Source organism: Plecotus auritus, assembly GCF_963455305.1.
Source record: "Plecotus auritus genome assembly, chromosome: 9".
NCBI classification, from domain to species: domain Eukaryota; kingdom Metazoa; phylum Chordata; class Mammalia; order Chiroptera; family Vespertilionidae; genus Plecotus; species Plecotus auritus.
In genome coordinates, this window is record NC_137783.1 from 697,254 (window position 1) to 839,181 (window position 141,928).

The following is a 141,928-nucleotide window of genomic DNA, read 5'->3' on the forward strand; positions in this document are numbered from 1 at the left end:
GTGCTCGCGGCTGCGGGACACGGCGTCTGGGACACGGCGTCTGGGACACGGAGTCTGGGACACGGAGTCTGGGACACGGCGTCTGGGACACGGAGTCTGGGACACGGCGTCTGGGACACGGAGTCTGGGACACGGCGTCTGGGACACGGAGTCTGGGACACGGCGTCTGGGACACGGAGTCTGGGACACGGCGTCTGGGACACGGAGTCTGGGACACGGCGTCTGGGACACGGCGTCTGGGACACGGCGTCTGGGACACGGAGTCTGGGACACGGCGTCTGGGACACGGCGTCTGGGACACGGAGTCTGGGACACGGCGTCTGGGACACGGAGTCTGGGACACGGAGTCTGGGACACGGCGTCTGGGACACGGCGTCTGGGACACGGAGTCTGGGACACGGCGTCTGGGACACGGAGTCTGGGAAACGGCGTCTGGGACACGGCGTCTGGGACACGGCGTCTGGGACACGGAGTCTGGGACACGGCGTCTGGGACACGGAGTCTGGGACACGGCGTCTGGGACACGGCGTCTGGGACACGGCGTCTGGGACACGGAGTCTGGGACACGGCGTCTGGGACACGGAGTCTGGGACACGGAGTCTGGGACACAATGTCTGGGACACGGGGTCTGGGACACGGAGTCTGGGACATGGAGTCTGGGACACGCCAGCAGCCCGGCGGGCGTTTTGGAAAGAAGCAGCGAGAAGGCAGGGCCGTTGTTCGGAGGGACCACAGACCCGTGAGGAGGGGGCATATGATCAAACCTCGGGAAGTGCCGGGGGGGGGGGGTGTGGCGGCAGCCGAGGTGCACAGGTGAGATGGGACACACCTGGAGGGGGCAGTGAGGCTGGGGGCGCACTCAGGTCTCCTGTCCTCTGGCTCCTGGGGGGGCCCGGCCTGCCTGGAGGCCCCCCTCCCCGCCCGTGCAAGCAGCCCCCCGGCCCGGGGACGGCCCACATGGCCGAGTGACGCCCGCGTCGCCATGGAACGGGTGGCGTTGGAGATGCTGGGGACCTGGCCAAAGGCAGAGGCAGGCGGGTCTCCCTCCCCCTGCAGACCTGCTGCTTCCCTCCCCCCGCGGGGACTGGGGGAGCGGGGGCTGCGGGAGCAGGGACTGGGGGAGCGGGGGCTGCGGGAGCGGGGACTGGGGGAGCGGGGACTGGGGGAGCGGGGGCTGGGGGAGCGGGGACTGGGGGAGCGGGGGCTGCGGGAGCGGGGACTGGGGGAGCGGGGGCTGGGGCGCTGCTTGGAAGGCACCAGGCCCCGAGGGCCGAGGAGAGAACGCCCCTGTGCGGGTGAACAGCCGCTCCTGCGAAGACGGGTCCCAGGCAGCGAGGACTCAGCGCGTCCGGCGAGCAGGCCTCTCGCCATCGTGAACTCAGTAGCTTTGCAGTCACCGGGCAAGATGGCGCTGTCCTCGACTGACATCACTGGCCGGGCGAGCATGTCCATGGAGGGCTCAGGATGTTCTCCCCTTCCTCCTCCTTCTCTGCCTCCCCCTCCTCCTACCCCTCCTCCTACCCCTCCTCCCCTTCCTCCTCCTCTGCCTCCCCCTCATCTTTCTCCTCCTTCTCCTCCCCCTCCTCCTCCTCCTCTGCCTCCCCCTCCTCCCCCCTCCTCCCCCTCCTCCTCCTGTTCACCCCTCATCCTCCCCCCTCATCCTCCTCCCCCCTCCTCCTCCCCCCTCACCCTCCTCCTCCTCCTCTTCCTCCCCCCCCCCTCCTCCATCATCTTCTTATTGCGCCTCTGGGTTTAACCCTTTGCATTTCTGAGACACTGTGCCATGGCCCAGTTTTGTTTGCTGGCATCATTAGAAATGTCCTCCTCTTCTGCTTTTTGCTTTTCACTTTTATTTTTAAAAACTGTTTAATTAAAAGTATTTTTTCCAGCATGGCATCAACCCCAACCTTCAACCCTGAGGGAGAAGCCATCCCACAGGTGGGACCGATCCTGCCAGGTCCCCCACCCCTGCCATCCTGTCAGGAGCAGCAGTGTTTGGGCCGGCCTGTACCCCCAGGTATGGGCCTGCACCCCCAGCTACAGGCCTGCATCCTTAGTACGGGCCTGCACCCCCAGGTACGGGCCTGCACCCTTAGTACGGGCCTGCACCCCCAGCTACGGGCCTGCATCCCCAGCTACGGGCCTGCACCCCCAGCTACGGGCCTGCACCCCCAGCTACGGGCCTGCACCCCCAGCTACGGGCCTGCACCCCCAGCTACAGGCCTGCACCCTTAGTATGGGCCTGCACCCCCAGGTACGAGCCTGCACCCTTAGTACGGGCCTGCACCCCCAGCTACGGGCCTGTACCCCCAGCTACGGGCCTGCACCCCCAGCTATGGGCCTGCACCCCCAGGCACAAGCTTGCATATGCGTGGGAAGGCAGCTAATCAGGCCGTGAGGAGTGGGTTTTACAGCCGTGGGCAAACTACGGCCCGCAGGCCGGATCCGGCCCGTTCGGCTGTTCTATCCGGCCCGCGGAGCCGAAAGAGCGGAGGGTTCTCTTGCTCTCCCCTCCGCTCCTTTACTTTGAATTTATATTAGTTCACACAAACACTCCATCCATGCTTTTGTTCCGGCCCTCCGGTCCCGTTTAAGAACCCATTGTGGCCCTCGAGTCAAAAAGTTTGCCCACCCCTGGTCTAGCCGAACCTGCGAGGTAATGCACCCAGAACGGCGTGGAACTCGGTTCCGCCGACAGTACTGGCTGTCGGATGTGCACGCCCGGGGCCCCGCGGGGCAGACGAAGCCCTGGCTCACCCCGGGCCCTGACCCCCTCTTCCCTGACGTCCCCCCGCCCCCCGCCAGGACGGGCAGGGAGCGCGGCGGGTGGAGCCAAGGACTGGGAGCATCACCGCCCCCCCCCCCCCCGCCATCCCAATTGGTGTCTTTCTTGTGAGCGCGGACCAGGGAGCTGGCCTCCTGGAGTCCTGAGGCAGCTTCCTGTAAAATGGAGGCGTCAGACGTCCCAGCCCCGGAGAGAGAGGGTCATGCGCAAGGGGGACGCCTCCTTGTAACCCGGGGCCTCCCCCTGCCCCCCCGTCTTAGCAGAAGCCCCAACCCTGCCGCTGAGGCTCACACGGGCCCCCTTCCTTCTCCCCGTCTCCCTCCCGAGGAGCCGGGGGCATCTCCACCTGCTCTCACCAACTGGCATCTGGTGTCTGCCCACACGGGCGCCACCCTTGGCAGGGCCCCGGCGTGCCTACGGGAAGCGGCTATCTAAGCTGGACAGCTGATCACAAAGACCGCTGCCTCCGTTCCCCCCCCGCCGCAGCCCCCATGTTTGGTGCCCACGGGTGCAGCCATTTCCACGTCGGTTCTGGGTTCCTGAGAAGACGCCAGCCTCTGACTTAGGTTCTTTACGTTCTTAGTACGTGTGCCACTTCAGAGGCGGAACAGGAGTGACGGGAACAAGGAAAGGTGGGGGGTGCCGAAACCGGTGTGGCTCGGTGGATAGAGCGTCGGCCTGCAGACTGAAGGGTCCCGGGTTTGATTCCGGTCAAGGGCATGTACCTCGGTTGCGGGCACATCCCCAGTGGGAGGTGTGCAGGAGGCAGCTGATCAATGTTTCTCTCTCATCGATGTTTCTAGCTCTCTATCCCTCTCCCTTCCTCTCTGTAAAATATCAATAAAAAATATATTTAAAAAATAAAAATAAAATACATTTAAAAAAAAAAAGAAAGAAAAGGTGGGGGTGCGATTAGAAGGAAAGTGATGCCAATCGCTGCGTGTCCCGCCCGCAGCTCGGAACGAGTAGAGGGCGGGAATTAGGACAACTCTCTGACACCCAAGGTCTTTCAAAAGCGCCCTCATGACCTCGCCATCACGGCCTCAAACCGTCCTAAAGACACCCACAGAGAGAGCGCGGCGGAGGCGCGATGAGAAGATTCATAGAGAGTGGACCCGTGGTCACACGCAGCCATCCCGTCGCTACCACGGATGGCTACACTGTAGCAGGCTTCCCCACCATTAGATACCTGGTAGCAAGAAGAAGCGAAACCCTGTCTGTCTCATTTATCGGAAGGATCAGCGGCGACTGAAATAACTCCATCCCGGGAGGGGATGAGAGTCTAACCTTTCCAGAAAGCTGTCACTGGAATGAAAGGCCACGGGCGCGCCGAGCCCCAGCCTCCGGGAGATGCGCTGCAGAGAGGGCCCCGCCCGCCGTCCTGCAGGTCCTGACGGGACCCCGTCTCTCCCGCTCGCCCACCTGCTCGCCCGCCCCCCCATCCGGCTGGTGACAGCTCAGAGCCAGCAGCTCCGCCGGAGCCGCCGGGCTGGTCTGAACTGGTTTGAAAGGACACGTGTAGCGTCCCTCTCAGGTTCGGACAGGCTCACGGCTCCCCTGGCAGATAACCGGGGGGGACGCCGTTGGTCTAACCTTAAATGCTCAGCTCTTGCCGTCAGGGGCGAACCAACCGCCTGGGCCTAATTAACTTCCCAAGGGAACTTCGTCCGAGGGGGTCCCCGGGCCCCGAGCGTCAGCAACACCGGCTCCCTGCGGCTGGGCTCACGGGCTGGTGAAAAGCTGACGGCAATGCGCCTTCCTCATGCGCACGGAGTGGCCGGATGGTTGGGATCTCCGAACGCATGATCACCTGGCCACTCGGTGTATGACTATGTCTTTGTGGATGTCAGAGAGGAAGGGAGAGGGAGAGAGAGAAACGTCACTGATGAGAGAGAACCACGGATCGGCTGCCTCCTGCACGCCCCCCACTGGGGATGGAGCCCGCAACCCGGGCCTGTGCCCCGACCGGGAACCCAACCCTGACCTCCTGGTTCATAGGTGGACGCTCAGCACTGAGCCACGCCGGCCGGGCAGACACACACACACACACACACATATATATATATGTATATATATTTTAAAGTGTATCTAAAAAGCTGTGAGGCCCCCTATCCAGAAAGCAGAGAAATTCCTCTCTTTGTCTTGTGGCCCTGAGTTCAGACAGAAACCCAGCTCAGGGGCCCCGGCTAGGAGGACCCTTCACAGCTCGCTCCATCGGAGGCGGGAGGAGCAGGGGCGGGCGGGCACAGCAGACCCAGCCTCTGCCTCCCAGGCTGGCTGGTGCCAAGCTGGGAGCCGGTTACCCCCCACCCCCATCCCAGCCCCAGCCCCAGCCAGCGCCCCGGGGCCCACATTCTCCGGCAGCTCCTGGGATGGGCAGGAAGGACGTGCCTGGACAGAGCGGCCGAGGGAGAAACGCTGCCCTCCGGGGCTTCAGGTCGCAGCAAGACCGGCATCAAAGGGGCGACGCCTGCGATGCCGAGACCGGCCCGTGCCTGGTGCCCCGGCTCTCACGGATGAGCTGGTCCGCGCCGGCCGGCGGGTCTCCGAGGGTGAGACGAGCCCACGTCCCCGTCAGGGTGAGTGACCGGGTGGGCCGAACCCAACGCCGCAGACACGGGCCCGGGTCAGGGCTGGGAGCCTCCGTCTGCGTCCAAAGCACAAGGCAGGGGAGCGGCCGCCGCCCTGGTCTGCCCCCATCACCGCCCTGGTCTGCCCCATCACCGCCCTGGTCTGCCCCCATCACCGCCCTGGTCTGCCCCCATCACCGCCCTGGTCTGCCCCCATCACCGCCCTGGTCTGCCCCATCACCGCCCTGGTCTGCCCCATCACCGCCCTGGTCTGCCCCCATCACCGCCCTGGTCTGCCCCCATCACAGGTGCAGGCTCCCCCTCCCGGACACGCCCGACGTGGGCCCCGCAGAAGGCACCCACCCCCGGGCCCCCGGGGCTCCGACTCCTGAGGAAGTTCCCGTTTCTATTGGCAACAACGTGACCCGCCCACCCGCCCTCACCCACGGACGCCAGGTTCCCCCTGGAACGTGCTGCCACGAATGACCCGGAGACGCTCACCACGGTGAACGACACACGCCAAGCACACGCAGCCCACACCCGTCCACACGCGTGGCCGAGCGCGGGAGCCGACTCCTCGGAGAAGCAAGCCCACGTGGCTCCCCCCACCTTTACATGCCTAAGCACGTGTGCGCACGCTTGTGTGTGTGTCTTGTGCGCCTTCTGTGTGTATGCGTGTGGGCGTGGGCCTGTCTTGTGTGCACGTGTGCATGGGTATATGCACACGTGTGGGTGTGTGCATGTGTGTGCATGTGTGTGTCATGTGTGCATGTGTGGTGCTGTCTTTGCTTTGCTGGTTGCTTGGGTGAGGCTTTAAAACACAGCTTTCCAGCCGAAACTGGTTTGGCTCAGTGGATAGAGCGTCGGCCTGCGGACTGGGGGGTCCCGGGTTCGGTTCCGGTCAAGGGCATGTACCTTGGTTGCGGGCACATCTCCAGTGGGAGGTGTGCAGGAGGCAACTGATCGATGTTTCTCTCTCATCGATGTTTCTAACTCTCTATCCCTCTCCCTTCCTCTCTGTAAAAATCAATAAAATATATTTAAAAAAAAACCACAAAAAACAGCTTTCCGGGGTCCCGCCTTGGGCTGGAGGTCCCGCCCCCACATGGCCACCCGGAGACGGCCGGGCTGCGGAGGGGCCGGTCAGCCTCTCGGGGGGAAGGCCGGCTGGCCAAGGGCGGGAAGCAGGCGGAAGGTGGGCCCAGCGAGACGAGGAGGCAGAGCGGGAGGCTCAGCGCAGCCCGCGTGGCGGGTCCTCACAGGCCCGGCTCGCCCTCCCTCACCCGGGACAGGCCTGGAGCGGGCCTGACGGACAGGTGACAGCGGGCAGTGGGCGCGGGCCTCGCGGGCCCTCCTCACGACCTGTAGAGGGTGGGGGCCCGGCCGGTGGGCCTCAGGGGGTGAGCATCGCCCTAGGAACCAGGAGGTCGCCGTTCGATTCCCGGTCAGGCCACAGGAGGCGGCCGATCCGTGATTCCCTCTCCTCATTGATGTTCCTCTCTCTCCCTCCCCCTTCCTCTCGGACACCAACAAAAATGTGCCTTAAAGAGCCGAGGCCTCTCCCTGGACCTGAAGCTGAGGGTGTGCGGGGAAGTCTCTCTCCGGGAATGAGAGCGGGAACCAGTTCACCTCCCAGCCCCGGGTCTCCGTCCTGCACCTCTGGAGAGGGGGGTGGCTGCTTCCCGGGGGTGCGGGGGGGCCGTCTGCAAGCAGGGGGTGGGGGCCGGTGCCCAGTGGGCAGGGAGCATCGTCTCTGACCTGTAAAGCCCCAGCGTTCCCACCCCGGCGCTGGGGTGCCGTCCACAGTGTGACAGCGAGCTGGCCCGGTCTGAAAACACTGCTTTTAATGGGAAACAAACACTGTTTTGTAAACTCCAGCAAAATGCTGTGTGAGCCCTGGCCAGTGTGGCTCAGTGGCTAGAACGTCGGCCTGCCAACCGAAGGGTCCCGGGTTCGATTCCGGTCAAGGGCATGCACCTTGGTTGCGGGCACATCCCCAGTGGGAGGTGTGCAGGAGGCAGCTGATCGATGTTTCTCTCTCATCGATGTTTCTGACTCTCTATCCCTCTCCCTTCCTCTCTGTAAAATATCAATAAAATATATTTTTTTAAAAAGTGCTCTGTTAGGGGGAAGCGCCCCATTTGCCCCGTGTCCTTCGGAAACAAGGCTGCTTGGGAAATGTCCATAAAGCCCTAGCCGGTGTGGCTCAGTGGATAGAGCGTCAGCCTGCGGACTGAAGGGTCCCGGGTTCGATTCCGGCCAAGGGCACATGCCTGAGTTGCGGGCTCGGTCCCCAGTGGGGGGCGTGCAGGAGGCAGCCAATCATTGATTCTCTCTCATCATTGATGTTTCTATCTCTCTCTCCTTCTTCCTTCTTCTCTAAAATCAATAAAAATATATTTTTTTTAAAAAAAAGAAGAAAAAGAAAATGTCCATAAAGACCCGTGGCCGAGAGGCCAGGGCGGCCAGCTCTCAGGCCTGTCCCCGCGGTCGGGGCAGACACAGCCGGGTCCGGGCAGACACAGCCGGGGTCCGGGCAGACACAGCCGGGGTCCGGGCAGACACAGCCGGGTCCGGGCAGACACAGCCGGGGTCCGGGCAGACACAGCCGGGTCCGGGCAGACACAGCCGGGTCCGGGCAGACACAGCCGGGTCCGGGGTCCGGGCAGACACAGCCGGGTCCGGGCAGACACAGCCGTGGTCCGGGGTCCGGGCAGACACAGCCGGGTCCAAGCAGACACAGCCGGGGTCCGGGCAGACACAGCCGGGGTCCGGGGTCCGGGCAGACACAGCCGGGTCCGGGGTCTGGGCAGACACAGCCGGGGTCCGAGAAGACACAGCCGGGTCCGGGCAGACACAGCCGGGGTCCGGGAAGACACAGCCGGGTCCGGGCAGACACAGCCGGGTCCGGGGTCTGGGCAGACACAGCCGGGTCCGGGCAGACACAGCCGGGTCCGGGCAGACACAGCCTGGTCCGGGCAGACACAGCCGGGGTCCGGGCAGACACAGCCGGGTCCGGGCAGACACAGCCGGGTCCGGGCAGACACAGCCGGGGTCCGGGGTCCGGGCAGACACAGCCGGGGTCCGGGCAGACACAGCCGGGTCCGGGCAGACACAGCCGGGTCCGGGCAGACACAGCCGGGTCCGGGGTCCGGGCAGACACAGCCGGGTCCGGGCAGACACAGCCGTGGTCCGGGGTCCGGGCAGACACAGCCGGGGTCCGGGGTCCGGGCAGACACAGCCGGGGTCCGGGGTCCGGGCAAACACAGCCGGGGTCCGGGGTCCGGGCAGACACAGCCGGGGTCCGGGGTCCGGGCAAACACAGCCGGGGTCCGGGCAAACACAGCCGGGTCCGGGCAGACACAGCCTGGTCCGAGCAGACACAGCCGGGGTCCGGGCAGACACAGCCGGGTCCGGGCAGACACAGCCGGGTCCGGGCAGACACAGCCGGGGTCCGGGGTCCGGGCAGACACAGCCGGGGTCCGGGGTCCGGGCAGACACAGCCGGGTCCGGGGTCCGGGCAGACACAGCCGGGGTCCGGGGTCCGGGCAGACACAGCCGGGGTCCGGGGTCCGGGCAGACACAGCCGGGTCCGGGGTCCGGGCAGACACAGCCGGGGTCCGGGCAGACACAGCCGGGGTCCGGGGTCCGGGCAGACACAGCCGGGGTCCGGGGTCCGGGCAAACACAGCTGGGTCCGGGGTCCGGGCAGACACAGCCGGGGTCCGGGGTCCGGGCAGACACAGCCGGGTCCGGGCAGACACAGCCGGGGTCCGGGGTCCGGGCAGACACAGCCGGGGTCCAGTGCGCAGACCCCGCGAACGCTGCACGTGCCTGGCCGCGAGGAGCCGGTGAGGTCCCAGCGCGGGGCAGCCATGGCACATGTGTGTGCAGCCAGCAGGGCCTGGCGCCGCTCGCCCTCACGGCCCCGTTACAGACGTGCGACGTGAAGAGGCGACAGCGGGCCGGGGAGTCATAATGGGGGTCCTGACGGCCGTGGTTAGAACGGCGTGCGGCCCGGTACTGCCCCCCTCTGTGTGTTTCCTGCTCTGGCCGGGGCTGCATCTTGGAGTCCCACAACCACGGGGTGCGTTCTTTATTCCAACAAGAGCCTGGATGCAAACTTCTGTTCCCCAAACAGCCCCTCGGCGCCGGTGCTGGCGGAGGGGTGCCGGGGCACACGGCGACCGGCACCGTCCCGTTCTCCACCTCAGCAGGCGGTGCGGCGGGCGCACAGTGGGGCCACGGCAGCCGCACGGAGGTGGGAGGTGAGCACTTGCTGGAGGGGGAGAAAGGGAAGGCAGCCGGCCAGTGTGGCGCGGGCGGTGAGCATGAACCTATGAACCAGGAGGTCATGGTTCAATTCCCGGGTTACAGGCTTGACCCCAGTGTGGGGCGTTCAGGAGGCAGCCAATCAATGATTCTCTCTCATCCTTAATGTTTCTCTCTCTCTCTGCTTCTCTGTTCCTCTCTGAGATAAAAAAAGACATTTTTTAAAAATAAGAGCCCTGGCTGGTGTGGCTGAGTGGATAGAGCATCGGCCTGCGGACTGAAGGGTCCTGACTTGGATTCCAGCCAAGGGCACAGGCCCGGGTTGCAGGCTCGATCCCCAGTAGGGGGCGTGCAGGAGGCAGCCATCATGATTCTCTCTCCTCATGGATGGTTCTCTCTCTCTCTCTCCCTCTCCCTTCCTCTCTGACATCAATAAAAACATATTAAAAAAAGAAAGGGAAGGCGATTAAAATGTATTAACGCTCCACTCCAGTTTACGGAAATTGTATGTTACCCCCACATTTGATCAGGAAGACATGACCCCATTTTACAGATGTGTATACTGAGGCTCCCGCAGCTAATACTGGCTCCTGGGTCACAGAGCAGAACCTGCACTCAACGTTTGAACAGCTCAGAGGTCACCCTCCCCGCCACCACCCCAGGCAGAGTTTTCTGGCATCCCCGGCTAGGTCGTGGAGACCAGGCAGGTTCTGTTTTGTTTTTTTGTTTTTATTTTGTTTTTAATTTTTTTTAATATTTTATTGATTTTTTACAGAGAGGAGGGGAGAGGGATAGAGAGTTAGAAACATCGATGAAAGAGAAACATCAGTCAGCTGCCTCCTGCACACCTCCCACTAGGGATGTGCCCGCAACCAAGGTCCATGCCCTTGACCGGGATCGAACCCGGGACCTTTCAGTCCGCAGGCCAACGCTCTATCCACTGAGCCAAACCGGTTTGGGCAGGTTCTGTTTTTGAAATCCTTTCCTTTTTCTCTCCCACCAACGCAAATAGATTGGATCCTGAACATTCAGAAGACGGGAAGCAGGAAGGAGAAAAGGCACGCGTGACCCCGTCTCCCGGAAACCGCCGCTGTGAACCGTCCAGTGCTTTCCGGGCGCGAGTTTTTGCTCGTTTATTGTTCATCGCACAGTGACGTCCTCCTGCACGACTCTTTCCCGTTGGTTGCTAACGGTCCAGGGCGGGGAGCGCGACAGGGGAGTGAAGGTGAGAGGAAGGTGTGGGGCAGGCGTCCTCAAACGACGGCCCGCGGGCCACAGGCGGCCCGCCGAGGACATGGATCCGGCCCGCCAGGTGCCGCTGCCTGTCCTGCTGAGCAGCCGACGCGTCCCGGGCCCGCAGTGCGCCTAGGAATTTGTTCATAGTTTTTTTTTTAAACTATAGTCCGGCCCTCCAACGGACTGAGGGACAGGGAACTGGCCCCCTGTTTAAAAAGTTTGAGGACCGCCGAAACCGGTGTGGCTCAGTGGATAGAGCGTCGGCCTGCGGACGGAAGGGTCCCGGGTTCGATTCCGGTCAAGGGCATGTACCTTGGTTGCGGGCACATCCCCAGTAGGAGGTGTGCAGGAGGCAGCTGATGGATGTTTCTCTCTCATCGATGTTTCTAACTCTCTATCCCTCTCTCTTCCTCTCTGTAAAAAAAATCAATAAAATATATTAAAAAAAAAAAAAGTTTGAGGACCCCTGGTGTGGGGTGCGGGGTGCAGCACCCCCAGGCCCCGGGCCGCCCTAGTGGCCTCCTTGTAACGTGGTGGCCTCCGCAGAGACCCTCTTAGCAAGCGCAGTCAGCCCGGGGGTGGGCCCAGGGCTTCGCACACCGGTGCAGGGAGGGGCCCGTTTCAGCGCATCGAGCCCCCCCAAAGCAGCCGGCCCACGTTAGAGACCGAGCACTGGAGCCAGAAACCCCCGCGTCGCGGTCCCCCCTCCCCCCCCCGCCCCGACACCAGCCAACTGGTGGGAAAGGCAGACCTGCGCCGGCGTGGACCCTCCCCAGCAGCGGCGAGCCGAGGCCTGTCGCTAAGATACGCCTCCCCCCGTCATCCATTCTCCACGCTGGAGGGCAGGTGTCTGTCCCTAACGCCCCCTCTGCCCGTCGCCGGCCCTCAGCGCGCCCCGGGGGAGGCAGGGCGAGGCTGACAGGCAATCACAGACCCATGAGCTCATGACTCACAATCAACCCGTCCCAACACCGCTCACGTGTAACCCCGTGGAGCCCGCGTGGCGATGGAAGGCCGCGGAGGGCACGTCGGTCAGACAAAGGCTTTCCCACAGCCTCTGGCCCCGTCCCCGTCCTGATCCCACAGATGCCGCCCCTGCCCGCCAGGCCCTGCCCCGGGGGCTGGGCTCCTGCCGGCCCCTCGCCGGGACCGGGGCTTCGTGGAGGCCAGCTGCCTGTTGCTATGGCGACGCAGGGCACCCAACCCGAGCTCTTTTAAACCAAACCACATGCTTATGAAAAGAAAGGAGAAAGTTTCCATTAAAATATCCGGGCTGGTTACATGTGGAAACTTAATAACACGTCGTGACTCAAATAACTCCCGTGGAGCTGGGCCCCGGCAGGGCGTCCGGGGTCCGCAGGGGAACAAACATCGCCGATGAAACTTGGCATCGTCACCCCGTGTAACGTTTTAATTAAGGGGGGAATGTCGGTGTCATGCGCTTTTCTTCGGTCTCCAGGAGCGGCCGGGGACACGCGGGAGAATCCCGCCCCAGCAGCGGCGGCGGAAGAAACCCCGGGTAACGGGGGGAGGAGCGCAGCCCCCCTTCCCGGCCGGCTTCCCCGCTGCCCCTCGCTTGCCAACCAACCATTTCTCAGAAGAGGGTGCGTGGGCCTGACTTCTTCTTCAAAAAAATGTGCCGAAACCTGTTTGGCTCAGTGGATAGAGCGTCGGCCTGCGGACTGAAGGGTCCCGGGTTCGATTCCGGTCAAGGACATGTACCTTGGTTGCGGGCACATCCCCAGTGGGAGGTGTGCAGGAGGCAGCTGACTGATGTTTCTCTCTCATCGATGTTTCTAGCTCTCTATCCCTCTCCCTTCCTCTCTGTAAAAAATCAATAAAATATATTTTTTAAAAAAATGTACATTGTGGCCCTGGCTGGTGTGTCCAGTGGTTAGAGCGTCGGCCTGCCGACCAAAGGGTCCCGGGTTCGATTCCCCGTCAGTAGGACACGCCTGGGTTGGGGGCTGGATCCCCAGTAGGGGTCGTGCAGGAGGCCGCCAATCAATGATTCTCTCTCATCATGGATGTTTCTCTCTCTCTCTCCCCTGTCCCTTCCTCTCTGCAATCAATAAAAAGTATTTTCAAAAAATTTTAAATATTGCCGAAACCGGTTTGGCTCAGTGGATAGAGCGTCGGCCTGCAGACTGAAGGGTCCCGGGTTCGATTCCGGTCAAGGGCATGTACCTTGGTTGCGGGCACATCCCCAGTGGGGGGTGTTGCAGGAGGCAGCTGATGGATGTTTCTCTCTCATCGATGTTTCTAACTCTCTATCCCTCTCCCTTCCTCTCTGCAATCAATAAAAAATATTTTTAAAAATTTTTAAATATTGTTACTTGAGAGTTAAATTGTTGTTTGACTAAACGCTACACCGTTAAGAAAGGCAAAGACACGGGCGCCAGCCACAGCCCCGCTTTGGGGAACTGTCCGGAACTCAGTACCGTTGGAAGGTTTCTCCTTCCAGGGCCATCCAAAGCTCCTCCTCTGTATCAGCATTTCCTTCTTCTCCGCGGCCCCTGGGGAAGTTTCCCAGGACCAGGACCAGGACCAGGACCAGGACCAGGACCAGGTCCAGGGAGGGAGAACACACACCCTCCTGCTCGGCAGACGAGCCTGGGGGGGGGTCTAGAGCGGCAGCCGCGGGGAGGGCCGGCTCTGCTTATCCAAACACGGAAATCGGAGGGGTCTCCAGTTCTCCAGTTTATCTCCAAACGCAGGAAGTAGCCGGCAGAGACTTGTTTTCTTCGTTTTATTTTTTTAAAAAATACATTTTTATTGATTTCAGAGAGGGGGAGGGAGAGAGAGATAGAAGCATCAAAGATGAGAATCATGGACCGGCTGCCTCCCGCACGCCCTCTACTGGGGATCGAGCCCACCACCCAGGCCTGTGCCCTGACCGGGAATCGAACCCTGACCTCCTGGTTCCTAGGTCGACGCTCAGCCCCGGAGCCATGCCGGCCTGGCTGTTTTGTGTTGTCTTACGTTGAAACAATCAACCCTCCCCGAGTTTTTCAGTGAATCTGAAGCCTGGTCCTCCTTTTGATGACCCTGAATCTGCAGACCAGCCCCACACAGCCTGGGGACCCCCCCCCCGGGACCCTCCCCTGCCCTGCACAGCCTGAGGGAGACCCCCCAGCCCCACACAGCCCTGGGAACCCCCCCCAGGACCCTCCCCAGCCCCACACAGCCTGGGGACCCCCCCCGGGACCCTCCCCTGAGAACCGTCCCTAGGTACCCCCTGCCCTGCGTGGCTGGCTGTGTCCCTCGGCCCGGGGAAGCCATGCCCACAGCCCCCTCTGTCTGAGGCCCAGCAGGATTGGGGAGCCCCTGGGCTGTGTTCATTGTGTAAGGCACTTTCCCTAATGAAATCGTGGCTTTCTCCACAGCAACGGGATGAAAAGTGCCAAAGGCGGTCGCCTCGGCCTGGGCCTGTCCGTCGGGGACGCCACGTTCCAGGCAACTGAGCGCCGAGCTGACGGTGCGCGTTCTGCCTCAGCCGCCAGGTCACGCGCCCCACAAAGGCCCTTCTGTCCCCCGTCTTCAGCCTTGTTGGGGGCGGGCGCCCCAGGAGCACGGCCGGGCTGGGGTGCGGGGTGGGGGTGAGAACTATGTGGGGTGGGGGTGGGGAAAGAGCCGAGACCTGCTCCGGCTCCACTGGGGGAAGCGGGGAGAGACAACGCAGAGTCCGCAGTTGGAACCTAAGTCAGCGCTAAGGAGCCCTGCGTCCAAGGAGCCCGAGGCCGTGAGGCAAGGCCCGTCTTCCTAAAGCTCACAGCGTCCCTGTTCCATTCACTGTCGGTAAAGGACCTTCCAAGTCGGACGCAGGGCCCGGCTGGTGTGGCTCGGCGGTTGAGCGTCGACCTGTGAACCAGGAGGTCAGGGTTCGGTGCCCGGTCAGGGCACAGGCCCGGGTTGTGGGCTCCATCCCCCGTGGGGGGCGTGCGGGAGGCAGCCGGTCCATGACTCCCTCTCATCTTGGGTGTTTCTCTCTCTCTCTCCCTCGCCCTTCCTCTCCGCAATCACTAAAAACATATATTGTTTTTTAAAAGTGGGAGGAAGGGGAAATACACAGGATCTGAACGAAAACACGGCGGACGAGGCGTGATGGGAGTCCCCCCCGGAGGCCGGTCTCACTGGCCGGGGGCGCGCCCACTGGTCCGGCTTCCCTGTCTCCCTTCTCTCGGGCCCACGTCCCCCTCCTCTCCTCGCCTCTGTGGGTAGCTGGACCAGAAGCACGCACGCTCAGATGCCCCCCCAACGTGGCGCGGAGACAACACGGGCCTGTACGCAGCCCGCCCCATGCCACCCCCGATGCCGCCCCCGATGCCACGAGGAGGGCGGTCGTGACGACCCGGCAGAGGCCACGAAAGCAAAGGTGCCAGACCCGCCGCCCGCCCGCCCGCCCCCAGGTGAAGGCACATCTGGGTTATGAAAAGGAACTAAAAATAACTGCGGCTTAGAGACCCAAAGCAGGTCTGAACGTACCCCAACGCAGGTCTGAACGTACCCCAACGCAGGTCTCCCTTCAGAGCAGAACCCGATTGAAAGGCTCCGTTTCTGGGCGGAGGCGCGCAGCTCACTGTGCGGCCTCTGAGGTTCACAGAGCACGTGCCCCCGGGGCTGCCACTCCTCCCCCTGCGACCTTCCTCAGGACCCGGCCTGCCCATCGGGGCGGGGATGGGGGGGTGGGGATGGGGGGGCGGGGATGGGGGGGTGGGGAAGGGGGGGTGCCTCTGGAGGGAGATTAGGCCCCTGCATCCAGAGCTGCAGGTCAAAGGCCAGTTGCTGGGGACAGGACTAAGGGAGACACCCAAACCTCCAAATCCCGCGTGGGGGCTGGAAAAGCTCCGGGTGCGGGAGGCAGGGGGGCAGGAGACCCAGACAGTCCGGCCGCCTCAGGGCCGACGCTCAGGGCCTCTCTGGAGAGGTGGGGGCAGGTGGGAGGCGGAGGGGGCCGCTCGCCCAGGCCCAGGAGGCAAGGAAGGCGGCGGGATGCACACTTCTGTTTTGATTAACGACACTTAGAAGATAAGGCACTTAAAGGGCCTTGAAGTGCTAAGATTTCTCTAGGAAATAAAAACCCTATTTAGGCTGGCGCGCGGTGAAATTATTCACACTTTCCGAAGTGTTTGGAGATAATTGGATGGAGTCCACGGGTCTAAATGTTTATAATGCCAAGAAAACTGTGTGCTACTGTGATTTGTTTTCTACTTAGAAAATAACTCATTTTTATATTATTTTGCTGGAAATACTATTACTCAGACTTTCTGGTCCACAGGGGAAAACTCCAGGTTCTAAACAAAAGCGAACGCACATAAAGCTCTTGGGGCAAAGAGGCTAGTTCTAATTCCCCTTTGCACACTGGCACAGTGCTGGGTACTTACTTTTTAAAATATATTTTTATTGATCTCAGAGAGGAAGGAAGGTGGGGAGAGAGAGAGAAACATCCATGATGAGAGAGAACCTGGATCGGCCGCCTCCTGCATGCCCCACACTGGGGATGGAGCCCGCAACCCGGGCCTGTGCCCTGAGCGGGCATCGAACCCTGACCTCCTGGTTCAGAAGTCAATGCTCAACCCCTGAGCCACGCCGGCCGGACACATTGCTGGGTATTTACTACAAATAAGCAACATCCTCCACATACATTTACCCAAACAGCAGCCGCAGCCACAGTGACAGAAAGGTAAAGGCGACACCGGCTACAAGGCCAGGCTGCCCTGAACGCAGACAGTCCCTCCTATGGGGTCGTCTGCACCCTCGAGCTGTGGCACTTAAATGTGGTCCAAGGACCAACAGTGCCCGCTTCACCTGGGAAATGCAAAACGCCAACATCCCCAGCCGTCCCCGTGCCTCCTGAGTTAGAATCATTCTTACAAGATCCCCAGGTGATCCATGTGCACATCAAACTCGGAGAACTGATGGTCTACACGGGGTTTGACAGAGCGGAGTGAAGAGGCGTGCGGCCACCCACTTCAGGACTACCTTTCCCAGACTCCCTTGCAGCTAGGTGTGGTCATGTGACTAGGTTCTGACCAGTGGTAAGTGACCAGACGTGATAGGCACAACTTCCAGGCCCTGACCTTCATCTCTACAGCGTTCCTGACACCACCTTCTCGTTGCAAATCTGTATGTGCTTCTCCTTACAGACCGGGAGCTTCCGTAGACAAGACAGCGACCAGACCTCGGTGTGGTGCTCACTGCATCCCCTCGGTGTGCGCCTGGCCCACAGCAGCCTCGCCGAGCGCCCGGTTAAAGGAACGAGCAAACGAATGGATGGGTGACGAGGGTACCTCCCAAAGACGGTACCTCAGGAGGAGCTCAGGAGGGTGTGGCTGCAATGGCCTAACCCGGTGGTGGGCACACTCATCAGTCACAGAGCCAAACATCAACAGGACAACGATGGACATTTCTCTGGAGAGCCACATTTTTTAAACTTAAACTTCTTCTAACACCACGTCTTCAAAATAGACTCGCCCAGGCCGTGGTATTTTGTGGAAGAGCCACACTCAAGGGGCCAAAGAGCCGCATGTGGCTCGCGAGCTGCGGTTTGCCGACCATAGGACTAAACTCACTATGTCCAAATACGTTTACACCACTCACACACTCACACACACACACACACACTCATACACGCTCACACACATGCACACACACATACACACTCACACACACACATACACTCACACACACACACTCATACACGCTCACACACATGCACACACACTCACACACACACTCTCACACACACTCACACTCATACACGCTCACACACATGCACACACATACAGACTCTCACATACACTCACACACACACTCATACACACACACTCACACACACACACTCTCACACACACACACACTCATACACGCTCACACACATGCACACACAGACACGACTCACACACATACACTCACACACACACACACACTCACACACATGCACACACACATACACAGACTCACACACACACACACACACACACTCATACACACACTCACACACACTCACACACACACCCCTAATCGGTCACCTTCAGAGCATAAGGAGAAAACTTATTATCATGAAAACGGGTAAATGAAAAGCTCAAACACGTTTCCTTCGTTGCCTGTGTGACCCGGGGAACAGGTTGTGATGCGTTAAAACCACTTTCTCTGTTTCAATCCGCAAGTCCCTATGAAACTTAGGAAGAAGCTCACTGGCTACCTTTGAAATATGCCAGGAGACCAGCTCCGTATTTCGGAAATTGCTAAATAAAGAGCAAGAAGAGGAACTTATCTGGCTTCTCTATATGCACTGTGCTTTGGGGGCAAATAGTTGATGAGGGCAAGTTCCCTTTATGAGTAACAAATCAAGATAGAATAAAATCAGCCCTGACCGGTGTGGCTCAGTGGATAGAGCATCGGCCTGCGGACTGAAGGGTCCCAGGTTCGATTCCGGTCAAGGGCATGTACATTGGTTGCGGGCACATCCCCAGTGGGGGGGTGTGCAGGAGGCCGCTGATCGATGTTTCTCTCTCATCGATGTTTCTAACTCTCTACCCCTCTCCCTTCCTCTCTGTAAAAAAATCAATAAAATATATATTTTTAAAAAAGATAGGATAACATTAGCACATCACCATTTCCAACCCCTGACTAAAGCATGGGTCCAGGCAGTGACCACACTGGCTGTGAATATGGAACAAGGGTCATTTGGACTCTTTCTACATCACACCACCAGCATGAAAAATCTGAACGTGGCCCGGCCAGTGTGCTCAGTGGATAGAGCATCCGCGCACAAACTGAAGGGTCCCGGGCTGGACTCCCAGTCAGGGCACAGGCCCGGGTTGCAGGCTCGATCCCCAGGGTGGGGAGTGCAGGAGGCAGCCAGTCCGTGATTCTCTCTCATCATGGATGTTTCTATCTCTCTCTCCCTTTCCCTTCCTCTCCAAAATCAATAAAAATGTATTTAAAAAATAAAAATACCGCCCTAACCGGTTTGACTCAGTGGATAGAGCGTCGGCCTGCGGACTGAAGGGTCCCGGGTTCGATTCCAGTCAAGGGCATGTGCCTTGGTTGTGGGCACATCCCCAGTGGGAGATGTGTCGAGAGGCAGCTGATCGATGTTTCTCTCTCATCAGTGTTTCTAACTCTCTATCCCTCTCCCTTCCTCTCTGTAGGATATCAATGGAATATATTTAAAAAAAATAATAATAAAAATAAAAAATAGCCCTGGCCGGTGTGGCTCAGTGGATAGAGCGTCGACCTGCGGACTGAGGGGTCCCGGGTTCGATTCCGGTCTAGGGCACGTGCCTGGGTTGCGGGCTTGACCCCCAGTGGGGGGGCGTGCAGGAGGCAGCCGATCAATGATTCTCTCTCATCATTGATGTTTCTCTCTCTCTCCCCCTCTCCCTTCCTCTCTGAAATCAATAAAAATGTATTTTAAAAAATAAATAAATAAAATAAATAAGTAAATAAATAAAAACGCCAAGTTTTAAGACGAGGAGGAATGGGAAACGCAGGCCCCACTGGCCCAGAACCCCCTTCCCGTGGGGCTCGCAGCGAGCGTGGGGTTCCCACGAGCAGCCCCGCAGCCAAGGAAGGAGGGACCCGCTGAGGGGCGGCCGCGGGCAGTCCCATCAAAGGCGAGGCCGCCCTCTCTGGGGCCAGATGCCTGAGGGTCTTACCGGCGCACGAAATACCAGCCATCAGAACAAAACAAACACCCGGCTCCATCTATTTTTACAGGGTGTGGCAGGAGCCGGGAGGTCTGGATCGCGGGCCCTTCTGGGGGACTTGGTCTTGATTGAAATGGTCTGGACACCGGCTCTTATTATTCTTTCTCTCGCTTTGAAATGGGGATGGAAAGTCTGATAAGGGCAGGCGCGCGGCCCCGACCCGTGTCACTCCCGACCCTCCTCATGCCCTTTGTGCCCCAGAAGCCAAAGCGTGTCCCCGTGACGTACCGCCGCGGGCTGGCAACGCCGGGCCACGCGGAACACACGCCCCGGTCGGGCCAGCAGCCACGTCGCGTTGGGAAACTGTCACAGGGGTCCTCAAACTTTTTAAACGGGGGGCCAGTTCCCTGTCCCTCAGACCGTGGGAGGGCCGGACTATAGTTTAAAAAAAAACTATGAACAAATTCCTATGCGCACTGCGGGCCGGGACGCGTCGGCTGCTAAGCAGGACAGGCAGCAGCCCCCGGCGGGCCGGATCCGTGTCCTCGGCGGGCCGCCTGTGGCCCGCGGGCCGTCGTTTGAGGACGCCTGGTAACAGCACCTATGAGACTACCTTGGGAGAGGTGGCGTCTGGCCCTGACACTTGGTTCCCCTGCCGCTTCCCCGGAGCGGGGCGCTCGCTTCTTCCAAAGATGCAACGGCAGCGGCCAGCCAGGGGAGAGTCACCAGAACTGAGGACCCGGCGGAGGGCCAGCAGCGAAGTCTCCGCAGTTAGCGCGGCCTCACTGGAGCACCCATCCCAGCACCTGGTCTGACCTCGCGGACGCGAACCTGCGGAGTGGGAGGGGGCCGGCAGGACGGGGAGGGAGACCCCACGGAGGTCAGGAGCCAGGAGGAAAAGGCTGAGGTGGCGTTTCAGGAGGGGAGAGGTAGGGGGAAGGTGGGAGAAGGAGTGGGGCCGGCCAGGCGGGGTTCCTTCATTCGGCTGGGATGGGTCGCTGTGATGTGGGACCAGGGGAGGGACAGATGAGAAGGGTGACCTCGGGGAGGTTAAACCGCCGGGGGCGGGGGTGGAGGTGGGGAGGGGCAGGACGCTGCCGAAGGCTTTCCCAACAACCAGATCCGAGGTGCTACAGGCCCGCACCAGCCCAGCCAGGCTGGACACGGGGAACAATGTAGGAGCGGCGGGACGCTGTGTGGGGCCCGGGATCCAAGCCCAAAGTCATTCATCGATACAGGACACTGCTTACCTGTCCTCTCCTCTCACCGCTGTCTTAGACGCAGAGGGGAGAATTAGTTCAAAGACAACCCAAACCTGAAAAGCAATCAGACATGCCGAACGGGAAACGGACTCCGGATCGAACACCCTGGCCGAGAGGGGCCAGGAGAAGGCTCCCCGCTCCCCGTGGTGGAGCCGTCAGAGGTTTGAGAACTGGGTGAGGAGGTCTCCTTCTGCCCCCTGGTGGCTCCAGGGAAAACCAACTGGAAGGGCAGAACAGGGACCGCGGACGCGTCTCCCCTCGGCACTTGGGCCACCTGCGCATCTCGCTCTCCACCACGAAGACGATTCAGACGCTCCCGCCACAGCTCGCATCGGCCCAGGTGGCGGTGGCCAGGGGTGCGGGGCGAGCAGGTGGCTCTGCCCACCTCTGGCCCACGGGAGAGCGGAGCAGAGACGGAGCCCATGTGCTCTGGGCCCTGGGACCGTCGCTGGTGGCTGCCATGAGCACAGGGCTTCCGACGACCCCAGGACACGGCTCAGCCGGCCTCCGTGTCCATGGCGCTGCCTGGGACCTGGGGCTGGGGACTCAGCTCACACAACAGAGCTCACTTATTACCACCAACACGCGGACACTTTTTTCTTTTCTGGTTAAAAGCTGCCAATCTATTTCCCAGTCTCATCGCCCCCACAGCCCTAGGCCGCGCCCCTCCCACCCAGTCTGAAAGGCGCTCTGGTCTCCCACCCACTGGACAGTGGACAGTGGACAGTGCCCTGCGCCCCCAGCTGTGGGAGGCGTGGGACAGGAGCTGGCTGAAGGCGGCTGCCCCGCCTTGACTTTTCCTAACAAGCCGGAACCCCCGGGTCCTTACGGAAATCTTGATGCGTCGTCGGCAGACATCCTTGCTTACAGGACACGTGTGTCTTCTCGAGGGTGCCTGCCCGGCTCGCAGTACGAATAGTTCGTTTTAGCTCAAGCTGCTGTGAGAATAGAAGCCTGAGGAGGCAGGCGAACTGGGGCCGTTTGGTTTCTCACGCCAAGCAGTCCCTTAGCCCTCGTCTTTGAACAGAACCGCGTCCGAGTCATCCTTCACCCGTCGTTCAGAGCCTGCCGGTCGGCCCCGCTGCCTGTGACTCCGGAGCAAGCCGAGGGGAAGGTGGAAGGCCTCCACGTGGGAGGAGGAGGCAGGAGAAAGAAATGCGGGAGCCACTGGCGGACAAGATGGAGCAGCCCCCTGGGCCCCTGGTGCAGCTATCACCGACATGACGGTCGGCTGCGCGAAGCAACCCCGGTGTCCCGGCTATCCTGCTCTCTCGTTCTGTCTCAAAATAAACAGAAACGCACGTTAACGGTCGCGGGCCTCGAAACACCCCTCCCGTTACACGGAGGAGAGTCTGCCGTGGCGCCTCCGAGTGCCGCTTCCCTGGATGCCCGAGAATGTGTCCACATTCTCGTCGAGAGGCAGCCGTTGGGGAGTTGTCGCCCTGTGGGATGGATCAGACACCCTCCGTGGGCGGGGACTTCAAATGGACCCCAGGTCCAGGCTCTGCAAGACCGGTCAGTGCAGACGATGGTCACTGATCCGCAGTAGGACCGTCTGAACGACTGTGAACAGGGACGTGTCAATGCCTCCACGGTCTCCTATGCGGGGGGCACTGCATGCCGTTAGCGGTGACCCTTCGGCCCGTCCTTACCAGCATCTACACCTGGCGCCTTGGATTACTAGGGTTTGCTGCATGTATGCAGGTACGTATGTATTTATTGTTCATTCTCACTCAAGGGTATTTTTCCCCCCATTAATTTTTAGAGAGAACGGAAGGGAGGGCGAGAGACAGGGAGAAGGAAACATGGATGTGAGAGACACACGGATTGGTTGCCTCCTGCCCACACCCCGGCCTGGGCCAGGGATCGAGCCTGCAACCAAGGTACGTGCCCTTGACCGATGGACCAGAATCACATCCGCCACGCTTGAGGCCTCGGGCCGACGCGCTAACCGCTGAGCAAAACCAGCCAGGGTACCTCAAGCTTCGCAGACATGTTCTAACGGGAACCTTAGGGGGAGCAACCTGTCAGAACAGCAGCACAGGGCTGCCTCCCAGACGTCCAGCTGAGGGGAGGGGAGGGGAGGGGAGGGGAGGGGGGAGGGGAGGGGAGGGGAGGGGAGGGGAGGGGAGGGGAGGGGAGGGGAGGGGAGGGGCAGCGCTGTACAAGCCACACCCCTGCGGACCTTCAAGGGCAAAGACAAGTCCTCCTGCTCGCGGACCGCTGGCGGCAAGGGAGCCAGAATGAGGGGTGAGAGCATCGCTGTCTTTTTTTAACCCTCACCTGAGGACGTGATTTTTTTCCACTGATTTTCAGAGAGTGGAAGGGAGAGGGAGAGACAGAAACACCGATGTGAGAGAGACACATGGATTGGTTGCCTCCCGCATGCCCCCGACCAGGGCTGGGGCGGAGCCTGCAACCGAGGTACGTGCTCTTGTCTGAAATCGAACCCCAGGCCCTTCAGTCCGCAGGCCGACGCTCTCTCCACGGAGCCACACCGGCTAGGGCATCACCAACGATGACAGAGAACTGACAAAAACTGTCAACGCCAGTCAGTTACTGCCCACAAGGGGGACTAACGTCTTTCGCCCCCTTTCTTAAGAGAGAAGAGACACAGCAGAACAGTATGCAGCCACTGGAATGACATTCGTTCCGCACTCATTTGCATATTCACCATATAGTAAAGACGTCCAAATACATCAAATAAGGAATAACAAAGCAGCACCCGTGGCGTGATTCCATCTTTATTTAAAGCCACAGGCTACCCACGTGCAGGCAGAACGCTTGAGAGGGTGGCGCCCCCGTGAAGGGCCAGTGCTTCAGGTGGGGCTGTCAGCAACACCACGGTCTCGGGTGCGCTTTTCTGTCCCTGCAAAGAAGGAAAGCACTAAAGCGCTCTATTCCGGGAAAATGTCCGTGGGAATTGTTTCTGATACTCGGGTCGCTTGGAAAACGGTTCCTTTTACCCTCAGCTCACCAGGAAAGACAACACTCGTCAACGTGTCCCAGAGCCACACCGTGGACCGTGACAGCCGAGGCAGACTGCTCTATCGCTGCTTAGGAACCCTTCTCCGCAAAGCACGTTTTTAAAGAGAAACCGTATTCCAGTTTGTAACGGATCTTTTACTTCCAGGCCTTTGGGTAACAGGATGTCTGTCCCCAGCATGCCCGGTGGAACCCCAGGTCCTTGCTGGAGGAGACACGTCCTCTTGCTTTTCCTGAGGAAGGACCCCCGGTTCCTTCGGCTGAAGTGCCTAGTGACCGGGAGCCAACGACTGAAAATCGAGCGTCGCGACTCACCAGCCGATGCTTCGCTCTGCTCTCCCCACGTTCACGCAGGTGACATGCACTCCAGGAGTTAGCAGATGGGAACACGTGTCTTTTGTGTACTGACCAGCAAGAGCCTCTGCGGACAGAAGCAGCTTTATTTCCTGCACTCGAGCGTTAACCAATGGGCTGCTCAGAAGGAATAGACGAGAGCAAAAATACAACATGCAAGCAAGCCTGTGTGCCTTCCATGTCCTGGGTCTCTTCTGGAACAAAAGTACACGTTTGAACAACTTTTAATTTTATCATTTCCCAATTATATCCATTGTACTTTCCTTTTCTTTCAGGTTAGCAAAAGACAGACACATTTTAGGTAACTGGTCATCATATTCTTTTTCACCTTTATTCACACTGAAATAATAGAAAGCCTATAAAATCAAACCATACATCCTTCAAAACCTGAAAAGGTTCATGTACATAATAGATTCCACCATGTCAACCAACCATACACAATCGATATTTTGCAAAATAGATTAAAAAATAGGATAAGCTTGTTGGAAAGGAAAAATGAACAGTAATTTCTTATCTAATTCTAATCAAATAATATTTATCTAATAGCCTCTATATTTTAAAATGTAAAAAGTGCTCAGATTACACTTTGTAAAGATAAGAGAACAAAAGTGTCAACGGAACAGAACTAATTTAAAGAACGATGGTCGTATGGGGAACCTCTAGTACCTTCTGCCCCAACACAGGACGGTGGGTGTGACCAGAGCCACCAGCTTTGAAAGGTTCTGTCTTTAGAGGAAGCCAGGGCGTGAACCAGTTCCCAGCTGGACTGTGCGTCAGCGGACAAGGCGGCCACTGGCCTCGACTGCCCTGGCCCTCGCAGCCACCACCAGCACGCAGCCAGACGCAAACGGACACATTGCTGCTTCTCAAGAAACTGGTCGTGAGGATCAAGGAACTGCTATCTATTCTCAAAAACAAACCAACGAAAAACCCACCACATGACTTAAGCCACCGAGCAAATAAATCTTCACGCCCGACCCTCCAGGGCCTCCCTGGAGCCACCAGCGCCCCCGCAGGGTCAGCGCGGGTCCTGCAGGCGGACCAGCGGCCCCCGTGAAGGAGCCTCTGGGGAACCCTGCGGGAAACACAGCTTGTGCTCAGATTCAGGCTTTCTCCTCACGGACACGCGTGCCATTTTGCGAACACCGTTCTACACGCCAACGGCTCGGACGGAGGCAGCCGACGGCCAGACCTGGCGCGGGCACCAGGCCGCCCCTGCCCATCGCACCGGAGCCCTCACACCACTTCCCAATCCCACCTTAAGATCCTAGCTTCAGGGGCCCAGCACGGAGCCAGGACCCTATTTATGTTCAAGTTGTGTATGTGTGTGTACAGGACAAACCTCTCTCTGTATGGCAGGGTTTCAGATTATTTTTACTCTCTTAATTATATTTTCCTTAACGTTTTAATTGCTCACAGTATCATTTTCATAATCCTAAGAAAAATTAAGCTACTTTCACTTCAGAGGGCAAGAGAAAAACCATTTTCTATAGGTTCTGAAGGCGGCTATGAGTAAGAGTCCATCGGATGCCCTTGGAGACTGCTTTGAAGAATTCCAGAAGAACGTGAAATCCCTGCGCTCAGGACATGGCTCGCTCACCACTACCCCAGGTGGCCCAGTAGCCGCCCACGGCAGGTGGTGCCGCATTCCGAGTGAAAATGCAGTTTACCGGGATGTTCAATTTCTAGACATGTGACTTTTAAAACATTGTTTTACGAGCCTCCCTTTTGCTCTAGCTGGCGGAAATTATGGTATAATGTTTTATCTAAATTCAGTGTGTGTACAAGAAACAGAAAGGCAGCCGTGAGTCAGCCAACTGCGCTTCAGAGCACAGTTTTCAAAAGGCTCACGCAACACAACACAGACCAAAGGCAGAAGGGGCGGCCGGGACCGAGGGGTCAGCGGAGAGCGCGCGAGAAAACCACCCGTCCTGGCGCCCCCACGGCTCGCTGCCCTCCGTCCTCGGCAGCCACCCTGACCGTGGCCACAGGGACATCTGCTCACACAAAGGAAGTGGGAGGAGCAGGGGAGCCTTCACTTCAATGACCCGCGTAGCATCCCCGGTGACACCCAATCCAAGGGCGAGCCATGGAGCTTCACCCACCCCGGAGCGAGGCCACAATGGCTCCTCGTAATGAGATGGGGCTGGTGCCACAGCGATGAAAGCAGTCGGACAGGAACCAATTCTGTATCAGGAGCCAAAGACGAGTGTGCTCGGTCCTAAGGAATGAACAGCTAGTGAAGGCAGGAGCCCACGTTTTTCTTTAGAAACTCCCTTTCTTAAATTTGTGCAAATCGAGCAAACGATGTACCCAGGGCGAACACATCCTGACTGTCCCAGCTGAAACAGCTGGAGTAAGGGGAGCACTCGCAGCAACCCTTCCAGAAGAAATCACGCCAGGCCGGTGAGGAGTAGGAACACAGGGGTAAGCACCCCCCCTTCTTCCCCACTCGGAAGGGTTTTGTCTGTCTTTTGGCATAAACCAACGTTTTAAATGGATCTGAGGACACAGTCTGCTTTGAATTCTAACAGAACAAAAAAGCACAGCTGTAATTAAAATTACTTACGATTCACGGATTGATTTTACTTCCTAAAATATTGACAGTAAGAGAAGTTTACCATGTCTTGTTCATAAAACAAACTTTCGAAATTATAAATCCCAATTACGGAGCTGGGTCATAACATATTTTTTAAGCCTTTACATTAACCATGAGATTTGCACAAATACATTGCCACAAAATAGTTTACAAAAGCCATATGATAGTCAAAATAAGGAGCATTTGCGGGCAGGCGGGCCGGGATTCCTGCAGCGGCGCGTCGGGGCGGCACAGGCCCCGGCACACGTGCGGCCGGCGGAGCGGCTCAGCTCCGGAAGAGCAGCATCCGCTCGGAGCAGGCCTGGCCCACGAGGCTGGCGTACTGCAGCACGGCGGCCTCCTCGCCCGGCTCCCGCTGCTGCTGCTGCTGCTTAAACACGCCGTAAGGCAGGATGGCTTTCTTGTACAGCACCTGCAGCCGGTCGGGGTCCCTGCTGCGACCTTCATCCGCTGCAACAACAAAACACGGATTAAAAAGGCACGGAGCACACTCCTCTTCCTAACTCACAACCACGCACGGACGGACAGACAGAAGCGCCGAGACCACCCCTCCGAGCAGAAGGCTCAGGTGAGGGCGCACAGCCCGAGGACCCACCTGAGCAGGTCAGACACGCCCCGACGCCCTGCTGAGAGGGTGCGCTCCTGGCACGTCAGGGGAGACAGAACTGTGTGCGGCTGAAACACGGTCCCCGACCCCGTCACCGTCCCACCACAATCAGGCTCCCGGGGGGGTCTTTCCTGCGCACACTGACACGGACGTGCCGCTCCTCGAGCTGGCGCACCCCGCAGGGCCCCCTCTGCGCCGAGCCTCCTGCCCACTCGCAGTCTTGGCGGACCCGGGCGGCCAGGTCAAGGCAGTGGGCACCCCGTCCGTGGCAGGGGTCACGGAGGACACGCGGAGCCTGCTGTGGCTGCCACTGTCCGTGTGCTTTCCCAGTAAAGGACCTCCTGGTGTCGGCAGCACCCCGGAGGCCAGAGGACAGCCCGTCCCGCCTCCGCGCAGCCGGAACACGGTGTCGGCAGGAGACCCGGCCTCTCCTGGAGCCTGAGTGAAGAGCTTTCCCTCAGCTCAACCAAGCAAAACCACGAAGGATTCCGGGTACGTGAGACCTCGTGGAACCAAATGGCCACGCCAGCCCCGGACGGCCATGTCAGAACTTGACATCAAACGGAAAACTGGCTGCTTGCACCAACCTACTTTAGGTGTCCCATTTCTGGCAGTCGCTCCTAATTCTAAATAATCAACGTTGGCTCTTCAACTGACACTGTGTCCTCCACAGCCAGCCACTGGCCGACGAGGACACATCAAGTTCCGTGTCCGAGACAGAGCACAGGGCCCCGCAGACCCGAGGCCAGGTCATGCGTGTGCCTCGGGCTACCTGCCCCCACACCTCTGACTTCCAGGCTGACTGCGCCTGGGTCTGCCCAGGTACCTGGCCCCACACCTCTGACTTCCAGGCTGACTGTGCCCTGGGTCTGCCCAGGTACCTGCCCCCACACCTCTGACTTCCAGGCTGACTGCGCCCTGGGTCTGCCCAGGTACCTGCCCCCACACCTCTGACTTCCAGGCTGACTGCGCCCTGGGTCTGCCCAGGTACCTGCCCCCACACCTCTGACTTCCAGGCTGACTGCGCCCTGGGTCTGCCCAGGTACCTGCGACGGGAGTGCCAGCCACCCGTGGCCTTTCCCAAAGAGGTCACTCAGGCCAGAGACCAATGCCTCCACAGAGCACCGGCCTGGTCAGCGTGGATGGGCGAGGACCAGGGGACCCCAGGACGCAGCCAGAGGGTCCTCACTCCACAGAGCGAAGTCCACCGCAGTTTCAGGTTCCCCTGGTCCAGGATGTCTTCAGAGGAGATGAGGTGGAAGCACAGCGTGGCAGGAGGTGGTCTCCTCAAGGCTGCTCCATCCCCATCCCCGTCCCCATCCCCATCCCCATCCCCAGGGCCACGGTGTCCCGCCTTCGCTCTGCCCAACCTCTCCCCTCTCCTCGGACTCTGCTTCGCCAGCGGCTCCTGCTGCTCTTGTTGTTGTCAGGCTCCACCTTCCGGGGCAGCCGGCCCCTGGCCCCCTCCGCTGCTGCCCAGCTCCGGCCGCCTCCCGAGCCGCTGGGTGCGCATCACACACACGCACTCGTTCCCTGCGCCAGCGTTCTCCTGGTGAACCTGCCCTGGCTCTGCCGCCGAGGCGGGACATGCCGACGTCACCGTGCGCTGTCTCTCATACCTTCATATCCCACCACAGCAGAAACCCATGTGCTTTAAAACAGGAAACACTCACGTTTGCTAGGTCACCACCTCCCTCCCGGGGGAAGCGACAGCAAAGGAAAAGGCAGCACCTGTTCTGCTCTCAGTTTGGAGCACATTAATGCTCACGCCTCACACCGCCTCCCGGCTCTGCACACGCATCACACCGCCTCCCGGCTCTCCACATGCATCACACCGCCTCCCGGCTCTCCACACGCATCACACCGCCTCCCGGCTCTGCACACGCATCACACCGCCTCCCGGCTCTCCACACGCATCACGCCGCCTCCCGGCTCTGCACACGCATCACACCGCCTCCCGGCTCTCCACACGCATCACGCCGCCTCCCGGCTCTGCACACGCATCACACCGCCTCCCGGCTCTCCACACGCATCACACCGCCTCCCGGCTCTGCACACGCATCACACCACCTCCCAGCTCTCCACACGCCTCCCGGCTCTCCACACGCATCACAACCCACACATCTACCCCCACCACCCAGCTATCCACCAAGTTATGTTTGTTTACATTTTTCTACACAGCAAATGGTGCCACGTAGTCTGTGGTTATGTGTGTAGCTTTGTTAATTCCATGTCGTATTTTACAGTAGACGTGTGCATATTTACGGTACTAAGTACACTCTACCTACACAGTATTCTATGCATTCATGACAGCTTTTCTTAAGTGTTTTTTTGCTATTTTCAGGCTACATGTTTTATGTTTTTTCCAACTGTCACAAATCTCCAAAAAATTCCCCAATATAATATTTATTGAAAAAAATTCACACGGCCTGGCCAGTGTGGCTCAGTGGGCTGGGTGTCATCCTAGGCCCTGAAAGGTCGCTAGTTCGGTTATCGGTCGGGGCACATGCACACGTTGCAGGTTAAACCCCTGGTTGGGGTGCATACAGGAGGCAGCCGATGGATGTTTCTTTCTCACCTCAATGTCTCTCTCTCTCTTCTCTGCCTTTAAAATCAATTTAAAAAACCACACTAATATTTAAAACTGCCAGTACTTTAGGAAAAGGGAACAGAGATCAACGAGACATGTAATAAGAGAATAAAAAGAATGATACAATATAAATTTTAAAGTATTTCACTAACCTGAAGTAACAACAAATTTCCTGGGAATTAGTCATCTATGAAATTACTGAATACTCAATAATAACCACATTATGTTTAAATATCCTTTTAAATCATAAAAGAGTACTTGTTGCAAAACTCAAATAACACAGAAATAAATAGAAAGTGATGCCAAACCCCAGCCATAACCCTCTCCTACCCCTCTCCTTCTTGCTCCACCAGACGTCTGCCCAACTTACCAGGTTTAACAATTTCCTAAGATGCATTTAAATATGTAAATTCAGAGTTTCCTATCATATTTTTACCATACCTTAAATTAAGGCCAGAAAATCAAATCAATCGCCTTTTCAATAGGTACACTGTATTAATGTCAAAAACCACTTATTGTTATAGACAAAATAATGCGTTTCTGTTTTCTGCAGGTTTATAACCGCCAATTATATTTACAATAAAGGCAGGTTCTGATTCTTGGCACACTATACATAATTAGTTTTAAACCCAATTTAAAAGCTAAACCAATTTACTAGAGACTTAAAATATTAAAAATAAATTAGTTGTTAGGATTTATTTATTAAAGGAGGAAAAACGTACCCTAAATCCTCACAAAACCCTCTGCAGCCGCCCTTTTGCACTTCAGCCTGACCGATGTCCTCGGTGCGGGGAGACCAAACCTGCACCGCTCCCCCACACGGCCCAGCAGCCCGTCCCAGGGGACCCGCAGATGCTAGAGGCCAAGCCCCGCTGAGATCCCAGACCAGGCTCTGCACCCCGTGGCAGGCCCGCCAGCGCACTGAGACGGCTGGAGGGGTGTCCCTGCAAGAAGGCCTCCCTCCCTTCTCTAACGCAGCCCATTAACTTCATGAAATAACCACCGGAGGCCGTGCTGCCGGCCGTTTGCTGGGACACGCACTCTATCACGAGTGATACAAACATGCCGTCGGCTCTATGACGTTTGGATCTTCAAGGAAAACGTGAGAAACAACTGCTTGATTTCCTAGCGTTTTATTCACCGGAGACACGGGTGCTTCAAAGGAAGCGAATCGCGAGAGCCCAGGTTTACTTATCCTCACAGGGACTTCCCGTGCTCATTCTTCTTAGGAAGATGTGGTAACTTGTACGCGTTCCAGAAAAATGATGGAACAGTTCATTCTCTTACCTCGTCTATGGCTACAGCGTTATTACGTAACCATGGAAACAGCTTCTCAGGAAGAGAGCGGCACAGATGGCAGGCACCGCGATGGCCACAAGGCACTTGGGCACAAGCGATGTACCGGCAGAGCACGGAATGTCAGACCAGTGCATGGAGAACTGAACTCGGGAACCACCTCAACACGGGAGTCCCAAGTCCAACAGGCTTTGGAGTGGTTCGCGGAGGCATTAGCGGAGCGGGCGCACGGGAGAGAGCGGGAGAGCGCCCAAACCAGCAACGTCCCTGCTGCAGGAGACGGTGGTTCAGCCGCCTGGACAAACCTCTGTCAGTGTTCCCAGCGAACATTTAAAATAATTTTTAAAAAGAGGTGAGATGTAACTTTGCTGCAGACGTTTTTAAATCTGCCTGCCCTGGCCAGGCAGCTCAGGTGGTTAGTGTCAGCCCCATTCACCGAGGTTTCGGGGTGACCCCCAGTCAGGGCACACACAAGAAACCACCACCGAGTGTGCAAATGAGTGGAGCAACGGCGTGATGTTTCTACTCCTCTCCTTCTCCCCTCCTCTCTCTCAAGTCAAGCAATAAAAAGATGTAAACAAAAATATTCAATCTATCCATATCCAACTATCTATTTAAAATAACCTAAGACTGAAAAATCATTTGAGCTCTAGCCGGTGTGGCTCAGTGGACAGAGTGTCAGCCTGCGGACCAAAGGGTCCCGGGTTCGATTCCGGTCAAGGGCACTCACTACCTTGTTTGCAGGCTCCTTCCTGGCATGCAGGAGGCATCCGTGTTTCTATTTTTCCCTCTCTCTTCCACTCTCTCTAAAAACCAATGGAAAAATATCCTTGGGTGAGGATTAACAGGAAATAAAATAAAAATCATTTGAGAAACTTTCGAGATCCTTTCTTTACAGTGGGACCTGAGGTCCTGAAGGGAAAACAAAAGGCCTATTTGTGAGCTCAGTAACTTCTTTAGAATTTTCCAAGTTACTTCAGCTGTCAGCACCCCCCCCACCCCGCCCCCAGTACTTTAACAGCAGGAAATACAATAGGTTTTTATTGTTACTCAGTCTTCCTAGCTGAGAAATAACCATAGAACCTAAATCTCCAGTGTGTGGTGTGTGTGTGTATGGGGGGAGAGGGGGGTGGGGGGAGGGGGCATTTGCAGAGGAGGGAGGAACAGGTTCCCAGAGGCCTGCAGCACCTCGGGATGGGAAACGGAACCTTTCGTACAGGTGGCCCTGGTGCCCCTGTAGCCACTGCGCGGCAGAGACTATGGCGGCGGCGGCGGCTTCCGTGGGGATTTGACTGCGGGAGGCTGGAGGGAGCCGGGGCCTGGGAGACAGCCCTGCGGGCTGACAGCACTACCGTCTCCGCGTCCGCCTCCGGGTCAAGCAGAAGCAAGCCTGGCCCCAGAGGGGAGGCCGCTCTCACTTCACCATTTCCGTCTCCAACGGCCGTGCTTCACGGCGCGCACACCTTCCAGCAGAACCTGCACGTTAACTTCCCCAAACCACATGCCCTAAGGCTGATCCCCAAACCACAGGCCCTAAGGCTGATCCCCAAACCACAGGCCCTAAGGCTGATCCCCAAACCACAGGCCCTAAGGCGGATGCCGGGCGGTGTCAGGCTGTGACAGTCAATGCTGGTAACACCGCATGGTGCTCTCGGAGAAGCTCCCAAGACTCCACATTGGAAAAGGCTCTTCCTTTTCTTCTGTCAGAAATGAGACAACAATGACCTGTGCCCAGCCGGCCAGCAACCGAGCCCCACGGCCTCGCTGACTTAGGGTCAGCCCCCCAGGAGCAGGGCCTGGAACCAGCCCAGCGGGGATGACGTGGTCAGCACTCCTGAGGTGAACTGCCTGACAGACTCCTGACAGACCCTGCCACAACCAATCAGCTCGTGGCTAGTGTGCCGTCCTGGTCCCGCCCTCTCCTGCCTCTAAGCCGTCCACTTCGCACAGCTCCTCAGAGCTCCTTGTGCGTGCCAGGGGGGACGCTGCCGGACTTACGGCCACTGAACACAGCCAGTAAGACCGTTAGACTGACGGCTGAACTTTCTCAGCACTTCGTGGAACCACACCAGAGCCACCAGCTGCTCAGGGCCAGTTAGAGTAGGAAAGGCTCTATCTACAGCACCCGGATGGCCGAGGCCACTCTGAGCATGGGAATCTTCATCAGTGTCCAAGGACCACGCAGGTGCAAGGACACAGCAAGCGCTCGGTACACTGTGCCCCTCTGTAACCCAAACATGATGTCGCTGTTTGGCAAGAAGCCTCTTTGGTCTAAGTAGTCTGCTACATGCGACTGACCAGCCAGTGTACGAGAGAGACGGGAGGTGAGGGAGAGGTTACTGAGGCTGCAGAGAGCGGAGAGCGGAGAGCGAGCTCAGTGCGGCTACTATGAGGCTGTGGTCCAGAGGCAGCTGCGGCTGCTCAGACCACGGCTGAGGGACAGAGGCTGCTGCTGCTGCTCAGACCACAGCTGAGGGACAGAGGCTGCTGCTGCTGCTCAGACCACAGCTGAGGGACAGAGGCTGCTGCTGCTGCTCAGACCACGGCTGAGGGACAGAGGCTGCTGCTGCTGCGCGGGGACGAGGACTTGCTAACGAGCCGGTGCGGCTACCTGCTGGACGGGACTCTGCTGTGGAGATCCTTCTGTCTAGGGGCTCCTTGTTAGCCATGGCTGCATAGCCACGTGCTCCTACAATCAAGACTCTCTCAGACACCACGACTTCTCATGGCTTCTCCGTCTACCACCCAGCAACCAAGAAGGTCAGGCCGCCGGCAGAGGGGCTTGGACCCAACAGTCAGCATGGTAGGGCAGGATCAGGACCTGTGCTCCCACACTTGGACCAGTCGGCAGGATGGAGCAGTGAGTGCTTCTGACAATGACAGTGAGCACAGGACGGAGGAGGAACCGGGACCGAGTTCCCAACAATTAATGCATCGAGCAGGGTTCAGGGAGGAACTTGCTCCCAGCACACTTCGATGCATTAAAAGGGGGGGGGGGGAGCACCGGTGGTGAACACGAGGGAGACGTGCTGGGCTTTCCGGGCAGGAGGAGCACGGAGGCATGGAAAGGGAGCAGCAGAGATGCAGGAAGAAAGCCGACCCGTCACCGCCCGCTTGCTCCCAGCTCCACCCTAACCATCCCCCCTTCACTCCGTCCACTTGGCCATCGTTTCTGTGTTGGTGGCCGAGTGATCGGGGAAGAACTCCGATGCCTCTGAGAGTGAACGTGACGGGAGCTGGAGTCAGCCCTCAAGCAAGATGTGAAAGCTAACCGCATGAGGAGCTCGGCCAGCCAGGAGCACAAGCACACGAGGTTCCGGCATTCATCCGCAAAGCCCTTTGTTGTGTGCGTGCACGCGGTCCCTTACACACACACACACACACACACACGCACGCACACTCATGCACACTCTACATTCATCCGCAAAGCCCTTTGTTGTGTGCGTGCACGCGGTCCCTTACACACACACACACACACACACGCACGCACACTCATGCACACTCTACAATGTAGACCAGTAGAAAGCTCTCTGCACCCTGTTAGGAGCCAGGCTTCCCGTCGAGCTCTGCGCCACACATACCTGCTTCGGGGTCCTGGTTGAGACGGCAGTACTTGGAGTTGTCCAGGGAAGGCAGGCACTGCTCGATGGGCACCCACACGTAGGTCTCAGGACACAGCAGGTCGGAGGGCCTGTAATGACCCTGGGGAGACACGAGGGAGAAGGCATGACCACCACAGGGACGCCCTCGTGGCGCGGCTCAGGGGAGGGCTAACCACAACGGAAGGCAGGCGGCCGGAGCAGCTGTCCTGTCGAGGCTCAGCAACTCCACCAGCGCCCGCGCCCCATCCCACAGTGCACCGGCCCCCCAGGCCTCCGAGTGACCCAGGACCCCGGGAGGCCTGCGCGATCTGGAAGACGTAGGCTTCTACTTCTTTTGGGAGAAATAACTGACATATGATTTTTGCTGAGCTGATTGCTAAAAATACCCAGTTTCAAAATCAAGTTGTCTTTTAAATGCTAGTTAATAACACAGGGAAATTTCTTTTCATGTATGCGAGTATTCTTATTTATATATAAAATGAACTTATTTTCCAAAATAAATTTCATCATCCTTAGTCACAAAATTCTCACTTTGTAGACTCAGTTGACAATTTCATTTCATTCTAATAAATTAAAAAGTACTGTCTTGTCAACATACTTCCACGAGCAATATAAACTAATAAATATAAGTAAAGGGAAGTCTAAAAAACATTATAGAAATTTCAGAGTAACACCTGGGATGTTTCTTTTATCTGATTACATCTTCCAGATTCCTACAGAAGTACTTCTTACAACTGAACGTACAACTGATCAAGAATGAAAGAAAAGCTTGCTATTTATATTATAATGGAAAATTCCCTGTAACAGTCCTGAAGAAAGCACTGGAATGGCTAACTACCCCTTTTCAAACAAAGGCAAGTGTTAAAAGGTCTACTCTTTGATTATAGTAAATCCAGAAATGCATGACTTTAATTTCAAAAAGGCTTTATCATCTTTTACAAACTTTTTTTTTTTGGCCTTCATAAGATATATGTAAACGCCTATGTATTCAAGTCTATAAATGTTTACAAATCTGACATGTAAGAATTCTCTCTGAATATTACTTTTTTCTTTGCATAAGTTTAAACATGCAAAAAAGAAGTTATTTCTTTAATTAAAGTTAAAGAACTTGAGACTGTTATTTTTCTCAGAAAAAAAAAAAAATCAGAGAAAAGTAAAGAAATGCTTTCATATGATATCCACCCAAAGTGAGCGTTCCTGGCTTCTAATTGGAAACATCTGGGGATGGGCTTGGCCGATTGCAATAAAACTGAGGTTAGCAATTCGCACCCTGCCATTTTGAGGGAATTTTGTTTTTACAGTTTTCAAATTAAAACCAAACGGACTTTCCTTTGAACTCTGGTCCTGAAGCAAAGATCTTTATGAGATTTCCCTCACAAGAATACTTCATAAACATTTGGAAAAATTCGAAGGATTTTGTGAGTATTTAAGAAAAGGATAAACCAGCAGTTTGTTTTGAAAGTTCAATAAAAATGTAAGAATACAAAAAAGGCAATATTGTTTAAATACAGAGAGAGAGAGAGAGAGAGAGAGAGAGAGAGGGAGGGAGGGAGGGAGAAGCACGAGCAGAAAGAAAGATTAAAGTCCTCCATCAGGTAAAGCTGACAAGCATCCCATTTTCTACAACAAACCCATTGGCTTCACCTAAACCACTCGCCTACAGAGCAGCTCTAACACGACATAAACAAAACCAGTTGAAAACAACCCATTAGAGCGGGCAGCGCCTCAGAGAAAGGGGGGACGGGGTTATTAAACGCGGTGTTCCCCCTGAAAGACAACACCAGCAGAGCGTCGAGGAGCCCTGCGCAGACCCTGCTCCCTGGCTCCGTTACATAAACAGAGGCTGACTTGTGGGTCCCCAGGAGAGCGCTTGGGAAGTAACTCAAGCCGCTCTGTTTTCAGAAACGGTGTTCAGGCTGCGCCTGTCAGGGTGAGGTGAGCTGAGAGGGAAGACAAAGGGCCAAGCATCTGAATCCATTTGTGCTCCCCGATTTCGGAAAGCCAGCAGATGCGCTCCATGTGCTGCAGGCCAAGCTTTGAATCCCTGAAATCACATATTTCTTCCTCCGACGAACAGAAGTGATGGAGTTCTGTGTTTCTTTAATTAAAATCCAGGGCTGGCAAAGGCTCCAGGACTTGCTTTAAAGCTTCCCTAAGACGGGGCTATTTATTTTACTAGTAGCAAGTAATACAGAATAAAGATTCTAATTCAGCTTTAATCACAATCTTTGCTTTTATTTTGGAAACCCTGGGTTAATCTTTTTTTTCTAGAAAATACAAAGAAAGCTTGTGAAGAAAAGACTCAAGGAGTCAACTTACAGCCCAAATTTAATTTCAAACTGAAGGGTCATAAGTTGAAAAGGATAGAGAAGATAAAAAGAAAGAAATAGGATGAAAGATGAAGACAAAGAAAATAATGAAGAGAAAATGAAAAGTAAAATTCGAAGTCTCTTTAATTTCTGTTACAGGCTAAGCTGTTAAAGGAGTGTCTGTGTGTAGTTATGTGTACATTAACTCTGGCCTTCGCCATTTGGATGAAAAGCATCAGCTCATGTTGGCTCTGCTAAGCTGTGGCCTAGAACACGGCGGCTCGAGTCACTGGTTCTGACACTCCGCTCAGGTGACGCCTCCAACCAGCAGACAGACCCGGGAGCTGACTCCACGTTCTCCCGGTGAGCCCAGCTCCCTGCCGCCGTCGGAGAGCACCGACGGGGTAAACTCTCTACGACACCCCTTCTGGTTCCCCAATACCTACGTACAGTAGAACGACCCTTTTTAAAGCAAAGACATTGCAGAGCCAGGGATCTTCTACAGCTGATGAGAAATCACACAAGGTAAAAAGGCAGGACCAATTCCTTCCTGCTGGGAAACCAGCTTGGGTTTCACTAATCCCAGAACCTCGGGTGTAAAGTGACCATACCGCCACGTGTTACAGTCCACACCCACAGCTGCGTGGACCCAGCGCTCCCACTCCCTGGCTGAGGCCGGACGCTGAGTGTCAGGCCCACGTGCGCCCGCCGCCTTCCTTACCCCGCACTCCCCAGGGCACTGGCTCTAAGCACTAGGCACAGGCTGTGGGCCAGGGTGACCGCTCACTGGGCCTGAATGCCCACTGCACCTTGGGCTGGGCATCCCCTCACCACCACCTACTCCTTCCGCCCCGGGCAGGATCCTCCCGGGCAGGATCCCCGGCTCTCAGTCCTGCAGGACAGCAGGTAATCAGTAAATACCCACCACCTGCCGGGCTCCGTGCCGGCGGCGTCCTGGGCGTGCCGTGGGGAGCAATGCTGCCCACCTCAGTTCTCAGGGACCTCTACCAGGAGGGAGGCAACTTTGTAATCACAGAAACACACCACAGTCTGGCGAACAGGCGGGAGAAGCACACCACACAGCGGGTGCCCCAGGGAAGCCTACCCCAGAACGCAGTGCACCCAGCCCTGCGCCCCCCCCCCCCCACCCGACACACACCCCAACCTGGAGTTTCCCCGAGACCCGGAAGTGCAGTGTCTTTGCCTGCCTTGTGCCTGGGCAGAAGACCTCGTATGGACTGCGCTCTCAATAAATACTTAGTATTTGCTGACTTACACTGAACTGTGTCATACTGTACTCCTTAAAAAGAGAAAACCAGACCATTTTAAAGGCAGAAGAGCCTCAGGCCTCCCGAGGCAGTCTCCAGTCTCATTTTAATATTTAAAAGAGGGCGGAGAGAGAGAGGAGTCAGTGACTTAAGGCCGATCACTGGCAAAGCCAAGATCAGAAGCTTCATCTCAATATTCTTTTTCTGTTAAAATTTCAGTTAAAACCAGACATTAAGACTAAACCAGTGGTTGGCAAACCGCGGCTCACGAGCCACATGCGGCTCTTTGGCCCCTTGAGTGTGGCTCTTCCACAAAATACCACGGCCTGGGCGAGTCTATTCTGAAGAAGTGGCGTCAGAAGAAGTTTAAGTTTAAAAAATTTGGCTCTCCAAAGACATTTCAATCGTTGTCCTGTTGGTATTTGGCTCTGTGGACTAATGAGTTTGCCGACCACTGGACTAAACCCCTCACGTGCACCAGCAAGGCCATGTCCTGTTCATGGAGACTCGCCTACTAGCGCCATCGGGGCTGGACCCAGAGAAACACGTTGCTGGCTTTAGTTTTCAGGCTGGGAGGACCCACGGTCACACAGCACAGCTTCACACACGGCGAGCTGCCTCGCCACCACGCTCTATCTGAGGCTGCTATTTCCCCGCCACCATTTCCAGTGGCTCTGCAAGCCTTACTCCCGAGTCTGTGTGTTCCCGAGGGGAGTAAGCAGGTAGCTGAGCCTCCTGTGTGTCCAGGGGTGTGATCTTTGGTAATCATTCCCTTTTTCTGCCTGACGGGAAATTCATCAGTGATTTAAATGCTTCAAGCTTACGGATAACCTTCCCCCTCACCCGCGCAGCCGAGTCCAGTACAATCACATCCTGTGGCCTTACATGTCACCAGTATTCTGTGTCAGCTGGGAAGGGCTTGGAGAGGGCCACTGTGACAGCTGGGGGAGGACCCACGTGTCAGCAAGCTCAAGGGGTAACCGTTTCCTCCCTTTCTCAACGCTCAGTTACGTGATTATGAAGAACACTAGAGGCCCAGTGCATGAATTTGTGCATGGAGGGGGTGTCCCTCAACCCGGCCTGCACCCTTCTCCAATCTGGGACCCCTCAGGGGATGTCTGACTGCGGTTTAGGCCCGATCCCGCAGGGCAGTCGGACATCCCTCTCATTATCTGGGACCACTGGCTCCTAACCGCTCGCCTGCCTGCCTGCCTGATTGCCCCTAAATGCTTCTGCCTGCCAGCCTGATCACCCCCTACCACTCCCCTGCCAGCCTGATTGCCCCCAACTGCCCTCCCCTGCCAGCCTGATCGCCCCCAACTGCCCTCCCCTGCCACGACCTGCCTTCTCCACCAAGACCTGCCTCCTCCACGCCGTGCAGAGCCACAGGACCCCCAGGCCTCACCATGAGAGCAGACACTAGGCCCTGCCTCTGCTGTGCACGTGGCCATCTTGTGATGATGTTGTGCGAGGGTGTGACACCACCTAGGCTTTTATTATACAGGATAGCCACTTTTACCTTAAACAGTTATTCGGAGTAGGCAAATCAAGTCCATTCACAGAGTTCTAGATAACTTAATTGTGAAGAATTTATGATGTTATAAACACCAATCAATCTTGGATGACAACTTGAGAAAGCTTACTTATTCATTCCAACTAAGACATCCAGCCTAAAATATCAAATTGGCCCAAACTCAACCATGCCACCAGAACAGAATTTACAGAACCTCAAGATGATAGTAATTATTAACATCTTTGTAATGTTAGTTCTATCCATTTCAGCCCATTATAAAACCACATACGCAACAAACAAAAGACCTTTGTGATGTAAGAATATTGTATGGATGGTTTGAACGAACTTTATTTTTTCTTATTTTTATTTTTCAATCCTCACCCGAGGATATTTTTCCATTGATTTTCAGAGAGAGTGGAAGAGAGAGGAAAAACAGAGAGAAACACTGGTGTGAGAGAGACACATCCATTGGTTGCCTCCTGCATGCGCCCTGGCCAGGCCTGGGCCTGGGAGAAGCCTGCAACCAAAGCACTTGCCCTTGACCGGAATCGAACCCAGGACCCTTCGGTCCACAGGCTGACGCTCTATCCACTGTGCCACACTGGCTAGAGCTGAAAGGACTTAACTTTACAATGCATGTGTAAAGGGAAAGTTACCAACGGCCAAACCATTCAACCGTTCTCCCACAGTGTCACCTATCTTTGACTTTACACAAAAAATACATCCTCCTGCCCTAACTGGTGTGGCTCAGTGGATAGAGCATCGGCCTGTGGACTGAAGGGTCCCAGGTTCGATTTCGGTCAAGGGCACATGCCTGAGTTGCAGGTTCGATTCCCAGTAGGGGGTGTGCAGGAGGCAGCCAATCAATGATTCTCATCACTGATGTTTCTCTCTCTCTCTCCCTCTCTGAAATCAATAAAAATATATTTAAAACAAAAAAGATAGCTACTCCTGCTTTTAAAACACACACGCGTGCACGCACACACACCCACACACACCAAAACAAACAAAAAAACACACACATCCTCCCAAAATTTAAGGAGCCAATCATCACCTTTACATCTAGAAACAGTTTGGAGAAATCAAAATAGCATGATTATCACATCAGAACTCTCTGGAAATAGTAGAAATAAAATCGAAGCTGAAGTCTACAACTTCCAGATGTGGGAAGGGTAATTCTGACAAGTCACTATTACGCAGAGCCTGAAATCATGGCCATTTTATGCTTTGAGCCTGAGAGTGTGGAGCACGGAGCAGGTTTGGAAGCTGTCGATCCGCAGCCGCCTGGAAGCTCCGCAGACGCAGCCTCTGAGCAGCCAGCACGGTGCCCAGCAGACCCTGGCAACATCCGGTATCAGCACGAGCCCCGGGCTGAAGGCATTCACTGTGTTTCAGTGCACGGCAGTTAGTCTACCGGACGCTGTAGAGTAGGGGGTCCCGGGGGTCAGCACGCTATGGCAGGAGCCCCATTTGGTCTGCTGCTCGCTTTCGCGTGGCCTGCACCCTAAAATGGTTCTTACACTTTCGATGGCTGAAATAAAAGAACACCCCCGCTCTGTGGCATGTAGGAACTCCATACATTCACATTCCAAGTCCGTGAACAGAGGCTTCCGGAGCACAGCCATGCCCCTGGCTTGCATCCTTCCCACGGTGCTGTGCCCAAGAGCAGACCCAGGGCCTTCAACCTGATGCTCCCTCTCTGGACTTTGCAGAGTGACTGCCGGGGAGAGAACGTCCCTCTCCCGGAAGCGGTCAGAGGACGCCAGGGCGTGTGCATCCTGTGATCTCCACGGGCTCTCCTAGATTTACAGTGTGCCTCGACTGAAGGGTTTCTTAAAAAACCCACACACCTTCCAATTATGAGAATTTAAGGATATATGCAAGGGATAGCATACCATAATGTATCCATAAGGTAAAATAGTCAATTTCTTTAAAGCCACTGTCAGAACCAGGGCTGGATTTGTGACAAGGAGCCCAGGCCATGCATGGCCAGACATGGAAACTACAGAGAACCCCCGAGGAAGGGCTCAGCAACGATCCAGAAAACTGCAGCCAGGCACGCAGACGGAGCAGGGTCTGACTCAAGTCGCAGACACACCAACACAGGCCGGAGTTTAACAGCCAGACCCCAGGCTCCAGGAGGATAGAGAGTGAGGTGAGGCACACGATTGGAGTCTGAAAAGGAATCGTATTTTACAAGAGCGAAGAGGAACGAGCTGGCAGAGGAAAGGAAGCCACCCGGGCAGGAGGTCCTCACAGCGGCCCAGGCTCACTCTGCTCCCCGACATTGCCGGCTGAGCCGACATGGACCCTCCGAGATGATGTTGCTGCTCACGACGGCTTCCCTTTAGCTAATGCCACCAACGGAGACAGCAGGCTCTGAAAGGTCCGGCATAAAAACCCTACAGCTGCCTCGCTCCCACAGAATGAAGACGTAAGAAGAGAACGCGTCCAGATGCAAGAAGGAAAGGAGGTCGGAGCCGGGAGGGCGAGCCCTGGGGGAGCGAAGGGAGAACTGGCTTCACTCGAACACCCACATGGAGCAGAACAACATCTGGGAAACCACAGACACACACGCACACGTGCTTCCCCGACAGCTCAGTGCCCACCAAGAGCGAGGACGGGCCACACCTCCAAAGCTGTTCCCGCAGTGACCTCCATCCCCAAAGCAGCAGCCAGCACGGTGGGGCCTCTGTACCAGGAAAGATAAACTGAACGTAGCGGCGAGGGTCAGAGTCATTCAGTCCGTTTGGTTACAGGAAGCTGCGGTTCCTTTCACTCCCACAAAACGGGGCAACAGGACGAGTACACACCCTAAAGGCAGACCCTACCTCGCACGTGGGAGCCGGGAAAGGGAGCATCGCCCTCGGGAACGCCAGCCTATGTGCCGTGCTGCTCGCCCCGGCTCAGAGGTGCTGCGGGTCTCCTGGCACGAACACTACAGCACCTCTCAGCGGCGTGAAGGCCACACGTGAGCCTCCTCCCGCACCTTTCAGGCCGTCCGGGCTCCTCAGTGAGTTATGGCCGCCCAGGGCGTGGATGAGGCCCAGGAAGCCTCTCTGGTGTCATACGGATACTTCGTCAACCTGGTCACGTGAACCCAGTCACTCTTCTGACAGCTCCTCTGACGGCAGCAGTCACGTTACCTACCCACAGTGACCGAGCAGCTCCGACCGACGGCAGTGGGCAACCCTTTACCCAAGGCCTCCCAGACCTCAGCCCGACTGACATTCTGAGCCAGAGAGTTCCTGGCTGTCAAGGAGCTTTCTGGGTCTGGGACAGTGACAGAGGAGGCCTGGTTTGCTCAAGGACCTGGCAAGCAGGGCCCCCACCTGTTCCTGGTCCTCGTGCCTGGCGTCTGCATGCTCTCACAGCGCAGGCCCTCCAGGGACACTCAGGGATCACACTCGTCAAACAGCTGAGCGCAGGGAGCTACAACGTGCACTGGGAAAGGACAGGAGGCCCCCAGCTGCACCTGCAGGTGAGCGAGTGCCTATCAGATGAGAGAAGCATTTCAAGGGCACGCAAAACAGCGCCCCCAGGCTGCGGACGCTGTGCAAAGAGCAGCGAGCTTCCTTCTTGCGGGCAGAGCGCCTCAGTGCTTTTCAGAAGCCCCAGAGGTGACACAGCCATAAACTCACTGACGGCCCAGGACTGTCTTTCAAGGTTAGGAAGCATGTTCCCTCCACACCACGCTCTGCCTCATTGTGGGAAGGAGATGAGCGGGACGGGAAAATAAGGAACAGTGATGACATACGCTCTCAATGCCCCGTTAACATCTACCTTTCGTTAATGTGCAAGGACTTTAGGATGATCTCCGAGGTCGGCAGCACAGACACCTCATCGTAAACCTGAGGAGCAGAGCCAGGACATGCATTGCAGTTCTCACGCTCGTCGCGCTGCTGAAAAGACGACGTGCGCCCCCGCGGCCTCTGGGCCCGTGAAGAGCACGGAGCGCCCACTCGCTCACATCAGTGACGCCAGCTCAGCACACGAGACCCCGAGGGAACTGCCTTTGACTCTGACGCAGCAGAACCGGAAACCTAACATTTCAAACACGAGCGCATGTGATGTTTCCCCCCACTGCCAGCAGCAGGCACCGGAAGCCCTTACTGCCATGCCTCTGTGGTCACTGGGCATGAGCTCCAGGAAGCCGTATGCTGGGCTCGGTCCATGCAGCAACTGTGAGGTCATCTGTTCCCTCCGACCAGCAGCAGCGCTGGCACTGCCCATGCTGTCAGGCCACAGTCAAGCTGAGGCACCGAGTTTAAGGATGATTAATCACAGCTAATTAGCCTTTTGTTTCTTTTCTGACATTTCCGAGCCCTATCTGCTGTTTCAACCATCTGAGGTCTGGCCACGCCATGACACCCACGCCGACTGCCTGCAATCACTGCTAACTCTGGCCACAAACAGATCTGGATAATGAGCTCAGCCAAAACACCGCCTTCAGATCCCAAAGGCCTGGCAGCATTGAAACGAACGAGCCTATAGAGATTAAAACACTGGAAAATGCCAGCAAAATCACTGTTTCCAAAAACCTAACGTTTGGATCTCTTAGCATGTTAGTAGCACTACAGGAAACCCCACGTGGAAACGAACAATTTATAAACTTACTGTGCTTCCAACGCTTATTTCTTGGAACACCACGCATGTACTCAGGAGATAAACTGATTAATGTTACACTTACAGTGTTAGTAGCAGACAGGGCCACAAATCCCCAACAACACGGCCGCAGCTACAAACAAAACCAGCTGCTAGCTAGACCGACTCCACACCTGTCCTCTTCCTGAAAATGTCAACGTCCCCTTGTTTAAACCTGATGCTGGTGAATTCCTACAAACCAGTTCTACGGAGGTTACTCAGCTTTAATTCTTGTGGCAAAATAATTATACTTTTCCCCAATTTCCTGGCTTCTCAACTGACTTTCCCCAGGCTTCATTCAGAAAAAGCATGTAAATTTACCCAGAATAGCTAGGATTTCTACATGGTCAGCAAATTACTGCAGATCAACTATATTAAACAACTATTAAGTGCCTATGGGTAAGGCACTATGCAAGGCAATGAACAGGCTAGACCAGCCGTGGGCAAACTACGGCCCGCGGGCTGGATCCGGCTGTTCTATCCGGTTCTCTTGTTCTCCCCTCCGCTCCTTTACTTTGAGTTTATATTAGTTCACACAAACACTCCATCCATGCTTTTGTTCCGGCCCTCCGGTCCCGTTTAAGAACCCATTGTGGCCCTCGAGTCAAAAAGTTTGCCCACCCCTGGGCTAGACAAAAGGTTGAAGATGCTTCACAGTAATTTGTTGGTGTTCATAGAAATGCACAAGAAGTGAAACTACTGTGATGACCAACTATGGAAGCATGCGTTTTCAGAAAGTGGGTCCAGAGCAGACACGTGTGGAATCGACTTTACCTTGTACTTCATCTTGGGACACGAGTGGATGTAGAAGCCCATGTAGTAATAGCTGAGCTGAGGTGCTTGTTCATGAAGCTGCCTAGTGAAAGCGATTTCTCTGTCAAAAGAAGAATAAAGCACATACAGTTACACCTGTTTCCAATAGTGAAAGTACTATGCGAACTGATAGTTACACCTGTTTCCAACAGTGAAAGTACTATGTGAACTGATGACAAATACTTGATAAAATTTGATACTAATCTATCAAAAAAAAAATCCAACTGTTGAAAGAACTATTTTAAAAACACTGTGAGATGATTTTTAATACAAAGACACCAAAAAACCCCCTAAATTCTTTTGAGCAAATGCATCTAGATTCAGGTTTTACACTTTTTTGGGCATAGACAGTGGTTAATCTACAATTCAAACACCATAAAGTTAAAGAGGTCTATTTAGTATGGTTTCTTGTGTTATTCATTAAGCAGATCAGGTGACCTCGCACGGGCACGGGGCTGGTATCACATTGAAAGTCCATCCTCCTCACCATGACCTGCAAGCCCCGCTCCGCTGCCCTCCTCACCGCTCCAGCTGCCCCCTTGCACATCGCCGTCCACAGTTAGCGGACGCCCTCGCTGGAACACCTTCCTTCTCTTCCCCCCACCTCCTCAGGGTACTTGGACTTGCTGCCCCTCCACCTGGACTTCCACCCCAGGTTTTACACAGCCGCCTCCTTTCCTTCCTTCTGATCCTCAACTGCACCGGCTCAGAGGCCTCACCACCATGGTTTTATTTGTCACAGCACAGCAGAGGGCCTAGAATTATGTTCTTGGCTTTTGGACCCATAAATAGAACTCAAGTAAGCATCTACTCAACAAATTAATTATATTTCTAAAATACATCTTTAAAAAAAAAAAAAGCCATGCTCAAGATGGCCAATTCAAACATTTTTTAAATCTGCAGACTAGATTACATTAAAATCTGTATTGATTATAGATTGAAATACAAAAACGTATATTTATTAAATGATTGGAGGGAAAAGCTACCTGAACAGGTTTCAATGAACTACATTCAAGTCGGTAATAACAGAATTGGAACTTGTGATCTACTGGCGCCGATTCTGCTCTGAAATACTGATCTCCTAGTTCTCTCTCCTCCACAAGCTCAGCAGCTCCACCTCTAGGGCTCTAAGGGAAGGGCGGGCAGGGCTGCACAGGGGCACCTCCCCACGCTCTCCTGTGCAGGCTCCCTGCTCCCTCATCAAAGCTCTCTAGAATTTTCCAAAGACACACCAAACAATAAACACATCTCTCTCATTTTGCAGGGAATTATTTACTTACTATCTCAAATGCAGGATTTGTGTGTCTCTTGGTTATTGAGACATGGATGGGACTTACTATATAGGAATAAATATCATTCTTAATATTCACCTGAGATGTCTAGACAAATCCACAGCTACGCACTGTGAAGTGATTGATACAAAAATAAAACAAAAAAATCGCAATAATCTCAAAGTGTTAACTGATTTCGGTACAAAGACAGAGTATCTGTTCTGAAATAAACAGAATACGTGTCTCAAGTTAGAAAATGCGATTGCTTCAAATGATCAGTTCCAATTTTAGTGAGATCACCAAGGGTCATAAATATTTTTAGTTTATATAAAAATGCAATTAAGTGCCTAAGGAAAGTAAAAGATGATTAGAGATCAGTTGTAAACATGTATAACTGTGAACTTGATAAGATGGGTTGGAAATCCCAAGATGGAGATTTTATCATGGGCCACTGAAACACACACAAAACCCAACTATGGACCAAATTAAAAAAATAAATCAAATGGTGATGAAAGAAAATATTAACTCTCTTACTTTCATAAATACAAAAAACACACCCATACACAATAATAAAAATAATCGCAAAGTACATTTTACCACGATGTAAGAAGGGGACCATCAGACAGAGGAACTGGGAAAGTAGAGGGAAAAGATGGCACAGCGATACCGAGGGACAAAGAGAGACCTGAGCTCCCAAACAGAACAGCTATTCTCAATCCCCTCCACCCCGTCACACACAGGTACAAGCAAGAATAAACACAGAAACGAGTATTTCCATGGAATAAGGCCCCGATCTCTTTACCTTAGGATAATGCCTAAGGGATGTGAGCTGTGCCGCACGTGTTTGCAGCTGACATATAAGGGAAGTCATCGTCCGAGGAGGGGCCTACGTCAAGCCGAGTCTAGGACTCTTGGGCCTAATCTATCTATTTTACATAACTGCATATTTCAATTCATTTGTGCCAGATTCACTTAACCTTTATGAAAACAATATATACAACACTGATGACAAGAAAAATACATAAGTGATATCACATTTAAGGAACATTAAGTGGTTCTGACAGGGGAGCTTAAATAAATGCATAAACTAAACAAGAAAAGCATCCCACAAATACAATGACTTCTCATGCACTAGAGCAGATGGATGGAGACCTTCAAAAGCTTGGGAATTACCATCAGACACCGGCCTTAGTTCTAAAAGTGGTGTTTCTAAATACCAACATAAGAGATGACTGTAGCAACAAATTACATGTACTATCACAACAGGATTTCTACTGTTCTGTGATGAAACATAACCCAATGAGGAATTACTGGAAGTTCTATATGACCCTAACAACTGTCTAAGGCGATCTTACCGTAGTGCCGAGTAGACACCCAAGGACAGAAACGAATAGTCAGGATCATAGTACAAATACACAGACGACACACAGTAGGGAAGGATGTCAATCACCCCCACCGCGATGATCTTCCCGTCCAGCCAGTACTGCTGGTGAAAGGAGCCATAGCCACAGTCGGGTCCATTCGGGGGATTCTCTGGCTGTGAAAACAGACACACACACGTGAGCAGTTTGTCACCGATATGCACACGGAGGGTGAGCATGCACACAGGCATGTACTTGTTCTGTGAGATGAGGCCGAAGGGAAGTGACCCCCGTGGTGACAAGCACACCCAGCGCCCGATCTCGATTTCTCCGTTCTGCAACAAAAGGGACCAGAAAGAGAAAAAGGAACCGTTTCTCTTCGGAGGAATGACTGCTTCCAGGGTCGAGGAAGGAAATGTACAAGATGAGCCTAGGGTACCTTGCAGTGCCAAAAGCCAGGAAGGACTCAAACAAAGAACACCAACCCCGACTAACGGGGGTTTGTATATCCCAGGGGCGGGGAACAAGGGAAAGAGCTCCAGAGGCCCGAGCTGAAACACTAGATAAAGTAGTATCGCCCAGCCAGTGTGGCTCAGTGGTTGACCCGACCCAGGAACCAAGGTCACCTGTTTGAGTGCCGCCAGGGGCACATGCCCCGGTGTGAAGGAGGTAGCTGATGGATGTTTCTCTCTCTATCCCTCTCCTTTCCCCTCTCTCTAAAAATCAATGAAAACCTAAAGGCAGGGGAGCATAACCCCCTACCACTTCAGTGTGGGCCGCACAGAGCCACTTCCTTCCAAAGCACCGTCTGATGGAAAGGGGACAGTACCTGCACAGGTGATCCAGGTCAACCACAACAAACACGAGGATGCACTGAGGTGCTAGCAGCATCCGTGATTTCTGTAACTTCCACGGCTGTAGCTAACGTGCTGCTTGGGCAATAAACACATCTTAAACTTTTAAGAGCTTCCACCAACTGTGATGAATTATGTCAACCCCGGTTTCAGCACCCACTGCCACATAGAGCTTTGCCCTTAACAGTGACTCTTATCTCCCTAGCAGTTTCAAGAGGACAGGTGAACGAACCTGTTTTAGCTACACCGCCTGAACTAACACCAACAGCTGAAAGGCTGAAGTCTAACAACCTGTTTCAGAAACTAGAATACTCCAACTATGCCATAAGAAAGAAACAAATCCCTGTATGTTCCGGCATTTTACAAGAACAGTCTTTCAGAGGCGAGCCCTGAGGTCCACAGGAATGCAGCTCCCTGTCGTTAGAAATAATCGCACAGGCCCTAACCGGTTTGGCTCAGTGGATAGAGCGTCAGCCTGCGGACTCAAGGGTCCCAGGTTCGATTCCGGTCAAGGGCATGTATCGTGGTTGCGGGCACATACCCAGTAGGGAGTGTGCGGGAGGCAGCTGATCGATGTTTCTAACTCTGTATCCCTCTCCCTTCCTCTCTGTAAAAAATCAATAAAATATATTTTAAAAAAAGAAAAGAAAAAAAAAGAAATAATCGCACAGCAGAGCAACCCTGCAGTGACCCGGAGATGGAAAGCGGGGAGCTGTAACTGTCAGAAACCTCCAAGTCAAAAGCTAATGAGGCCTGAGGCCGTAACCAGTGTGACTCAGCGGACAGAGCGCTGGCCCGCAGACTGAAATGTCCCAGTTTGATTCCGGTCAAGGGCACGCACCTGTACCTCAGCTGCAGGCTCACCCTCGTTTGGCACTTGCGGGAGGCAATCAATCAATGTGTCTCTCTCACATCGGTGCTTCTCTCTCTGTCTCTCCCCCTCCCTTCCACTCTTTCAAAAAAAAAAAAAAATCTAAATATCCTCGGGTGAGGATTAACAAAACAAACAAAAAGAGCTAATTAGACAAATGTGTACCAGCTTGAAATAGTTTTTAAAATTGCAATTACTTTCTCAGTTTCCAATAACCATTATTTCTCTCATTCCCTGCACTTCGCTTTTAATAACCTGCTTCCATTTCATTTCACTGCTTTGAATGAGCAGTTTGCCCTACCACAGGCATCATTCCCATCTCTCAATTCATGTGAAAGCCAGGGACCTTCCCCATGGGCTGCCTTCCAATTACTTAGGAAAAGGAAGCCACAGAACGACCTACTCTGACCCCTGTCACATCACAGATGAGGAAACCTGAAATCCAGGAGGAGTCAATCAAGCAATACAATCATGAACCATGGAGTTATAAACTGATCCCAGACAATAACTTAACTTATTTTAAAAGTATGTTTCTACATTTTAAAAATAGGAACATCACGCTCAAAGGTAGTTGTAAGAAACAAATGACAATATACAAACAAAAGCATCCTGCAAATTTGGATCAGTTTTAGCTTTTGGTTTAAAGGGTCTGAATGGCACATCCTAAAAGGTTATGTCTATGAAGTTACACCAGTGGCTCATTCATTTAATAGCAAAGTTATTTAAACTAAAAACAGCAGTTAGCTTTAATCTCCTCATACATAAGTCAGTGATGTGATAGCAATTATTTAATAGTTTATCTTTCTCATGCCTGCAGTTTATACAGATTTGGATGTGTGAGAGAATAAGCAAAGTTATTTCTCAAAAGTTCCTCATTTCAAGGATTTAGCTGACAACAGGAAAAGTACAATAAAGCTCACCACCAGCTACACAAAGGAACCCGCCTCCAACCCGGAAAGATGGCAGGCGGCTGTGATTAATGAGCGGGCAGCACGCTCCCGGGGCGCTGTGCGGAGCGCCACAACGTGAACAGGCCACGTCAGGCTTCTGGCCCGCTGCTCCCAAAAGGAGTGTCTGTTCCCTCGGATGAAGTGCACCTGTCTCCCGACCCATCTGCCTCCACGTCCCTCAGTTATGCTTAAAACACACACACTTCAGAGACTCAAAGGGGGAGTCATCCGCCAAGCACCAGAGGTGACACTGTGCCGGGGGGGGGGGGGGGTGTCAAAGACGGGAACAGGGAACGTCTTCAGGGGCTTTAGGAGCAGAGCCTGTGTCCTCCTCCCTCCTCCTCCCTCCTCCTGCGGCACCCGAAAGTGCCTCCCCAAACACAGCTGATCACCTCAAGCCGTGATTAGACACCTGGTGCCCTGACGTTTTTAAACAGTTTGTGGAGGCCCCCAAAGGTACTCTTTTTAAGCACGATTAAAAGCAAGCATTGTTTCACAAGAACTTAGTCCTTGTTTTGCCTTTTGTTAAGTTTCATGAAATACTGTATATACTAAACTTTGGACTCATTTTAAAAATAGAAACCCAAAGGTGTGCTAAACCACTATGGCATCAAAATCTACATTATTTAAAAAAAGGAAAAATTTGAAAATTTGAAATAGTCTATAGTAAGAAATTTAAAAAATAAGTTTAATTTGGAAACTGCAAACACCAACACTCAGGGTTAACAAGTTTTGTAAAAGTGATTTAAAAATCAAATGCAACAAATTCCTAATTTTCTGGCAATCAGTACACTAAAGGACCAAATTAAACAAAGCCGTAAAATAAAGAAGCTAATTACAGTACATTCATATGAGCAACTGTTATGTAATAATTAAAAACTATTTTTACCAAGACTTTTTAGTAACATGAACATTTCTCCAAGTTAAGTAAGAATACAACACTATAAAATGGAAAATATGATCCCCACCATATGAAAAATTACTGGGTGTCTTTCAATGCAGATCTGGCCACACACAGCTACATAAGTTAACTAACATTTAAGAAAACTTAAAATTCGGTTCCTAACAAGCTCAGTAGCTATGTATGACCACTAGTGATATACATGTTTGAGACAGTACAGATGGAGAACGTTTCCACACAGCCGAGCTTTGGTTTAGACCATTTATATCCTATATAATAAAGAGGTTAATATGCAAATTGACCCACATGCCCTCACAAGATGGCTGCCTACGACCAGGCCAGCAGGGGGGTTAGTGAGGGACAACCAAATGACTGAACAAGCAGGCTGCATGGGGCGAGCAGGCAGGCAGGGGATTGGGGGGGCAGTTGGGGGCGACTAGGCCGGCAAGGGGAGCAGTTAGAGGTGACCAGGCTGGCAGAGGGGGACAGTTGGGGGTGACCAGTCCGGCGGGGGCGGGGGGGCAGTTAGGGGCAACCAGGCAGGCAGGCAGGTGAGCGATTAGGAGCCAGTGGTCCAGAATTGTGCGAGGGATGTCCAACTGCCAGTTTAGGCCCCATCCCGGCAGTCGGACATCCCCCAAGGGGTCCCGGACGGGAGAGGGTGCAGGCTGGGCTGAGGGGACCACCCCCCCCACATGAATTTCATGCACCGGGCCTCTAGGTTAATATAAAATCAACAGCAGTGGATTCAAGCGGGCCATCTGGCTATTTGCTCTCTGTCTGTCTCGTCTGCTCTCTGTTCAGCTTTCCTCTTTTCCCAGACCCCCCCGAGAGACGGAAAATGTGTTCTCGCTGCTGTCATCTTCACTACTGGATTGTGAGCTGTATCTCCTTTTCTTTTTCTAAGGCTGCTCTAGGGCAGTGGTTCCCCCCCGCCTCCCCTCCTCCCCTACCCCCGAGGACATTTGGTTCCAGCTCAGACGAAGGGTGCTCCTGGCATCGGTGTGGGTAGGAGACAGGAGTGTTGCTCAGGAGAGCACCCACAACAAAGATGGAACCGACCTGCCCACAGTGCCGAGGCTGGGAAAGCTTGCTCTAGCGTTTACAGAATCCGTCTCCAACTCATCACTGTCTTCCTTCCAGTAAGTGACATCACTTCCTGTGCCACGCGTCTCAGAGCGGTGTCATCACGCACTCCTGTCTGCCGCTGCTGCCCGCTCACACAAGCAGCTGTGATACTGACGTGACCTCACCTACCTCTCCACACGCAATGTGCTTCAAAGCAAACGGGGAATGTCTACCTCACAGACACTGTGAGAACTGAAACGAGGGAAGCAGAGAGCTTAGCACAGTACCCACTCACTGTCGGTGCCAACTTCCTTTAAGCTACAGTAACTGCAGCTGAAGACTTTAACTGATCTGAAATGAAGGACTGGAAGGACACTCGGAAGAGAAACCCCAGTAGCTGGCAGTCACACACAGTGCAGTTCCTTCCAGAGGCCCCTCTGTGGCTGTCACCTCCAGAATGGTGCTAAGACTGCCCCCTACCGCACCGGCTGGCAGGGCTTGACTCAGAGGAGAATTTCAAGAATCTCTCGGCCTCTGATTTATAATCCCTTTTACTTACCTACCCTTAATTGAAGACATCTGTAGGTGGTGCCACACAAAATGTAATTCAGATTTAGAAATGTCAATAAAAACGTCTGTAAGGAAGAGGCCCGGTGTAAACCTAGCAGGGAGCACACATCAGCAGCCACAGAGCCACACAAAACTGGGACTAGAATGGAAATATGCTGCCCGACTTGACGAGGTGATAAAAGCTCTTTTCCCATAAAGCGTAATGAGCTCTATTAGTCCTCAGCTCACAGGAACGTGAAGGGTCAGCCCCACAGAGGGAAGTGACGGCGCTCCACACATGGCTCCCCTCAAGCGGCAGCGGATCCCATTACTGATGGAGTTACTGCCCAGACAAGCTCGTCAGTGCCCGTGGCGGGTAACTGTTCAGGACTTGCAACCAAGGGACACGGTTCATTCAGAGCAGCTTTTGTGGACAAAGTGGGATTCAGTCTCCTTCATTTCCACCAACTGCAAGTCTCATGTATTTCAGTCTCTACCATAATTATTTTTCTTTTATTCAAAGCTAGAGGCCCAGTGCACGTTTGTGCACCGGTGGGGTCCCTTGGCCTGGCCTGCAGGGATCGGGCCTAAACCGGCTCTCCGACATCCCCCAAGATTGCAGGAGGGCATAGGCCAGGCCAAGGGACCCCATCGGGGCATGATCGGGGCTGGGGAGGGACCATGGGATGGCTCCAGGACGTGTCTGGCCCATCTTGCCCAGTCCCCATCAGCCGGACTCCAGCAGCAAGCTAACCTACTGTTGGAGCATCTGCCCCCTGGTGGTCAGTGCGCATCATAGCGACTGGTCGAACAGTCGGATACTTAGTATACTAGGCTTTTATATATAGAGATTAGGCAAGGTATCTCTTCTACAGCTAAAACGTAAGCTTAATGGCAAAATCAAACATTTAGAGACTCCCAACATTCTCCTGCCTTAGCTTTGCTTGGGCTCTCAGGCTCCGCAGGGCCAAGGAGCCGAGTCCTGAGCTCAATGACTAGAGACCAGGAGGAGCTGGAGACTGGGGGGAGAGCTGGAGACTGGGGGGGGGGGGGAGCTGGAGACTGGGGAGGAGCTGGAGACTGGGGGGGGGGAGCTGGAGACTGGGGAGGAGCTGGAGACTGGGGGGAGAGCTGGAGACTGGGGGGGGGAGCTGGAGACTGGGGAGGAGCTGGAGACTGGGGGGGAGCTGGAGACTGGGGAGGAGCTGGAGACTGGGGGGAGAGCTGGAGACTGGGGGGGAGCTGGAGACTGGGGAGGAGCTGGAGACTGGGGGGGGGAGAGCTGGAGACTGGGGAGGAGCTGGAGACTGGGGGGGAGCTGGAGACTGGGGGGGAGCTGGAGACTGGGGGGGGAGCTGGAGACTGGGGGGGGAGCTGGAGACTGGGGGGGAGCTGGAGACTGGGGAGGAGCTGGAGACTGGGGAGGAGCTGGAGACTGGGGAGGAGCTGGAGACTGGGGGGAGAGCTGGAGACTGGGAGGGGGGGAGCTGGAGACTGGGGAGGAGCTGGAGACTGGGGGGAGAGCTGGAGACTGGGGGGGGGGGAGCTGGAGACTGGGGAGGAGCTGGAGACTGGGGGGGAGCTGGAGACTGGGGGGGAGCTGGAGACTGGGGGGGAGCTGGAGACGGGGGGGGGAGCTGGAGACTGGGAGGAGCTGGAGACTGGGGGGGAGCTGGAGACGGGGGGGAGCTGGAGACTGGGGGGAGCTGGAGACTGGGGGGAGCTGGAGACTGGGGGAGGGGGGAGGTAGCAGCCAATAGCTGTCATCAGGTAGCCCCCTGGGAAATTCCAGGCTAAAACAATATCAACAGGAAGCCCTCAACCACTTCCCAAATACTTTAAGGAAAAACAGAGCACGTTGGCCATGTTAAATTTTTATTTTTCCCTCCCCCATGTCCATAGGTCCACTCAGAAATAGATCACTTTAGCTAAGGCAAAGTACATCTCCAATCGTTAAGTGGAAAAAGCCAATCACACAGAAAACGACAGAAATCATACTAAGCTTCAATCTTGATCCTTCCCCTTGTTTTCACCAAAGAGGACCGCCTCCAGCCCTGAAGTCCGTGTCACCAGGGAGCGAGAGGCACTGACAGCACGCGTGCTTGTGCAGCTCCAGGGGTGTGGGTGGTGCGCTCCTCGTCCCACCTACACCTGGGAACCGGAGACGGAGACGACAGATCCCGAGGCTGAGGGGCTACAAGCCAGCTGGGGAGTCAGAGTATCGCCCACATTGAGATATAAACGTGAAACCTGCTGGGCTTCTAGCTGCCAAAATATGGGTAACACGTGCTCCTCTCAGCCTCAGCCCCACCGACTCTTTCCTCGGTGCTCCTGTGCATGACACCAAGACTAAGCCAGGAAAGCAGGCTCTTCTCGCTGGCCTTGAGGGGCCGAGAAGCTGGGGCTGGCCAGGTGGCCAGGAAGTGAAGGCATGATCTCGAACCCACAATGGCTCTAAATCCAAGCATCTCTACACTCTTGGCCGCCTCCCTTTCTATGTTCTCCCAAAGTCTCACGCATCTCCTGCAAGTTATTCCGTATCAGCTGCAGCTCACAATGACTCCCGGTTCCCTGAATAGCTACGTTTTTTCTTTATCTCCCAATTTTATCCCCAGCTTCTCAGTTCTCATCTGCAGAAGCACCGTGAGGACCAAACGAGAAAGTGAACGAGGCACCTGGAGTCGGGCCTATGTTACAAGAACAGCTCAGTCACAGGTGAGTCCTCAGCCACAGGAAGTCCTCTGCTCTTCCCTCATCAATCCACAGATTTCCAAAAGCTCTTTCGAACCAAATGACGCGTCCCTGATGCCAGCCTCCGCCGAGGCTTCTCCAGCTCGTTAACACCTCGGCAGTTCAGAGAAAACAAGGCCGATGTTAAAGCAGCTACGGGAGCGGGAGATACAACACTGTTCTCTACAACGAAGGGTTGATTTCACTCTACTTACTAAAGTAGACGATGTACTTAAAAAGAAGCAATGGCCTGTTATGAAGGTGAACAGCTCTGTAAGTTATCGAAATTCTTATCAAGAAAGTCTGCGTTCATCTCGTTTCTGTTACTGAAGAGTGAATGTGTCACAACAAAAGGATCAAGTAAGTGATCCATGCCCCACACAAGGTGTCCATCGGCGATGCTAGTGCTCAGGCCGGTGTAAACTTACCTCCAACGGTGAGGTGCAAAGGAATCCTGTGAACTGCAGTCACATTTGAATAGAATCAGGTTCATCCAGGAAATGAGCAGCAAAAGGGAACAGAAAAGGAAAACGTATTACACACATTTTCAGCAAGAGCACTTACAGTAACCCCAAAGTCTATGTATAACATCATGCTCTCATACATAGCATAGCCATCCAGAGCACAGAGAAGGTCAATGTGGCCCACAGCGGGCATCTGACTACTTGAATTAGATTAAGTAAACTTTTTTTAAAGAATCTGTATAAAAACAAGTCAGTCCTAAAATATTTCTTTAAAGTTTCATTTCACAACCCTTGTATAAGAAAGCGCCCGCTCTAAGGGAAGAGTCAGCGTCTGCCTGACCAAAGTCAAGTAAACGCCAAGCAAAGGACAAGGTATAAATCAAGAGGAACCGAGAAGAGAGAGAAGTCAAGTCAAGAGCAAAAGAGGAGGTTGGATTTGACTGAATCCCAGAAGCTCTTGGGTTTAGGAGAGGCAAAAAGCAGCAATCCAACATATTATCACAGTCCCATTTACACGAATATTCATAATAGGAGATCTCTAGAGACAGAAAGTGGATGAGGGTTGCCTAGGGCTGGGCTGGGGCGGGGGATGGCAAGTGTCTGCTAATGGGTAATGAAAATGTTTTAAAACTAGATGACGGTGGTAAAATCACTGATTGTACACCTTAGGGGTGAAATTTGTAGTAGGTGAATGATATCCAAGCTATTAAATAAAAGCTCCCCTCCACCCCCGCCGGTGTGCTCAGTGGATAGAGCGTTGGCTTGCGGACTGAAGGGTTCCCGGTTCAATTCCGGTCACGGGCACATGCCTGGGTTGTGGGCTCGATCTCCAGTAGGGGGCGTGCAGGAGACAGCCGATGATTCTCATCATTGATGTTTCTATCTCTTTCCCTCTCCCTTCCTCTCTGAAATCAATACAACTATATCCCGTCCCCAAAACAGGCTGGGGGAGCCCCAGTGAGAGGGCAGGTACTGCTCCACGTGGTGACAGTTACCCTGTTCAGCTCTCCTTCCCCAGCCACACGCACATCTCTCCTCTCTGCTCTTCTCTGACGTGCACAGAAGCTTACAGAATCTCACCTGAAACTAAGAATGCTGCCTCCCAGCATTCAAACAAAGACGCCTAAGTTTTGGGGGAGGCAGTCATGCACAAATGACAAAGCAAGTGCAGGTTTGCTCTGAGCCCAGGACTCCACCTCACTCATACATATTCATAATGGTAATTCATGTTTCCTTAGATGTCCTTACAGAATCACCATTTCAAACCCCTTGACTTACAGTAATGATGAAATACCCAAGGAGCATAAACTCTTGGTCTTTCTAAACGCAAATTAACTACGTGCACAGGAGTGAGGCCTGCCCCCAAGCCCTGCTGGACCCCCCAGCCGGCACTCACAGGCAACAAGGTGATTTATTTTCTCTTAGACACACCCAGCAACGTGGCACAGTGAAGTTACATGAGGTCTGGGATTTCCTCAAAAATCACGGAGGGGTCAGGAGGGAAGTAATGGGGTGAGTGTGTAGACAAAACAAGACTGGTCATTACATTATATTAGTGAGGACAGGAGATGAGTATTTGAGAATTCATTACACGAATCTCTCTACTGTGCGAATGTTTCAAGTTTTCATAATAAAATTTAAAAAACTGCATCATGTGGTGAAGGCAGGGGTGGGCTAGAAAGGGTCAATGGTGAAAAAAAGGGGGCATCTGTAATACTTTCAACAATAAAGATAAAAATAAATTTACAATAAAATTTTAAAAAACCCGTATCAGACACTTCCTCCCCCAATACTCAAGTAAATATTACTGAAATATTACAGTACACGCCAAAGCCACGTAATTAACTAATGTCCTATAGGCTCTCGATGCCAGGGAATACCAAAATACAGAGACTGTAAGAATATTTTCTTAAATTGTATCAATATGCAATTCGATTAATTAACTGTTAAGAGAACTTTCTGAAAGTGCAAGATATAACAAAATTTTAAATTCTCACAATGCTGCTATGAAACAAGTCATTCTACTGAAATTTAAAGTGCAAGCTTTGTTGTTTTGGGTGCTTTTTACAGTAGCCCAACACGACAGATGACTGCACACTTATAGGTACCGCTTACACACTTGGTCAGACCGGCTCCAAGCAAGACCACACAATCTCCACAGCACGACAGGTATTGCCAATAGCTGTTAATATTATTAGTACTATTGGATCATTTTTAATGTGAATGCAAACCTATGAAAAGAACTTTTAAAAAGTATTTTAAGATTTATTAGCTAAAATGTGCAAAGGACGATGTCTTATTTATCTATGTGTCCCCAAAACCTACCATACTGACGAAACATGCTAGGAATGAAATGTTTACACAATTGGTTGAGTAGAAGAATCACATTCATCCATGGCCAAAGGGAAAGAAATATGGGAGCCATTTTAAAAATAAAATTTTGAACTATTTCTGAAGTGTCACAGAAAAGCTCTTACATGTGTGTGTAAATATGTTTACGTACACATACATACCTACAGCTTATATTTCTAGATCTACACAAATATATTCCTGTTTTTACACGTTCTTAAAGACAGAACTATGCTCTGGGTAAACAATCACGTATGTTAATACACATTCTTGTATAACTGCTAACTGAAGAAAACCGACTGCTTCTTCATCATGCAAGCAGCTCCCTGAAACTCTCTGGCGTATTAAATGAATGACCACAGCAAAACCACACATCTCCTTGTTGGGACCAGCCATCAACAGGCAGCACTGCCCACTTGTCAAGTCCTTAGGAGGAGGCCGTAAAGCACGCGGCCCCTCAGGTCTATGGGAAAAGCAGACTAACGTACAGCAGCTCACGACCAAAGGCGCTCGCGACAAGGTGATTCCTATCACGAGAGCTCTGCACGCACTAAATGGTGCTTCCTCGTTGGAGGTGTTTTCTCAACGCTCAGGAAATTAAAGCAGCTTTCACTTAGAGAAAAACAACGCCAGGAGCTCCCGACTCCTTTGAATTTTCCTTTTGCTTCATGTCCCGAGTTTCAAGAACCCAGTTTTCTTTCTGAGTAGTTTTCCGTGGCTGCGACTTCTCTCCAGCTGCTGCTGAGGACAGTCACCTCGGCTGCAGGTCCTCCCCACGACTTCCTGGGCAGCTCCGGGCACCGTCCCAGGCCCTCTGCCGGGCACCGGGCCTGTCTTCTGACTCTAGCGGAGTATTTCCACAAGTTGGTGTGACAGCACAAGGAACGCTACAGGTCATGGGAATCTGACCTAGTGAGTTCTTCAAAAGCAAGAACCGCCATCACCAGAGCACAAATCCAGAAACATCCTCATTGCCTTTGTCTCCAGCTCCAAATAAAGCCGTTGAAAATACACACATAAATCTTCCCCGAATGATACCTTTTATAGTTTTATGTGGTATAAAAGTAACGTAAAGACTAAAATTACAGCCCTGACCGGTGTGGCTCAGTGGATAGAGCCTCGGCCTGCGGACTGAAGGGTCCTGGGTTTGATTCCAGTCAAGGGCATGCACCTTGGTTGCGGGCCTATCCCCAGTGGGGGGTGTGCAGGAGGCAGCTGACTGGTGTTTCTCTCTCATCGATGTTTCTGGCTCTCTATCCCTCTCCCTTCCTCTCTGTAAAAAATCAATAAAATTTTTTAAAAAAAGACTAAAATTACATGCTGATGAACCACACAGAATGGCATGAAATATTACTTTTTTCCTTTGAAAGGACTAATCCTAATTTAATATTAAAAATTTAAACGTATGTAATCTTTTAATTCAAACAAATATTTGAAATAAGACAAAAACAAAACACCGAAGAAAAATATAATTCTGATTGCAAATGTGGGCTGGTGGCCCTGACCTGCCGCCTCCCAATGGTGGGCTTCTGCATCCTAGCAGCCAAGGTGTAGCCAATCATTGTTAGCCAAGCTCCTTCCCTTTCCAGTGGTCGGCAAACTGCGGCTCGCGAGCCGCGGTTTGCTGCTCTGTTGACTAATGAGTTTGCTGACCACTGCTTTATTCAGTCCTTACAACCAACTCACGTTTCCCACAGGAACCTGACGGGAGGCAGCCGTGGGAGCGGAGAGCGAAGGCAGGGTGCCTGCAGAGTGCACACTGCCACCCTGGAGGCCTCAGCCTTCCGGTCATGCTCTCACCCAAAACGTACAAGGCTGTAAACATACGAGCAGTTTGGTGTCGTCTTCATACCCCTCCGTCTAAACCATTTAGCACTGGGCACACCTATCTTCATGCAGGTGGTCAATCAAGAACCAACATTCATTTCATGCCAAACTTTCCACTTAATTCTCTCATTAGTCAGATTTGGAGAAACAACACAGGTATGTGCATATTAACATATTAGTTGTGTTACTAGAGGCCCGGTGCATGAGACTTGTGCACTGAGGGTAGGGGAGGTCCCCTCAGCCTGGCCTGCACCCTCTCACAGTCCGGGACTCCTCGCTCCTTACCACCCGCCTGCTCGCTGCTCCTTACTGCTCAGCTCGCTGCTCCTTAGCGCTGCCTCAGAGGCGGGAGAGGCTGCCACCACCACCCCTGTGCTCACCGCCATGAGCCTGGCTTCTGGCTGAGCAGTGCTCCCCCTGTAGGAGCGCACTGACCCCCAGGGGGCAGCTCCTGCATTGAGCATCTGCCCCCGGTGGTCAGTGTGCATCATAGCAACCGGTTGTTCACTGTCCAATTTGCATGTTAGGCTTTTACTATATAGGATACGTTCATGAGAGATCCGTTACCAAGCTACCTTAGAACTTCAGACATTCAAACTAAAAGCTGATAAAGGTGCTTATACCCCGTCACACAAGGACCCCTCCACTTCTGTTACCTGGCGCTCGTTTCCAGGACAATTACTAGCACCAGCGTGCTCCCTGTACCTGCCCTCCTCCTCCTCAACCCATCCCTGCCAACCACCATGTCTGCTCACTCACTATGCCAACTGCTAATGACCATCTCTGACCACCCCGCCACCCCGAAGGGCCCCACTAGAGCAGGGATCCCGCCTGCTGGCTCACATGCTACCTACCAAAGCTTCTCCAACAGGACCTGGCACACACTATGTGCTCAATAAATACTTTGGCAAACACGTTCAGAGACCACAAGGTAGAGAGGGAAAGCGCTAAAACTAGACAACTAACAACTGACATCAAACGGGGAAAGGAAAGAGGCTGAAAGAGTCAATCAGAGAAAAAGGCAGCCATCTGCGGCACGTGCACAGGAAATGCCAGGGCAGGGCCCCATCAGCAGACAGTCCCGCTCAGCACGTGGAGGAGGCAGAGGACTGCCATGCATTCGTGAAGGGCTGTCACTGCACACGATCGGAGAACATAAAATCTTGGCAATGAAGATGTTTCATTCAGTTATTCTACAGACGTTATTGAGGCCACTGTAACTTCGTCACACGGTAAAACGTGGCCCAGTATAAGGCACTTAAATTTGGAGGCACTACTCTGCCATTGATCCCCCATGTTATCTCGGACAAATCGCCTAATTCTCCAAATAGGGGGAGTCAATCTACACAACCACTAAGTTCCCTCTGTCTCTAACGTATGATGCTATGCTTTATGATCTGAGATGAGTTTCTGGAAATTACTGACCAAAATAAACTTTAAGGAAAAATGTTCCCAGTGCTATTTAACACAAACCCTTTTGCATCTCCCCCCAAATTAACATTATGCTAAGAATACAACAGAGCCTCTACTCTAACTTATTTAAGTGACTCAAAAGCTTTAGTAATTTAACTATTAGTAAATGTCTCACACGCCTTAAGACAGATTACAATATGAAAGTACCCTGACTTAGAAGTTGCTCATAAAAAGTGGGTTTTTTAATTGAGTTAAACCAATAACTGCCTAAGCCCTCTACTTTATTCAGCTAAGTTAGCCCTGGCCTTAAAAAATATATGAAAAATATTTCAAAATGCTCAGCGCTTGCCTTCATCGTATGAGTTAGATATGGATACAACAGTGCTCGCCTATGCACATGACTGGTTTGTCTGCACACCTGAAGGAACCGTCAGTCTGATACAGTGGTAACTTTCTAAAGGTAAGCTATCCTTTTCATACACAGAGTGAGACCACCAAGAGGGGGAATGAAGCTGAAAGCATCTCTAAGTTAAATTCCAAAAAAAGTTAAATCTTTCCCAAGCAGCCAATCACCTGTAATTATCACAGTCAACGCCTCAATGCACACGGCTTCTACCACCCGGCTTCCACCACCCGCAGAAGGAAAGCATGTCTCCTCCTCCCAGGATGCAAACACAGGGCGGCACCCCATACCGGCAGGGCTGACCCGATGGAAGCGCAGACCTGTCCTGGAGCCAGGGCGCCACCTGCTGGCTGGAGCCACGCACACCCCAGTATTCCATTAGTTCCTGTGTTTCTTCTCCAGGTTAGGGCGGACCCAGGCTGACCTTCCCCTTGTCATGACCACATTCACTGTCTGACCACATGTGCCTAATGTAAGACAGCCTTCCCCTGAACACGCACCCCTGAGGCATGCAGGTCTGCTTACGTGCATCGCTCCCAACAAGTGCTCCGAACTCCTGTAGCAAACAGCTGCCACGAAGACACAGGACCTGGAATAACCTCAATCACGGTGGGACATCTGCAGCAGTGACACCTCCCTACACAGACGGTTGCTAGGCAGCTCACAGGCTTGATGTTGCCTATCAGTGAGCCCCCATTTACCATCTTGTCTAGAGAAGATCTGCTCATGAATCAGGGGTGTCCCTCAGAGAGAGGAGCCAGCGCGCAGCGGCCTGAGGGGCTGCAGGCCATAGGAGCAGAGAGCTCCTCAGCACCCCCAGGAATTGTTACCCACTGCCAACAGCAGTCCAAAAACACCAAACGGGAAGTCCCAGAAATAGACAATTCGTAGGCGTTAACAGCACACCGCTCTGGGCGGACGAGGCAATCTCCTGCCATGCCGTTCCGCCCGCCCAGGACGCCCATCATCCGTGTCCAGCGTGTCCAGGCGTACGTGCTCCTCCCTCGGCTCTGAGAAAGACCAAGCTCACATAACTCATTACACTCCCTGTTACACTGCGCCACGTCACTGTTACACCGCGCCACGTCACTGTTACACCGCGCCACGTCACTGTTACACCGCGCCACGGTACTGTTACACCGCGCCACGGTACTGTTACACCGCGCCACGCCACTGTTACACCGCGCCACGCCACTGTTACACCGCGCCACGCCACTGTTACCCAGCGCCACGTCACTGTTACACCGCGCCACGCCACTGTTACACCGCGCCACGCCACTGTTACACCGCGCCACGCCACTGTTACACCGCGCCACGTCACTGTTACACCGCGCCACGCTACTGTTAGTCACTGCTGCCCACCTCCTCTGTGCCTGACCTACAGATCGAACTGTGCACAGGCATGTGCCGGAAGAACACGGCACAGACAGGATCTGGGGCACGAAGACTGGCGGTAATGAGCACGCAGTGACGTCTGCTGACTCGGCCTGATGACAACAGATACACACACTGCATTCGGTTCCTGGGCAGAACTCCGAGTAAGAACACATCCTTTTCCCGGAGGATTTAAAATGTCGACATGTATAACGCGTTTTCATAATATTCAGCATCACACACTGAAAGCAGAGAGTATTACACACCCCACTTAACAGATAAAGTGGCGTAAGGAAGTTGTATTCCTTCTTCACACACAAGCCCACCACCCAGGAAAACGTTGAACAAGGTACCTCGGTCTTCCCACACTCCTCGGGCGGGTCCCGGTGAACGGCCATTTGATACTTGACATACAAAGAGAACGACTGGCTGAGGGACGACTTGAACTCTGGGTCCTCAGAGGAGACAGGGACTAACCTCACCTTCAGAGCAAGGAAGACACAAGCAAACGCATTGAAACACGGCCGCCCGTGACGCGCTTCTGAAGGTGAGGCCCAGGAAGATCTCCGCAATTCCCCTTCCAAAGCTCAGCACTGGGTTCTCCAGGAGGTGAGTGGTCCTGGGCGGGTGATGGGCACAGGACCTGAAGCACTAACTTCGCACTAACGAAGGCCAAGACATTGATCTTCCTCTGTTTTGGGTTTCCCTCGACCCACCTACGTAGTTCTCTGCACGCCCTGGAGTCAGTGTGGCTGCTGACGGCCATGGCCGCTCCTTCTGTCATCACAAGTAAGTGCTATAAGCTGTTTCATCTTCCAGATTTTTCCTGGGTCATTTGATTTAGAAATTATAAGCAATGAGGACTTTTGTTCAAATACTCTATCTTACTTTTCTAACTCTCCTCAGGTGAGTCTGGGCAGTATATTAACAGAGTAAGGCAGCTGCTACGAATGAACCCTTCTACACGTGACTTGAAAATGGGGAGAGAGCGTATTAACCTTTGTGCAAAGTATGCCTACCATAAAGGGTAAAGCCTTTTGCAGTTTCCTCAGATATTTTTACTTAGACCTCTATTATTGTTAGATAAATGCATCTAAACAGAGTGATTTTAATTAAAGGTAATTCATTGTGTGTTCCTTTTCCACCGTGAAATCACACGACTGGTACTAGGCACAATTTGCACTTTCAGAATGTCCGTCAATCCAGTTCTGTCTCTTTGCAGATACGCTGCCAACAGAATATCAATAAAATGCCCCACAAGTACACCGATCGTTCGTACACGGATGTCGAGTGGAAGGGAATGTTCCGTATGCACAGAACATGACGCTTGGCCTGCTGACCTGGCTGACAGTTGGTTCATCAGGTGAGTGGTTGTGAATCACCATCTGGTATCGTTTATAGACCTGGTACGACTCCAGCATTGTGGCTTTGAACTGAGAACTTGGTGGAGATGACCTCACCACCCTCACCTTCAGAAGGAGTTAAGAACAGTGTCCATTAATTCATGTGCTTATTCCATGGAAAATGCATTAACAGTTACTCCCGCCCAAAAAGAACCAAATGCTCCAATACAAACATTAATGCGTAAGTATGCAATAGTTTAACATTAAAAACCTACCAGTTAGTAAGTAAATGCAAAAAGTTATTTCTCCAACGTACGGGCTCATTAAGAAGGCAGAGGACCCTGTCTCACGTCTAAGACTAGCTGAAGTCTATGACCCCATTATGGAAGCTGCTCTCTTGTAAATGACAGGGTACTTCTGACACTCAGGGTACAAATACAAATACATACTCTTCCATCCTAGCTGCGTGCAACTCACCTGTGGTTAGGCAGTCAGAAGTTCGGGAAATGTGAATATACTTTTTGGACACATTGATGAGCTGTTGCTAATGCTAAACTTACCACCTTTCTTTATGAGTGTGAAAGACAACAGTGCTCCTATTTACAACATGGCTAAGAATGCGGACTCAACTCAGATTCCCTTCACTCACATCCTAACGTCACCGTCGTGCTCAACATACAAGTTAACCTGTGTAACTTAGATTGCTCGTATGTAAAATGAGGAAGAGTTAAACACAGTGATTGCAAGCAGTAATAGCTCACATTTATTTTAATATTAATTAGTTACTAACCACTCAAAATAGGTTAGCAAAATAGGACAGTAAGACAGAAAATCAAAAGCAATCTAATAAAAAGGCATATGTCACGTAGGCCCCGAGAAGTAATTCTTCTACGAAGAAAGCGTGACAGTGGACGGCAGGTCTCTATCCGTCCGGGGGCCATTACATTAAAAAACAAAAGCTGCCTACTGTGAACAGCTGGGTTGGATGAGCCTGGTGCCCTGAATACCTTACTATTTATGATCAAAAGATAAGTGACTCCTCATAAAATGTTTGAAGTAGTGTGTTAATTCCTTTGTTACAACTTGGGAAGGAGAAAGTCAAGAACAAAATCAGAGTGGCCCAGGAAGTGTGAGTCAAAGCTGTTACAAGTTACACCTGACAACATGTTGTCCTAAGGTTTACATTACACCGTGTTAAAGTTAGCTTTTAATATCAAATCTTCAGTGATAAGAAATGTTCTTAGGTGACATTAAACTATAAACTCAAAGGCTGAGCAGTTACTATTCATGTATGAGAATATGATAGTATCATCATGGCTAATGTTTTAGAAAACAGGTATAAATACCAAACGAATACGGAAAAATCTAGACCTAATCTGGAATGTAAATCAATTTGGGAAAAGTAACAGGAACACTCTAACACTATTTCTATCATGCTAATGTGGCTGGGGGGAGTAACGAGAAGTGTATTACAGTAGAACGACTTAGCACTGCTCCGTTACTCCCTAACCGCTGGCCTGCTTGACCAAGATCCGGACGACACAATAGCAACGGTGATGCGCCTTGTGTGACCTCCTCTTCTTCACTATCTAAACCAAAACTGCCAAAAGTGAAATTTAAATAGGTGTTTTTTGCTTTTTTCACTTTAACTACTAAATTTCAATCAAAGGATACAGAGAGCCAGAGACTTTACGCAGCAAAACATGCAAAAACCTGGATTTGCTTTGTTACCTTTAGTCAAACTGCCTGTTTTTTTAATCTTAAGTTTCTCTCAAGCAGCAGCTGACTTAGTAAACACAAATGCTGCTCCATCCAGTCCACTTTAACTTCCCAGTTTAAACAACGTATCAATGGATTAATATGACCTCAAGAGAAAATATACAAGGGACTCCACAAAAAACAAACAGAGCGAAACCACACACGGCACGTTCCCCGAAGTACCTCTAACTTATGTGACGCGTCCTCCGGTAAAGAGCCGAACATCAGCTCTTCCAGCGACCGGGGCCGGCTGGGTTTGGCCTGTGGTTCCTGCGGGGCCTGGAAGGCCTCGGGCCCTGCGGCCGGGTTCTGCCGCATGAGCTTTAACCGCTTCCTCTCCTTCCGGATCTCCTTCGCTTTCCGACAGGGAGGCTTGCTCAAATCTGCCCCTTTGCCTAAAAAGAATTTCAAAATATGAGACCAATCACATTTGGCTCTGGAAAGGTTTCTTCAAGTCTCCAAGACTCCAGAGAGATCCAGCTGCCAGGTGAGCTGTCAGGGCAGGTGTCGGAGAGGGTCCGGGTGTGGAGCTGGAAGTCAATCTTAAAATTCTACCTTGGAAGCAAGAACTGCTGGAGAAGGTAGAGAGGCACAGAACTTTCCGGACAGCTCTTACAGTTGAAAATCTCTCTTTTTAAAAAATATTTACTTCCTCTCTGCCTTTGTGAGTAGAGAACATAATCAAGTGTCTTCTGCTCAGGACATGGCTGCCTCCGGCCCACACTTCTGAGCGCTGGGGACAGAGACGTGCTCAGCCCAGGTAGAAAGATGTGCTGACCCAAGAGCACACTGGGCAGGCCCTCCGTGAACAACACCTTTATGCAGGTGACAGTATGTCTCTCCCCATCTAACCGAGTAGTCGCATTAGTCAGCTCCAGTTAATCAGAATTTTAATCAAACCTCTTTAAAAGGTAAAAATTTTAACTATGTGGGACCCCACAATTCCAGGATATCACATATTGAAAATGACCCTCAACCTTATACCAAGCTAGACTCCTCCTGGCATCCACTTCCCATATCCTTGATATGGGTCAGTGTAATAGTAACAGCAGTTCACGAGTAATCGTCGTCATAGAAACAGTAGTACCAAAAATGGGAGATATCTGTAATACTATCAGTACAACAAAAATCCTAAGGACCGCCCTGACTGGTTTGGCTCAGCGGATAGAGCATCGGCCTGCGGACTGAAGGGTCCCAGGTTCAATTCCGGTCAAGGGCATGTACCTTGGTTGCAGGCACATCCCCAGTAGGAGGTGTGCAGGAGGCAGCGGATGGATGTTTCTCTCTCATCGATGTTTCTGACTCTCTATTCCTCTCCCTTCCTCTCTGTAAAAAAATCAATAAAATACATTTAAAAAAAAAAATCCTAAGGACCATCAACTGTAAGTCAGTGACTCTTTCAAATGAGGGGAGGGTACATGGAAGTTCATTATAATATTCAGTCTTCATGTGTCTGTTTGAAATTCTCCAAAATGGCTTTTTAATCTGATACACAAGTAATTTTTATAATAAAAAAAATAAAAATAAAAGAACTAACCCTATCACTCTAGTAAAAGTTGAAGGAAATTATCTAAATCATTCAAAATATTTTAATGGTTTATTCTCATTTTTAGGATAAAATCTCAGACCAACATCAATTTAAATGCCATGAAAGTCTTACATAAAAAACACACTATTCAACAAAAACACAGTTTTCTGTGCTTTTATATATGTAGCATAGAAAAACTAAAATAGTACTAAATAGTACTAAAAATCCTTTGTTCTTAAATATAAGAACAAATTCAAGAAACGAAGCATAAAAACCATCCAAATTATTTTTATAAAACGCTAAAAGAATTATATACACATACATGCACACAAGCATTTATATACCCATTTAATGCTTAATAAAATTTTTAAACTTAATTCTTTTTATAAGTGAAAATATAGAAAAAAATTTATCTTTTTAAAAGTGAAATTAAATATCAAAATCTCAAATTTTTTAAATTAAAGTTTATTATGATTACCTAAAGAAAACTAATGATAAACAAGAACTTTACGATGTCTATACTGTGGACATAATACCAAAAACTACTTTGTCTCACTTAACACCAAAAATAAAAATGCTTAGCCTATCTTTTCACTAAAAAGGTTCGGTTCTCAAGCCTCGAGGGCCTAAGGTAGTAAGAAGAAATGGAGCGCTTTTCCAATGTGTTGGGGATGATAAGGCTATTGTCAGGGTTATTAAACATCTGTTTTAAAAAGATGTGACTTGTCCATCTAAACCCAGGATCTGAGTTGTATAAAACAGATCCGTCTTGTGGATTCAGGAGTAACTCTCATTTCCAGCTGATGAGAGGACCCGGTAACATTTCCCGGGTCCTCTGACAAGGGGGCACCTGACAAGACGTCAGCGACAGCGGGCAGACCTGGCTTCGGAACGGTGTGCACGTCCACGGCGTGGGACGGTTCCCCAGAGCCCAGCTCCTCGTTTCTGTCCTGTGACTGAATGAACTCCTTGGATTCCTCTTTCTTCGTGCCTTTTCCTTTCTTCTTCACTTCCCGCTCTAAGCTCTCTGTGAGGCTGTCGCCGAGCTTTTCAAGGTCACACTGCAGATCCAGTTTATTGATCAGCGCCATGTCCCCGGCGACAGCATCCTCCATGCTGGGCTCCATGGGCTCATCTACAAGTAAGGAGACAGCGACGTCCATCAGCCGGACACAGTGAAGGCACATGAAGGGGAGCAATGTCCCTTTGCCCTCCGTAGCAGAAGCTCCTGTGTGTCCACAAACCCACCGCCCCGCCCTCCGAGCACAGAGCTGCAGCCAGGATGGGCCAGCCCAGCAAGGGACCGCGCTGCATCCCCGCACGTTGGGACCAAGTTCCCACCGGCAAAATACAACCGAACGGACGCGTCCAACGGTGCCTCCCGTTTTAAAGGAAACACGTGCCTGAACTCCATCCCTTCCCCTCCCCACTGGCAGGATCCGAGAAAACCAGAGCGACCTTGGGAACACACGGCGGGCGGCCCCAGACGGCCAGCCTGGCACACCACCCCCGACTGCTGTGTGAGCAAGGGACAGGCTGCTGTCACTGTGTAGTCCCTGCATTCTGGCGTCTCCGTGTCACAGCTTTACCCTAATGAGTACATCACTCCTGTTAACTCAGTTGTAGACGTAAGTAACTCAGAAAATTATACAAGTCAAATAAAGAACCAAGCACAAAAGCTACATAAAAAGACAGACAACCGGGGTGGGGGGCGGGGGGTAAATGGGAGATATCTCAATACTACCACCAATAAATATATATTAAAAATAAAAAGGGCAGGCAACCATCAATTTACAAGTGAACAGCATCCTCAAAGCTTACCTAAACAGTAGTTTTTGAAACTCGGAACCTGATTCCCAGCCAGTGAACAGTGTGCATTGACTAGCCAACAAAACCTACTTAACCTGTAAGACTGTGAACGGACAATACCAAGCAGAGCTCGGCCAACACCCTCATGCTCCCAAAGCCCCCACTGCCCCGGACCCTCCACGACCTGAGCCTCTGGCCTCTTTGCTGTCCGGCTCTGCCCAGCCAGCTCCAACCTGTCCTGAATCCTGGTCCACAGGGACAGTGCACGAGGGCAAAGAACGTACCTGTCCTGCTGGCCACTGCCTCTCCAGTGCTTAGAAAAGGGACTGGGACATTGTAGGCACCAAAGCATACTTGGGGAATAAGTTAACAGGCTAAGACGGGGGTGGGAGGCTCCAAGATAAGGCATTTCCTAGGGCAGAAGGAAGCAAGAGCTTGAAGAATGGGTGCCTTCTCAGTTCTTACCTATGTATTTAGGCACTGCCTATAAGAAAAGGGTTTTTTGTTTGTTTTTTAAGTAACAAAACTGAAAATGCCAAGTATCTGTAACCACAGTTAATTAAATGTTACTAATTATCTTTAAGAAATTCACGCATTAAAAAAAAATTCCCACATAATTCAAAATGGATCAGACAAGTGAGAAACAGAACTTCAGGCCTGAAGTCAGTCTCACTTAACCGTCAAAGGGACTGCAATCATATGCAGGCTGCACATGAGCACCGGTCTCCAGAGCAATAACCTTCCCGTTTCCTTCACAGGATATCACGGGGATCAAGTAAGAGAAGAGTCGTCAAAGCGCCATGAAAACTACAATTCCCATAAACTCCAGAACATCGTGTCTCAAAAAAGACCCTCAATCTTACATCCAGCAAGACTCGCCCTCGCATCCATTTCCCATACCCTTGATTGTGGGGCCAGGGAATAGTCACAGCTGCTCACGAGTAACTGTCGTCATAGAAACAGTGGTACCTGACTGTGGTGAGGACCCTGTTCCCTGACCGAAAGTGAGAACCCTGGAAAGAGACATCATTTTAAAGTCAACAGTTTTTAGACCCCATCTCATCTTACCCTCACAACTTCCTTTGGAAATTTCCCCTTTAGCCAGAAATTTCAACATTTTTTTCAAAACCTTCTTGTGAGATTTTGATGGCTGAAACTGTAAAGATCGGCACCTAGGAAAGCAAAACAAATATTTAAAAAATGAACTCAAACTCTGAAGAAATAAACCAGTATGGACAGTATCCAGTATATTGAGGCAAAGCTTATGCCTGGGACTTCTGGATAAAGACAAGGCGTAATGTAGCCTCTAACCTCACCTCAAATCTCCCTAACACTAAGGATCAGAGGAAAAAGACATAAAACACTAGGAAAAAGAGGGTGGGAGAAACGCTGGCAGCTGGAAAGCAGAAGTTCCAGTGGTAGGTGATGGAGCAGACCAAAGGAAGTTAGCCTGAGCCAACGTCAGAGAAGCCCAAAGGGTGCCTTTGTCTCTGCGTCGCCCATCCACGCCTCGGGCTGATGCCTGTCAGACACCACAGGGACATGCTAGAAGGGGCACCTACAACGAGGAGGAGCCCTGACAGCAGGTTCTGGAAGCAGCTGGATGTCAGGTGCCCGCCCCCGCCCTGCACAGAGGACGCCCGCACAGCCCAGCAGAAAACTGCCGTTTCAGGAGAGTCAGACAGAGCCTCCTACGCGAGGGCCACAGCACGCGGGGAGCAACCGACTGCGCCGAGACCTCCTGGAGGTGAGGGCCTCTCCCCCAGTGTGATCAGACCTGAAAGCACTGACACTGGGGAACCCCACAGAACAGCCCAGCCAGATCCCTTACTCAAAGCCCACAGGGAGCAAGACCCGCACAGGGACACGGGATTCCCAACGGGACCCTGGAAAGCTGGAACTGCCAGACCCTTGAGGAGGGCCTGCCACAAAGATAGGCACCAACAAAACTGAGCTACCTGGCCAGAGAGAGAAAATCTTTTCATATTAGGGTGTGGTGAAGGGGGCAGAGGGCAAACCCAAAAGATGATGAGAAATTGAATACTTTGCAGGAAATAAGACGTTTTAGTTTAAGCTTTCTGGTGAAGAACAGTGGACTCTGAATGCATGTGGCAGCTCAGGTTTGAGCCCTCCTGCTGCTCCTCTTCCCCCAAATCCACCTAGCACTGCCAGAATGCACGCAGTGTGAAGTTCTATGCTAGGACAGGGGGAGCCCTGAGCTAAACCTATAAAAATTTGATCTCTAAAAGTAATTTGAGTATTTACCAATGTTTTCCCAATATTTCATGGTATCACTGACTACACTGCCAAATGAAGAGGGTATTTTTTCATACATTTATACTAGAGGCCCGGTGCATGGATCCGTGCACCAGTGGGGTCCCTGGCCTGGCCTGTGCCCTCTCGCAATCCGGGACCCCTCGGGGGGTGTCAGACTGCCAGATTCGGCCTGATCCCCGGGGTCCCTCAGCCTGGCCTACTTAGAATGAAAATTAACATTTAAAACAAGCAAGACTACTAAAAAAACCCACACATAATCTTCATATTATGAAGCCTCTTTCTATTAATCAAAACTCTTACCTTATAGTGTATTGAGGACAACACGTTTGATTCATCACAGGCTTGTACACATATCTCCCACTTCTAAAACGGTAAAATAGTTTTGTTAATTTTTACATATTTCTCATATATACCAAAGTAGATTACTATAGAAGCACAAACTTAATTGGGGAAAAATCTAATCAATAGCGCAGAAACGCATTTAGGTTTAGTGACTCTTCCTAAGTGACATCTTGCAACGTGGGTGTGCTGAGGCCAGCTTCTCCTGCTAGACCTTACCCATGCACTCCCAGGCCGATCCCGTCACCTCCTCAGCAGCACCTGCCACCCCTTCATGCCTGAGCTACCACCCAGATCCTCACTACCAGGGCAGAGACAACTGCCCTGGAGGCGGTGGGACCGAGGCACGCTGCTGCCTGTTGAGGGCCACACCTGGGGGTTCCATGTGCAACAGCACAAAGTACCCCCACATCAACCTGTTCCTTTCATGCTTTCTAGAGCTCAGTTAATGGCAGAGCCATGACTTTGTGGGCTGAAATCCTTACGTGGAAGCCCTAACCCCCAGCACCCCAGAAGGTGACTGTGTTTAGAAGGCAACCATGTGCAAGCCAAGGAGAGGCCTCAGTAGAAACCAGAGCTCTGGACACCTTGGTTTTGAACTTCTAGCCTCCAGATCCGAGAGAAAACCAATTTTTACTAAGCTGCCCCATCTGTGGCCTATTGTACGGCAGCCGCAGCCAAACAAACATCCAGTCCAGTTCCCGAGCCAGAACCCGAGGGGCCATCTTAGGTTCCTCCCTCTAATGAGCTCTATTTCCTGTCAGCAATCTTTCTGCTTCTAAAATGAACCTTCAGCCCTGGCCAGTTTGGCTCAGCGGATAGAGCATTGGCCTGCGGACTGAAGGGTCCCGGGTTCGATTCCGGTCAAGGGCACATGCCCAGGTTGCAGGCTCGATCCCCAGTAGGGGACGTGCAGGAGGAAGCCGATCAATGCTTCTCATCATTGATGTTTCTCTCTCTCCCTCTCCCTTCCTCTCTGAAATCAATAAAAACATATTTTGAAAAATAAATAAAATAAAACTTCAATCTGTCCCTCCTCTTGCCACTGCTGAGCCTCACACCCCAGCGCTGCATCATCCGGGAACCAGTCTTCTGCCTCTCGGGTCACCCCTCAGACACTTCTCTGCTACGTAAATGATGATTTCCAAAACTCAAGTGCCATCACATTCCTGTGCAACACAAAGGCCGTCAGCCGTGCCCTTCTGCCTTTAAAAAGGTTCCTTACCAGGGACACTAAGTCCTTCAGCACCTGACCTGTGTCTACCGTTGAACTCCGTTGTTATTAAGTTTAAGGGAAGTTGTGAAGTTTCACCTGCTGTGCTTAACCCCAGGCCTCTTGATCGGCACAGGGCACTTAACACTGCTCATACTACTTGTGTAAGGAACTTCACCTAACCGTTACTTTAAAATCGACCACACAGAAATAACCACCGAAGAAATCTTAGCCATCGAAGGCAATGCAATGAAATCCTGATTGACATAAACCAACTATTAAAAAAACACACACACATCTGAGATGAGCAGAAAATCCAATCAAAACTAGGTAACAGGCAAAGAATCATTAATTTTGTAAGGTACAGCAAATGGTATTGTGGATGTCTCGCAAAGGAAAAAGAACCCTTCTCTCTTAGAAACCCACTTATTTACAGGTTCACTGGCAGGACACCTGGAATTTGGTTTAATTTATTTTGTGGGGGCAGAAGTCCGCTTGGGCTGCTATCTGAAGTGCGACAGGCTGGTGGCTCCAAACAACAGGACTGTATTCCTCACAGTCCAGGGGCCGGGACGTCCAAGACCAAGGCCCCCAGATCAGTGTCTCCTGAAGACAAGCTTCCTGGCCCCTGTTCTCAGTGCTCCTGTTCTCAGTGCGTGCTTACCTGGGAGAAGGGGCAGGGAGCTCTCTCTTAAAGGGCACTAATCTCATTCACGAGGGCTCCACCCTTATGCGAATCACCTCCCAAAGGGTACCCTCCAAATACCATTATATCGGGAATTAGGATTGAAGCTATAAAGTTTGGTCGGACACAAGCATTCAGTCCATTGCCGGGACCAAAAAGAATTCATGAGCCCTGGCCAGTGTGGCGCTCAGTTGGCTGAGCATCGTCCCCTGCACCAAAAGGTTGCTGGTTCCACCCCCTGTTGGGGTGTGTGTGAGAGGGAGGCAACTGATCAATGTTCTCTATCCCATTGATGTTTCTCTCTCTCTCCCCCCGCTCTCTCAAATCAATAAAATAAAAAAGATTTAAAAAACACACCGTACTTAAAACAACAACAACAAAGAATCAATGAAACAAGACTGGCAAAATGTTAACAACTGCTGAAGCTTAGTGATAAATACATGAGCTTCATCATAATGTACCTTCTATGTATATATTTGAAGTTTTCCTAGTAAACATCATTAAAAAGAGAGAACAAAATCCTATTTAATAAAAGAGTAATATGCAAATTGACCATCTCTCCAACACACAGATGGCTGCCCCCATGTGGTCAAAGATGGCTGCCCTCATGTGGACACAAGATGGCCACCACAAGATGGCCAGCAGGCGAGGGCAGTTGGGAGGGATCAGGCCTGCAAAGGAGGGCAGTTAGGGATGACCAGGCCTGCAGGGGAGGGCACTTAGGGGCAATCAGGCTGGCAGGGGAGCAGTTAGGCATCAATCAGGCTGGCAGGGGAGTGGTTAGGGGGTGATCAGACTGGCAGGCAGAAGCGGTTAGGGGCAATCAGGAAGGCAGGCGAGCAGATGGGAGCCAGCAGTCCTGGATTGTGAGAGTAATGTCCAACTACCCGCTTAGGCCCGATCCTACTGGGATCGGGCCACTAAATGGGCAGTCGGACATCCCTCGAGGGGTCCCAGGTTGGAGTGGGTGCAGGCTGGGCTGAGGGACACATACCCCCATGCACAAATTTCATGCACCAGGCCTCTAGTCATTACATAAAGGGCTAAAAAAAAAACACATCTTAAACCTCTTCCCAACAGCAGAAAAACATTTTAAAAGAAAACAGTATTTTTTTCTCTCGCTTACAAGAACGTGTATAACAGAGAAGCCTCCCTGTGCCCCGGCACCCACCTGCGCCATCCTCGGTCTATCAGGTCCTGGTAATCCTGCACTGTCATGGAATGCGCCCACATGCCTGAAAGACAAGGAACATGCCACCTCACGGGCTGGACTCTGTGCTTTTTAAATTCAAAGCAGTTTTGTGTGTTTTTTTAATGTGAATACAGAAGCAAAAAAAGAAAATCTAGGTCACACAGGAATAAAAGTTTGCATATTTTATACTTGTTGGTTTGACATAATACAAATGAAAATTATGATATATTCTCCTTAATTAAAAAACACACACACCAGAGTGATCACATTTAATTCCGGCTTAGTCGATAGTCTCCATGACATCACAAATTCAGCTTCTCAGGGCAATCAGATTACATCACACCTTTAAACAATATCCCCAATCACTTAAGCTAGTCTCTTCAGAAAAATTAGAAAGCAAATGTTTTCTCGTGCATATGAACTCTCTGATTTTTATATATGTTTACACTGAAAACGGGACAAAAACATGAAATAACATTCCTTTTAGGTACAAAAACTAAAAGTAACCCTACTGCCTCGGAACAGGAAAGTGATTACAGGATGGCCGATACAGTGAAAGAATCACCACCGTCAAACAGGAGGCCTCTGAGGACACGCTGCAAGGTCCATTAAAACGAGCGTTCAAAGCAGCTGGGGTTTTCCTGTTGTAACAGTAAACTGCGTCCGCCCTACAGACAGTGGGGGGGCAGAGGGTGTCTGCGGGGCGCGGGGCTGCACCCAGCAGCGCCCAGAGCCTGCTCGCGCTCACAACCCCAACAGCCGTGCGCGGCCTGATGTCACCCTCCGCGGAACGGGGAGGAAGCCCACCTCCCCGACAGACGGGTGTCCGGTTTGCAAAGAGTATTGGGATTACAATCAGGATCACACAAGTGCAGTCATCTCTCTAGGGGCAAGGTCGAAAGCAGGGTTCTCCCACAAGACTTCACACGCGGGACAGCTTCATCCATTATTTTCTCGCAGTAAAATGACTAGAATAACGTAAAAACCTATTAAAACGCTAGTTGTAGACGTTGACCACAACTTCCTTATCGCGCAGGTCATAGTAACAATTCTAAGACCCCGAACAAGGGAGGGGTCCCTAACACCCTCAGGCTGACACGGGTCGCCCTTGGTGGACTTCTGGGGTTTTTCTTCCAGAAAATCGCGTTCCGTGTCACTTGCACCCCGTTTACTTTCTCCGTGTATGGATCGCTCCACGCCCCATGCTCCCCCTTAGCTCGTCCTCCCCGCTCCCAGGGACCGCATCCCCCCGCGGCGCCTCCGAAACACTTTTCCTGGGTAAAAGGGCGGCTGTGGGGTCGCCCTCATCCTGCCCGCTGCAGGGCACCCCAACGCCCCTTTTCGAGAGGGAACCCCCGACGTGGGCGTCTTGGGGGAAAGCCCAGTTCCACAAGCTGGGTTTCCGGGGACCCGAGCTTCTCCACTCGCCGCGGCAGGGCTCTCAGGGGACAGCCACCCCGCTTTGTGCACGGACAACCCCCCGCCCCGAGGAGGCCCGTCAGGACGCGCCAGGGAAACCCGCTGCCTCTGCGGCCCAGGAGGCGGGCGGAGAAACGGCGGGGCGTAGGGGCACCTGGTCAGCGTTTCACACAGGCGGTGACGCCGGGCCTCGCCAGCAGCGACGGCCGCCGGTTGGCCGTGTTTTCTCCCGGAGGCATTGGTTCCCGGGGCCGGCACCTGTGCGCGCACCGCTCTCGGCACCGGACGGGGATGTTCCCCCGCCCCTCGGCGGCGGCAGCGGCGGCGGCACCCGCGGGTCAGCCCGCGTCACCGACACGCCACGGCGCTGTCCACCCGTCCTGGCTGCTCGCACGTCAGAGCGGCGGAGCGGACGGGCACGGGAGCTTCGCTGCGGAAGCCGGTGCGGCCGGTTTCCACCTGACAGCCGCGGGGGGCGGCGGCCGGGGCCCCGCCGAGCCGCGAGCCGCGACCCCGAGACCGCCCCGAGGCCGAGGCCGCCGGCCCGGCCCGGCCCGGCCCGCCCCGCCCGCCCGCTCACCCGCTCACCATTAGAGCGGCTTCCCGACTCGTTCTTGCAGTAACCGCAGCGGTAGAAGTCCTCGCCCTCGAAGTACTCCACCAGGCTGGACGACAGAGCGGCGCAGGAAGCCATGGCCGCGACGCCCCCCGCCTGCTTCGCCGCCGCCCCACAATGCACCACGCCGCCCGGATGCCTCCGGCCAAGCGCCCCTCAGCCCGCCGCCGCCCCACAATGCACCACGCCGCCCGGATGCCTCTGGCCAAGCGCCCCTCAGCCCGCCGCCGCCCCACAATGCACCACGCCGCCCGGATGCCTCAGGCCGGCCCCCTCCCCCCCACTGCTGCCCCACAAGGTACCGCGGCGCCCGCGGCCGCCCCACAAAGCACCGCGCCTCGCGCAGGCGGAGGCGCTGACGTCGCCCGCGCCATCTTGGCCCCGGGCAGGCAGTCTTCGGCTACAGCTGCCCCTTCCCGCACAGGGGCCGCCATCTTCGGTGAGGGTGAGACGGGGACGGAGCGTTAGGAGACGGTCTGGGAAGAAGCGAGTGGAAAGGGGAAGCGGGAGTGGGGAGCCGGCAGTGCGTTCCCCGCGCGGGGCTGGCCCGGGCGGGACGCGAGGCGGGACACTCACCGCAGGACGCCTTGCCCGCCGCGGAGTCGCAGTAGCCGCAGTGGTAGCCGGCCTTGAGCCCCTTGTACTCCACCACCGAGGCCATGGCCGCCGCCGGGGTGGGCGCGCTGGCCACGCCTCCCGGCGCCGGGCGACCTCAGTGAAGCGCGGGGCCCGCGGCGGGGCAGAGCGCAGCGCAGCCGGCGGCGCGTCCCTGGCCGCAGCCCCCGCGCCCAGCCCGCGCCCGGCGCCTCTTCCGGTGCCGTCCCCGGTGGGCCGGGACGCTCGGGGCGTCGGCGGGATGGGAGCCGCGCACCCAGCTGCCTTCGCAGACTCCATCACCGCCCCTCCCGACGGCTGCCCATCTGACGGAGGAGGAGACGGAGGCCCTGTAGGTCTCGCTTTGAAAGTTACCGTCTCAGATCGTCCCTGACCGCCATGTAACCAACTCGAGCTTTTGCAAACCAGCGGGCACTCGCGTCAGTGCCCGCGGACTCGTCCGCTTGCGGGCACCTGCCAGTGGCCGGGTAGGTGACCTGAATACTTGACGCTTTTAAAGGAACCGGCCAGAGCCCGCCGCCGCCTCGGGCCACTAGAAGCCCAGCGTCACCATAACTTGTAAAGAAAAGCTCGAAATCTAGAGTTTTTAATACGATTTTTTAAAATGTTACTTTAAAAGAATTTTCTTGAACAGTGCAGCCAAACAAAACATATTCAGCCCGTGGGCCTCCAGTTGCAAGCCCTGTCCTAAGAGGACCTTCTAGAGAGGAACAGGCCGGGACAAAGTATAAAAATGAGTGTCCACCAAGGTAATATTCCTTCATCTCTACCTTGTGCGCACAGATCATTTCAGCCTGCCCGTCCTATCCTTCCAAGTCCGTAATAAAGCTCGTTTTCTTATTGCAGCACTTAAAAAAAGTGAATTCCTGAAACGTGGAGAAACGGGTAAACCAGGGGTCCTCAAACTTTTTAAACAGGGGGCCAGTTCACTGTTCCTCAGACCGTTGGAGGGCCGGACTATAGTTTAAAAAAAAAAACTATAAACAAATTCCTATGCGCACTTTAGGCCCGGGACGAGTGGGCTGCTAAGCAGGACAGGCAGCGGCACCGGGGGCCGGATCAATGTCCTCGCAGGCCGCATGTGGCCCGCGGGCCGTAGTTTGAGGACCCCTGCAGGTAAACCTTGGAGCTCAGTTTCAACGTTCTTGACCCCAAGGCCCACCCTGCTGGATATGTGCCGGGTTAAGGTGAAGAGTTGGGCCTGTTAGGTTGCTCAGCTCACTTGTGGGAACAACAGAAGGGGCAGGAATGTAGGGTACAGCCAATTTTCAGGGCCCCTCTAGGCTTCTCCGCTCCAGCTCCTTACTGATACCATATTCTTAAGACAGACTTCATCCATCTTGTTCAATTATAACAGATCTGCTTTTTCCCAGTTCTTTCCTGGCTCGGCTCTCATTTTGAATGAAAGGGCCTGTGAAATGTAACAGCAGAATGCCGTGCTCAATACCAAGAGTACGGGGTCCGGGGCTTTTCAGCCTTACATTCTTGTCCCACTTCACTTCTGTCCTTTTCAAGTCCCAACCTTATCCCACACCCTACACCACCCCCAGCCCGGGCACCCCAGGGCATACCACCAGTCTTGAATAACGATAATGTCCAAAGTCCTAGGCATACCTTTTACTCATTTGACCCTTACAGTTCACAGCATAGAAAACAGACCAGGGAGGCTAAATAACTTGCCCAGGGTCATACAACTAGTTAAAAACAGGAGGAAGAAAAGGTGATTAAAGAGAATTGAAGAGGAAAAGAGATCAACAGATACTCGGTCTGGACTTATGTAGGACAGCAGTTCCTGAATAGCTTTATTTTGCTGAAGATCAGAGACCGTTTCATCTTTGAGGCCCAAATGAGAAAATACAAACCTTCATTAGTTTGCCCCGTCTGGGGGTGGAGTGGCAGCACTATTAGAATGTCCTTTTATTTTAAAATTGCCAGCAACAGTTAACTTTGTTTTTAATTATTCCAACTACATTGATTTTCAATCACTTTAAACATCATATTAATAAAATGACTATCAGACTAGATTTAAAAAAGGCCCAACTATATATTATCTACCCAAAACACCCATTTAAATTTTAAACTGATAAAAGTAAAGAGGCAGAGAAAGATATATTAAGACTAATCAAGGCTGGAGTAGCTACATTAATTTCAGACAATGTAAACCATCAGAGCAAGGAAAATTAGGGAGAAAAAGGTGCATTACATAATACAGAGATCAATTCTCCAAGAATACGAAACAATCCTTAATGTATATGCACCTAGCACAGAGAGGCAAAATATGTGAGGCAAAAACTGATAGAATTGCTAGGAGAAATTGATGAGTTCACTGTAATAGAAACTTCACCACTCTCAGTAATTCAGATCCGTCAGGCATTAACTCAATAAGGACATAATTGAACGCAATACCATCAATCAACTGGATCTAACTTGACATCCACAGAATAGTTTATTGAACATAGCAGAATACACATTATTCTCAAGCTCACATGGAACATTGGCCAAAACAGACCATATTCTGGGTCATAAACACCTTAACAAATTAAAAGAATAGAAATAATACAAAGTATGCTCTTAGATCACAATGGAATAAAACTAGTAACAGCTGAATAGCAAAATGCTTGAGATTAAACAACACACTTCTAGATAACACTTGAGTCTAAGTTTCAAGAGAACTGGAGAAATATTTTGAACTAAATGAACACGAAAATACAACTTACCAAAATGTGGAATGCAGCAAGAGCAGTGCTTAGAGGGAGATTTATAGCACTGAATGCATGTAATTGAAATAAGATCTCAAATCTAAGCCCCTAGGAAACTAGAAAAAGAAGAGCAAATTAAATCCAAAATAAGCAAAGAACAAAAAGCAAAAATAAATGAAGTTGAATATAGGAAATCAATAAAGAAAACCAAAAGAAAAGACCAATAAAATTGATAAAACTCTAGTAAGGCTAATCTTATATGATAAAAGGCTAATACACAAATTGACAGAACGGCGGAAAGACCGGTCACTATGATGCGCACTGACCAAGGGGCAGGTACTCAACGTAGGAGCTGCCCCCTGGTGGTCCATGCGCTCCCGCGGAGAGCACCACTCAGCCAGAAGCCAGGCTCATGGCTGGCGAGTGCACCAGCGGTGGCAGGAGCCCCTCCTGCCTCCATAGCAGTTAGACAACCCTCAAGGGCTCCTGGACTGCGAGAGGATACAGGCCGGACTGAGGATGCTCCCACCCCAAGTGCACGAATTTCGTACACCAGGCCTCTAGTTTGAAAATAACTAGGAAAGAAATTATCAATGTCAGAAATGAATGAAGGACCATCACTACTGATCCTATAGACATTAAAAGGCTAATAAAGGAATAGTACAAACAACTCTGTGCCCATATGTATGATAACCTAGAAGAAATGGATCAATTATTTGAAAGACATAATCTACCAAACCCCACAGAAGTAGATAATTTGAATAGGCCTATATCTAAAGAAATGGAATCAATAATTAATGATCTATGAAAACAGCACCAGGCCAGATGGGTTCACTGATGAATTCTATCAAACATTTAAGGAAGACATTCTACCAACTCTACAGTCTTTTCCAGAAAAATAGAAAAAAAGGGAATTTTCTAACTAATTCTATGAGGCCAGCATTACCCTAATACAAAAACCAAAGACATTACAAGAAAGGAAAACTAGACCAATATCTCTAGTGAACACAGATGCAAAAATCCTCAATAAAATATTAGTAAATGGAGTCAAACACTGTATAAAAGAATTATACACCACCACCAAGTAGAACTTATTTCAGTTAAGCAAAGCTGGTTTAACCTTACTACAAAAGCAATTTAATCCACATCAATCAGCTAAAGAAGAAAAATCATATCAGTAGATGCAGGAAAAGCATTTGACAAAATCCAACAGCCATTCATTACAAAAACTCTAGGAACAGAGATGAACTTCCTCACCTTGGTAAGACCTACCAAAAAATGACCGCTAACATCATACTTAATGGTGAGAAACCAGATGCTTTTTTGGTAAGGTCAGGCACAGTGAAAGGATGTCCCCTCATAACTCCTATTCAACATCAAACTGGAACTCCTGGCTAGTGCAATAAATAATAAAAGGAATGATATTGGGAAGGAAGAAATAAAATTGTCATTCACAAATGACATGATTGGCCAAATGAAAAATCCCAAAGAATCAATAAAAATATCTTGGAACTAATCATCAATTATAGCAAGGTTGCAAGATACAATGTTGATTGGAATTTGAAACTAGAAACAATACCATTTACATTAGCACCAGAAAAAACACACAAAATAATTAGGTATAAATCTAACAAAATATGTACAAAATCCACTAGGTGTACAGGTTAACGCGGATTTTTCAACAGATGGAGTTACGCATATGTTGATATATATGCGATTTGATATGTATGCTATTTTGTTGTATTGACAAGCGTCAAAACTTCATATGTCAAATTTTCTGAAGGTGTTAACATTATAGATATTTTTACTTAAAAATGTCGAATTTCGTGCCAAAAAGCATTTGCGGGAAGTTTTAATTCATTATTTTGAAGAAAAGTGCTGCTGAATACTTCAGGAAGCTTATGGTGAACATAAGAAAGATTAAACGTTGCTCAGCAAACAATTTCCGATCATTTACAAGCAATGGGAAAGGTTTTAAAGAAAGGAAAATGGGTGCCACATCAACTGAACTAAAGACAAATGGGAAACGGAAAAGTCATCTGTAAAATGTTGCTTCAACGGCGTGAATTGAATTGTGACTGGCGATGAAAAGTGGATTTATTTTGAGAATCCCAAATGCACAAAATCATGGGTTGGTCCAGGTCAACCATCAACATCAGCTTCTACAACCAGGTGAAACCATTAATACTGATCGCTACCGACAACAAATAATCAATTTGAATTACGCTTTGATCATGAAATGACCAGAATGTACCAGAAGACATGGCAAAGTAATTTTGCTTCATGATGACGCACCGTCACACACTTCAAAACCAGTTAAAGACACGTTAAAAGATCTTGCCTGGGAAGTATGAACCCACCCGCTGTATTCACCAGACCTTGCTCCTTCAGATGACCACTTGTTCCAATCGATGGCACACGCACTTTCTGAGCAGCACTTCAAAATATATGAAGAAATGGAAAAAGTCAGGGGACTGACACTACCAGACCTTAAAACTTACCATGAAACTAGAGTAATCGAACAATGGAGAAGGAACACAGACCAAGGGAACAGAGTACGAAGCCCGGGAGTAGATCCATAATAGTCAGCTGATCTTAGACAAAGGAGCAAAGGGGATTCACTGGAGAAAGGATGGTCTTTTCAAAAAATGGTGCTGCAACTGGGGATCCACATGCAGAACAAGCCTGGGCACAGACCTTAACCCTTTCACAGAAACTGAAACCTCAACTACAATTCTCAGCAATGACAAAAACCCAACTAAAATGGGCAGATCTGTGTAATTACAATGGACTCCTGTCATCAATTTGTCAGAATTCATGGGATGTACCACACGAGTGAATCTTAAACTACAGACTTTGGTTAATAATAATGTTTTAATACAGGAATCATCATCTTCCCCAGGCAGGACTTCTCATAACTGTTTAAACATATTTCACGATTTTTGACAAAGAATTAAAATTAGGTATATGAAAAAATACTGTTGGCAGAGACTCGTCCTTTATAGATCACAGAAAAACAACTCGGGCCATCTTTCGCTCATGTCTTGCTCAATTTGTTTCAACCTGATTTGCTTATCAAAAATATTCTTTATCTCCCTGGCTTATAAACATTCTTTATCCTCCCAGTTTCTCACGAAAGAGAAACAATGTATAACATAGTATTTAAATGACAAGTACTTTTAAGTCCAAGTGATTCTCTTTATGTAAGTTTTTTTTTCATTCAGCTGATTCCTTAAAGAGAGGCTCGCATTCAGAAATGCGTATTTTGCCTTAGCTGGTTTGGCTTAGTGGACAGAGCGTTGGCCTGTGGACTGAAGGGTCCTGGGTTCGATGGAAGTCAGGCACATGCCCAGGTTGTGGGCTCGATGCCCAGGTTGGAGGTGTGCAGGAGGCAACCAATCAATGATTCTCTTCATTGGTGTTTCTCTCTCTCCCTCTCCCTTCCTCTCTGAAATCAATAAAAATATACGTATATAAAAAAGAAATGCATATTTTTCTTTGTCAAACAAAAGACTTTTATTGTTTTCACAGGAGCCTTTTAGCACTTCACACAGTGCCTGGTTCATAGTCAGTGAGCACAGGCCAGTGAACCTCAGACATACTGTGGGCCAGGTTCCGGACCACCGTCATAAAGCAAGTCATCATCTTTTGCCAGTGGAGGGTCTTCCTCTCAGTTTGTACAAAAACCCAACATTTGTGAAGTGCAGTAAAATGAGGTGCCTGTCCTGTGTTAGGAACTTGTTATGGTAGTATGATGCAGTCACGTCTACGTATTGTACAGTTTTTGTGTTGTTGTTTTTTTGTGTGTTTTTTTTTTAAATATATATTTTACTGATTTTTTACAGAGAGGAAGGGGAGAGGGATAGAGAGTTAGAAACATTGATAAGAGAGAAACATCGATCAGCTGCCTCCTGCACACCTCCCACCGGGGATGTGCCCGCAACCAAGGTACATGCCCTTGACCGGAATCGAACCTGGGACCTTTCAGTCCGCAGGCCAACACTCTATCCACTGAGCCAAACCGGTTAGGGCAGTAACAGTTTTGACTGAATTAATATCACATGAATTTGACATCTGAGTGGCATGACTTAAAGTAGTATCTTTTTGGGTTTAGGAAACCAGTGATTAAAATGCAGATTGAAATTTTCATTCAGTTCTTTCTATGAAATAGAAAGGAACCACTGTCGTGACTTGATGTTTGAAATTCTTTCATTTAAGCATAAAATATCCGTATTTACTTACTTTTATAGCTTTTCTTTCTTAAAAAATTTTTTAGAAATAGATGGGGGAGAGGGAAAGAGAAACATGGAAAGTCAGTCCCAAATCAATTCCCGAATACAACGCATGCTAGAGCATGTTTCCTGAGACCCTTCTCCAAATCCTGGCATAACTTCTCTTTTTGATCCTCTAGACTGGCCTGGGCCGAAAGAACTCAAGACCCTCGAATTGCAGTAGGTTCCAGTCCCCACTAGAAAAGATCAAGGTGAGGAAACACATGGACCGTGAATCTGGGAGCCAGTAACACAGCGATCGTTTGTCACCAAGGTGAAAAGGGCCTGGTGCTCTGCCTGTCGTGGTGGTTCACTGAGCACCACTGCTGGCCTGTGTCCTCCCTGAGCTGGCGAGCGCGGGACCACGACATAAAGCAGGTCAGGTCGTTACCACGAACTATGCTAAGTGTCAGGAAAGGACGGGGTTCCATTTGAACGCGTATGCGGAAGGTCTGAGGAAGTGACAGCTAAGCTGAAACCTAGAAGTGACACGCTAAGTGCCGCAGTCAGAGCTGCTACCTCGTGTGCGGCTCTGAAGGGAGAACGGGAAAGGACTCAGGTGGGGAAGAGCATGGCTCTTGAGGAACAGGAGGTCCGTGTGGCTGCGATCGACTGAGAGGCGATCAGGAACCACATTAGGACGCCACTCGGACTGTCGAGGCAGGAAAGGGACGGGCTCAGATCTGTAGAGTGCAAAGGTCACTGCCACTGTGTGACACGGCTGGGGGCAGAGGGAGAGAAGTGTGGATTCGGGGAAGCCGGGGAGGCTACCACCCCCGGGGGGGGGGGGGCATGTGTTGAGGTTAGAAGTGACAGGACTGAAAGGGCAGACTGAAGACAACACTCTGTAGGGAGAGTCAAGTAAAGGGTATGTGGGCCTGAGCCTGAGCCTGAGGCTGGCACAGGCAGCCTTGTCCATTCCTCTCCCCGAGCCGGACCCCTGTGAGGTCACCGGGTTCATGCTCGAGACTGTCCCTGTCCCGCAGCCCTCACTGTGACTGCTCTATCTCAGGTGACAATTTCTCCGCTCTCCTTCCGCATCACATCTGAAAGACGGACCAGCAATGCAGGTGGGGGAATGGCCATGAAGTCGGAGGAGAAGGAGGGTTAGTCAGTCACTTGGGGACACTCAGCTAGTAGCTGGGATAGTGAGGGATCCAAGCTAGCCTCAGTCACATGCCCTTGTCCTCAGCCTGGAAGCCAGAGGGAAGTATTTCAAGGAGGAGCATGGTCACCTCCAGAGAAAGCTGCTGAGGTCAGTGTGACAAGACAGAGGTGGGAGCTCCGGATCTGCCCGGGGGGCAGCCGCCCGTGGCCTAGATGAGAGCAGTCTCAGAGAAGGGGTGGGGACAGAAACCCAGCCAAAGAGGACAGAGGAACATAAGAGGCGGGAAAGCGGAGGGCATCGGAGGTAAGTGCTTCAAGTCACGCTGTGGAGGGGAGAAGAGGCCGTGGCGGCTGGAGCGGGGTGCAGTCAAGGTTCCTCTTCTGTTCAAAGGCGATGCGGGCTGACGCACGTCACCATGCTGATGGGGTGACGCAGTAGCAGGACGTTTTGCGGAAGCAGGAAGGGGAATTTGAGCATTTGCAAACGGAAGTTCTTGAGGCTCCGTGAGCACAGGTGGAAGACTGGCTTTTGATCTAGGGAGGGGCAGTGTTGGAAAGGCAGGAAGACGGAGTCTGGGAGACACGTGGTGGTGGCTGTGACCGGGAGAGGGGTCCTCTTGAGTGACTGCTTCTGTTTCCTCGAGGAAGTCGAAGGCCAAGGCTTCAACTGGGAGGGACCCTGCGGAGGGGAGTGGCGGTGAAGAGGAGGCCCGGACGCACGGTGAAGAGACTCTCAGTGAGCATGGCGCGGGAGTGCCAGGCAGGGCTGGCTGCCACTTGAGATCCGTGCCATGGACTCCGACCGAGAGCAGCCGACGTGAACAGCTCGGGTACGTCCCTCTGACAGGCGGGTGGGTGGCGTCCAGTCCATAGACGCGAGGAAGCAGTCCAGTTTCAGCAGGAGAGGAAACGCTTCGTAAACATAAACTGTCTTTGGACTTGCGGTCTGCCACAGCAGAGGAGCACTGCTGTCAACAATACCGAGAAATGCTGGAAGGGGCTTGGGACTACATTACGGTCCCAAAGTGTGGCTTTGACAGGAAGGAAGAGGAGAACAGGACACAGAGTGAAAAAACAGGTGACGCTAAAAGATGGGACTACCTAGTGTCTGAGAAGGAGCTGGACCAGATAAAGAAACACATCCACCGGGCAGAGCGAGCCAGAGGCCTCCGAGACCACAAGTATCGGCTGCTTCCTCAGAAGAGTCCACGTGAGACACTTTCCCCCAAGACATTCACCCTGGAGGACGAAAAGACGGAAAACCAGAGAAGACCCAGAGCTAAAACCAGACAGCACCAGGCGGCATGGGTGCAGGAGCAGCTGCAGAGACACCGAGATCGCATGATTCGAGGGCGAGAATTTGCAGAGCAAAGAAGTCACAAACGAGAGGCTCAGAAACTCGCCGCCCAGGCTCCTCCTCTCCTGAGAGCGCAGGTGAGGAGAGAGGACGTGAAGGAGTTCGAGCAGATCACGGCCTACCCCCTCGTACAGCCCCGCTGGGAGGCACCCATCGAAGTGACGATTCTGAGGGAGAAGCCCAGAGAGAGCGGCATTAAAAAGCCCCTCCGCAGACAGCTCTTGAGGATACCACCGTTTCTGAGGAGTCAACTGGAAAATAAAATCAAAACTTTCTAGATGATTGTGTTTCTTTTAGGCAGCGTACTTCCATAGTTGTTAGTGCGGGAACATCCCATAGCCTACTTTTGTTTCCAAGTGCGGGGAGGAGTTAAACCATAAACACAAAACTCGGCTTAAAACCACCGTCTTCTTATAGCTCACGATTCTGCATCAGGAGTTCAGGCAGAGCTCAGCGGGGCAAGTTTCTGCCCCCGGAGCCCCCCCGGAGCCACTCGGGGACACTCGGGTGATGGCCGGGCTAGTCTGGAGGACCCTGCTCCCCACAGGCCCCTGGCAGGAGCAGCTAAGGCGGGGTAGCTGGCCGTCCCTTTCCCGCCGTCCCCTCCCCGTGCAGTTTCAGGGCCTCGTGGGGGCCGAGCTTATCACAGTGACTCGGGGCTCAGCGAGGCCTGTCCGACCCCACAGGCTTCTCCGGGCCTGGCCTCCGGAGCATCACTTCTGCCGACCGGGTTGCTCAACAAGTCGGCAAGGCCAGCCCAGATTCACGGGAGAGGAAACAGACTCGCCCCCTCTAAAGGGCGCAGCCACATTTTAATCTCCCGCTCCCAGCCTCTGAACAGCCGTCACCCACAGAAGGCACAGCGCAGAACACCTCCAATTCTGCAGCACAAGCGCTAGTGAGAGAACAGGGACCAGGGAGGAGGGCACGGTGGGGCCTGGGGCCTGAGGACGCACCTGGACGGGAATTCCTCGGGCGGCAGGGCAGTGGGGGAGCGGGCCTGCACCCCAGCAGCCACCGTCCGCGCGGAGGAAGGCACAGCCCCGGCCCGGGAGAGCCCCCAGGAAAGGGCGCCGATGACCACGGGAGCGCACACAGGACTGAGGTGAGAGCGGGTGCTGTTCGGACTCGGCGCTCTGAGGGAAAGGCTGGGACGTTACCTCAGTTGCTGTTAAAATGGCACCATCCGTTGGTCTTTTGTTTTTCAATTAGAAGTTGAAAGACGGAAAAGTGGCCCCTAATCAACCTGTCCAGGTAACCTCTGCTGACAGTTTTAAAAGCAGTGAAAAGGTGCGTGGTTAGGAAGCTCGGTCATCTCCAAAAGGTGCGAAATGCGAAGCAGCAGCTTTCCACCGTGGCCTGAAGACAGTACCCCTCAGTCTCTGAGCGGGGAGTGTCTGAAACAGGCCGAGTGGAAAGAAGGGGACAGGAAAAGCAACAGCAAATAATTGTAATGTTAGGACCACACAGTGATTCTATTTATGTGAAATGTCCAGAACCGGCCCATTTCTGAAGATAGAAACAGACACAGAGACGGAGTGGGTCAGCGGGGGGTCAGGGCTGAGGGGTGAGCAGGGCCAGGGTAACTGATCTCCAGCTGGCTGTGGTGACGGGGCGACTCACAGCCCCGGAGGACACTGTCACTGGGGGAATGGCATGCAATTCTCTCACCCAGGCCATTTAACAACAACGAAGGACGGGTTTAGAGGAGGAAGTGAGCCAGAAACAGGCAGAGGCCCGAATCGCAAGGGGCTGGGCCGTCACTGAGGAGCCAGGGCCTTTCAGCCCTGAAGGCAGCGGGGAGTCCCGTGTGGGAGGAAGGGAGAAATCTGAAGGCAGACAGGAAGCGGGCACCAGAGGGGTGACTGTGGCAGAAACTGGGCAAGATGGAATCGCGAGACCAGGGGCGAGTTAGTGACCCATTAAGGGAGGGTCGTGGGGATAGAGAGGAATTCACAGCTCCCGAGGCGGCCAAGTAGGAAGAACACCAGCACCGGCTGCGGGAGGGAAGGTGGGGCTGTTCTCCGCGTGGCAGAGCCCGCGTGCCGACCAGGAGCCTCTGCTACAGCTCCGGGAGCTGCTTGGAGAGGTGCAGTCAGTTTGGGAAGGTTCAGGATGCGATGCGTCTAGCACGCGAGCACGATGGTGGAAGGAAAACCAGGGGAAGCGTCAGACACACGGATGCGGTTTCGAGTGTCAGACGCGCAGCACGTGTTCACTGGGTCTCAGGTGGAAAGGAGTCGCCAGTAAACCTGCCACAGAACAGCCTCAGCAGAGTGGTGGGAGGAGGTGCTGAACGGCCAAGGTTAGGACTGGACGCTTCCGCAAGTGGCCCTGCTTACAGAGGAGGCAGGACGGGAGCTTACGGGTCCCGGTCGTTTTGTTGAGATGAGATGAGATGGTGGAGGGGAAAGCAGTAGGTGTGGAGAGGGGGAGGGATGACTGGCAAGGCGGAAACCGAGGAGCAGGGGGCTCGCCCCGAGCCTTCCCCAGACAGACCCTCCAGCTCTGACACGAGGGAAGGAGAGAGCAAGGGCTGATGCAGAAAGCGGGAACGGGAAAAGGAACCCACTAGGGACTCAGAGCACTGGGCACAGACCCAGGCCCAGCAAAGACCAGGCCCTGGGAGCAGCCTGCGTCCGCCCGTGTGTGGTCCCTCTAGCGGTCAGCAGCTTCATGGACAGAGGACTGTGGCGAGACAGACCCACGGTTGGCTCGCTGGGGAGGTGGTCCAGCCTGGCTTGGCGAGGACCGAGGAGCTGCTCGTGTATAAATCATAGGCTGAGTCACGTGACATTGCTGATACTTGACCACGTTTTAGTGACAAAAACTATTTCCTGTGGTACAGCCTAATAGTGTGGCCCTGACTAGCTGACTTCACAGCCCGGGATGTAACAAGGACCATATGATGTGTGGGCCACTGCCCGCCGATCTAAAACTTCCCGTGGGACAGGACTGGGGAAGGAAGACACACTCCTGATAACAGAATAAAGAGGAACTACAACTATGTGTGAACATGGCAGTGAATTTCCTTTAATCAAAGACAACCACGACAAATCCATAAACTATCAAAAGCTACAGTTTACTAAAAACCATCTGCCTTTAAAAATGTTCAATCATACAATATATACAATACATGCCGCTTTCCTCTCTGGATCTCACGATCCATTTGAGTCCTAAAAGGGGGGAGGGGGAAATAGCTGGTTAACAGTTTATAAATCAAAAGGTGACTTCATATACATAATGCAACCTACAGCTAGCCCTCCTCAGTGCACGGGCCGGGTTCACCCCTCGCACACCTACCTTACGTCCACACTCCCCTCCCTCAGGCTCCCAGAACAAAAGCAGCTCCGTTAACTGAGGCACACGGAAGAGTTTACATTTTAACTCTCAAAATCACAGAATACTTGAGCTAGAAAAAGAGACCTCCCACTTTACGGGCAGGTTTATAGATCTGTCGGTAGGGCAACTGTGGCTGAGTGTGAGCATGTGACTTGCCCGCCATCGTAAAGGGGCAGAGCCAGCGGAGTCCAGGTCTCCGAGGCCCCCACAGCTGCTTGCAGAAGCCAGATCACCACTGAGCCTTGCTTGCCGCAATGCTCTCCTTCACAGAAAGGCAGAATTCCCTCAGCATCGCTCATGGAGAAATGGCCATTTCCTAACTTCATTTTGAGGTGATCCCCCTTTTCTGCTTTGTACCCACAAAGGAAGCAAATCTAACGGGACACTGAACCAAACCGATGGGAGGCTTCCATATTCACGGATGTACCGATGTGTCACGCTAGGGTTAAAAAAGCCCAGCCAGGAACTGACTGCTCTGCCTCTACCGACGGCCCAGCTGAAGATCAGCAAGGCCCCTGGTCCAAAGAGGGGACCAACCACAGGGCCTGCCCGGCCTTTGTCACCAACACAGGGAGCCAATGGGCAGCAAGACCCTCACTTCCCCAGAATGTGCCCAACGGGATGGTCGGACGCCCAGGAGCGTTGGCTAAAGGCCCGGGTTGCCCCCAGGAGCCTTACCTTCAGCTGCCGTCAGCACTCAGGCTCTGCCGGCTCGGGCCGGAGACAATCACGGGCTCCGAGATCTCAAAGGTCCTCACAATCTCCTGCAGAGCAAAGAACAGGTGGGCACCGGGCTTACGAACAAGGTCGAGGTCGAGGTCAAGGTCAAGGCGAGGCAGGACCACCTGTGGGCAATGGGCGGAGCTTTACCTCCCAGTCGCGGTAACTCAAAGCTATAATCCCTTGATTCCTGATTTGGGTGTTTTGGTCAATGCCCTCACTTTCCTCAATATTAACAGGCTCTGTTTGAAAGACAAAAGTTTTCAAAGGTTATTCAATCAGAAGAGGTGAGCTACACAGGAACGGATGAGTAACAGGAAGGAAACCTGTATCGAGATGATTCTAACACTGCCTACTGGTTGGGGCTTATATATCACTGAGTTGTAATGTTGTTATAGCAGCAAGTCACCCGTTTGTTTCCATTAAAAAATGCAGTCGAGTAACACATTCTGCCACTGGGAAACCTTGCATCTCTGCATAGCAACCACAGGGCTGCACCCTGGCGTCTCTACCAGAGTCCTTAACAGGAGCAGCCACTCAACCAACAATGAAGGATCCTCTCAGGGAGAAAATAGAAAGAAAACGACAAAAATAACTGCAATCACCAACTTTCTAACTTAAAATTTGAGGGAAATTATATGATTTCTTGTTCATCTTGACGGCAGCAGATGTTGAACGAAATCAATGATATAGATGAACCCACTGTCTTAAACTACGGCCACGTTCTCAGTATTTTCAGTCGGTTGAGCAAGATACAGCCTTACAAGGGTTTGTTTCCTAAAGTGCAAACTCCCTTACATTTAGTAAAACACATAAACTCTAGTACCAAATAAAGTTTCTCTAAAACCAACTTTTCTGAACATAGGATCACTTACCTATTATTGGCAGTCGGTCTTGGTCAAGTTTTATTCTTGCAAAACCATCCTACAACACAAAAGAATGACTTTAGAAGACTACAATTTAGAGCCCATAACCACTGGATAAAAAAATTACTCAGAAAGTTCTGTATCTCAGACAAGGAAACTGTAACAACAGTGAGGCAAGACCTGAACGTTCCTCTTTCAGTGCCTCCGGGCCGCTCAGCTTTCCTACCGACACGCCTCCGCCCCAGGGGCTCGTGAACTGAACTGTCTGCCTCTAACCGACATATGTATTTTTTGCATACTCACATTTTATTGTGCATAACTCTATCATTTACCATTGACAAAATAGGCCTGATAGCATTTCTGGGAAAACGTTAGTTAATGCAAGATTTTTTGTCTCCGGTTAAGATCACATTCATCTTACGTGTGCTGGAAAGCGATCCCATAAGACAAAGACAGTCTAAGCAACCTCCATAGCAGTTACCTACTTTACAACAATTTCTCGCTTAGAGCTACAAGACTGCTGAAGACCCCTCTATGCCCCTCACTCAACTGCACCCACTGAGACCTCCTCCGTGCCCCTCACAACTGCACCCACTGAGACCTCCTCCGTGCCCCTCACAACTGCACCCACTGAGACCTCCTCCGTGCCCCTCACAACTGCACCCACTGAGACCTCCTCCGTGCCCCTCACAACTGCACCCACTGAGACCTCCTCCATGCCCCTCACTCAACTGCACCCACTGAGACCTCCTCCGTGCCCCTCACTCAACTGCACCCACCGAGACCTCCTCCATGCCCCTCACAACTGCACCCACTGAGACCTCCTCCATGCCCCACTCAACAGCACCCACTGAGACCTCCTCCGTGCCCCTCACTCAACAGCACCCACTGAGACCTCCTCCGTGCCCCACTCAACAGCACCCACTGAGACCTCCTCCGTGCCCCTCACAACTGCACCCACTGAGACCTCCTCCGTGCCCCTCACAACTGCACCCACCGAGACCTCCTCCATGCCCCTCACGCAACTGCACCCACTGAGTGTGGCCACACCCACTTCATCACTCTCTGTAGACACAGGGTGGGCAAAAGCAGACTGCCAGTGTTTATGTGGAAAATACAACAAATAATCATCCAGGGCTCTCACACCGTAAGCCTCCTTCGGCCCACCTCGCACACCTCCTTCGGCCCACCTCGCACACCTCCTTCGGCCCACCTCGCACACCTCCTTCGGCCCACCTCGCACACCTCCTTCGGCCCACCTCGCACAGTACAGTATCAGCTTTTATGGGAGAACGTGATAGACCACCTGGCCCTCCCCTGAGGCCCCTAGACAAGGAGGTTCTTACATAACACGACAGCTATCGAATGTGGGGCGTGTAACATGGACACCACAGGGCTCTCTAAGCCATAGTTCCATGTTCACAGTTTGCCAGTCCTTCCACTAAAATTCTAAACGGAAAGCAAGCACCTAAACTTTGAACTTGTTTTAGCCGTTGTCTCTGCCTCCTGTTTTCGCAGTGGGTCTACATTCACACTGCTCCGTACAAACTCTCTGCCAGCTCCCTCCACCGTTTTTATTATTTATTTTTTAAAAGCTCATAAAAGCAATCAGAGAAATATGTCTTACCCTCACGATGAAGGAGACATGAAAGATGTTTTCCACCGTTCGAGGGAAAGAGTGTGGGTCGACCACAAAGTCAAAGAAGGACATAGGGGTGTCGGCTGCAGAGAGAGGAGGAGAAATTCTTTAGGACGGGGCGTGGCTGCTCACCGCTAAGCCCAACATCCGTGCTGCTGTGGCAGTGTGAACGCATACGACCCTTCGGGGGGCAGTGTGGCAAATCTGTTAAAACCAGGCATGGCCCCTGGGCCCGCCCCCGAAAGCTGTCCTACAAAAATACTGGCATCTGTGGACAGAGGCAGGCCCCGCCTCTTCACTCTCGCCATTTACAGGGAGTGAAAGGCTGTGGAGAACTCACTCGCCTACTGCGGAGGGGCTGGCGGACGTGTCCACGACACAGCCGTGCAGTGGGGATCACGGACAAGAACAAGGGGCCCCGGGCACTGAGAGGAACGTGTCCACACGGACAAGTCATGCTGCAGAAGGATGTGTGCACTGGGATCAGCTTTGAAAACCCCACAAAACATCCTACTATGTGCCTATTCGTAGGACGGGCATAACTCTGAGACCATCTGAGAATCGGCCCAGCACGGTGACAGGCGGCTGCCTCCGGGGGGAGAGCAGAGGCTGGATGGGAACTGTTGACTCATCTCACGTCTATGGCATGTTTTACTGTTTACAGAAAAACACCCTATTGCTTAAAAAGAAAAAAATTGCTTCACCAACATTCTCAGTGGAACCTCTAAAGGGGAGAAGCCTTATTAAATATGCATGCCAAAAGGATCCAAATGACTCAAACATGACGTATCACCGAACATGCCTTTCACGGGGCGGGCGAGAAGGGGTCGATGGGAGGGAAGGGAAACGTATGTAATCCTTTCAACAGTAAAGGTAAAAAAAAGAAAAGAAAATGCCTTTTAAATAAAAACGGCTTCTCGTTGAAACGGACACCTCTAACAGACAGACCGCTCCACCTGGAACTCGGCATCATACTTACGATCTTCTCGGAAGTATGTCTGCAGCAACCCTAAGATCCTTTCTACTTCCTTTTCTGTGGCTTCCTGCTGAGATTCTTCCATTCTTTTCAGCTGAAAATATAAAGTCGTCATCAAGCCGGCTGAGCGTGGCGAACCTCCGGCCCTTCCCCATGCGACTCCTCCAAGCGTCTCTCCCGGGCTAGCGGTGTTTCTCGCCGTCTTAAAACTTACAGAGCTTTTCAGGAACATTCCACATTAATTCTTTACGAGGAGTACCATGACCAAACCAACCACCTTCAGGGTGAACATAAACGGCACGTCGCAAGAGGGCACTTTAGAACAGCGGTCACAACTGGGGTGGCTTGGCCCCTGGGGACACGTGCCAATACGTGGCTGCCATCACTGGGTGGGGAGGAAAGATGCTACTGGCATCCAGTGGGAAGAGGCCAAGGACGCGGCTAAACATCCCAAATGCATCAGACAGACCCTCGGACAAGAACTCTCCGCCCCCACGCGTTGTGGGAGGTTGAGAAACCCTGGCTTAGAACTGACCTGAAGTACTGGCTGCGTTAAGACCAAGACAAATGGTCAATCCAATAAGAGGTTTAGAGCAGCCTTGGGCAAACCACGGCCCGCGGGCCGGATCCGGCTGTTCTATCCGGTTCTCTTGCTCTCCCCTCCGCTCCTTTACTTTGAATTTATATTAGTTCACACAAACACTCCATCCATGCTTTTGTTCCGGCCCTCCGGTCCAGTTTAAGAACCCACTGTGGCCCTCGAGTCAAAAAGTTTGCCCACCCCTGGTTTAGAGACTCAAATAACACGATTATTTAAGTGATTCCGGACCCTAGCGGCCAGAGAAGATGGCCAAACTGCATGTCCACTGTACTCATGGCTATTTCCACGTCCGGGGCTTTTAAAATGCAAGACTGAGGACAGACCTGGACGGGCATCTCCCGCTCCTTCTCCAACGCACAGATCCTCCGGGGACGCTCGGCGCGCGGCTTTGGCACAGGGCACTCTCCTTGGATGGAGCCCAACCTAATGGAAAAGGTGCTCTCAGGTCTTTTTGGTTCATTTCTAAATAAACTCACTCACTGCCAAGAGCGGTCCCCCGGGGCGCTCAGACCGGACCGGCATCAGAGAGGCGGGAGCGCCACCAGACCAGGCCTTGTCGGGCCTGGGACACGTTCCCGCTCTGCTTCGCCCGGGCTCCCTCCTCGCCCTGCACCGTTGGCCCTGAGCAGCAGTCGCTGACCCCGCCTCTGGTCCTGCACGGCTGCCGTCTGGCAGGGACGGGGAAGGATGCGCACGTGGGGAAGGGGATGGCTCCCGTGGGGACGAGCCTTCGGACAGGTGTGCGGGGAGGCCCACCGCGGGACCACAGCACACCGGTCTAGGCTAACTGCTCGAGCAGAGACCCGGGCTTCCTGTCCCCGCCTCCCAAAAGGCCCCCCGCAGGCGGACGCTACAGCCACAGAGGCATCAGGCAGAGGCCAAGCCCCCAAGAAGTCAGACCCCTGGGGCCCCGACACTTGAGCGGCCGAAGGACAGTGCAGGCAGGTGTGTCTCGTGCCCTGTGGGCCCCACGTGGGGACTGGAACACCGCGAGCGGGGAAACCTGGCCCACACGCACGGCTCCGCTGCAGGGGTTCCTGGAGACCCCCAGGTTGGGGCCTGAGGACAAGCCTCGCCCGCTGGGAGGTGGGCGGACACGAGGCCCAGGAAGAGCCACCGCGGCCTGGGGCTGTAGGGGGCTCACCCGGGGGAGCTGGCCGGCTGGTGAATGAAGGGCGACACTGCCCAAGGCCAGCCAGACACCCAGGACCTGACGGAGCCCAGCCTTCAGCAGCAAAACAAAGACCCGGACTCCCTCCCAGAGAAGAGCCCCGGCCTCCGCGCCCGAACAGAGAAAGGGGTCGGCAGGTGCCGGTCCCCACGCAGACCCCCACGGGCCCCTCAGCCTCCCACCTGAGACACCACAGCCTCGAGGTTCTGAGGGGACTCAGGACAGACGCCCAGGCCCCGCCCCTAGAGGAAGAAACCAGGGGGCCCTGGGGAAGGGGCCTCCCGGAACGAGACCCCCCTCTTTGCATCGGTCTCACAAAGAGCCTCGGAGTATGCACACTGTTTCCCCATCGGGCTGAGCAGGGAGTTAAGACAGAAATGGGTGCACACGGTTTCCCCATCGGGCTGGGCAGGGAGTTAAGACAGAAATGGGTGCATTTGGGGAGAGAGAAAAACTTCAGAATCAGAGCCGTATCCCAAACCGAGCTGGGCAGGTCACATGGCAGTGACTCAAACAGCCTTTAAACACGGGACAGGAACCACCCGAGAGGGAACGTGGGACACACGCACTTCACACGTGTTCGTCTCACGGTGCCGAGAGGCATCGTCTCCCTCAGAGGACCTCACAGATGAGACAAAGCGGGCCGGACGCACGGGCTCGAGGTCCCTCACCGCCAGGAGGTCCTGCCCTCAGCCTTTCCTGCCGCAGCTAAACCCCCACCAAGACTTTGGGCTTTCCCACCGGTTTCCAGTCTACGCGACGGCTCCCGATCGGCACCTCGGCAGCATCGAGCAACTTCTGCCCCTAATTCAAACGCAACGTAAGGTCTGTGAGTGGCTGGCCCTCGGGTTTTTAAAAGGGCCTTACAGGAAGTGGAATGTATGGGTTTTATTAAAGGTGTTTTCTGCCGTTTTGCCTGATATTCTCCAGGAGTCGTAGACTATGAACTCCAAGTCCGAGCTGTCGTCGTCACGGACCAGCTCTTCGGCCTCCAGGGGGTTCACGCCCATGTGCGTCAGCTGCAAAACGAAGGGAAAGCCGCTAAGCCACGGCCCCTCCGCCACCGCCCCTCCCAGCGCTGACAGGCGCAGGCACACGTGTGTCCGCATGCACACGCGCCGGCTGCATTTCTGTGACCAAGATCACTTTACGATAAATTCCCCTTTTCAAAGCACCTGCTGGGCGGGAGACAGTCCTCCGTGCGCGAGGGCTGTGGGGAGAAGGCGAGCTGTGTCGACCCAGGGTTCTCGACCCTCCCTGGGGACATCTCTGGGTGTCACAACTGGGTGTGGGGTTCTCCCAGCATCGGGTGGGAGGAGGCCAGGGCTGCTGCTGACATCGTCCCTGGTCCAGGCCCCACAGCAAAGACGGACCCAGCCCCAAATGGCCCCGGGCGGAGGCAGACGGGCACCCGGCTCTGGCCCACGCAGGCTGTGGGCGAGGGTCACACGCCGCTCATTTGTAAAATCCTAGCACGCTGTGCCGGCATAAAAATATGCAATCACGCCCACCAAACACTCCAGACAACAGGGAAGCTGAGCTGCGTTGGGATTCGCGTTTTGGGCTGACCCCTGACCCTGCTCAGCGTGGTCTCAGCACCCAGAGGCCGGGCCCCTGAAACCCTCCTCGGCACCCAGGGCCGGCGGGCACGGGGCGCGTGGCCCAGGGGGAAGCCGCCTTCCTGGGAGAGCTGGCGGCGGGGCGTCTTCTCTCCGACGAGCCCTAGAAAAGGCCACGCGCTATCTTTGCTAGGAGAGCACATGGCTGCCACGTTATACGGTTATAAAGGGTCCAGGGGTTACCAGGCTGAAATGCTACCACCACAGAGACAATCACCAAAAAGTCCTCCGGGGGCTGAACCCTATGGAAGGCAACCAACTCGGAGGAAAGAGGCTGCTCGGAGCAGGTCAGAGGTCAGCCCCTGCATCTCCTCCCTCCCTCACTCCCTCCCTCCCTCCTCCCTCCCCTCTGGCCGCCCACTTGTAGGGCATGTCCCAACTCCCGTCTGGTCATATCCGCCGCCTTTTCCTCACCGTCGATCGCTCTATGCTGGGTGTCCCACTGGGGAAGGTCTTCCCCACGCGGATGTGGGACAGCTGTTAAGTTAGGGTTTTCATGGGACGCTTCCAGACTTCGGGGATTTACTTTGATAGGTTACTTGAAGTCCAGAGCTTTATCCCCATAAATACAAGTAATTTTTAAAAAGATGACCCAACATCAGGTCACTTTACTGGGCGGTACGTGAGTGTGCCTTTTAAAAAACACACTAACTTCAAAATAAAAAGGTTTTTTAAAAACAGAGAAAAATGTAAGATTTGAAACTTAAGGATTTCAAATTTTTAAAAAATTCTAAGGTTTTAAGAATAACGAACACCTCATACCTTTACAAATAATGAATTTATCTGGTCAGATCTCCTGGTCCTAAATCACATAGTAACATGTGACAAACATCCCGCCGGAAGGTCACTGTCTCAGCAGAGACGCTGGGCAGAGGTGAGCACAGAGCAGGATAAAAAAAGAACAGGAGACAGAAGGTCTCGCTGTGCTTGCTGGGGCAGATCCGTCACGGAGAGGTTCCACCATTTCAGGTAACAACCACCACTCAAACTCATTAGGAGGCAAAGCAAAATAAATAAAACAACAGGAAAAAAAAAAGAACCCCACCAAAAACAAACAAAAAAATCCCCATCCTATTCATATGGTTCTGAAATATCATATTCTCAGACTGACTAACACCCGCCCACCAGCCCTGACCGGTCGCTGGCGAGCCTGCCCCCCCCCACCTCCCCCTGCAGTCCTGGGCAAAGGTCCCCGTCACCAAGAATAAACTGGAAACTTAACGAGCTGACCGGGGACGGAGGGAACAGCCCGGAGCCGCAGAAGCTGCGATTCCCAGCTGCCCTGAGCTCCGACCCAGCGCCCAGCCCAGCTCTGCTGTCAGTCTCACGTGGTGAGGTCTCTTGCAAGAACTCTGGGGCCCCCAGGAACGAACAGTGAAGTGACAGTATTTGCATATGGACATAAGCAGAGCAGACACCTGGGTGACAACACTTTTCTTAAAGGTTCTGTCGCTCTGAACTTACGAGAGTCTCCACGTATCTTAACATGTCAAACGAGTTCAGATCGGAACGCAGCTGCTTGGCCTTCTCTTTGCCCAGATCTGAAGCCAGAACGAGAAAGTGGGCATCCAGGACGGCTTCCCTGGCTCGGGACACTGTTCAGGAGAGAGACAGGCGTTAGTTACACCGTCCGCCCGCGGTCCCTGCACTGCCCGCCAGCACGCGGCCCTTCCCAGCCGACCACCCACCCACCCATCTCGCTGGAAACGCTGGCTCCGCGCCCCGCTCTCCACACTCTGGAAGCAAAGCCCACCAGTCTCCCCAACAGCCAGCCGCCTCCGCTTCCACTCCTGGGAACCGAACCACCACCTTTCGGAACCGCGGTCTAACGAAGCCTGCTTCACAGAGGGCTTTCCCTCGACTCCAACAACCCAGCCCCGCCACTGTCGTCACGTGGGCAGGGGCAGGTCAGACTGCACGCCCACTGCGCGCTGACTGGGCCCACTGTGCGCTGACTGGACCCACTGCGCGCTGACTGGGCCCACTGCGCGCTGACTGGGCCCACTGTGCGCTGACTGGGCCCACTGCGCGCTGACTGGGCCCACTGCGCGCTGACTGGCGGTCCGTAGCGGTCAAGGAGCCTGAGCTGAAACAGGATGAGGGCCGGGCATCTCAGGGCCACCCTGCAGGTGGCAAGCAGTGACCTCTCAGCACGGACGATCCGAAAAGATCGGACAGAGGACATGGGATTAAAGATAAGCTACTGCATGCCGGCCGTGTGGGCCAGGGGTTGAGAGTCCACCTGTGAACCAGGAGGCCAGGGTTCGATTCCAGGTCAGGACACATGCCTGGGTTTCAGCTCCATCCCCAGTAGGGCGTGTGCAAGAGGCAGCTGATCCATGATTCTCTCTCGTCATTGATGTTTCTCTCTCTCTCTTTCTCCCTTCCTCTCTGAAATCAATAAAAAATACATCTTTTAAAATATATAAGCTACAGTGAGAAATTTAAATAGACGGAGACAAGAGGGGAATGGGAGGAGACTGAGGAGGAAGCTTGGGGCGAGGAGGGGAGTGGCCACTGAGGGCAGCGGGGCTGAGGGCTGGGTTCTGGGCCCCAAGGGACAGGGTGTGGAAAGAGGCTCTGGGAACACGCGAAGGCCGAGCGGAAAGGAAGCCCCGGGAGATGCCCACGGCCACGTTCACAGCAGAACTGCCGCCCTGGCTGGCGCCCAGGCCCTGCCACCGGAATCACCGCGTTCCTGGACGCTCCCCGGGATGGGGACCGGGCCGACCCCGCTTCCAGAGACTGGTTCGGGGAACGGTTTGATGTCAACACGTGGGCTCTGATAGAAAAGGAACTGAGCCAGTCCCCAAGCACCTGACAAGGAAGAGTGGCCGCAGGGAAAGCGAGGGGCCGGGGCAGGAAAGACGCGCTAGGAGGAAATAAAGAAGAAACCACCTCCATTGAACAGGGTGTTGGCCTCCTCCAGGACCTCGGTCAGCCTGTCGCTGGCGTTCAGGATGTCCTCCCGGTTTTCTGTGTCAAAAACACACACACTGGGCAGTGGGCCGGCCATCCCGCACCCAGCCGGCCAGACGCGCCCGCCCCGCCCCACGCCTCCGCGCCTGCCTCCTTGGAACCAAAAAGGCGCCTTGGAGAGGGCCGTGTGCCCCAGGCGACGGGGACTCAAGGGAGCGGCTCCCTCCACCCCGCCCGCAGGCTGGCGCCCGCACGGGGCGGTCCTCGAACTCGGCGAATCCCGGAGCCCGCGGGCCACACGCCGCGCAGGGGACCCGCGCAGGTGACAGTTCTCCCGGGCTGCCCCCCCGCCCCCGGCCGTCGGGCTCGGCCTCCGCGGTGCCGTCCCGCCGGGGGACCCGCCCCTGCAAGGTCGTGCGGCCCGAGGCACACGAGGGATGCGGGGGGCCCTTGGGGAGCCGCCCGAGGCGCCGCCGAGCAGCCGCCCCGCCTGCACGCCGCGCTCCGTACCCCGTGCCCCCGACCCGACCCCCGTGCCCCGCCCCGCCTTACGCTGCACCGAGTTGATGAGCGCCCGGTACTGGTGGCGGATCTGGCGGCACAGGCCGTGGTCCGTCTCCGCCTCCAGGCTCGCGGGGTCCAGCAGCTCGTCCCCCGAGTCCGACGGCTCCCCGTCCTCCAGGCTCGGGCGCTCGGGGGCCTCCCTGCGCGCGGGCGCGGCGCCGCGGCGGGACCCCAGCGGGGAACGGGACCGGGAGCGGGAGCGGGGGCGCCCCCGGTGCGGCTCGCGGGCCCGTCCCCGGCCCTCCGGCCGCCGCCCGCTGCTGTCCCCCGACATCGCCGCGCCGCCACCTCGGGCGGAAGTTCGCGCCAGAAACTGAAACCCTGAGCCGCGAGCGCGCTCCCCGCGGGTCGGCCGGGGGCGCTGGCGACAGCGCCGCCCGTGGCCGGAGGCCGGCACTGCAGCGGCCGGAGCGGCGCGCACGGTCAGAGCGCCCCTCGAGGCAACTCAGGGGACCACAGGGGCCGCGAGCCCCCTGCTCAGACCTCTGTGGACTGAGACCCACGCACGGGCGCTGATCCCCGCGCCCACCCGACCAGGCTTCCGGGGTCCGTGGCGCCCCAGCACCCGGCCACGGCCTGGCACGTCCTGGGCACGCAGAGCCCCTTCTACCTGCGTGTCTGCACCTTGCAGTGTACGTTTGTGATTGACTCTCAAGCTACAACATTCAAAAATACGTGGCACAGGTGGGATTACATGCAGTATAGTTTCAAAGACAAATGTGTAAATTCTATTCCATGCATTTTGGCTTTTACTGCAAATGTCGTTTTCCCAAAGTTCTCTTTGGGGCCAAGAACACATGTTCTCACAGGAGCAACATGACCCCACAGGCCTGCAAAAACTTCAGTGTCTGCATCATGCCTGCTATTCATTGCAGCGTGGCACCGAGACCCCACTCTCCCCTGCTCCCCTGGTCTCAGGAAGGTTTCCTCTGTCCCCTGCTCCGCTGGACAGACAGATGGTAGATACGACATGAGTTCCTACCCACACCTCCACTTGCAAGCCAGCACCTCTGGGCTTTGTCTCGCTTCCCCTCGCTCCATCTTTAAATTCCCCCCTCAACAGTGAGAACCCTGGTCACCATGATTGTGACTATACCTACCCACTTCCCCATCCCTTTTAAAAAATATGTTTTTACTGATTTCAGAGATGAAGGGAGAGTGAGACGGAAACATCCATAAGGACAGAATCATCGATTGGTTGCCTCCTGCATGCCCCACATTGGAGGAGCAAGCTGCGGGGAGTCCCAGAGCCACATGGCCCGCACTTCCCACCCGGCAGCCTGCCTGGTGGGCCCGCTGCCCTGTCACTGCCCAGGAGCCCCCGGGGGAGCGGGAGCCAGGGCCGAGGCGCAGACACGGGGAAGGATCTCCCTGTGAGCCCTGCCGGGGGCTTCCCTGGGGTTCAGGCCGCTCTGCCGTCCAGCACTGGCCTCCCGTCCTGCTCCCTCCCGCCACGGGGCTCAGGACATTCGGAAGGGACAACTTGGTTTTATGAGGTCCCTAGACGCTGACAAGGATCGGTCTGTGTTCCCTTGAAGCCCTTCTGGTTTTGTAGCCCTTCATCTCCCCCTCCTCCTCCCCTTCCCCCTCCCCCTCCTCCCCCCCTCCCCCTCCTCCTCCCCCTCCTCCCCCTCCCCCTCCTCCCTCTCCCCCTCCCCCTCCCCCTCCTCCCCCTCCCCCTCCTCCTCAGAAAGCTGCTTTCCTTTGAAAAGTGGCCTGTCCTCCCCAACCTGTAGAACTGTCCCAAGTCAATGAAGTGGCAGCCGAAGGCGGTGGAAACTGGCTTTGGATCTGCAACAAACCTAGAGCCAGAGGAGCGGCCAGGGGCCACTGGGAACCTGCCCACGCCGCCCCTGCCCTCCTCCCTCGGGCAGAGCCTTCTGGAAAGCCGCCGCCAGGCCAGGCCGGGGTCAGATTGCTGGCGGCCGCTGCCTCCCAGGCCGGAGTCCCAGCCATAAGCCCGTGCACATTTATAGCAACTTGCATGTGATCCCGGGCAGACGACGGGCCAGGGCAGCCTGGAGCGCGGCATCAGGGAGAGCCTTCCCGGCCCCTCCTGCCGGGCGGGCACCCGGTAAGTCAGACGCGGAGCCATGGCCTCTTCCTCCAGCGGCGTGCGGCCTGGCACGGGTTTGGCTGCTGAGATTGGAGGGTCCATGCATCTTTTTCTTTCTTTTTCGTTATGAAGGGAAATGAAAAGCTTCCTAGCCTCCTCCCTCCCCCTTCAGGCCGTCTTCTGAGCACACGGACTGAATCCTCTTTCCACCAGGCAGGCCGCGGCCCCATTGACCTAGACCCGGCTGTCACTTGTAGGACAAGGCCAGCCGTGTCCCTGGCCCCCCAGGGCCTGCACTTCAAGTCCTGGGATCCGTGGAAGGTGATCTGAGAGGGCCCCTGGGCCCTGGCCCGCCGGGAGTCTGTGGGGAATGGTTATTTTTAGCCTCCTGCTGGTGTCGGCTCTGAGGGTCACATAAGCGTGTCCCCGGCTGATTCGGACGCTGCGGCTGCCAAGGGGCGCTGCCCTGGGATCTCACAAACCTGGGGGTTCCTGAGCCGGACGGGGGGTGGGTTATAACAGAGCCGCCTCGCAGCGAAGTGGGGCCGGTCCTGACCTCTGGGAGAATCCTGCAGCCGGTCCCGTGACACACGGTGGAGTGTGTGTGTGTGTGTGTGTGTGTGTGTGTGTGTCCGGTTTGACGCGTGCGCCACCAAACAGAAATGCAGACGGGAAGCCTTTTCGTTTCCTTCGTTAGTCTCACCCGAGGATATTTTTCCCAGTGATGTTTAGAGAGTGGAGAGGGGAGGGGAGAGAGAGAGAGAGAAGCATCAATGGGAGAGAGACATATCCAAGGGTTGCCTCCCGCACTTGCTCCCACGGGGCCCGAACAAACCTGTCACCCAGGTACGTGCCCTGGACTGGGAATTGAACCCGCGACCCACGGGTGCTCGGGCCCACGCTCTGCCACTGAGCCACCCGGCCAGGGCCAGCTTGGAATTTTGGAATTCCCCCTCCAGGTGCCGCCCTCAGTCTCATGAGTGACACCTGCGTAGACTGAACCAGGGCCACCACCCAGCTGAGCCGGTTGAGCGTGTGGCCACGTAGAGCCGGCCTGCTGCACGTTGGCCATTTGGTAAGGCCACGCATGAAGCTATACGTGTCCGATGGCCCTGGCAGGAAAGAGGCCCCATCCCCGGCTCATAAGAAAGAGAAACGCGCCCTGGCCGGTGTGGCTCAGTGGTTGAGCGTCGACCTAGGAGCCAGGAGGTCACGGTCTGATTCCCTGTCAGGGCACAGGCCCGGGTTGTGGGCTGGATCCCCAGTGGGGGGCGGTGCAGGAGACAGCCGATCCGTGATCCTCTCTCATCCTTGATGTTTCTCCCTCCCTCTCCCTTCCTCTCTGACATCAATTAAAAAACAACAACAACAACAAAGAATGAGCGTTTTCAGAGGAAGGACAAAGGCAGGTCCCCAAACGCCACTGGCCCAGGGGTGTGACTTCTCGGGTGGGACGCTGGGTGCAATGACAGTGCACTGCTGGCCCGCGAGGGGGTTGCCTAATAAGCCCCTGGCGTGGGGGGAGGGGCAGCACTGGGTGGTAGATCGGATGGGATGGGCATGGGGATGGGGATGGGGATGGGATGGGATGGGATGGGGATGGGGATGGGATGGGATGGGATGGGATGGGATGGGATGGGATGGGGATGGGATGGGATGGGGATGGGGATGGGATGGGATGGGGATGGGATGGGATGGGAATGGGGATGGGATGGGGATGGGGATGGGGATGGGGATGGGATGGGGATGGGGATGGGATAGGATGGGATGGGGATGGGAATGGGATGGGAATGGGGATGGGGATGGGGATGGGGATGGGATGGGATGGGCATGGGGATGGGGATGGGATGGGATGGGCATGGGGATGGGGATGGGATGGGATGGGGATGGGATAGGATGGGATGGGGATGGGGATGGGGATGGGATGGGGATGGGGATGGGATGGGGATGGGATGGGGATGGGGATGGGATGGGGATGGGATGGGGATGGGATGGGGATGGGGATGGGATGGGGATGGGGATGGGATGGGGATGGGATGGGGATGGGATGGGGATGGGATGGGGATGGGATGGGGATGGGATGGGATGGGATGGGGATGGGATGGGATGGGATGGGGATGGGGATGGGATGGGGATGGGATGGGGATGGGGATGGGATGGGGATGGGATGGGGATGGGGATGGGATGGGAATGGGGATGGGATAGGATGGGATAGGGATGGGGATGGGATGGGGATGGGGATGGGATGGGGATGGGGATGGGATGGGGATGGGGATGGGATAGGATGGGATAGGGATGGGGATGGGATGGGGATGGGATGGGATGGGGATGGGGATGGGATGGAGATGGGAATGGGGATGGGATGGGATGGGCATGGGGATGGGGATGGGGATGGGGATGGGATGGGGATGGGATGGGATGGGGATGGGGATGGGATGGGATGGGGATGGGGATGGGATGGGATGGGGATGGGATAGGATGGGATGGGGATGGGGATGGGATGGGATGGGATGGGGATGGGATGGGGATGGGATGGGGATGGGATGGGGATGGGATGGGGATGGGATGGGGATGGGATAGGATGGGATGGGGATGGGGATGGGATGGGATGGGGATGGGGATGGGATGGAGATGGGAATGGGGATGGGATGGGATGGGCATGGGGATGGGGATGGGGATGGGGATGGGATGGGGATGGGATGGGATGGGGATGGGGATGGGATGGGATGGGGATGGGGATGGGATGGGATGGGGATGGGGATGGGATGGGATGGGAATGGGGATGGGATGGGGAGCTGGGCCAAGCACAGGAAACCCAGCTTACCCTGATGCCGACCCTGGTCCAAGGCCCTGTCCGGCACGGAGACCACAGCCCGGTGGGCTTGTCCATCGCACCACAGGAGGCCCCGCTCTCGGCCTACAGACCAGCCAGGGGCGAGCCTCTGAGCCACCGGACAACTCAGGGTCCTGTCCTGGTCCCCTCAGCTGAGACGGTGTGCAGGCTGTGTGTTCACGGTCCCGCCTGCTGCCCGTGCGTGTGCGTGCTCCAGCCGTGGGCAGTGCTGTGGACGGCCAGGGCGTCACAGATGTTGTCAGGGGGGGTTGCCCTTGGCTGGCTGGGGAGGCGCTGTGAGGAGGGAGCCCCCGAGGGTGTGACTAAGGGGAACCCGCTCCAGGCCGCAGTCAGGGGCAGCCCACAGAGCCCACGGCGGGGTCGGTGCCAGCGAGTCAGAGAGAGATCGGACCCAGCGAGCGGTCGAATACAGCGCGGGGATGGGGAAGCTGGCGTGCTCAGGGGCCTGGGACACCCAAGGAAGGTCCGGGTCCCCCCAGAGCCTGCGCCTCGGGTGGGAGCTGCCTGGGAGGCTCATCCGACCCCGCCATGCGGGACGGTGGTCACCAGTCTCCCCCTCGGGCCGCGCGCTGCGTGTGGAAGGACCGCGGAGGGATGGTGTGGGTGAAGCTGGCTGGTCGTTTCGAGGGGGCCCCGTCTTTCATTCCGAGGGGACGTGATTTTGTGGGTGACTGTGAGGTTAAGGACCGTGGTTCTGTGTTGCCCTGGTCGGCGGCTCAGTTGGCTAAGCTTCATCCCTTGACGGGTTTGATTCCCGGTCAGGGCGCCTACCTAGGTTGTGGGTTCGATCTCCCGCTGGGGCACGTCTGGGGGGCAACCGATGGATGTTTTCCTCGCTCGCTTTTCCTCTCTCTAAAGTCAACAAAAACACATCCTCGGGTGCGGATTGAAACGAAAACAAGACCAGACAGGATTCTGTGTTTACTGGCGGTCGGTCCCGCAGTCCCCGCTGGGACTGCGCCTCCTCTGGTTCACGCTGGGACCCGTCAGCGCTATTTGCGTCTCCTGTTTCATAGCAAAGCGATGAGACACCAGCCCTGGGAGGCAGGGCAGTCACAAGATCACCGCCTGCGCCCGTTCCGGGAAGAGCATTTGGCGACAGGGCTGGCCCTGCCCGGCAGGCAGTTCACCTCTGGCATTTGCTGGGTGAGCGTCCTGGCCACCAGCACCGGCTCCCGCCCCTGCCTGTCCATGCCGCTCGCCAACACCTCTCCCCCTTCAGGGTAAAGGGAAGGATTCAGGTGGACGACAGGCTGGTCCACAGTGGAGGGAGGGGAAGGTCCCGGCTCCAGATTCCAACCTTGGGGAAGCACCAAGAGAGAAGAAATGGTACCAGGGCTTCTTGTCAGATGGGCGGGTCCTAGCAGGAGGGGACCCGGGAAGTTACCCTTTGGGAGATGCCCTCACACATGGCCAGCTAAGTCCCCAGCCCCTCTTTCTGGAAGCCAGGTAGCAGCGGCCAGACACACAGTCCTAGGAACCAAGCCGACGTGGACGGGAGAGGTGGGCTGACCTAGGGCCTGGGAAGCAACCCTTGGCCTTCGCGGCCTACGGGAGGCACTGGGTCCCACATCTGACGTTCAACAAGGAAATTTGGTTTGGAAAATGCAAATCAAAAGCAGCTTAAGCCCTAACTGGTTTGGCTCAGTGGATAGAGCGTCAGCCTGCAGACTCAAGGGTCCCAGGTTCGATTCCAGTCAAGGGCATGTACCTTGGTTGCGGGCACATCCCCAGTAGGGGGCATGCAGGAGGCAGCTGGTCGATGTTTCTCTCTCGTCGATGTTTCTAACTCTCTATCCCTCTCCCTTCCTCTCTGTAAAAAATCAATAAAATATATATTTTTTTAAAAAGCAGCTTAAATTACTGGCATGCTCGGGAAGGCATGGCCTAATTCCCTTCCTACCTCCCCCTGGGCCGGCAGAGGTGGGCTCGGCCAGGGTTGGCTCGGGCACCGGAGTGGACCCCAGTCACTAAAGAGGAGGAAGCTTGCTCTTCCTTTTCCTCGCCCTCCCTCCTTTTCTTTTTTTAATTCTTCATTATGGGCTTTTCAAGCATGCACAAAGTAGAGAGAATATTACAAGAATCCTCATCTACCCATTGCTGGGTTCAACAAGTATCTACATACAGCCCATGGCACTTCATTTATTCTCTGCTTTCCATTCATGTCTGCCCCTCGTCCACTTCCATATTGTTTTAAAGCAAATCATCCTATCACTCAATCAGTAAGAGCAGTGTATGCATCTCTGAAACATGAGGATTCTTTTTTTTGTATGCGTATAATCATGATATTATGACTACGTCTAAAAACACACACAATAATTCCTTAACATGAAAGATTACCTCCATGTTCACATAGATCCCTGGTTGTCTCATTCGTTCTGTTTTGTTTTTACGGTTGCTTTATTTCCATCAGGATCTAAACAGGAACCATAAGCTGCTTTGGGCTGATGGATCTCTTAAGGCACCTTTCCACCCTCCTCCCTCAGGTCTCCATCTCTCTCCTGTATTCTCCATTATATACATCATCCAGAAATTTCCTATGTCTGCCACCATTACAGCTCTTTTCCTGCAGGTTCTTTTTGTCGTCGTTATAGGAGTAATCTTAAGTCCTTGTTTGCTAATTCAAACGTCTGGGTTATCTCTGTGTCTACTTATACTGACTGTTCTCCCTCTTCACATTCTGGCTGTTTGCGATGGTGTTTTGGATATTGTAGTGATACATTGTAGACACTGGATACATTGTAGATGCTGGATACATTGTAGACGCTGGATACATTGTAGACACTGAATACATTGTGGATGCTGGATACATTGTAGACACTGGATCAGCCGTGGGCAAACTACGGCCCGCGGGCCGGATCCGGCTGTTCTATCCGGTTCTCTTGCTCTCCCCTCTGCTCCTTTACTTTGAATTTATATTAGTTCACACAAACACTCCATCCATGCTTTTGTTCCGGCCCTCCGGTCCCGTTTAAGAACCCATGGTGGCCCTCGAGTCAAAAAGTTTGCCCACCCCTGCAGTGGATACATTGTAGATGCTGGATACATTGTAGACGCTGGATACATTGTAGACACTGGATACATTGTAGACGCTGGATACATTGTAGACGCTGGATTCTGTTCTCGTTCTCTGAATAGGATTGTAATTTCTTCCAGCAGTTACATTCCTGGAAACAGTGAAAGCTCCGTTGTAGACCTTGTGGAGGTGGCTCTATTTGATTTAGCCCTATTCCTAGGGCATACTCCTTAGTCCTGGGAGATAGTCCTTATTCTTAAGGCTTGGTCCTCCCGGTTTCTGGGAGAAGCTCGGGGTGTTTAGCTCGCATCTCTAACTCCACGGGACTTGTTTTTTTGGACACTGCTCCTCAGATGGTTTAGTTTCCAGCCATTGCTCTTCCTGGGGTTCCTTGGTGCTGACCCTGGGCAGCTGCCTTTGGGACTCCGCGGGGATGTGAGGAGGAATTTGCGTGCAGGCGCTGGGCTCCCCCATGGCCTCCTTCCTTTATGAAACTTGCCCTGCTCAGTTCCTTAACTTTTTAAAGATAAACTTGCAGTAAGCTGGTCTGAGGAACAGAGGTTTTAAAACGCTGTTTTCTATTTTACATAATGAAATCGCCCGGTGTTCGCTGAAATTCTCTCTAAAGCCTCATCATGGTCTTGGCCAAGTCTTACGATGTCACCCAGAAGGCAAGCAGCTTCCCTTTCTTAGTTCAGCGCTAGCACGTGGCTCGTCAGTGTTGCTGTCCTCGGCTCCGATGTACTGGGTGCTGATGTCCTGTCTACACGCACAGTCCCTGTGGAATTGTTTTATTCAAACAGCTCCCCCCCTCAGCCCAGCCTCCCCTCAGCCCTCAGTTCCCAACGAGGCTGATACTGTATTTGATTTCCAGAGCTGACAGCACAGTCCAACTTTTGGACTCACACTGATGTCTGAATGTTTGTGGGTTTCAACAGCTTGTTTTCATAAGAAATAGGGTTTTGCTCACCTCCCGTCCGCGGAAAGGGCCGCATGGAAATTGTGAGTAAGGGGAACCTTATCTTTGACTGTGTCGGCAAGTGTCTGTTTTAGCAGGAAAACAAGAGACCCTTGACCGGGAATCAGTATGCAGCTCTATGCTTTCTTTTTTAAAAAAAAAAATAAATAAAAATGCTTTTATTGATTTTTTTAGAGAGAGAGGAAGGGAGAGGGACAGAGAGATGGAAACATCGATGAGAGAGGGACATCATCGACCGGCTGCCTCCTGCACGCCCTCTACTGGGGATCCAGCCGGCAACCCAGGCATGTGCCCTGACCGGGAACTGAACCAGCGACCTCTTGGTTCCTGGGTCAACCCTCAACGGATGAGCCACGCCGGCCCCTATGCTTTCATTTGGGGCTATGGGCCTGCCCCTGGCTTGTAACACGGGATGCTCAGAGGTTCACCCTCAATGCCGCTCAGTCCGGCCAGAGCCACCAGCCACGGGGCCAGGCTTGTACGTTGTCCCCTCACCGGAGGGATGAGGTCCATCCACCCATCCTCCCTCGGGGCCTCCTTTGTGATTTATTTATTTATTTAAATACGTTTTTATTGTTTTTAAAGAGAGAGGAAGGGGTGAGAACGAAGAGAGAGACACATCTATGAGAGTGGAACATCATCGATCGGCTGCCTCCTGCAAGTACCCCCACTGGGGGACGAGCCCGCAACCCGGGCATGTGCCCTGACCGGGAATCGAACCAGCAACCTCCTGGTTCCGAGGTCGATGCTCAACCGCTGAGCCACATGGGCCAGGCCATCCTTTGTGACTCGATGGGCAGACCTTCAGGGTGGCCGGCAGGGAAGGGTGCCGACCGGTGGGAAGGGCAGTACATGGGCCCTCCGGGGAGGATCCCATCAACTGGCTTTCGCCGAGTAACCGATCACCCCAAAGCTTGGAGGTTCAAACCCATAGCCGCGTATTGAGCGTTGGTTCTGTGGGCTGGCCACTGGGCTGGGCTCAGCTGTGCCTCTGGGTGGGTCTCGTGGTCGCAGCGGGGAGCCCTCCCGTGTCTGGGGTCAGCTGTGGGCCGGCTAGCCGACGGCTGCCACTCGTCAGCCGTGAGGAGCCACGCTTTTGCCCGGGCCGGTGTGGCTCAGTGGTTGGAGCTCCAGCCCCTGCGCTGAACGTGTCTCAGGTTCAATTTCCGGTTGAGGGAATGTACCTGGGCTGCAGGCTTGCCCCGTCCCCAGTTGGGGCATGTGCGGGAGACAAGCAATCAATGTGTCTCTCTCACATCGGTATTTCTCTCTCCTCTCTCTCTCTCTCTCTCTCTCTCTCTCTCTGTCTCCTCTCCCTCCTCCTCACTTCCACTCTCTCTAAAGATAACTGGGAAAAATATCCTCATTCCTCAGATGGGGATTATAAAAAGGTGCTGTGCCGAAACCGGTTTGGCTCAGTGGATAGAGCGTCGGCCTGCGGACTGAAGGGTCCCGGGTTCGATTCCGGTCAAGGGCATGTACCTTGGTTGCGGGCACATCCCCAGTGGGAGGTGTGCAGGAGGCAGCTGATCGATGTCTCTCTCTCATCGATGTTTCTAACTCTCTATCCCTCTCCCTTCCTCTCTGTAAAATATCAATAAAATATATTAAAAAAAAAAAAAAAAAAGGGGCCGCACTTTTGCGCGCTGACTGCGTGTGGTCCCAGGACCAGGCACCTTGAGGTCGGGCTGCGTAAAGGTCTGAGGCCCATAAATCAGCCCGCTTGTCCCTGTTGGTCCTCAGGCTCCCCTGACCAGTGCCCAGCCCACACCCGTGATGCCATCAGTGTCCGGAGCCCTGGATCCTCCCACAGAATCAGGGGTGGGGTCCAGATCACGGGGCAACGGAAATAGCTCAGTGATCCAGACCAGCCCCCCCTCTCCCCCCGAGGAGATCCCTGGGGAGGCAGTGAGTGTCCCGTCCCTGTGCTGTGGAGCAAACTCGAGTGAATGACCACTGGAGTCCAGACCAAATTAAAATATAGGGAGCCTTTGTTAGCCGGCCGGCGACTGCTCTGCCTTTCTCCACGCAGGGAGTCCAGAGAGCAGCCCTGTCCCTTTGTGCAGGACCACTTTAAATCTTTTTTTTTAAAAAAATATATTTTATTGATATTTCACAGTGAGGAAGGGAGAGGGATAGAGAGCTAGAAACATCGATGAGAGAGAAACATCGATCAGCTGCCTCCTGCACACCTCCCACTGAGGATGTGCCCGCAACCAAGGTACATGCCCTTGACCGGAATCGAACCCGAGACCTTTCAGTCCGCAGGCCGACGCTCTATCCACTGAGCCAAACCGGTTTCGGCAGGACCACTTTAAGCACATTTACCACATCCTGTGTTTGCAGAGCAAGCAATTTAAGACAAAACAGTTTTTCATGTCAGGGCCATGTTATTGACGACCACGTTATTCACAGGGCCATCCTGCTCTTCAGAAAGCTGGCCGTGTTCTATCTTGCAAGGCTATTTTGTGAGGTGCAGCTGGGATTCAAGGCTAAGTCGACTAGGAGGAAGCGTGCTCAAAAATGTCTACTAACACCTGGAGGTGTTCCAGCAGCTGCGGAGAGCGCATGCCCCCCGGTTCTGGTTTAGAGGCTCCGAGGGGTCTCCCTGCCACCAGAGGGGTCTCCCGTCCCAGACCCAGAATCCAGCTGGGGAGCCGGATCTTTCAGACCCGAATCCACACCTGGGACGTGTTTGCTGCCGGGTTTCTCCCATTAAAAGGCACCACAGCCCGGCCGGCGTGGCTCAGGGGTTGAGCACTGACCTATGAACCAGGAGGTCACGGGTTCGATTCCCGGTCAGGGCACATGCCCGGGTTGCGGCTGGATCCCCAGTGTGGGGTGTCCATGATTCTCCCTCATCACGGATGTTTCTCTCTCTCCCTCTCCCTTCCTCTCTGAAATCAATAAAAATTAAAGTAAAAACAAACGGCAGCACAGAGCCGCCAAGCCCTCCTGACGACGCCCTGAGCTTCCTCCGTGCCCAGGGTGCTTGCAGCCCTCCCACTGCCCACACCGCCCCCCCCCACCCCGCTCGCCCACCCAGCCCTGCCGGCTCTGCCCCCGGCTCTGCCCCCGGCTCTGCACCCTGCCCCCTCCTGCGGCACCTCCCTGACCCCGCCCCGGTCCTGCCAACCTGCCTGTCCCACGGGCATCCCCACTCCCAGGCCCCTGGCCTCACTGCCTCCTGCTGGATCCGACCCAGTGCAGGTGTAGGCTGAGCCCCCAACCCCCGCCCCCCGCCCCGCTCTGCAACCTTCCTGACCATCCCCGACAGAGACAAACGAGAAAAATGAGATCTGTGTTTACTTATTTTTAATCACAGTTTACATTCAATATTATTTTGTATTCGTTTCAATGTGGTATTTTTTTCGTTGTTAATCCTCACTGAAGGGTATTTTTTCCCGTTGATTTTTAGAGAGAGAGTGGAAGGGAGGGAAGGGAAGAGAGAGAGAGAGAGAGAGAGAGAGAGAGAGAGAGAGAGGAACATCAATGTGAGAGAGACACAACTGGTTGCCTCCTGCACGCACCCTGACTGGGGCTGGGGACCTGCAACCCAGGTGCGTGCCCTTGACTGGGAATCGCACCCACAGGCCGACTCCCTCCCTCCCAGGGACCGTGTTTATCTGCAGTGGCTCAGGAGCCGATAACAGAGCTGTAAGGAGCTCTGCTCGGGGGGGAGGGGGGTCAGAGCCAGGAATCCAGCCCCAGCTGGGGGGCGGGGCCGCGCGGGAACAGCAGGGGCCCAGGTGGCTGGGTTTGTCCCCAGGAGCCGCAGGGGCAGGTGACTCTGAGCTCACCCTTGGGGAGCAAACGGCACCTGGGATCCTGGCACCTGGACTCCTGCTGGGAGCCTTCCACAGCCGGGCTGCCCGGGACCTGGCTGGCGGGAGGCTGCGTGGCTGAGGGGGGAGGGGACGGCTGCTGGACGGCGGGCCTCACCTGGCCTCACAGGCCTTACAGGCCTCACCTGGCCTCACAGGCCTCACAGGCCTCACCTGGCCTCACCTGGCCTCACCTGGCCTCACCTGGCCGGGCGGGTCTAGTCTGCAGGCCTCGCCGCTCGGCTGCTCTTGGGCAGGACCCTGCCCGCTCTGGGCTCCAGCTGTTTACCCATAAAGAGGAAACACCCCCCCGCCCCCACCCCGCCCCCGGCTTGGCTGCTGCCGTGGGTCCCGCCCGAGGGCGCCGGGGCCTCCTCCCGCCCTGGCAGGTCCGAGCGGCAGGTGGGCCAGCGGCTGCTCTCCTGACCTCACCTGCTGACACTCGGGCCTCGCCCATCAGCACCCCTGCACCCCACACCACAGCAGGTGCCAGCTGCGGGCACCGCCCCGTTTCCACACGTTTCTCCATCTTCCCTCGTTGTGTACGGGGCTTTCCAGGGGCGCACGTCTCCCCTTTCTCGCTCCGGGCGGCCTCCTGCGCCCTCAGGGCGGCCCACCAGCCACGGCGGGGGCGGGGGGGGGGGGGAGTGTGCGTGGCCAGCCTTTCCGAGGGGCCTGGGCGGGGAGCCCGGAGGCGGGTGGGCGGGGAGCCGGGGCAGGTGTGTGCAATCAGAGCTCCGTCGCCGCCCAGGATGAGGCACAGCGGGCGTGTCCGCCGGGGGGGGGGGGGGGGGGGGACGCTGCATGCCCGGCTGGCGGAGGTGGACTAGGTCCGCTTAGACCACACCCGCTCCTGGTGGAGACAGAGCCCCGTGGCCGAGAGCAGGCTCCCCAAAGTCCCAGGCCTTCCCCCGCAAACGTGAGTAGCTGGCAGGGCGACGTGTGGCCTGGAACAGCGGGGGGCGGGGGGGGGGGACCGGGCGCGTCCGGACCCAGTGGGCTGTTCTGAGAGTCACACGGAGCAGACGCGGTCCTGAGTGCCCTTTGGTCCGCGGGGCCCCTTCGAAGGCTGTCTCGGGGGGTCTGCTTTCAGCAAGAGGACTGGGTTGGCTTTGGTGAAGGAGGAGGGGTTTCCGTAAGGGTCACCCCAGCTGCTGGGCCCGCTGGTGGGACAGGACCTCACAGCGACCCCCAGGGGCACAGCCACTGTCACACGGTCCTTCCTCGGGCGCCTCCCCTTCCACGTGAACTAGGAGCGTGACCTGAGGGATGGGTTTTCGGCGGCGGCTCGGTTCCTACGCTATAGTGAGCCTGTGATTCCGGGGGGGGGGGCGGGGGGGTCCACCTTATACACGGCAAATGGCGAGGAGGGGCTGAAGGAATTGTCTTCTGATTCAAGGGTTGAGAGTGAGAGAATTGATGTCACAATTTTCTCAGGTTGGGGGCATTTTATTTATTTTTGTTTTGAATGTTTGTATTGATTCTGGAGAGGAAGAGAGAGGGATAGAGAGACAGAAACATCCAGCGGCTGCCTCCTGCCCGCCCCCCACGGGGGTGGAGCCCACAGCCGGGCCTGTGCCCCGAGCGGGAATGAACCTGACCTCCGGGTTCACGGCCGAAGCTCAGCCCGGAGCCCCGCGGTCGGGCGGTGGGGCCGTTCGGCGCGTGGCCGTGGCCGGTGGCCGGTGCACAGGGGCCAGAGCTGTGGGGCCACGCGGTCCGTGTTGGGGGAGCGAGCAGGGGCCGGGCACAGGCGTGTGGCCAGCAGGAGGCCTCGAGTGAGAAGGAAGGGGACTGAGCCCCCGTCCAGCGTGGCCTCCCCAGAACCGGGCCCTGGGCCACCGGCCTCCAGCGCTCCCCCGGACCAGACCTGGCTTCCCCGGCTTCCCCGGCGGGAGGCGGGCGCGGAGGCTCTCTGTGCCTGTCGGGGGCTCCCGGGAGCTGGCTGCTCAGTCAGCAGGTGCCGGTTCTCCTAAGGCTGCGGCGGCAGCGCCCTCCTCGCCCCGACGGCCACACACAGCGTCACCTCGTGGCCTCCTGTCCCGCCGGCCTCAGCCAGCAGCCGCCCTGCCCCCCAGACACGTGCGGACGGAGACTGACCCGAGGCAACATGTGTTTAGGGACAGGCTCCAAAAGCCGCCTGTTGCTGAAGGGAAGTGGGGTTCGTGCCTCCTGGTGTTGGATCTGAGCCCTGCGCTCTGGTTCCGCACGGCCCACGGTTAGAAAGAGAGCGTGTCCCGCAGCCACGCTCCTCACACGCCCCGTCACGCCGTGTGTATGTGTGTGTGTAGATAGGCGTGTGTGTGTATACAGATAGGTGTGTGTGTGTGTTGATAGACGTGTGTGTAGATAGACATGTGTGTGTGTAGATAGGCGTGTGTGTGTGTGGATAGACGTGTGTGTGTGTGGATAGGCATGTGTGTGTGGATAGGCGTGTGTGTGTGGATAGGCGTGTGTGTGTGGATAGGCGTGTGTGTATGTGGATAGGCGTGTGTGTGTGTGGATAGGCGTGTGTGTGTGTGGATAGGCGTGTGTGTGTGTGGATAGGCGTGTGTGTGTGTGGATAGGCGTGTGTGTGGATAGGCGTGTGTGTGTGTGTGGATAGGTGTGTGTGTGTAGATAGGCATGTGTGTGTGTGGATAGACGTGTGTGTGTGTGGATAGACATGTGTGTGTGTGTAGATAGGCGTGTGTGTATATAGATGTGTGTGTGTAGATAGGCGCGTGTGTGTGTGTGTTGTTAGACGTGTGTGTAGATAGACGTGTGTGTGTAGATAGGCACATGTGTGGATAGGCATGTGTGTAGATAGGCATGTGTGTGTGTAGATGTGTGTGTGGATAGGCGTGTGTGTGTGGATAGGCGTGTGTGTGTGTGGATAGGCGTGTGTGTGTGTGTGGATAGGCGTGTGTGTGTGGATAGGCGTGTGTGTGAGTGGATAGGCGTGTGTGTGTGTGTGGATAGGCGTGTGTGTGTGTGTGGATAGGCATGTGTGTGTGTGGATAGGCGTGTGTGTATGTGGATAGGCGTGTGTGTGTGTGTGGATAGGCGTGTGTGTGTGGATAGGCGTGTGTGTGTGGATAGGCGTGTGTGTGTGTGGATAGGCGTGTGTGTGTGTGTGGATAGGCGTGTGTGTGTGTGGATAGGTGTGTGTGTGTGTGGATAGGCGTGTGTGTGTGTGGATAGGCGTGTGTGTGTGTGGATAGGCGTGTGTGTGGATAGGCGTGTGTGTGTGTGTGGATAGGCGTGTGTGTGTGGATAGGCGTGTGTGTGTGTGGATAGGCATGTGTGTGTGTGTGTGTGTGTGGATAGGCGTGTGTGTGAGTGGCGTGAACTCAGCACGCGGCAGCAAACCCGTCCTCCCAAGGCGTCTGCCAGCCCGGGCGGGGAGTCTGGCGGGGAGTCAGGCCCGTGGGCCTGGGGAGAGGTCGGCGGGGGGGGGGCGGGGCAGATCGCAGCGGAAACCCTTGGCGAGCCGTGTCCGTGACGGGACTGCGGACACTAACACGCCCCGCCGTGGGGCTCGCGCTGGGAGACCGGCAGGAGGACGGCTCAGCCTCGATCAGCTTCACGGACGTGAATGTCCTCTTGTCTTCCAGTCGCCTCTGCTGACCCCGAGGACGCGGCCCCAGGACTGGCCATGGGCAACGAGCAGAGCGCCTCTGAGGACCAGGTGGGTGGAAGGGCTCCCCGACCGCGGCCCCGGCTGTCCCCCCCCCCCCGCCCCCGCCCCCCCCCCATCAGCTTACTTGGGCGCGCAGAGGAGGCGACACCCAGCCCTTCGCACACCCTCCCCCAAACGAAGTGGGGCCCTAAAGAGCGGTCTTGTCGTCTGTCCGCGTGGAGCCGATGAAGCGGGAACGTGGCCCCCAGGTCAGGGCGGTCTCCCAACGAGGGATGGACTCTAACTGCCCGAGGTGCGCACGGCTGGGACGTCACATCCCCGCAGGCGCCCCCGTGGCCTTTCCGTCTGGGCATGTTCACCCCGTGCCCCGGGAACAGTGAGGGAGCCGCCTCCCCACGGATGGCCCACTCGGTGGCCTTTGGGTGGATGGCACTGAGGTCTCGGAATGAGGAAACGGGTGTGAACAGGCAGCTCAGTTCGCCGCGTTCTCCCTCCGCCTCGGCCCGCGTGCAGCTCCCTTTCTTAAGCAGGAAAGCGAGAATCCGAAAAGAAGAGGGCCACGCCAGGCGTCCGGGGCGCCAGAGCAGCCATCCTGGGAAAGGACAGGGCGTGGGGGGGCGGGAGGGGGGGCCCGTCCTGCTTCCTGAAGGAGACGGCCCCTCCTCTCAGCCGACGGGTGCGGTGGGCCGGGGAGCCCCTGGGACAAGGTCCCCCGTGCTCCCCGGGAAGCCAGGCGCCCACATTGCTTTTCCATGAGATCGTAATTGTTCATCCTTCAACGTTTTCTTCTGAGGCAACAGCAGAGGCGCTGCTGCTCTGAGAAATGACAGAGAATCTCAGGGACCCTTCACCTACTTTTTTTTTTTTGCCCTTTACCCGTAACGTCAACGGATAACATCTTGTAAAACTCCAGGACCACAGCCAGATGCTGACGTAGATAATGTCCTACCCGTTTGGCTCAGTGGACAGAGCGTCGGCCTGCGGACTGAAGGGTCCCGGGTTCGAATCCGGTCAAGACCACGTGCCCGGGTTGCGGGCTCCATCCCCAGTAGGGGGCGTGCAGGAGGCAGCCGATCCATGATTCTCTCTCATCATGGATGTTTCTCTCTCTCTCTTCCTCTCCCTTCCTCTCTGAAATCAATAAAAATATATCTAAAAAAATTATGGAGGTGCCCCATCACCGGGAGGGCCCCCTCTTGTTACCTCAGAGCCACCCCCACCTCCCTCTGGCCCCCCATTTCCAACGCCCGGCCACCTCGCCTTCGTTCTCTCTCTCATTTCGACATTCGGAGCCTGTTGTATAGATAAGGCCTCGGGGACGGACTGTGTCCACGCGCGGAAATCCCTCCCAACCATCCAGGTAGTCAGACATCCGTTCCTTTTTCCTTTTTATTTTTTTGGCTAATCCTGCCCTGAGGATACTTTCCCCACTGATTTTTAGAGAGAGAGGAAGGGAGTGGGGAGACAGAGAAACATCAACGTGAGAGAAACACACTGATGGGTTGCCTCCCGCATGGGCCCGGACCAGGGCCAGGGATCGAGCCTGCAACCGAAGGATGTGCCCCGGACGGGAATCGAACCCGGGACCCTAGCGTCCGCAGGCGGACGCTCTACCCACTGAGCCGCACCGGCCAGGGCCAGCGTCCGCTCCTTTCCTCGCCGAGCACCGTCGGTGGGACGCGGGTCACGGCAGTTCGCCGAGGCCGTGGCTCACGGAAGGCCGTCTGCGGCTCCCGGTTGGGGGCCGTTACCCTCCGCTGCGCGAGCATCCGCCCGCGGGCGTCTGTGGGCACAGGTTTCCACGTCCCCCGACGAACGCCCGGGGGGCCGCTGCCGGGGCGGATGGTCGTCACATGTGCAGTGTTAGCGGGACCGCCAAACTGTGTTTCTGGAGCCGCTGCGCCTCGTCACATCCCCCCGCGGCACGGGCCGGTCGGGGTCCGGCTTCCCCGGCGTGCCACCGCTGGGCAAGGCCAGGCCGGCGTGCGTGGGGCGGTCCTGGGGCGGTCCTGATGTGGCTTCCCCGGGAAGCGGGATGTCGGACACCGTAACGCGCTCACTGCCACCTGCGCGTTCTCTGCGGCGAAACATATGCTCGTGTGTGTCGGTCCGTTCCCTAACCGCGTCTTCTCGTCACTGTGGCGTCGCGAGCGTTCTCTCTGCGGGCTCGAGACCACCCCTGCGTCCGATGTGGCTGCAGACGTTCCCTCCCGCTCCGGCGGCTCTTTCATCCTCTGAACCCGGTCTTCACAGACGGCAGCTCCGAGGAGGCGCCGTTGGTCCGCTCCCCCTTTGACGGACGATGCTTTTGGTTTCAACCCTAAGAACTCTCTGTCCGGCCTGGACATCCTGGAAATTTTCTCGTCTGTTTTTCTCTCTAAAAATTCTACAGCTTTAGACTGAAATCCACGACCCATTTTGAGTTCATGTGTCTGTGGAGGGTCTGAGATTTAGGCTGAGGTTCATATTTTTGGCGTGTTTGTGTTTGGCCCATCCCCGCTCGCCCTTCGGTACCACGCGCCGAAAACATTCTGCTTGCCCTGGAGACAAGCTGTTGGTTACACCTGTGTGGGTCTGTTTCTGGGTTCTCCTTGGCGTCACCGATCGGTGTGTGTCTCCTCACGCCGGTCCCAGGCGCTCTTGACTGCTCTGGCCGGGTAGTGAGTGGTTCCTCTCACCTGACCATGTTGCGAGATCGCTTTTAGCTATTCCAGGACCCATGGCTGCTTATCGAAATTTTAGGATAAGCTTTTCCACGTCTACACGATCCTTTGCTGGGATCGGGATAGGAATGATGTTAAACCAGGGGTGGGCAAACTTTTTGACTCGAGGGCCACCATGGGTTCTTCAACTGGACCGGAGGGCCGGAACAAAAGCATGGATGGAGTGTTTGTGTGAACTAACATAAATTCAAAGTAAAGGAGCGGAGGGGAGAGCAAGAGAACCGGATAGAACAGCCGGATCCGGCCCGCGGGCCGTCGTTTGCCCAAGGCTGTGTTAAACCTATAGATCTGCCGAAACCGGTGTGGCTCAGTGGATAGAGCGTCGGCCTGCGGACTGAAAAGTCCCAGGTTCGATTCCGGTCAAGGGCATGTACCTTGGCTGCGGGCACATCCCCAGTGGGGGGTGTGCAGGAGGCAGCTGATTGATGTTTCTCTCTCATCGATGTTTCTAGCTTTCTATCCCTCTCCCTTCCTCTCTGTAAAAATATCAATAAAATATATTTTAAAAAAAACAACCTATAGATCCATCTGGGGAGAACGGACACCTCTTTCCTGCATTCAGTCTCCGGTCCGTGAACACGCCGCGTGTCCCTCTTTGGATGGAGGTCTTTCTGGATGCGTTCCGCCACTTCATCCTTTTCAGCATGCACGTCTGTGTATGTTCCGGGTTTGTGCACAAGCGTTTCCTTTTCTCCGCGGTGACGGTACGTGGTGTCGGGGTTTCAACATGGGTCTCCCCGTGCGCACGTTGTCAGGGCGCTGAGGTTTGTGGGTCGATGGCGCGTGTCCTGTGACATTGTGAACTCGCCGATTCGTGCCAAGAGGTTTGCTGCCCGTTCCCTGGGATTGTCTATGCCGACGGGTACGGCGTCTGCAAACAGAAGGGGCGGCATTTCCACCCTTCAGGTCTCTGTACATTTCATTTGTGTGTTTATTAATGTTTCGCCCAATGACAGTGGCTGGGAATTACAAGACGATGTTAATTCAGAATAGCCAGCCCGGCCGGCGTGGCTCAGGGGTTGAGCATCGACCCGTGAACCAAGAGGTCACCAGTTTGATTCCCCGGGTTGCAGGCTCGATCCCCAGCGGGGGGCGTACAGGAGGCAGCCGATGGATGTTCCCCTCTCATCCATGTTTCTATCTCTCTCTCTCTCTCCGTCTTCCTCGCTCTCTCTTGCAAATCAATAAAAACAAATTTATGGCCCTAGTCCAGCCGTGGGCAAACTACGGCCCGCGGGCCGGATCCGGCTGTTCTATCCGGTTCTCTTGCTCTCCCCTCCGCTCCTTTACTTTGAATTTGTATTAGTTCACACAAACACTCCATCCATGCTTTTGTTCCGGCCCTCCGGTCCAGTTTAAGAACGCATTGTGGCCCTCGAGTCATAAAGTTTGCCCACCCCTGCCCTAGTCTGTTTGGCTCAGTGGGTAGAACGTCAGCCTGCAGACTAAAGGGTCCTGGGTTCGATTCCGGTCAAGGGCACATGCCCAGGTTGCCAGCTTGATCCCCGGTGGGGGGGGGCGTGCAGGAGGCAACTGATCGATGATTCTCTCTCATCATTGATGTTTCTATCTCTCTCTCTCCTACTCCCTTCCTCTCTGAAATCAATAAAAATAAAAGAAAATTATTAACAACAGCCCAAAAAAAGCGTGGTCAGAGAGGACAACCCTGCCTCCCTGCCCTGTGCCTGTCTGGGGGAGCATCCGTCGCGGTAAAATCTCTGTAATATAAGGAGCTCCCCTCGTTTGCCGAGGGCCTTCACGGGACGGGGTGTTGGATGCTGTTCAGCGCGTGTCTTTGAAGAAACGTTTACCGCGTGCTTTGCCCACTTTCAAACCGAGCCGTGTGCTGCTTGCTGCTGTTGAGCTGCAGGAGGCCTTGAGATCCTGGATGCCAGTCCCATGGGACCGTGGTTGGCAAACTCATCCGTCCACAGAGCCACATACCCACAGCACAACGACGGACATGTCTTTGGAGAGCCACATTTTTTCAACTTAAACTTCTTCTAACGCCACGTCTTCAACATAGACTCACCCAGGCCGTGGTATTTGGTGGAAGAGCCACACTCCAGGGGCCCAAGAGCCGCATGTGGCTCGCGAGCCGCGGTTTGCCGACCACGGCCCTAGGAGATAGAAGGTCTGCGGTTCCCTCTTCTTTCTCAGGCGGCCTTTCCGTCTTTGCAGGGTGTCCATGTGGCCTGTGCTCTGGGGTGTCATGTTGAAGAGCCCGTCCGGATCGGTTGCCACGAGACTGTTCCATCGGGGCTGTTCTCATGGCGATGAGGGGCACGGGGTAAACGCAGCCTTTAAGGCGCGGGCAGTGGCCTGTAGTGCGCTCACAGCGTTCAGCCGCCGCCCCATCGGATCTGAAACATTTCCATCCCCCGAGGGGCCTCCTGCCCACTGCGGGCTCCCTCGTCCCCTCGCCCCTCTGTCTCCCCACCCCGCCCCCCCGGCAGCCGCTCGCCAGCCCTCGGTCTCCATGCCTTTGCCCACTCTGGAGCCTTCCCATGCACTGCACAGCGCGGGCCCCCACGTCCCCTCCTTCCGGAGCCCTCCGCTGCAGGAGTCCCAGCGCGCCTGCCCCTCTGTCTAAGCCGCACTGTGTGGTGTCTCCGCGCCCGGCTTCTTGCTTGAGAGCATTGGCCACAGTTTTTAGCTGGAAATTATTTTTTTTCCTGGACTCTAGCCATAGAAATGTTGCCGACGGGATTGCTTTTAGAAAGTTTACTTAATGACCATGTATATAACCTAAACTTAGAATTACCAGGGGGTCCGACAGTTCCACCTCTAGGCGTATGCCCCAAGAATTCAAGCAGAGCTGTGTACCCCAGTGCTCATGGCAGCATATTCACAACACCCCAAAGGTGGGAGCGACCCCAAATCCATCAACAGATGAATGGATGGTGTGGTTCAGTGGCTGAGCATCGACCTATGAACCAGGAGGTCACAGTTCGATTCCCGGTCAAGGGCACAGGCCCGGGATGTGGGCTCCATTCCCAGAGAGGGGCGTGCAGGAGGCAGCCGATCCATGGTTCTCTCTCATCTTTCATGTTTCTCTCTCTCTCTCCCTCTCCCTTCCTCTCTGAAATCAATAAACATATATTTTTAAAAACACAGATGAGCCCTAGCCGGTTTGGCTCAGTGGATTGAGCGTCAGCCTGTGGACTGAAGGGTCCTGGGTTCGATTCTGGTCAAGAGCACATGCCCAGGTTGCGGGCTCGATCCCCAGTGGGGGGTGTGCAGGAGGCAGCCGGTCAATGATTCTCTCTCATCATTGATGTTTCTGTCTCTCTCTCTTTCTCTCTTTCCCTCCCTTCCTCTCTGAAATCAATAATACACACACACACACACACACACACACACACACACATATATATATATATTTAAAAACAATACAGATGACTGGATAAACGCACTGTGGTGTATCTCTCCAGGGGTGGGGGACATCCGGCCCTGGAGCTGTATAAGGCCAAGGAAATCATTGGGTCGGGCGCTGCCAAGGCATAGGGTGAGCTAATGAATTGTTTGCCCCAACAGGGCAGGCTGATGCTTAAGCTGGTCATGCTGTGCGGCCCTGGAAGGATGCTGTAAAGATCCACGTGGCCCTTGGCCGGAAAGGAGCCCCCCCCCCCCCCCCCCTCCCGCTCAGGGAACAGGGGATTCAAACCCAGCTCTCTCTGACCCGACAGCTTGTTCATTTTTCTACCACATTCCGCTGGGGACGTCCGAAACCCCACCCTTGGGGCCTCCTCCTTCGTGGCCTGGCCCAGCGCCCGCGGGGACGCTGGGGGACCCCGTGGTGAGCTGCTCCGTTCTTCGCTTTCCGCCTCGGAGGCGAAGACATTTGGGACGGCCTCGCAGGCCTGGTCCGGCGCGGCCTTCCCGGGACAGAGCGCCGGCCGGCTGCGCGTTTGGGGCCGGCTGTGGCTCTGAAAGCCGATCCCATGCCGTGGGTGACCTCTGCTCCCCTCCCGGCCTCACCAGCAGCCACGCTGCTCCCCGAAGCTCGAGCGAGAGGGCGCCTATTGGTCTGGGTCTAACCACGTCAGGAGCCCCTTGGTTGGCACAACCAGGAGCTACGGTCTAGAGCAGCCGTGGGCAAACAACGGCCCGCGGGCCGGATCCGGCTGTTCCATCCGGTTCTCTTGCTCTCCCCTCCGCTCCTTTACTTTGAATTTACATTAGTTCACACCAACACTCCATCCATGCTTTGGTTCCGGCCCTCCGGTCCAGTTTAAGAACCCATGGTGGCCCTCGAGTCCAAAAGTTTGCCCACCCCTGGTAGAGAGATGGCCCGCGTCCAAGAGGTGACGTCATGGGATTTAAATATATATATTTGTATTGATTTCAGAGAGGGAGAGAGAGACGGAAACATCAATGACGAGAGCGAATCATGGATCAGCTGCCTCCTGCACGCCCCCTACTGGGGATCGAGCTCACAACCCAGGCGTGTGCCCTGGACCGCATTCGAACCCGGGACCCTTCCGTCCGCAGGCCGGTGCTCTCCCCACGGAGCCAAACCGGTCAGGTGGGAATTTTCTTTGATGGCAAAACACTTGGGCTTCTGGGAAAGGGTGCTTCCCGGCCGGGCCGCCGCAGGGCCTGTTGGGCAGACGCAGGCTCCGAGCCAGGGAGAGGCTGTGTTTACTCGGCCCGGGCAGGAGGGGACCCCAAGGCACAGCTTGACGCGGGCGGGGGGGGGGGGGGTGGGACGCCAGGTTCCCAGCCACTGCTGGGAGGGGCGGGGCTCAGACATGCCCGCTGCCCTGCCCTGACGTGGCTGCGGCTGGAGGGGGAACGGGGGCGGGGAGGCGAGGGCCTGGCAGAGCTGGCAGAGCTGGAGGCTCGGAGGGCAAGTGCGGGTCGCCGGCTCTGCAGAAGCGGCCCCGGGCGAGGGGGGTGATCGCGTTTCACACACACGAGGAGCCTCCCCGTGCCGTGCCAGGCGCCATTCTGGGCGGTGACCCCGGGCCAGGCCGCCTGACACAGACACGTCCCGTTGCTGAGCCACCTGGAGCGAGGCGGGGAGGTGGCAGCGGCCGCGGGCAGCCGTGCCCCCCGTCGGCTGACGCAGCCCGAGGCCGGGGTCAGAGCGCAGGCCCGGACCCAGCGTCTGGCCCAGGTCCTGGCCCCCCGTTCCGCGCCGTGTGGCTTGGGCGGGCGGCTCCGTGTCTCCGAGCTCTGTGATCGCGCCCGGAAGCCAGGGCCGTGGCAGCGACGGAACGAGCCTGAACGCGGAGACCCGGGAGAGAGGGAGCTTGGCACGCGGACTGGAGACGGCGGTCCGTTGGCCATTCTGGGCCTGGCAGGGGACGTGTTCCGTAGGCGCTGGGGTTCTGCTTGTCACATTGATTGGGGCGACGCTGGCTAACGTGGGGTGTTGCTGTGATGGTGAAGCCAGCACGGGAATGCAGGGCCGCAGACCTGGCACAGCCACCCCGCCGCCTGGCTTCTCGCCGGGAAACGGGAGATGGGAGTCGCTTTCCCACCTGCCCCTCGCCCGCCCCCCCCCCCCCCCCCCAGCGACCTGGACCGAACTCTGGAAGCTGCGACGCCTCCCGTGGGCCGGGCCGTGGCTTCTCCTCACCCAGTGTCTGCAGGCGAGCGGCCGCCCCGGCTTCCTGCCTGGAGGGGCGGGGCTGGGAAGGGAGAGAGGCCCCCCTCGTTGCTTCTTCAAGGACCAGCCCGAGCCCATGTCCTGTTTCCTGTGACGGAGGAAGTTCGGCCTGTGGCCCCCCCGTGTCCCCCGAGTCAGAGCGAAGATCTGTCCCCGCCCACTGTTGTCTGCCTCTGTCTGGGAGGCGTGCCAGTGTCTCTTCAGAATGACTTTCAAGTGGCCCTGACCTTGGGCTGGAGGGCAGCCGGCGTGTCTGACAAACGACTGCGGGGTCACGCACGGCAGGGGGTGCGCGAGGCACGGGAGGCCCGTGTGCCCGTCAGCCAAGTAGGGACGGGGTTCCGGTTCCAAGAACCCAGGACCCCGATGTGAAAACGCCGCTCCCCCTGTGTTGCGATGCTTGAGTCACGACGGAGAACGTGCCCAGCCATACCTGCAAGGAGGGACACTTTGTTGTTGTAATCCTCACCCAGGGGTATCTTCTCCGCTGGTTTTTAGAGGGAGTGGGAGGGGAGGAGGGGAGGGGAGGGGGGAGAGAGAGAGAGCGAGAGAGAAACATGGACGTGTGGGAGACACGTTGATCGGTTTCCTCCGGCACGGGCCTCTCCCGGGTCCAGGGATCGAGCCTGCAACTGAGGTCCACGCCCTTTACTGGAGTCAAACCCACGACCCTTCAGTCCAGGCGCCGACGCTCTGTCCACTGAGCCAGACTGGCCAGGGCTCCGTCCCTAACGTTCCCTCGTTTCCCAGCTGAACTCTGCTGAGCAAAACCACGGTTGGGGGCAGGGGGAGGAAAAGGCGTGACAGGAACACGGCGGGTACTTTGGGATCCGAGATGACCCGTCCCCACTGTCTCCGGGGAGGGGAGGACCCCCACGTGGGGTTGGTGCCCCGCCTGGTTCCTCACTAACACAGAGACCCTGCTCCCCTAGAATCGCTGTTTCTTCTCTGCGAGAGGAAGGCGGGGCCGCCTGGGCTTGGCTACCACGTGTCCTCAGAGGGCGGCTTTGCTCCGTGGCATGGCCAGAGAAACCGTCCAGCCCAGGGGTCCTCAAACTTTTTTTTTTTTAAATATATTTTATTGATTTTTTACAGAGAGGAAGGGAGAGGGATAGAGAGTCAGAAACGTCGATGAGAGAGAAACATCGATCAGCTGCCTCCTGCACACCTCCCACTGGGGATGTGCCCGCAACCAAGGTACATGCCCTTGACCGGAATCGAACCCGGGACCCTTCAGTCCGCAGGCCGACGCTCTATCCACTGAGCCACACCGGTTTTGGCGGTCCTCAAATTTTTAAACAGGGGGCCAGTTCACTGTCCCTCAGACCGTTGGAGGGCTGGACTATAGTTTAAAAAAAAAACTATGAACAAATTCCTATGTGCATTGCGGGCCCGGGACACGTCGGCTGCTAAGCAGGACAGGCAGCGGCCCCCGGCGGGCCGGATCCATGTCCTCGGCGGGCCGCATGTGGCCCGCGGGCCGTCGTTTGAGGACCCCTGGAGCCCTTGAGAATTGTCGTCTGAGGCCCGTAGAGAAATGTGTTTGTGTTTTCAGAGATTCCTGTCTGGTTTCCTTTCTAACTTCTCTCCCTGTCCCTCCCCCCCCCCCCCCGGCTCAGAGGACCCCGCCAGCTCCGAGTCCGGGATCCCTGCAGCCCCCCGGGAACAGTCGGGACGCAAAGAGGAAGGCGGAGGAGCAGCCCCGAAGCGCGGGCCGCGGAGACCCGCCCAGGTAGGAGCCAGGTCCGAGGACCGACGTGGCCCGTGTGGCCGGCCCCCTGCCTGCTCAGCATGCGCTTGGAACGTTTACCCCCAGCCCCAGGGCCGGCTCCTCGGTGGTAAGGGGTTCGAGACGGGGGCTCCCAGACCTTGCGTGACGGCCTCGCCTGCGTGCTTGGATCACGAATGCTTTTCTGCCCGGAGACGGCGTTAGTCACGACAGGCCTCCCTGCCAGCAACCCCAGGCTGTGTGTGCTCGTTGTCAGACTGAACGTAAAAGGGGGAGCCATCCGGGAGCTCGCAGGGGCGCCAGGTCCGGGCTCAGCTAGGTTCGGCTGTGGGGAAGGAAGACTTTTTCTCCAGCCATCCAGGTCCTCCCGGCTGGTCTGGTCATCAAACCAGCAGGAGACAGATCCACAGGAGAAAGAACCAGATTTAATTACCTATCCACGTCCATGTAAGAACCCCCACACATGGGAGAATCAGACAAACACCCCAACACACACACACACACACAAAACACACACACCCAACACACACACACACACAACACACATACACACACCCAACACACACACAACACACACACCTAACACACACACACACACACAACACGCACACACACCCAACACACACAACACACACACCCAACACACACACATACACACAACACGCACACACAACACACACACAACACACACACAACACACACACACCCAACACCCAACACACACACACAACACACACACACAACACACACATACACACACAACACACACACAACACATAAACACAACACACACAACACACATACATACACAACACACACAACACACACAACACACCCAACACACATACAACACACACAACACATACACACACACAACACACACATATACACACATATACACACACAACACACACACACACCCAACACACACAACACACACACACATACACAACACACACACAACACACACAACACAACACACACAACACACACACACCCAACACATACACACACACAACACAACACACACACAACACACACACAACACAACACACACAACACACACACACCCAACACATACACACACACAACACAACACACACACACACACACACACACGAGCGGTTGAGAGACAGAATGTAAAATGGGGCACCTGTGACCTGGGCAAGGGCGAGGGGAGGGCCCTGGGGCTTCAGAGAGGAGGGGTCATTAGCGGGACAGTGCTCAGTAATTACACGTGTACGCTGCCGTGTGGACGGGGCACAACGCGTCACCTCTGGTCATAAATCTTATCGTGGGCAAAGCCCTTCATTTAAGTTCTCCCAGGTGGTTAAGTGGGGTCAGGGGGGCAGAAGTTTCCTCTGGAGCCTGCAAGGTCCCCACTGCTTTTAGGTCCAAATAACCCTCATGCCAGCCCTGGCCAGTCTGGCTCTGTGGTTAGAGCACCGGCCCAAGGACGGAAGGGTCATGGGTTCGATTCTAGCCAGGGGCCCAGACCTCGGTGGCAGGTCCATCCCCAGCCCCGACTGGGGTGCAGGCAGGAGGCAACCAATCGATATGCCTCTCTCACATCGATGTTTCTCTCTCTCCCCCCGCCCTTCCGCTCTCTCTAAAAATCAATGGAAATGTAACCTTGGGGGAGGATTAACAACATCAGAAATGACCCTCATGCCAAGCGGCTCGCCCTGGGGACCTGCTCTGACCCCCTCCCTGCGGGCACCGTGGGGGGGACAGGGGGTTCCCAGAACTGACGGAAGGGGCCGGCCCTCCGGTCCCAGGGAGGCGGGTGAATTCCAGAACCGATGGCCACATGCTGCCTGGAACGTGGCCCGTGCAGGGCGGCCCGTCGGTCACAGCGCCGTGAGGACCCACAGTCAGGTCCTGGCTCCCCGGCCCGACTGTTGGGAAGAACCCACTAGACACCCCCCGAGCCGTGTCCAGCACCCACCGCTTTGGGTCCCTCCCAGCAGAGGCCGGCGGACAGGACCGGTCAGGCCCCAGGAAGGACACGGGCCAGGGACACTGGAGGCAACTCATGATGGCCAGTGGGTGGCCCGGCCGGCGTGGCTCCGTGGCTGAGCGCCGACCTAGGAACCAGGAGGTCAGGGTTCGATTCCCGGTCAGGGCACAGGCCCGGGTTGTGGGCTCGATCCCCAGGGTGGGGGGCGTGCAGGAGGCAGTCGATCCGCGATTGTCTCTCATCATAGGTGTTTCTGTCTCTCTCTCCCTCTCCCTTCCTCTCTGAGATCGATACAAACATATAATAATAATAATAATAATAATAATTGCCAGTGGGCTGAGCACACGATGTGATTAGAAGGCCCTGCTGGACAGTGGAAGCCCAGCCTCCGTGAGGCTGTCGTCACGGCCTGAAGGAGGCGCGCAGGGTCCCCAGGGGCAAAAGCAAACGGTTGACTGACAGGTCTGTCCCCGCCCCGCCCCTCCTGGCGATGGCTAGTAGACCGGGAGACGGGCCCCCGTGCTTTGCAGTAGCTTTTCACCCCAAGAGCTGAAGCAGCCCCCGTGGCTGTGGCTTCACCCTGTGGACCGTCATGGGTGAGAGCGACCCCTGGTGGCCGGAACGTTCGGTGCTCTTTCTGGGTGGGGTTCCCGGGGGGAGGCACCAGGAACCTCGGGGCAGGAAGGTTTGATCTCTTCAGGGGACCGGTGAGCCCCTGCGCGTGCCCCCCCCCCCCGCCCCCCATTCACTCCCACAGCTTTCGGCCGGGTAACGGGACAGAGGCTGTAACATGGGGGTCTAAGGAGACCAGAAGGCTGGTCGGAATGGGCTGCGGTGACCGGGAGACTCACGGAGGGACCCTCTTCCCTGGAATTCTGCCCCGGGCGTCCCTCAGGAGGCGGGGGGACGGTCTGGGCCACAGCTGGACTCTGTCCCTTGTTCCTCAGCTCCAGTCAGTTACACATTTCCCTGGAAGGACAGGCGTCGCCCCGGCATCCGAGCTGAGCATAAAGGCTGCCTTCTAAGAGCAGGCCCAGGAAGCCACTTCTGCTCACAAGGAAACACGCCATTCTCCCCCATAAATGCGGGGTTCCACGGTGCAGGGCCCTGGCCCCACTGCCTCAGAAACGAGGGCGAGGTGGCCGGCTCCGGCTCCGGCTCTGGCTCGGGGGCCCTGGGTTCGCTGGGGAGCCAGGTGTGCGCGGAGAGGGGCGAGCTCGGGCCCCAGGGTGCTCTTTCCTGGTGGGCCTGTCCTCGTCACGGTCCGACAGCTTTATTTTTTATTATTATTTTTAATATACTTTATTGATATTTTACAGAGAGGAAGGGAGAGGGATAGAGAGTTAGAAACATCCATGAGAGAGAAACATCTATCAGCTGCCTCCTGCACACCTCCCACTGGGGATGTGCCCGCAGCCAAGGTACATGCCCTTGACCGGAATCGAACCTGGGACCCTTCAGTCCGCAGGCCGACGCTCTATCCACTGAGCCACACCGGTTAGGGCCGGTCCAATAGCTTTGACGTTCATTCCCAGGTGGGCGCCAGATACCGTGCCTAATGGTCCATACGCACAAAATAAAACACCTTTTCCTTTAATCCATTCATCTCTGACTGAGCCTCGCTCAGCCGGGCTGGTGGGTCCGCCCACATCAGCTGACCCCGATGCCCCCTCCTGACCTGGTCTACTGAGGCCCTCACTCCCCTCGCCCCCCCCCTCACCACGGAGATGCCCCCTGGTCCGGCCACCCTGCCCATCGGGCCCATGGCTGTGTGGCCTTCATGCCACCCTGGGCACGGGGGACTCCTTGGCAACCCCATGTCTTCCCCTCAGGCCCCCCTCCCTCGCCATCCCTCCCCCCTGAGGCTGTCAGCCACGTTTCAAGACCTTTCCCCCATCTCTCCTCAACCAGCGTTTTCTCTCCAAAGGATACGGGGTGTCCCCCCAAAAGTATGCACACTTTGAATAATCATTCATTCCAGTGGGTCCAACCTGAACAGAAAGAATAATGTGCACCCATTTTTTTTGGGGGGGGGAGACACCCCGTGTTACCGGTTTGTACAAAAGATGGGAGGAGCCACTGACCTCACTCCGTCTCTGTTCCCTGCTGGTGAACACTCCAGGGAGAAACGCCGCGGGCCGCTGGCTCCTGCCAACAGGAGCTGCAGGGAGGACAGGGACAGGGAGCACACGCCTGACCCTCTCGCGGGCGTGGCCGCGCTCTGCCGGGGAGCCAGGCTTGGAGGGCCGTGCCGCCGCCGGTGCCCAGCGGTAGGCAGTCACGGTCCCCGAGGCGCTTCCTCCCTCTGACCCGCACAGAAACCTCCCAGGTCCCCACGGTCAGTGCAATGCGGGACCTGCTGAGGGAGTCCCATCAGTTCACGGCCTTGCCTCCCAGTGGCCACACGGTGTCGCTGTTGTGACTCAGCCCTGCATTGGCCAAACCCTGGTCGGGGTTTGGCTGGTCGGGGCCTCCCCCCTCCTCCCCACCCCACTCTCACCCCCACCTCCACCCCCACCCCCACCCCCGTGTCCACTCCAGAGCACAGCAGCCCTGGATGCCTGCGTCCAGGCTGTTCCACGTCCCCGCCCCCCGCCCCCCATCCATGGGACCCCCTCTCCCTCCTGGGGTACCACCAGCCAGGACTGGGCAGCCCTTTCCTTAAACCCTCCAAGCGCAGCGGGTCTCATCCCCACCCCCCCAGGTGGTGGCGCTGTCAGGTCGCCCAGAGGAAATGAGGGACAAGGGCTGGATGGAGCATTCCGGGGTGAGCACGGCCGGCTCATGGGTCCCGGGGAAGCCAGGGCGTGTCCAAGGCGGGCCTTCCCTGGTCGGGCCCTGGCACTGAAGGGGGGGTGCGGGACGGGGGTGCGGGGGGATTACCAACGCCCCACTGTTTACAGACCACGGCTCTTCAAATACCGGTGTTTGCCTGGACTTCTTCCTTTTTCTCAGTTCTTCCCTGACTGTGGGGGAGCTGTGTGTCTACATATTCATGCACCTTTACGTATGAACCGTGTTTGAGTAAAGCAGGTTATACCGTCGACGATGTCATGTGAGATGTGAATGCACATCTGCATGATTAATAGGCTACTTGAGAGCGGTTCCAGGCTGACGGAGACCCGGAGCAGCACCGAGAACCCCCCCCCCCACGACCCTCCGCATCGGGGTTTCTGTTGACCCCCCCCTGCATCAGCGCTGCCTTCGCTGCAGCGCGCCCCAATGTGGGTGCATCGTCACCAGCGGACACCTGGAGTCGCATCGAGGCTGACCCTTCCGTGGGGCACAGCCCATGGGTCTGACAAGTGCGCGATGCCGTGTAGCCGTGTTCCCCCGTTACATGTCACACAGGAGGGTCACGGCCTTAAACTCCCCCATGCCGCTGCACCTGCTCACCCCCCTCCCTCCCTCCTAACCTCTGGCAACGCTGGTCTGCTCCCTGTCCCCTGGTGGTGTTGTTTTAAAAATACGTTTTATTGATTTTTTAGAGAGGTAGGGAGAGGAATAGAGAGAGACAGAAACATTGATGAGGGAGGAACATCACCTTCTGCTGCCTCCTGCATGCCCCACCCTGGGGATCCAGCCCACAACCCGGGTCTGTGCCCTGACCGGGAATTGAACCAGCCACCTCCTGGTTCATAGGTCGACGCTCAACGACTGAGCCACCCGGGCCGGGCCCCATGGTGTGTTTTTACTGTTCTCTTTTTTCACTGGCATAAAACACACCCGTTGGAGTGGAATCTGAGGGCTTGGTAGATGTTTACCCCCCGGGCACCTGTGTCACCCCCCCCACACAGGTCCGAGCATCGCCATCCCCCCAGAGCATCTCCCCGTCCCATCCTGTCCCGTCCCATCCCGAGACTAACGACTCGTCTGACCTCTCCCTCCATGGGCGAGTTTGCCAGTTCTTGACCTTCACAGAGACGAGATCACACGATACGTGGACTGGTTCTTTGACACACTGCTACCTGTTGATTTTTTTAAAAAATATATTTTATTGATATTTTACAGAGAGGAAGGGAGAGGGATAGAGAGCTAGAAACATGGATTCAGCTGCCTCCTGCACACCCCCCACTGGGGATGTGCCCGCAACCAAGGTACATGCCCTTGACCGGAATCGAACCCGGGACCTTTCAGTCCGCAGGCCGACGCTCTATCCACTGAGCCACACCGGTTTCGGCGACCTGTTGATTTTTAAGTTGTTTTTATTGTGATGTCAACACCGCGCAGCACACCGTTTACCCCCCCGACTAACTCGCAGGAGAGCGACCCCTGTTCCCTGGTTCTCCTCGTGGAGCTGAGGCCACCGATCGAGACCTTGTTCCGTCGCGATGTCCTCGCTCATGAAAAGTCGCTCCACGCCCGGCCGCGGGCACATTTTGGATAGTTTGTGTTTTCATTTCCATGTGGTTCGAACGCTTTCCAATTTCACTTTTAATTTCTCCTTTTGACTCACGGGCCCTTCAGAAGTGTTGCATTTTGTTCCTGACAGCGGGAGATTTTCCAGACGTCCTTCTGTTACTGATTTCTCGTGTAATTCCATGGTAACCAGATAACATACTTGGAATAATTTAAGCCGTTTTGGATTTCCCGAGGCTGTGTGATGTGTAGAACGTGGTCGGTTTCGTAAGCGCTCCACATGCGCCTGGAGAGAAGGCCGCGGGTGCTTAGTGAAGGTCAGCGAGGTCGTGAGGGCCACGGTGCGGGCCGGACTTCTGGGTCCACGCTGATCTGCTATCCATCGATGTCAATCGATGATTGGAAAAAGGACGTGGAGCTAGCGGGTCACACCCGGGGGTTTGAGATCGGGCACGAGATGAACTTGGAAGACGTCCATGTCCTTGCGATGAACTGAACCCTTTAGCGTTGGGAGGGCCTGGCTGACCAAGGTTTGAAGCTTGCTGTCAATACAACAAAATAGCATACATATCAAATCACATAGATATCAACATACGAGAGGCCCGATGCACGAAGATGCGTGCAAGAATGGGCCTTCCTTCCCCGGGCTGCCGGCACCGCCTTCACTCCGGCTGGAGCTGCCTTTTTGTTCCTGCCAGTAGCCACCTTTCCGCCTTTCCGCCTTCCCACGCTGCCTAGAGGCCCGGAGCGGCTGGGGCGGTGCGGAATGCCTGCCCCCAGCTGCTCGGTGCCTGTGTATGCAAATTAACCCATCATCTTTGTTGGGTTGATTTGCATACTCACTCCTGATTGGCTGGTGGGTGTCGCGGAGGTACGGTCAATTTGCTGCATCTTACTCTTTTATTAGTGTAGATGTGTAACTCCATCTAGTGAAGAAAATCCACATTATTAGCTGGTGTGCCTGGTAGCGTCTGTTCCAAAAGCTACTTTGTCTCCTTATCATATGGATGCCATGGCTTTCTTTTGATCAGTGTTGTCATGGTTTATTCTCCCGCCCTCACCCCCAATTGTTTACTTTTAACCTATTTGTGCTTTTTTAAAAAAAATATATTTTATTGATTTTACAGAGACAAGGGAGAGCGATAGAGTTAGAAACAGCGATGAGAGAGAAACATCCATCAGCTGCCTCCTGCACACCCCCTACTGGGGATGTGCCTGCAACCAAGGTACATGCCCTTGACCGGAATCGAACCCGGGACCCTTCAGTCCGCAGGCCGACGCTCTATCCACTGAGCCAAACCGGTTAGGGCCTATTTGTGCTTTTTAAGCAAAATTTGAAGCACCTGTCTTGTAGACAGCTTATGGTTGGATCTGGCATTTAAAAAAAAATTTTTTTTAAATATATTTTTATTGATTTTAGAGAGGAAGGGAGAGGGAGGGAGAGAGAGAGAGAAGCATCAGTGGTGAGACAGAATCATGGATCGGCTGCCTCCTGCTCGCCCTCCACTGGGGATCGAGCCTGAAACCCAGGCGTGTGCCCTGACTGGGAATGGAACCCCGACCTTCTGGTTCAGAGGTCGATGCTCAACCCCTGAGCCACACCCCCGGGCTGGGTCTTGCGTTTTTAAGCCACTGTAGCAAGGCTGCATTTTTCCTGGGCTGTTTGTAACGTCTACGTTCAACGTGGTTGTTAATACGGTTGGTTTACATCTATAGCCCAACTCCTTCCTTATTTCCTCTTTTTTTTTAAAAAAAAAAAATCATTTTTATGGTTCTGCTTTATCTCCCTTTTGACTTATTAGTTACAACTATTTGTACTGCTTGAGGGGGTTGCTTTAGGGCCTATAAGGTGCTTTAACTTTTTGGACCTCACGGAGCCCCAGTGGTCCGCGGACCACCAGTTGGTGACCGCTGCTTTAAGGTACCGAATCTACGGCCGAGCCATATTGCCGTTTGGGGTGTCTGTTCCGTGCCCCAGGCACCCACTCCCCTGCCGTATGTTCAGGGTCAGGCCTGAGCGAGGGGGGACTGGGTGGGGAGGTCGTGTACCCACCTCCCTCAGGATGTCATGGGACGTGACCTTCGTGTCACCGGCGAGGGGCTTGGCCAGAGGCTGGGACGGAGCCAGGCCGAGAGCCGCCGCCCTCCGCCTGTCTGGCCAGGCCGCTGTAGTGGGGACACCACGGACTGGGCGGAGAACGGACACGTGTCCCTCACATCCCCGAGGCGGGAGGCCCGAGACCACGGCGCCTGCGGGTCTTGTGTGCGGCGGGAGCCGCTCCCTGGCTCACAGGTGCCCACCTTTGCCCGCGTCCAGGATCCCGGGCCCAGTGCCCAGGTGTCTGCACACGTCACGGTGCCTCTCTCCCCACGGCCCGGCCGAGGGTGGGCCACACACACGGGCACCAGGGAACTCGCTCCCGGAGTTAAGCGGGCCCCACGCAGGTCCCAGAGCTGAGGGTCCGGCCACCGCTGCTGAGCGGGCGCAGCAGGGAACTGATGGGTTCCAAGCACGGCTGCGCGCGGGCCTCTCCCCGACGCTGAGGACCGGGTGCGTGCACCCCCAGGCCGGGCCCAGCCCTCGTTACGTGTCACACGTACCTGAAAGCTGCCGCGTCTCGCGCTTGAGGCTTCTGTGGGTTCGTTTCCAACGTTTCCTGTGCTGACGGCCGAGAGCCCCAGGCGGAACGTGCGTGGTGCCCTGGGTTGATTTTAAAAAACATATTTTTACTGATTTCAGAGAGGAAGGGGGAGGGGGAGAGAGAGAGAAACATCGATGATGAGAGAGAATCATGGACCGGCTGCCTCCTGCACGCCCCCTGCTGGGGATCCAGCCCCCATCCCCGGGCCTGTGCCCTGACCGGGAATCGAACTGTGACCTCCTGGTTCCTAGGTCAACGCTCCACCACTGAGCCACGCCGGCCGGGACCCCGTGTTGATTTTGGGGAAGGAGATGCCGTGTGCGATGGTTATGGGAGGGGTGGGGGGTCCGCTCCGTGGGGAGGAATGCGGTGCATGGGGTGCTGTGTCTGTGGCCTCTGGGGGCTCCTTGGGGTGGTTCTGCCTGCCTGTTGGTCTGTCCTTGGCGTCCATGAGACCTGGTGACCCGTGAACTGTTCTCCTTGTTGGCAGCGTCACGCACGGAGGCGCCTGCACCGCTCCCGAGGGCGCGGCCGGCCTGGATCCAGGCGTCGCGTCCCCCGAGGTGACTGAGCCGAGGAAGCACCCCCAGAAAGCCGGGGGCCCGGGCGGCTCTCCGCTGCCCAGCACCGCCAGCTCCATGCCCGGGGCCGAGGACCCCCCCGAAGCTTTCTCCAGCAGCGCCCCCGCAGCGCCTGAGGCCTGGCCCCTCGTCCAGCCCCTCGCTCAGCGCCCTGGAAGGCAGCGTTCTCCAGGTGCCCAGGGAGACGCCCTGGCAGCGCTCGCCCCTCCCGGAGGGCGGATGGAGGGAGCGCTGGACGGGGAGGCCGGCCGGCCCCGTGGTGTCCCGTCCCAGAGGGAAGAGGCTGCAGGTGACCTCGCTCCGCCCGCCTCCGGGCGGGGGGCCGCTTCTGTCCAGGTGCCCCCCACGAGCCCTCCTGCAGCCCCGTCCGGCCAGGGGAGCTCAGTGGGCCTGGAGCAGTGCCCCCCGAGGCCTGAGCCCCCCAGCCCCCAGGAGCCAGTCCCCAGAGGCCCTGACGGAGGAAGCCACTCAGCAGAGAGGCCGCGCCAGGATTTCGTCGCGGACTTGGGGGCCTGCTGCCCCACGGGGAGCATCTCCGGGGCTGCCCCCCAGGAAAGCCGCCAGGACCCGTCGCCTCCTGCCCTGATGCCGGGGGCCGGGGGCTCTGGGACAGAGACTGTAGATGCCAGCGATGCTCAGCGCCCCTCGAAGACACGGGTGCCAGGAGCGAAGCGCAGTGACGCCGTCGGCATGGCGGCAGGGGGCCCCCCCGAGGGGGCTCTGCTCGCGGGCACCCAGGAGCCACGTCCCGCTGCACCGCCCGCCGCTCAGGCCCCTGTGGCCGCAGAGGAACCCGGCCGGCTGGCCCGGGAGACGGTGTCCAGCCCCGAGGTGCCCGCGCTTACCGATTCGGCCAAAGAGCCGGCAGGTGCGGGGTTGGCCAGACAGGAGCCCCCGTCAGATCTCAGAGGTGTGGGAGACGACCCTGCCCGTGCGCCCCAGAAGGACACGGAGCCAAGCCACGAAGTCCAGCAGGGCGTGCTGCCCCGTCACCCCAGTACATCGGATGGAGGCACCAGCCAGTCACCGGGGCCGCAGGATGAGACCAAGGCCCCTGAGGGCCCAGGTGTGGCCGAGCGGGGAAGCAGACCACCTGGGGCCGGTCCCGGGGAAGGGGAGCCGGGCCCAGAGCCTCCTGGCGGGGCAGATCCTGGCGACCCGGGGGGAGAGCAGCCCCAGGCCCTCGGCCGCAGGCCTGACCCAGAGATGGAGAAAGAGGAGGCTTCCCAGGTGGCCGGTGACGGGAGCCAATTCCTCGCGGGCACGGCCTCAGCTCAGCCCCGCGGTCAGCAGGGTCCCGGGCCCACAGACCCGCCGGGGTCTCCATCAGCGGCTGCAGCTCGCAGCTCAGCGGCCTGTGGGGTGCCGGCCCAGGCCCCCGCGGTCCACGCCTCCTGCTCTCTGCACAGGCCCCGTGAGCCGGGCCCCGCCACACCCCCTGGGCCGGAGGGAGCCCCTGAGCCCATTGCTCCCCCAGGAGCCGCCTGGGAGGGGCCGCCCGAGTGTCCTGACCTCCTTCAGGATGCGGGGGGACTGCGAGGAGCGGACCTTCCTCCTGCGTTAGGGTCTGCGAAATCGGGCTGCCTGTCCCCGGCTGCTGTGGAGGGCGTCCCCGAAGCCCGGGAACTGGGGAGCCTGTCGGAAACGAAGACGAGGAGCCACCCGGCCCCCCAGCAGCCGGGCCAGCACTGGGAGGACTTGCTGACGGGCCTGCAACCCCCTGCACTGGGGCACGAGGCAGCTGGACAGGGAGTCCCAGCCGATGGGCCACAGCCCCCCAAGGGGGAGAGCGGGCCTGGGGACTTGCTCATTCCGGGGCAGGATCAGCAGGACAGCCCGGCCCTCCGGGGGTGCCCAGGACCGGCAGCCGCGCCCTCGGGGCCCCCGGCAACCCCCCAGCAGCCAGGCCAGCCAGGGCCAGACGCCGCTGCCTCTGAGCTGCCCGGGGAGGAGGCTTGTCCGGGTGAACGTGAGCGCGAGGCCTCTCCGGGTGACCCAGGCCCTGCGGACCCAGGTGCGGACCCTCCCCAAGTCCACGCACCCCGGGCACGGCGGGAGGATGCGAGCTTGCCCACCCGTGGAGGAGAGGGGCCGGCCTGCACATCGGAGCGTCAGAAGGATCTCCCCAAGGGCAGGCTGCCTGGTGCCCCGAGTTCAGGCCCCAGGGACTCGGAGCCGCAGAGTCCAGTGACGGAGCGGTCAGAGCTGCCTGCGCTCACGGGGCCGGGGCCAGAGGCGGCGGGCAGTGCCAGCCAGGCCTCGCCCCTGGCAGGGGGCCTGGGCAGCGAGGAGAGCCGTGCTGGGCAGGCCCCCCCCGGGTCCCAGCAGGAGCCTGGTGCGCGGGAGGCCGGCAGCCAGCGTGGAGCAGCGTGTCCCGGCGATGCGGGCGAGTCTGAAGCCGCGGAGGCTTGGCCCCCAGGCCGGGGCGTGGGCACAACGCAGGGGACAAGTGGGAACACGGCGGGGGCCCCGCCTCTCGGGCCTGACTCAGGAGCGCCGGGGGGTGCAGCTCGCTGCCTGCCCGCCCTGGCACCCGCCAGCCCCGGCCTCACTCCCACCTGGGATGCCCCGGAGAGGGAGGCGGGGGGTGAATCCCGGGACGGCGCCCCACAGCCAGCACCCGCCCCGCGGGAGGACATGGACGCAGAGGCCCCGGACCGTCTCGGACGTCACCCGCCCGTGGAGGAGCGGGGTATGGAAGGTGCGGCTGCCCGGGCCGCTGGGGACGCTGACAGGGGGGACCTGGGGGTGCAGCGGCCTCCCGACCAGCCTGGACGAGGCACTCTGAGCAGCGGCTCCCTCCAGCCCGGCGGGGAGCAGGCTCCTGGCCCTGCCCCTGCCCCGCGCGAAGCCAGCCACACCGAGCTGCCCTCTGCCAGCACCGTGGGCACTTCCGCGGCCCAGGTGGACACTCCCACGGCCAGCACCGTGGACACTCCAGCAGCCCAGGTGGACACTCCCATGGCCAGCTCCATGGACACTCCAGCAGCCCAGGTGGACACTCCCATGGCCAGCACTGTGGACACTCCCATGGCCCAGGTGGACACTCCCATGGCCAGCTCCATGGACACTCCCACAGCCAGCTCCGTGGACACTCCAGCAGCCCAGGTGGACACTCCCATGGCCAGCTCCATGGACACTCCCACAGCCAGCTCCATGGACACTCCAGCAGCCCAGGTGGACATTCCCATGGCCAGCTCCATGGACACTCCCACAGCCAGCTCCGTGGACACTCCCATGGCCAGCTCCGTGGACGCCCCCACAGCCAGCACCGTGGACACTCCCACAGCCAGCTCCATGGACACTCCAGCAGCCCAGGTGGGCACTCCCACAGCCAGCTCCGTGGACACTCCCGCGGCCCAGGTGGACACTCCCACAGCCAGCTCAGTGGACACTCCCGCAGCTCAGGTGGTCACTCCCGCGGCCCAGGTGGACACTCCCACGGCCCAGGTGGACACTACCACGGCCCAGGTGGACACTCCCGCGGCCCAGGTGGACACTCCCGCGGCCCAGGTGGACACTCCCGCGGCCAGCTCAGTGGACACTCCCACGGCCCAGGTGGGCACTTCCACGGCCCA

At 55.1% G+C, this 141,928-nt stretch overlaps 2 protein-coding genes and 1 long non-coding RNA gene across 12 annotated transcripts; 1 reads left to right on the top strand and 2 right to left on the bottom strand.

Annotated features, from left to right (window-relative positions):
• Nucleotides 1-23,505: 23,505 nt before the first annotated feature.
• On the bottom strand, nucleotides 23,506-78,745 carry ATE1 (arginyltransferase 1). 8 transcript variants are annotated; one of them, XM_080687462.1, is made up of 13 exons: nucleotides 78,499-78,720; nucleotides 75,867-75,930; nucleotides 72,759-72,821; nucleotides 71,250-71,353; nucleotides 69,253-69,507; nucleotides 67,028-67,239; nucleotides 65,084-65,212; nucleotides 64,097-64,225; nucleotides 56,342-56,374; nucleotides 47,985-48,166; nucleotides 45,320-45,419; nucleotides 34,791-34,911; nucleotides 23,508-27,166 (listed from the first exon to the last, which is right to left on the bottom strand). In XM_080687462.1, exons 1-13 carry the CDS (start codon nucleotides 78,581-78,583, stop codon nucleotides 26,982-26,984), a joined length of 1,662 nt encoding a protein of 553 aa, XP_080543588.1. In that variant the 5' UTR covers nucleotides 78,584-78,720; the 3' UTR covers nucleotides 23,508-26,981. The 8 variants fall into 8 exon arrangements, with proteins under 8 accessions (XP_080543592.1, XP_080543588.1, XP_080543587.1 ...); XM_080687461.1 differs by lacking the exon at nucleotides 78,499-78,720 and adding an exon at nucleotides 77,895-78,163; XM_080687463.1 differs by lacking the exon at nucleotides 78,499-78,720 and adding an exon at nucleotides 77,461-77,580.
• On the top strand, nucleotides 78,149-88,249 carry LOC308257550. The gene is made up of 3 exons (XR_013961606.1): nucleotides 78,149-78,361; nucleotides 85,648-85,719; nucleotides 87,263-88,249. It is a non-coding gene; the product is annotated as an uncharacterized lncRNA (long non-coding RNA).
• Nucleotides 88,250-90,976: 2,727 nt separating this feature from the next.
• Nucleotides 90,977-102,705, bottom strand: NSMCE4A (NSE4 homolog A, SMC5-SMC6 complex component). 3 transcript variants are annotated; one of them, XM_080641987.1, is made up of 11 exons: nucleotides 102,377-102,705; nucleotides 101,804-101,881; nucleotides 100,370-100,500; nucleotides 98,154-98,305; nucleotides 96,439-96,538; nucleotides 95,518-95,608; nucleotides 94,527-94,621; nucleotides 92,909-92,957; nucleotides 92,184-92,275; nucleotides 91,992-92,077; nucleotides 90,977-91,147 (listed from the first exon to the last, which is right to left on the bottom strand). In XM_080641987.1, the coding sequence occupies exons 1-10, from the start codon at nucleotides 102,660-102,662 to the stop codon at nucleotides 91,994-91,996; spliced, it is 1,158 nt and encodes a 385-aa protein (XP_080498113.1). In that variant the 5' UTR covers nucleotides 102,663-102,705; the 3' UTR covers nucleotides 90,977-91,147; nucleotides 91,992-91,993. The 3 variants fall into 3 exon arrangements, 2 of the variants coding, with proteins under 2 accessions (XP_080498113.1, XP_080498112.1); XM_080641986.1 differs by having other exon boundaries at nucleotides 101,801-101,881; nucleotides 102,377-102,696; XR_013959047.1 differs by lacking the exon at nucleotides 92,184-92,275 and having other exon boundaries at nucleotides 91,992-92,158; nucleotides 101,801-101,881; nucleotides 102,377-102,696.
• Nucleotides 102,706-141,928: the final 39,223 nt, after the last annotated feature.

Excerpts from the sequence above, each read along its gene's own strand:
- ATE1 (XM_080687461.1), bottom strand. The coding sequence starts at position 78,000 with ATGGCTTCCTGCGCCGCTCTGTCGTCCAGCCTGGTGGAGTACTTCGAG. Across the intron at positions 56,375-64,096 it reads AGGAGTGTGGGAAGACCGAG|TTCACAGGATTCCTTTGCAC; the intron begins GTACCTTGTTCA and ends ATGTGACTGCAG. Across the intron at positions 48,167-56,341 it reads TTTGCACCTCACCGTTGGAG|CCAGAGAATCCCCCGAATGG; the intron begins GTAAGTTTACAC and ends CTGTTTTCACAG.
- NSMCE4A (XM_080641986.1), bottom strand. The coding sequence starts at position 102,662 with ATGTCGGGGGACAGCAGCGGGCGGCGGCCGGAGGGCCGGGGACGGGCC. Across the intron at positions 100,501-101,800 it reads CACCCTGTTCAATGGAGGTG|TGTCCCGAGCCAGGGAAGCC; the intron begins GTTTCTTCTTTA and ends TCTCCTGAACAG. Across the intron at positions 92,078-92,183 it reads TGAGTTACCGCGACTGGGAG|GAGATTGTGAGGACCTTTGA; the intron begins GTAAAGCTCCGC and ends TTTGCTCTGCAG.